At 45.8% G+C, this 127,900-nt stretch overlaps 7 protein-coding genes and 1 long non-coding RNA gene across 14 annotated transcripts; 5 read left to right on the top strand and 3 right to left on the bottom strand.

Moving 5' to 3' along the window:
- The first annotated feature begins 308 nt into the window (after positions 1-308).
- On the top strand, positions 309-2,172 carry LEAP2 (liver enriched antimicrobial peptide 2). The gene is made up of 3 exons (XM_052689961.1): positions 309-494; positions 891-1,027; positions 1,897-2,172. The coding sequence occupies exons 1-3, from the start codon at positions 438-440 to the stop codon at positions 1,931-1,933; spliced, it is 231 nt and encodes a 76-aa protein (XP_052545921.1). The 5' UTR covers positions 309-437; the 3' UTR covers positions 1,934-2,172.
- Positions 2,173-2,174: 2 nt separating this feature from the next.
- On the bottom strand, positions 2,175-51,238 carry AFF4 (ALF transcription elongation factor 4). Of its 4 annotated transcripts, XM_052689944.1 has the most exons (23): positions 50,934-51,236; positions 36,996-37,149; positions 34,213-34,339; positions 30,906-31,697; positions 29,578-29,622; positions 28,570-28,656; positions 23,765-23,801; positions 21,992-22,040; positions 20,672-20,692; positions 20,067-20,121; positions 19,000-19,037; positions 18,495-18,657; positions 17,079-17,996; positions 16,310-16,398; positions 14,967-15,204; positions 12,999-13,096; positions 12,348-12,411; positions 12,065-12,201; positions 11,579-11,650; positions 10,332-10,425; positions 9,766-9,809; positions 8,709-8,929; positions 2,846-8,144 (listed from the first exon to the last, which is right to left on the bottom strand). In XM_052689944.1, exons 3-23 carry the CDS (start codon positions 34,333-34,335, stop codon positions 8,026-8,028), a joined length of 3,504 nt encoding a protein of 1,167 aa, XP_052545904.1. In that variant the 5' UTR covers positions 34,336-34,339; positions 36,996-37,149; positions 50,934-51,236; the 3' UTR covers positions 2,846-8,025. The 4 variants fall into 4 exon arrangements, with proteins under 4 accessions (XP_052545906.1, XP_052545904.1, XP_052545905.1 ...); XM_052689946.1 differs by lacking the exons at positions 2,846-8,144; positions 36,996-37,149 and adding an exon at positions 2,175-2,444 and having other exon boundaries at positions 50,934-51,238; XM_052689945.1 differs by lacking the exon at positions 36,996-37,149 and having other exon boundaries at positions 18,495-18,654.
- Positions 51,239-54,333: 3,095 nt separating this feature from the next.
- ZCCHC10 (zinc finger CCHC-type containing 10) lies at positions 54,334-63,911 on the bottom strand. Its single transcript, XM_052689572.1, has 4 exons — positions 63,777-63,911; positions 61,510-61,671; positions 59,093-59,134; positions 54,334-56,110 (listed from the first exon to the last, which is right to left on the bottom strand). Exons 1-4 carry the CDS (start codon positions 63,851-63,853, stop codon positions 55,846-55,848), a joined length of 546 nt encoding a protein of 181 aa, XP_052545532.1. The 5' UTR covers positions 63,854-63,911; the 3' UTR covers positions 54,334-55,845.
- A 105-nt stretch (positions 63,912-64,016) lies between these two features.
- On the top strand, positions 64,017-69,212 carry LOC128083937 (uncharacterized). The gene is made up of 2 exons (XR_008208255.1): positions 64,017-68,344; positions 68,598-69,212. It is a non-coding gene; the product is annotated as an uncharacterized LOC128083937 (long non-coding RNA).
- A 1,992-nt stretch (positions 69,213-71,204) lies between these two features.
- HSPA4 (heat shock protein family A (Hsp70) member 4) lies at positions 71,205-86,903 on the top strand. The gene is made up of 19 exons (XM_052689554.1): positions 71,205-71,418; positions 74,700-74,757; positions 76,645-76,785; positions 77,460-77,582; positions 78,021-78,120; positions 78,490-78,623; positions 80,099-80,343; positions 80,692-80,768; positions 81,041-81,192; positions 82,093-82,199; positions 82,502-82,635; positions 83,065-83,246; positions 83,600-83,689; positions 84,170-84,322; positions 84,753-84,878; positions 85,347-85,454; positions 85,731-85,850; positions 86,236-86,397; positions 86,645-86,903. Exons 1-19 carry the CDS (start codon positions 71,312-71,314, stop codon positions 86,846-86,848), a joined length of 2,523 nt encoding a protein of 840 aa, XP_052545514.1. The 5' UTR covers positions 71,205-71,311; the 3' UTR covers positions 86,849-86,903.
- Positions 86,904-88,212: 1,309 nt separating this feature from the next.
- Positions 88,213-94,944, top strand: RNF14 (ring finger protein 14). 4 transcript variants are annotated; one of them, XM_052689563.1, is made up of 8 exons: positions 88,213-88,346; positions 89,222-89,384; positions 89,874-90,025; positions 90,359-90,880; positions 91,346-91,574; positions 92,198-92,370; positions 92,919-93,049; positions 93,749-94,944. In XM_052689563.1, exons 2-8 carry the CDS (start codon positions 89,231-89,233, stop codon positions 93,798-93,800), a joined length of 1,413 nt encoding a protein of 470 aa, XP_052545523.1. In that variant the 5' UTR covers positions 88,213-88,346; positions 89,222-89,230; the 3' UTR covers positions 93,801-94,944. The 4 variants fall into 4 exon arrangements, with proteins under 4 accessions (XP_052545523.1, XP_052545521.1, XP_052545522.1 ...); XM_052689561.1 differs by having other exon boundaries at positions 88,230-88,346; positions 88,922-89,384; XM_052689562.1 differs by having other exon boundaries at positions 88,234-88,346; positions 89,148-89,384.
- A 1,426-nt stretch (positions 94,945-96,370) lies between these two features.
- GNPDA1 (glucosamine-6-phosphate deaminase 1) lies at positions 96,371-101,082 on the bottom strand. The gene is made up of 6 exons (XM_052689569.1): positions 100,900-101,082; positions 100,696-100,797; positions 99,582-99,764; positions 98,804-98,988; positions 97,968-98,142; positions 96,371-97,678 (listed from the first exon to the last, which is right to left on the bottom strand). The coding sequence occupies exons 1-6, from the start codon at positions 101,021-101,023 to the stop codon at positions 97,581-97,583; spliced, it is 867 nt and encodes a 288-aa protein (XP_052545529.1). The 5' UTR covers positions 101,024-101,082; the 3' UTR covers positions 96,371-97,580.
- A 4,315-nt stretch (positions 101,083-105,397) lies between these two features.
- On the top strand, positions 105,398-119,383 carry NDFIP1 (Nedd4 family interacting protein 1). Its single transcript, XM_052689578.1, has 8 exons — positions 105,398-105,538; positions 112,600-112,687; positions 113,830-113,960; positions 114,781-114,868; positions 115,065-115,189; positions 115,860-115,926; positions 116,525-116,630; positions 118,410-119,383. Exons 1-7 carry the CDS (start codon positions 105,500-105,502, stop codon positions 116,626-116,628), a joined length of 642 nt encoding a protein of 213 aa, XP_052545538.1. The 5' UTR covers positions 105,398-105,499; the 3' UTR covers positions 116,629-116,630; positions 118,410-119,383.
- The last annotated feature ends 8,517 nt before the right edge of the window (positions 119,384-127,900 follow it).

Consider the following 127,900-nt stretch of genomic DNA (forward strand, 5'->3'; position numbering starts at 1 on the left):
TCAGAGCTGTGCATACTGTGAATGTCCCAGAAGTCAAATAAGGTTATGGCTTTTTGATCTTCACCATGATACTGTTGGCCACCCACACTTTTACTTGCAAGCACACAACAGAGTTCTGGTAGCATGCTAGATAGACTTTAAAGAAGGAACAGTTGGCAAATCTGGTAAGCTGACCAGACAAAGTACAGGTGGAAGGAGAGTAAATTATTAGCTAGATAGATAGGCCTTGAACCAGATCGCTTCATAGATGCTAACTTTGTAATTCCCTCTTGCTCCTAAATGAACTTTGTTCTTGTAATGACTGACAGCTGATGCAGTGATAAGAGAATGAAGTCTATAAAGATCTGGCTGTAGCTTGGGAAGTTCTATTCGGGGCTCTTCCAACCTCCTCTGCCCACGGCTGCTCCTCGGTTGAAGGGGCAGCTCATACTGTGAAGATGCACTGTTGGAAAACTGCGGCGTTCCTTTTGTTCTTCTCACTGCTGCTCAGTCAGGTAAGCACATATAACTGTTTGAAGTGCTAGTTCAAATGTCAGGCAGCAAAGAGGTGCACGAATGAGAGAAACCGGCAGGAGTCTGCAGCATGGGTAGAGCTCTGTTAGCATTCAGCATCCCAAAGAAGGAGAGTGACTGCCTAGCGAAGATGGGTTACTCTGGAAAGTAATTGAGCCAGTAACTGCCTCCCCTCCCAGAGTCACTCAAACGGTGATTTTTAATAACTATTCCTTTAGGACTCGGATAAAAGCAGTCATACTTTAAGAGAGCAACGTCTGAAATCAAGGACGATTTAAAGCCCTTAAAAATGCTTAAGATGATTGACCCGAGCACCAAAACGCCCCCCTGCCGACTGCTGCTGATGCTCCTGACAGTTGGCTGCAACTCTGTTCCAGGCGCACTGTGCTTCCCTGCACCAACCACAGCCTGCGCTGAGACAGAAGCGGATGACGCCTTTCTGGAGAGGAGTCTCACTGAGACCTGCTGGAGCCTCATGTAGGGACAACAGCGAATGCATTACAATGCTATGCAGGTAAATAACCCTCATCAATACCAAAGCTCAGAGACGCTTGATACTGTGCTATGTAGAGGAAGCTCCTTCTTATTCTCAGTCAAACAAGATACGGGATTAATTCTGTGCATAAAAGATGCCAGGAATAAGGATGGAGCAATAGATTCAGACCTCTTTTGTTAGCAGTACAAACAGACCAGAGTCCATGTGTCCTTGATGACAAGCCTCAGCCATTGCAATGCAACCCCAAAAAAGTCATCTCAAAAAAAAGCAAAAAGAACACGGAAATCTAGACTGAATTTAGGTATTAGCTAAGAGACCTTAAAATTAATCCTTCTTAAACTATTACCGTTCATTTTAAAGCATATATTAATTAATGGGGACTGCTCAAGCTCTCAGTTCAAAGTGAGCTAAAATACTAAAGCCAATATTCCTCAGTTGCCACGCATGCTGTGCGTGTCCAAATACCTACAAAAAGTGATGTTAAAGTTACTTAGACTGAAAGCTGATTTTGTGTGGCACCTACTGTACTCCTGCCAGAAAGCAAAAGGGAGTGGAACACATACATCATCTACATGCAAATCTACGGGAAAAGGTAGTCAGGCTCCTCTTTTGCATGCATTTGAAATGCTTCCTTTGGTTCTACTGACTAGCATGGATGAATTGTAACAGCAGCCACAGGAAGATAAATAGACAGAAAGGTGTCTCATATGTGTAATTTGTCCACCACTACCTGACTATTTAGCCCTGGGTAACATGCACTGCATCAGTGAGACCCACAGCAGCACCACTGCGACAGCTGAGTAAGATGAGCCCTGCTAGAGCCAGACAGACCTGTAGAAGCCCTGCAAGTCTGAGCTGCCAGTGCCTGACGATGTTCTGTCCTCCAGGAAGAACCGCTGCTTCCTGAGAACGGCCTCTGAGTGACCTGCCATGAAGAACAGCCGCCCCGTTACTGCTGCCATGGCTCAGCTCTGCTTGGGACGTATTTATTGACCACTCAGAAGCTACGACAGCAAATCCACAAGAAGTACATTCGACTTTCCTGTCACAGAACTGGCACAAGGACTTCAGAGATGGAGAGCATTTGCTCACTGAGGCTGTACCTCCGCAGCACGCACTGAGGATGACTGTGGCCAAGCTCAATAAAAGGACTCTGCATCTCATGTTTGTTTTGGGTTTTTTGTAATTGTTCATAAATATATTTTTTTAAGGTGTGCATTAAAAATTTATATTCAGCAAACTACCTGCATTTTTCCTTGCATCCTGTGACCAAAGTGTATGGTGACAGCACACCAGGCATTTCCAGCACAAGTGCTTATTTCACTGTGGACTTTAGACGTTTATCCTTCAGCCTGGCAAGCGCGTAAAGTTGATCACGCTTCCATCTCATTTCAGTCTCAACAGCTGAACTCTTATCCGTACTTCAAATAAAGGCCTGTTAGAAGAGAGAGCAAACAAACTGATAATAATAGTGCTAGCAGATTCAATATACTAAATATATCTGGTGATAACTGGAAGAAGTATTTACTTTTAAATTATTTCTAATCAAAATTGCTGACGTCCCAAGCTGACCCCCCTGCCTGAAGAATCCTATTATTTCAACATTCCTTCTATCAAAATCAGGTTTTGACCAGATAGGCATTAACTCAAAGAGCTGGGAGAAACAAAGCTGCTTCTGACTGCCAAAACCAACAGGGTCTGAGGCACACATAAATGTGACTGAATGCATCTGCCCTGGTTACGTACAGAGCGCTGGGATCAAAAAAGAACCCTGTGCTTCAGAACTCAGCAGCAGGGAGCAGCCAGGCCCACTCAACAGACAGCACCACTCTGAAGTTTAATACAGAAAATCTATTTGATATTTATTAAACTTAGTTTCTCCAGTTACAGTTTTGCATTGTACAAAGCATTTTAATGACACAGTAGTTAAAAAGATCTTTACAAATTGAAATGTGATACCCTTTTCTCCAAATATTTTAATTGCCATAAATTTGTTTAAAAATACACATTAAACGCATGTTTCAGACACTAAACTTTCTATAATCTCAATACCACAAAATACATAGAATATACTATACAGATGTGGAAAAAATCTAGTTAGTATATAATACTTTGCTCACCATTAACAGCTTTATTACGTGAAATGCACATACTGACTTAGAAATCCTAATTTTGAGCCCCAAAGTACCCTTTGAAATTTCAAATGTATTGCAACAAATAAAATCACAGTCGGTGTGTTTGTTTAGGTTTTGGTTGAAGACAGATGCCCAAATATTCCGATAGAAACGAAACGCAACGCATGGACTGGTCGTGTACAAAGTGTGGAACAGAGACACCCCGTCAGCCACCAGCTGTACCTTTCTGTAGGATGCGCAAGGGCTTCGCTGATAAGCGACAGGTGAAAAGTTACCTTCCCTCACCCACAACCCCCCCCCAAAAAAACCCTTCTTCATCAAATAATAATTTCAATTAAGATAAAGGATTTTTAATAAATATATAAGCACTTTATCCTCCATATACAAAATTTCTTAAAACAATTTAAAAGGGGGACCAGATACAAATGTCAGGAACTGTGCTTGCAAAAGTCACGCCTGGTCCTTAGAGTTGAGTTTTCAGCTGTGTAACGTCAGTGCAGCCCAACAGGAAGGCTGCAGGCGTTCTGTGCACCCAGCGGCACCGATTCCCAGGGCTGCATATAAAAACCAAGTCAGGGAACACTGCATTCCAATTGGCCTGTATCAGCTCCAACAGCACCGCAGAGAGCTACGGCAGGAATAGGTACGTTTCCATTAAGTTTCCAGGTGAAATTAAAACGTTTACATAAAGACAGCCTATATAAACCCTAATGCTGTAACACAGAATTGCTCAGTCTAGTGTAATTCAATTGAAACTCAGCTGAGACGGGCAGAGAGCAAAGAAGTAACGCGGTCGATGGCTGATCTGCAGAGACCAGAGCTCGTGCTGAGAGAAAAGCGTCCCCACCACAAAGCTGAGCCCTCCCACCCCCAACACTGCTGCTTTCAAATGGCATCATGGCATCAGAAACCAATCCCTTGAGAAGTAATGGAGTTTGACACACATCACGATTCCCTGATTGATTGCTTTTAGGTAACTTTCACACTTTGGAGATTTGCCTCCATAATAGCTCTGTACTTGTCCGAGTTGGCCACCAAAAGCTTTGGTTAGTCTTCACACTTCAAGATATTCAGCATTAACATACAGGTTTCATAACACTGTTTCATTAGATGGAGCAATTTAAACCCTGACCAAAATATTTGTCAGAAACCTAAAGATTTGGAAGTTGCTCACTCCCAAATGGGCAATTCAAACTCGACTTGCTCAGGCCCTTAACATAAATGCTGCGGTGACAGTGAATATCTGTTGGGTAAAGGAAACATTAAATACAGCAAAGGTAGTCTCTTTTTCCAATAGCTTCCCATTTTGGAAAACTACATAATTACCTGCCTACGGCTTTATTTTACTTGCCCCAGGCAAGCACAACATCACTTCCATAAAGTAACGACTCTCTGTATGTTGGGGCCATTCATAAATACATTTCAGGGCTTTTTTTTTTTTCCTTTTTCTTTTGTTATCACAGCAATCAAGCCTCAGCAATCTAAAGGAATATACATTGCACTCCTGTATAATATGCGAGATTTACCACCAGTAAGATGGTGACGCAGCACTCAATAAATAATATATCAATATAGTCAGTTGCACCATAATCTAAAAACAAGTATAACATATACTTTGGACAGACTGATTTCATATATATATATACATATATATTAAAAGACACATACAATACAAATTGCATACTGCCATCAAAAGCCAAGAAGAGCCATCCACACGCTCTACTTCATGGCTAATAGTTTCAAATCAAAATAAAAGTATCGGGCTGTTTTACTCTGGCGTCCTGAAGATTCGATTCTAAATAGAAATGGTTGCACCTTATCATCTAGGAGCCTGCAGGTTTCACAGCAAACCCAAACAATAGTGATATCTGAGCAAGCCTAGTCTGATTAAGCCATTTTTAAGATTCATCAACTGGGACTGCGTTCAGGAAGGGGATGAAAATCACAGCACTGATATGTATTTGAGATACAATCGTTTAGGGAATCGTTGAGGAAGCTGGGAGCGAGGGATCCCCTCCTGAGCCTCCCCTGCAGCCTCAGCACTGACACCACCTGCTGTGCAGAGGTTAACAAAAGGGCAGTCGGGCTGTTTGCCTGCATTGTGGCCCTGGGATGGAAGCATATTAAGTATTTGCTTTTTTTATAGCTACGAAATCTGACAAAGCACCCGTCTGTCTGTGACACAACGGTAAATCCCAGAGCAGATATGCTTTTGGAAGCGTGAAGTTTAAGTTTCTCTGATGGAAATAGCCACAGATGAGTAAGGCATTTCTTTTCCAATAACAAGACCACTGCGTATCTCCCATACGGACAGAAAACTTGGGACAGCACTCCAGGGAACACCTCCCTGTGACAGATTCTGTCAGCCATTTCAGGTCCACATCGTGACACAACGTGGGAAGTCTTTCAGTTACGTGAAGACAATATTTTGAGACCCGCCGACCCGGGGACAAGTGATACATTTTTTTTTAAGAGACAACTGCGGGCGACACCAAAAGGTATTTGTGGGACTCTAAGGAAACAAAAAAAGAGAACGAATTCCCCGAGATGAGACCATTCCTGCTTACAGTCACGGTGCACAAAGGAGCAAGCCAAAAGCAGCCGCGCCGGCTGGTGCAGCTCTACACAAAAAAAACAACTATGAATGCAACTCCTACAAAGGTATTTTTCATATAGCGTTGAAAGAGTGCTAGGCACTTTAGAGTATCAGAGGAAAACTTAGTTGACAGTGTCCCGTTAACCAGGGTGCAGAGTCTGAGGGTACAGAGTTCTGTCTCTAACAGCAAACACGAAAAGAAACGCCATCTTGCACAGTGATTCAATAAAAAGGATGCTCCAACCAGCAGACCTGATCAGTGATTCAGCTGTGATGGGAAAAGTCACAGGTCTGCCAACCAACCACGTGTTGGTTCGTAAGTAGCAAAGCTCTTCTGGAAGTACAAAACACGCTGGAACGCAAAGGAAGCTCTACGAATATGCAGCTACCTTTTGGAAGGTTACTCGTTTGCAAAACTTCTAAACTCTTAAAGCCCATAGGACATACTGCAGTACTGAGAGCGTAGAATTCTATTCCTTCTGTCGAGGTTGCCATGATTTTGGCACTTAACCACAACGACACAAAACTTTAGTGCAATAATTTTTCCTGAACGTGCGCGTTCATCTCTGGTACAGAATTAAGGGTTAAATGGGAGATAAAACAAAGCAGCATTCCACAATCGCACTCCAAAATGTTCAGAGCTCGACTCTGTAAAAGGAGACCATTGCAAGGAGAAGTCAGTTCGCATGACAGACACTGGTACTTTTGAAAAGGAAATGGAATTTTACCCAAGTACTGCAGAAGACCACTGCATACAGTACACCTGGTCCTGCTGTAAAACATCTTGTAAACAGTTCATAAAATCTTCATCTAAAAGTAAGGCATAAGGCACACCAGACATGTTAGGGGCACTAAGCAATACTGAAAGCAGTAGCATTTTAAACCTTTGACTCAGACAAGCACCTCACGTGGAAAGGTACTTTGGTTTACACGTTTTGGGAGCAGTCGACTGCAACTCCACCAACTGTTTCTGTTGCACCGACTCACTTCCTCTCACATGAATATTCTGCTCCATCAAATGCATCAAACATGAATGGGACCTTCATTAATATGGGGTAAATACAAGTTTTAAATCCATTCTGCATCAAAACGATTAGACAACTTCCCTGTAATAGCAGGTGTGCTCCCACCCCACCGTGGCTGTTGCACTGTCATGCTGTAGTGTCCATTAACCATCAGACCCGAAAAGGAAAAAATGGATCTCCATCTCTGCTTAAGATTCCTGATTTTCCAGTCAATGAAAAAGATGCAAATGGCAGTTTTGGGAGGAATTTAACTACTGGTTTGTTTGTTTGTTTGTTTGTTAAACCACAAAAGGGCGGATTTTGCAAGGGTCAAAAAATGACAAGCAAGGAAACAAAATGCATCTTAAATGAAGAGATATCAAAAAGCACAAGATTGTCCATTTCAGAAACCTTTCCTATATGCATCGCACCTATCAGAAGTTCATTCCTACACCATTACTCTGATATTACATCAAATGCAAATCACTGCAATGTTTCGTGATTTGTTATAGTGTTAAATCAATGCTTTGAAACTGCCTTGAAAGCAACCCAAGTCAGATCCAGCTAAATATTTTTCCATATAAATTTCTTTAAAATTCATTTAAATGAAGTATTTTAATACGTAGAAGAATATCTGGAATTTTTCTATTTAGTACAAATTCTGCAATAATAAAACTCTAGCTGTCATTTATTAGTTGATTCATAGGCATTAGGCATGAAAAGTATGGTGTTTCTACACGTTAGAACCTATCAATCCTAATTCCTTTTACAGGTTCTACCACCACAAGACATTACAGAGTAACAAAGCTCACAAAGTACTTAAATAAAGTGTCTATGTTTAATTTTTCCTAAGTACTTGGAAGGGTAAATTTAGGGAAGAAACGGCTAAAAACTGCCCAAAATCGGGCTCTCCAAAATTAAAATTAAAAAATTAAAATAAATAGGATTTAAACCAACTATTTACGTATCATGACGGGAATTCCAATGACCCAATCTATCCACGATAGATCAGCAAAGCTACACCTTTATATGTCGCAAATTTAAAAATATTTAAATAACTTAAGAAGGGAATACTGAAGGAGTCCATTAACGAGATCATTTTGGGTTAAAACACAAAACACAAATCAGGATGGGAGACACGGGAAAGCATTCCTTGCTCTTAGTGTCAACTAAGCAATGTGTTATGGCAGTCTTCCTTATTGACATGACACAGTGTTGTGGAGATAAATCGGAGGCAGCGAGAAGAACGCGTTCTGTTTTCCATTCCTTCAGTTCCAAGTATCACTTGGCATCCAGGCGCAACCAGTGCAGTCCCTGCCGGGTGTAACGCACCAGGTCTGTCATGATGCTCGAATTGAAAACCAGAGGGCCCATAGCTTTATCCAGTTCAGCAAAGAACTCTAAAACAACACAAACACAAATTAGGCACAGCCTCTGGCACTGGCTGCTATACGGAAATACTGCGCTTCCTTCTCAGCACAAATCTTCCAGATGGAGGCAAAAGAAAGGGAAGATGGCTGAACGATGGCAGGAGAGAAAGCAAGGAAAGAGGGCCTTCCTAGTTCATTTCTTTGCTGTTTTGCAGAAGGCAGGCTGCTAAGCATAATTACGCTGTGGCCTTCTGCTCAGATGTGTATATTCACTTCAGGATTTCAGAAAAGGAAATGCACCAAGTTCTGCTTCCTGCAGAGAACAACTTACCGGAAATGCAAGATTTATTTATTCATTTATTTTAAGCACAGCTGGCAGGAAATGTTACATTTTCTTACAACACCAACTGACAACCAAGACAGCCAGCCCAGGGCACCACTGCCATCGAAGGAATTACTTTCCATCTTCTTTTTGCAGAGGACCCAATTAAGTACCATTGTGCACTGTTAACCATAACTCCAAAACTGAAAAGCTGTCAGGATTTAGCACAACACGCAAGCCTGAGGTTATAACTTGCCTTTGCCTACCCTTACCTTTCTGTTCTTTAGACAGCTGTTCAGCTTGGTCCCAAATTTCAGTGGCATAGAGGAAGTTGGATGTAACTTGGACGTAGCTGGCTGCCATCTGATGGATCCTCTGGGGGATCGTCACTGAAGATCCGCTCCCTGAAGGGTTGGCTGCCCCAGAAGAGTAATTTCCTGAATTCCCTGGAGACAGCTTTGGAGAGACCGGAGACGGCATACCAACAGGCTTGCTGCTCATCCAAAGAAAAACATTCATTGTAAAAGGCACGCACAGGTACGGCAGGTGCATCATGCCAACCTCTCTTCCTGCAGCTCAGAACACGGGATGCTAAAGCACTCCCACTTCACACACTGAGAAGTCAAGAGTGGCCCTGCAACAAGTGAAAATCTCCGAGGTTCCTCCAGCTCCTGTATTTTAGCCTCACAGCCAAACTGATATGCAGCATCTTTCAATTAAATTCACTGCTTAAATAAGTTGAGCCTTACATAGTAATAATGGAAAAATTAAAGCAAGGCAATTATACTGCCATTATGTTTTCAAGTAACACGATACAAATCTGAAATGCCCTCCTAAAATTCTGGGGTTTTTTTGTTTTTGCTTTTTTACAGAGTGATCTATTAAAAATCTGTTGTCATACTTCAAGAACAGAAGTAAATTGTTTACTATGGAAAAGCCAATCATGAAAGTACTTGTAGCCATCTGGGCTTCAAGTGCATCACTGCAGCACTAATAAAGCTCTTGTTTTGAGAGAAAAAGCATTACATAAAACAACTAACCACAGAGACAAGTGACCTGTGTGTTAAGGACACAGTGAGGATTTTTTTGTTCATTCCTCCCAACAAGGAGTTGCCTGAGAATATTTCTGCACAGCAGTCCTCTATTCCTCTTATCAGAACACTTATCTGAACCACAGAATCAAAATCTAGACCTTAGAACAATCAGGAATTAGTTCAAAAGCAACCAAGGCTCAAAGAAGTGAAAGCTGCTCTTTGAGCAACTCAGACTCGCAGGTTATGTGGAAAACGAGCTATAAATTAGAAATACAGGTAAACTTCTACTACCTACCTTCCCATACCAGGTGACGGTGCTTGAGAATTATTATAAGAATTCTGTTGGGAAAAAATAAATTCATGTTTATCCTTCAGCTAATTATATTCTATCTGGTTGTTTAATCGGTCATTTCTGAACAGGAGTTATTGTGGCTTTTCTTTTAAGCAATAATCAAAATCCCAAATAACATCAAAGTACTTTCAAAATTGGGAAAAACATCTCTTTCAGTGATGACTAAGACACAAATCAGCAAAGTTTTAACTTTGTTATATCAACAGCAAGAAAATTATTTTAAAATTCTCTTTGAAGCCAACTAAATTTACTAAAAACAAAAGCTGCACCAGAACATTAATAGGAAGCTGTCATTAGGACCAGTGGGATGATGGCATTACAGTCATGCTGTATCCTCCCAGCTTTACACTACGCCGCTTGAACGCACTTCCAAGGTCCAGTCCTAAATTAGGACATGCTGGAAGTTCCCATGCAGCAGTCTGAATACTGAATACAGAGGAATTTTAAGTGATGCAGAGCTTCAATTTGATTAGTTTTGTAATATTTGAAGAAAATATATCTCCAATTACCTTCAGATGTTCAGTCAGAGTTTTAGAATATTTCAATGCACTTTCCTTTTTCAGTTTGAAAAGCCTTAGGTATAGTAGAGACTGGCACCGAAGACTAACCAAAGACAGAACAGCAAAACATTCACAGTTAAAGTCAAGCTTATCACAACATGCTGAAAGTCAAAAATTGAGTACCTGTGTTTTTAAAAGCTTTCTCCCTCAACATTAAAAAGCCAACTGTCAAGCTGTAACTAGCAGAAGTCCCACACCACCTTTACTTCTCAAGAAAGTAAAGAACAATTTTGTGCCTTAAGCTGAAACTACAGTTTGCAGTGATACAGGTCATCTCCAGTTCTGAGCTCAGCTAACAACTCTAATTTACTTCCTACAGAAGGGGTTCATTTATTTTTTTTCACATCAAGAGTCTGGTGCATTCTGCCACCGTTCCCTCCTTTCTTTTCCACCTGTCAGCTCTGTTTTGCTACTTGCTGCAGCCATTTAATTAATCCAGGAGGCAAGTGACAATTCTTAACAGCCATTCCAAGTTTTGCCATTTCACTGGGTGAACACACAGCAAGGACCCAAATGTATTTGCTGTTACTCCTCTTAAATCCAATCGAGAGGTTCACTTTTCCAAGAAAATTTCAAATCAGAATCATAAATTCATTCAATTGAGTAAAGCACTGTGCTGATTATTTTGATTTACAAAAATTAAAGCCAAAACCAGACAACAGTTTGCTTGTTAATGCAATCTTAGAGTTTCCCAAAGCATTTAGGTCACAGCCCAACATCAGATGACTGTGCAACCAACTCAACAGTAATCCATTATTTCTGAACATTGTAATTCACAAAGAGAGAAAACGAAGAGATCAGTTCAACAGCAATTTGATCAAAACATGAAGGATGATGAAATGCACAAAGGCACCTCTATCACTTTTAGCCACATTGACAACTTCATTGCATGCAACAGTCAGCTGACCAATGACATCACATTCTAAAATACAAGCATCAACTGACATAATGCTACAGAGCTGAAAAAAGCCAGTGATTTCCTTAAATAGAGGAAAGACTTCTCTGCTGTTGTTACCATGCCCCTCCCATCCTCATTTACAGTAATCAATCTATAGCATCCTTTGTTCTGTATACTCAAATGGAAAACTCCCATTTGGTTCCAAACACCTGAAAGCTCAGTGTAAGACAGCATTTCTCATGGAGGGAAAGCAGTTTCAGTTAATAGGTGTGTGGTATAAAGGTCAGAATACACGTACCAGAGCACTGCTAGCCTTTTATCTGCAGCCGTAGCATCCGGTGCCAAGTAATTCTTCAGTTTCATAGTGTACCTATGAACAAATTATCAACAAGAAAACAATCTATCAAGTAAAGCACAAAATAAAATATCGTACTATCATCTATCAGCCACCAAAGTTCTTATGAAATTCTAATTTCAATTCCTTCACTGTTTCAGGTCCCTCCCTCAGACCCTAAACAGAACACGGCTAGGCAGTAATTGAATGCTTCTGCTCTGCACATGCTACAAATTGTTAAAGCATCAAGAACTTGGAAACAAAGGATCTCAACCTGCTGGAACATACTTTAAGCTTCAGTAACTGCAACACAGTGGCAAGTGATCCGTTCTTAGAGGAGAGTAAGGGAAGTCAACAGTTAGTGGCAGAACATCAGTAAAATGTAGTAGCCCTGATTTCCAGCCCTCTTCCCCAACCATCTGAGTTTTGTATGTGCCCTACAGTGCTTACTTGATTAATTCCACAGTTTCTGAATACATAGGGAACGGGGACTTGGATTCCTGAGCATTTTTCTCCAATGCATTCCCACACTCAATGAACGACACCACTGCATCCAGGTAGTACACAGCCTTCTCAAACCTGTCAGACTGAGAAGATTGGGGAAAAAAAAAAAAAGGAAATATTAAGAGGAAATACCAGAAAGTTCTAGTACAGACAGGCAGCAACACAGCAAAAGCAAAACAAAACCCAGCACAACGTGCAAACACTGGATAAACACTGCAGATTTACTTACCAATGCATCTGCATTATGTTTTAACTTCTTTGCCTCCTGTAAATAATGATCAGCTGAGTAAGTCCTACAATAGAAGACACATTTATGGACTCAGATCACCTACGCTGCACTTCCTTTTATGACATAAGTTTCTTAACGTTACAGCTTTCATTTCTTCCCCCTCTAACTCAAGTTACAATAACAGAAGTTACTGTATCACAATCCCATTCTTGTAGATCTGCAATTCGAAAATGAAGGCTCCTCTCTGCTGCCAAAAACAACAACTGCTCACTATGGGTGAAGCAGCTCTGTTAAAAGAGAACAGGCAGAGAGGCCGTAGTGATATTCTGAAAGGGTGCAGTGGATACATCAACACCTAGAAACAGGACGAGCCTGGAATATGTCAGTCTACCATTAGGTCCACGCACTGCAGGAACACACAGGGCAGGTTGGAGTTCCTCCTCTAGGAGTGCACTGTGTGCCAAGTAAATGGTGCACAGAGCAGGCAGAGAAGCACTCTGCTGCAGGAACAATACACAGATCTCCAGAACATAAACTAGTGTTCAGCATCTTTTGTGAAGCAAACAGGACAACCCTCTTCTCCACAGAGAGCTCGCTGTGCTCCAAGATCAGCATCCCCAAAAAGGGAAAGGCATCCTCTGCCTTTCTTACCTGTCATCAAAAACAAGTTTTGCTCTTCTTGACTTTGAGCTCTCTGTAGATGGAGCAGAAACAGGAGGGCAGCTCGATGAATTGTTCAAAATCTTCTCCTGAAATGTCAGTAATTTTTTTTTTAAAGACAAAAAGGTATTTAATGTATACATTTTCCCCATGACTTTACACTCTATAAGCAAGAAGGTCAGTTTTGTAGCTGCTTTAGCTGCCATTCACCATATAATAACACAGCTTCCCTGAGGCTTTCATCTCATGCTGGCACAGGGAAGACACAGAGGCTATAATTAAGCTGAGTCCTACTACACTGGGAGATCTCCCATACTGCTAAATCTTGATTTTCCACTCTGAACAAAGAGGTTATATATACTTTTATTACTTCTCATGTCTTTCAACACTGAACTGCTGAATGTCTCTGGCTTGAAAAGATTAGTATTTCAGAAACATCATCTTCAGGAGAAATAGCAGCTGTCCTCACAGCATGCTGTCCTTGCTCCCCTTAATTTTACATGGCTCATTGTGACACTTCAGGCTAAAGAAGGGACACTAAAACATCCTGTGAATTCTACATGAATCTGTCCTTAAACACCATAAAGCAGCTTCCCAGCTTCAGTGTGCTTTCAGCCCTTTGGATTTATCATGACCAAAGGCCAACTACACAGAGTATTTCATAACCTGCCTTCATCAGATCCTTGCTAATCAGAAGGATCTCGAAGTTGCAAGGCGTTACACTTGCACAGCAATGCCCTCTCCACCAGTGCAACATAAAACACACCAAAACACACAGGGAAATACAGGAAGAATACAGTACTTTAAAAAAAGACATGACTAAGCATATTCAAAGTATGAAAAGATAAACATTAAACAAGTTAACAGCTGGTTTAGGGACAGTTCTGTGCTGATGAATAAGGAAAGACCAGAGCAGCAGTCTATGCTGCAGACCTGCTATCTACAGGCTTCCTGTAGGTGTAGACACCGATGCACACAACCTTCCCAGGTTTCTCAAATCTCACAGTAATGGCACGTAAATTAATCCAGCAGGTCTCCCAGTTTGAATATTGCATGAACTCCACCCTGATGACTAAGCTACTTTCTGCCATTGCTAATGGCCATTTGCTGCTTTACTCCTCCCCAGATCAATTATCCTTCCTGAACACTTTATAGCACTCAAAGACAAACGGTATATTTGGAATCCCAAAGATAAGGGTGAAAGCCATCCAACTTCAGCATATTACACTCAAATCTGGCTATACAACAGAAACTGCTCTACACAGATACCCAGATGTCCTCACAAGTTAAATTCTGTCCAGTAAGGCATGTTTATATACTAATGAAAAAGCACATTACATTTCATGACCTTACAGTCTCTTCACCCTGTAATACTTTTGAAACCCACCAACTAAACATGTTCTTAATCTGAGTTGATTCAAAAATATTTTCTGCATCACCTTTTCAACAGTTTTCTCTACTCTAACCACAGAGAGCCCTGTGCCTTCCTGAGCTGGAATCAGCTGAACCTTTCTAGAATCCTAGGACGAAAAATAAGAGCCACAGCTTTGCATCTCAGCACTGTGCAGAGGCTCAGCTCCTGTTCTCCTTAAAATGAGGACAAGATCTGTACTTGCTCCAGCAACATAAGAGTAACCTCATTGTTCACTCTGGGTAAACAGATTTGTAGTGATATTTCTCGTTACCAAATTGAACAGCAAATAAGCAGCATCTGTCATCAAAGGATGACTAAATTCACTTTAGTAATTAACACAAATACTTGGTAGGAATAAACATCAGTATTTGACAATCCCTCCCAAGTTTTTTTCCAATTTAGAGTCTTAAGCACCACGGCATGAAACAAGGCAAATCTGAAACTAATTACATTTCATCTTCAACTGCAAATTATTTAGATGACACTGCGCACAAACTGCAAAGCCAAGAAATAAGTTCAAGGCATTCACAGAACAGGCCCTTTACCTTTGTTTCTTTAGCACTGCCAGAACCTTTTCCCTCCATCTTCTTCTGTTTAGAAGATGAGCTGCTTTTACTGCCACTGCTGCTGTCCTTACTAACATTGGTGCTGGACTTCAAGGATGATGACTGACTGACTGTCCTCTTCCGGGACCCGTGCTCTTGTTTGGAATCCTTCTGAAGGACTGAGGCAGCAGGAGATGGCAGTAAATCCTTCTCTTTAACAGCACTTGGTTTTAAAGACCTGGACAAAATGAATACGTTCAGTTTTGATTTTTATTTTTCAAAATAGAAATAAACAAAAAATCCAATATTGCTTTTTTTTTTTTTTCTTTTAAATCAGACTCACACCCTTCTCCATTTAAGCTTTCCTCCTTTCCCCCCCAAAAAAAACCCACCAAGATTTTCAATGTTGACCGTAGCAAGACAGATTCAGAGGAAGAGAATAATCTCCACAGTAACAAAACGTCACGCAGCCAGATTGAACTAGTTTTCACCATTTTATCTGTTCTGACCTGAAAACGCAGAAGGCAAGTTGGAACCATAAAACCACATCCCTCAACAGTTCTTAAAACACCCCAACACTTGTAAAGTCAGAAACGACTGCCAGCGTTAGCGCCAGTCTGTCTATTGCAGACGAGTCAGCCTGACAGCTCAGAAAAAAGATGGCCCAGATAACTGCTCTCTAGAAGCCATTAGCCTTTGGTACAGTCTTACCTTGATTGCTGAGGACTCCAGTTGCTAATTCTGGCTCCCCTTTCCACAGAGAACAGCTCATGAAATAACTATTTATACACAGTTTTTAAAAACCACGCTGTCGCATTTAACCAAGTGCCTTTCAGATAATCACACTGGCAACCAAAAAAATATTAGGAGTAAAGGAAAAAAACACGACAGACGAGCATCCATTTTTTCTACGTTTCCTAACAAATACAAAGAAAGCATTTAACTCAGAGAGACTTCTGGCATCTGCAGCCAGAAGCTGCAGCTTCTCACACATTAGTAATTCAACAAATATTCACTGTAGAGAATTTTTTTTCCATGGTGTAATTACACCAGCTGTCAGTTGTTTGATCTGAAATAGTATATCAAAGGTGAACCCTTCATGGTAGGGTTTATTTGGTCAATGTTTCTGGTTACAGAAATGAATTTCCACCAACAACGAATGGAAACTTCAAAAAAAAATCAGTCTGAAGAAACAAGCCACCAAATGTTACCCACTGATTAATAATAAGGAGACATTTTGTTGAAGAGAGAGGGGAAGAAGGTAAGGAAGAGGTGGAGATGGACATCAGTCTTCTCTTTGATCACCCTGAGCCTTCACAGCTGCAGACAGGCAAGATACTCACTCCCTACTGCTAGAAGTCTTGTGTCCTGATGGAGCTTTTTCTTCCAGTTTCGTTTTCTTGCTTTCACTGGCTCTGTTTTCATCCTCATTCTGAATAGCAAACAAGAAACACATCCAAATAACTGTCTACATTTAAAGCTTCACAGATACAGTAATTTTTCATATTTAACAGATTTAATTCAGTGGGCATCCTGCAGTGAACAAAATTCGTACAGGCCACAAAAACCTTCCCTGAAGCTTCTAGCTTGTATCAAATATCTGAAAAGTGGCAGTCTCAAGTTGTTTGACAACAAGCACATCACTATGAAATACCAGGAAAATCTGCCAAAGGTTTTGGTACAAAATCAGATTTTATACTGGGGAGTCAAACACAGGTATCTTATGAATGCTAGAAACCTTAATAGTCTTTAAGTCTCCCAGAAATGCTGAAGACCAGATTTTTACATAAACCCAATCCTGAAGTCAAAGGGTTTACAGGGTATACAGTCTGTTCTACCTCCAGGAACTGAAGCTACAGTGCCAACACACCTAAAGGCACAACCTGCTGCCTTTCACACATCACTCCAAACGAAAACTCCAATATTCCCTATTATAATGGCACAGGAATTATCCATTTTTTCTACACAAAATAGGTAGACAAAGTCATCTCCTAAATTGCCGAGCCACTACAGTGAGGTATGACATAGGTTACTGGGCCATATGCTTCACCCCTGTAATGAGACACTAGAAGGCTAAGATAACAGGCAAAATTTTATTTACAGTATTATTACCTGTTTATGTTTCCTTTTGCCTTTCGTAGAACCTTTGTCTGAAGGCTGCTTCTGGGATTCTCTTGCATGCTTCTCTGGCACATTTTTCTTTTCCACTTTGGGCACATCAGCATCCTTGTAAGGCTTCCCTGGTATTCTTGATAAGAGGCTCAGGTCAATCTTCACGATAAGTGGGTACCTTTCATCAGGATCGCTGAGTGGTGAAAGAAGCTCTTTCTCTTCCATAGGAGAGAACATTCTTTGCCGAAAAAAGCTGTCATCCTCCTCCATGGAAGATTTAACAGGAGTCCTATTGCTCTCGGAGTATTTGGGTGTTTGTGATGAAGGAGGCAGGCTTTCATTTTCATCTGAATCAGAGGATGAGGTATCTGTTTCTATGAATTCCCTGGATTTCTGGGCAGATTTGCTTGAAGCCTTGTATTTCTTTTTCTCTGCTGTAGGCCGAGGGGAAGATTTGGGCTCTTTCTTTATATTAGGCTTTCTGGAACCTTTAGTGGCTGCCTTATGCCTGTTCGAAGGTATGTTTGTTGCCATGTCTACTGGGGTTTCACTTTCTATTTTAAGACCTCCTCTAGGCTCTTCAACAGATGTCTTTTCTGCTTTCTTGGGCTGCTTTTTACCCACAGTCCTCCTCTGTGTTGAGCTGTCACTCTGGGCAGGTGATTTCTGCCTGCCACGACTGCTCTCTGAGCCCTTCTGGGTGGGTTTGGAATCTCGCCCTGGCGTTGAAGAAATCGAGTCCTTGGATCCACTCTGATCAGCATACCCACTTCCTGCTCCCTGATCCCGTCCCTCTTTTTTGTAGCCTTGTGAGGATGGGATATTGCTGTCCACGGAAGAAGCTGGTGACACTTTATGTGAATTAACTTTGTTCAACCAGTTATCCAGCTGCCACTTGTTTGTTGGCGGTGGCTCTGGCTAAAAAGAAATTTTAAAAAAGCTCTGTTAGATGCAGTGTTTCACATGGCTTCCATCCTTTCTGCAGCTGTACTATGCTGCAAGCCAAAGCAAGAGGTGCACCTGAGGTCATTAACTAATGAAAAATGCATATAATTGCAAATAGCAGGTCTCCCTCTTCCTTCAACCAGAGGAGCTGCAATCTACAGGAAGCACTTGCTGCCACGGCTTTCCAGACTTAAACTACTGGTTTTTAAGCTGCTGCTCCCATATCTTACTTCTGCACTCCAAGAGATAACTATGCTCAAAATCACCTCAAGTAACGAATATGTGCTCATAAAAAACATCACTGTCATATCCAATTACAGGTACTTTAGCAAAAGAATATTGAACGAATGCAGATAATTCTACACTTGACAGATGAAGTTCTTGTTAAAAATAGAGACTGAGAACATGTTCTTTTTTTTTTTTTTGCTTTCAAAACTCAGGATCAATGCCCAAAAGTGTGACAAATCCTACCTCAGGGGATGCACTCTGTGACGGTTCATTAGCTTCACTATCACTGGAACTGCTTTCACTTTCAGAGTCAGATCCTGAACTGCTTTCAGATCCACTATGGCTGCTCGAGTCATCTCTTGAATTATCTGCTCCTTCACTGTTATGCTGTGAAGGTTCAGAACTACTGAAAACAAAAGGGAAGAAAAATAAACCAACGTTACTCAGTGCACGTAAAGGCATCCTGGAAGTTCTTCCATTAGGGAGAATAGAACGTAATATTTTAACTACCATTTGCTAAAGAATTCAACGCAGCTGAGCACCTTGTTCCCCTCCCCCTTCGCAATGATGTCAGTACAATTTGCAGAATATGTGTCATTTAGCCACTGATTAAACTCTAATCACCTTCTGTTCTAATCAAAGACAAACAACAGACACTGATTTTAGAAAGGAGATCAAGCCAGGAGTGCTGACTGGACCAAACATCACTACGGGTGGATTGCAGCACAGAAAGTAAAGGAATGCCTACCTTCCAGGTGTGCTCCTTGGCACTGTCTTATCACAGTCCTGCAATTAAACAGAGCGTGAGGCTTCTGGAAGCTATTTCAGAGTTGCACATATGCAATTATGCTGCAAAGTGTTGATTTAAAGTCTTAAAGATTTTAAATATTTAGCCTGAAGAGTGTTCAGAGCGTTTCAGTATTCAGAAATACAGAAGTTTAAATTTGCCTGCCTTTTCCTGGTATAGAAGGAAAAATAAATCAGAGTTCTTTTATCCAAGCTTTTAGCACAAATGTGTCATCTCAGAACCCTCTCTATTCTGACAGTAGTTCTGAGATTTCCTATTTTCTCCACTCCCCCATACCATGTTTTAGAGCCAGATGATCAAATTCTTAGCGTGCTGTTCCAGAAATGTCCCATGTCCTAGCAGTTAACCAACGAAACGCACTATCTTCAAGTTTTCCATGTGAAAAAATACCAAACAGCAGAACTGAGAACAGCAAAAAAAGTAGTGTGGACTCCTGCTGGATAGCATAAATTCAACAGGTGTGTTTTATTCAGCATGCTGAATGCCTCTGGCTGGAGTTGCACAAAATTAATACCAACAAAGAGGAAAAAAGAGATGACAAAAATAAAGGAGCTTCTAGACTCCTGGTTACTGATACAACCTGGGAGTAAGAGGCACACACAGCAGCTCTCACCCCAGCCGGTTGCTGCATGGAACCATGCATGCCATGCACTTTTTAGCCAGCACAGCAGAACACGATGGGCTCTCTAAGTGGCAGCCCATCATGTGTGTGTTTGGAATGGACTCTGTTTTTCCATTTCACATTCAGAGGAAGCCCATCTGAAATCAAAGCATGACTCTGCAGGTACAAATGTACTGTTCTCACAAAACAGATGACTTTCCCCAGATTTGCATTTTAGAATACGTGAAGTCTGTTTGAAGACTTGCTAACTGTGTTTTGTATCTCAATTGCAAATCCTGCTCTTAAGCTGCTCAGTTTGCTGTTGGATTACTGAACACTGCTGAAGTAACAAACTGTCAATGCACTTAGTATATTTTTCTGGAACTTGGGTCTCCCATGAACATACCTGCTCTCCATCGCTGTCTTCACTACTGCTAAGTTTTAAGTCATCTTTCAACATACTAAGTAAGTAAAAGGGAGAAAGTGAGACAAGTTTTTCCATGTACCTTAATTACATTCAAAGCATTCTTCTATATTCCAACAAGTTACTGTTTATATTACAGAGCTGGGTGTGTGGGTGAAATCCACAAGTTACCATTTAAAACATTTAACGTTTGAGAATGGCAAATTAAGTCATTCTTTAAAAAAAAAAAAAAAGAAAAGAAAACTATGGACTGTAATGCTTTGATTCCTTTGTTCATTCTTTTAAGTTTAGAAAGGAATTCTGACACGTTTTACTAATGCAGGAGGAGCCAAAACATCTGTGTACACAATGGCCAAGAATACTGTTTCACACTGAATTAAGAAATGTAAGACTTGCGACTGCTTCCTGTCTAGTGGCAAAAACCCAACAGTTCTACAAGGTCAGTTTTGGTATAATTACTCTTATTTATCCTCATCATCCATACACAAGCTATTTCGTGATACTGAAGTACAGGAACACAGTGAAAAGATAGTGGGGTATTTGTGCTTATTTAAAAACACCTTTATTACAAAAATAAAACATCTTACTCTGTCTGGTTCGATTCGCATCTGGAGAAAGAAGATAAGAAAGGATTAGAATAGTTCCCACTTTCACAGTACAGCTGCTTTTATAGTCTGAAAAGAAACACCAACCTCAAGAATCTAGTTCCATATCTATTTTCTGCTGCTACCCTTATCAAAAGATGCAATTATCTCACTGTTAATGCTTTTTGAACAGAGCACAGTCAATTTATCAGAAATTCTATTGGCACAGCAAACATCTTCTCATCCCTCTTCCCATGCACCTCACTTCAACTAACATTCAGTGCTAACTCTATTTCTTGCATCCTCCTGCATCCTCCTGTTCTGGAACCAGCACAGCTCTTTCATAGAGGATTACACAGCTATAACAAAAGCAAAGCCAAATGATGAACTCCTATTGCTACCACTTATTGAAGGGGCCGTGTATAAACATCTGAAACCTCGTGTTTTCAGGAAACTGACTATGTCTATAATAAATAACTAAACAAACTAGTCCTCAATTATTTTCCATTTCCTTCTCATATATCACATGTTATTTCATCTTATTAATACTGAGAAATGTACACAGACAAGCAGAAAAGATAAACTTCATTTTGTAACTGCATCACAGCAAGTATTAACTTAGAATACCAGACCTCCAAATTCCACAATTGCTTTCAATAAACATTCCATCAGCTGGTGTGGACATTTTTGTTTGGAAGTTGTATTTAAACAGTATATAATCAACTTTCAGGTATGAATAAGGCAGAGTACAGTTAGAATCTTCCTGCTGCTTTTTATTTTTTCTTTCTGATGTATGATTAATGAAGCATAATGTTAGGTCTGTGTACACAACTAATAAAAATGCCTGTCAGTCACCCAGTGAACGAGTAGTACAAATTTAACTGGAGCCCAAACTTAATTTACCGTCTTCTCTAATAACAGAACAGTTCCTCATCCTATTTGTGCAACTGCAACAAGCTGCTTCCAACTGACAGCTTAGCAGTGCACGTGCTTGGTAAATCCTGCCCCATCCTGCCCATTCTTACATGCTGATACCTTTCCAGTTCGCAAGCCAGTTCCTAAGGCCAAAGTCCTGCTCAGCATCCTATGGCTGACAAGAGGGCAGGGAAATGGAAGGAAGGCACAGTGCGTTTGTTCCTCACACCAACGCACCATATTTGCACTACTGTCCCTGAAAATGGCTTGAAAACAGCTTTTTTTTTCCCCTGTCAGTTAAGTGCAAGCATGACAAAGAGTGTGCAAGAACTGACACGTTCTGTTAAAGAAACAGTTACATTTAAATTTGACTATTATTTGAGAAACGTCTTCTCAACTGCTACTTACGATTTGGATTGATGGCCATTGGATGTTTTTGATGAAGGATTATATCGTTCTAGAAGGAAGAAGAAAAAAAAGCTGTACACTCTTAAACCCAGACAGCAAAACGGTCACTCCAAAGCAGCCAGAAGTAAACAGGCTCAGCTAAACAAACTCGAGAATGGCCAAGCGAACAGGAGAAAGAGGGACCAGCTGACATCAGGTGCAGCCGCTCACAGATGGACCAAGTGAGCGGAGCAGAGACAGAATGCCAAGAGAAACAACCACTTCAATCAAGAAAATCTAGAAGGCTTTTTTAAATCATTGCTGTCTAAGCCAACAACGTGCTTAATTTGTTTCTGAAGGTGTGAAAAACTGTTCTGCTTCTATCGAGGTAGGATAGAAGCGACTCTCCTAAAGTAGAAGAGGTCTAGATTAGACATTAGGAAGAAATTCCTTAGTCAGAGCGTGGGGAGGCCCTGGCACTGCTGCCAGAGAGCTGTGGGTGCCCCATCCCTGGAGGTGCCTGAGGCTGGGCTGGATGGGGCTTGGGCAGCCTGGTCTGGTGGGAGGCTTGGAACTGGATGGGATCTTAGGTCCCTTAGAACCCAAACCATTCCACGAAAATTATTCTGTTACCTTCTGCGTGCTGAGTACAGGAGATCAATCAGCCTATCAACTTTTCTATCTGTTTCAGCATTCCTACCCAGCTTTTTAGTGAATGAGAAGTCTTTAAATCCAAAAAGCAAACTCATAAACCAAATCCTACAGTCAGAACACAGATTGATACAACCTGCTTCTCAGTTTGTCTTCTTTTTCCTTCCCCGTTCTTTAGTTCTAGTATATTACTAATAAGCATAGTGCAACAGAACAAGACTTGAGGTTGTTAGAAGCCTCACAGAAAATGGAAAGAGGAGCTGAGAAATGGCTCTGTGCTTTTATCTCTGATTACATACCTAAAGGCCAGTTGTTTCCAGAATTTAAATCTATTGGCTAGCTTCATGGAATTAAGTCTTAATTTGTTTTCCTAATTCCCCAGTGTATTAGGTGTTTAGATTAAGCTGCTTGTGAATACCTAAGAATAAACCATTCTGCTTTTACTATTTAATCTGTTTAATCGCTTTGACAGGGACCGGTAGGGCTGCTGGAAGGCAGCAGCACAAATCTAATTCAGTTCTGCCAGATATGCTACCTGGTAAAATGCTTCATTTCAGCAATGTTCAAAATGAAGATCCAGTCAAATAGGAATAAAAGGCCTATTTGTCTAACATGTGGAAATACATTCTGGGATAATGCACTCAAGAACGTTAGCAACCCAACTTCAGTCCTCGATCAGTTTTCTTTGATTTTTACATCCACAAAGTGAAAGTGGACAAGAAAAAGGAGAAAATGCATTGTGCTTTTTCTATTAAAATATAAACACATGCGCTCTGTTGCTTTCCAATGTGCCCAGGGGTTTTCTCTGTGGTTGTTCTGTTTTCACACTCAGCTATTTTCAATCGAATCAACCAAGGAAGCTTATTCTCAAAAAATAACAACAAATTAAAGATTCAATACTTTTTTTTTTTCCCTTTTTCACAAGTTATGAGGGAGTTACACAGTAGTAATTAACTTTCCAGTTCTCAAAGAAGCCACAAATAAAATCAAGTGCTTGTTTTGTAGGTCTTGAGAAAGTACAGACAATCTTCACATACGGTCCATTCCTTTTCCAGCCTGGAGTCTCATTCTCTTAAGGGGTGCTAAGAATACTCAATCATAACAAAAACACAGCACATAGGAAAGGAAGTTTAATGTACTTACTCTGTTCTCCAGTGCCAAAACTGGACTGTTGAGACTCCTAAGGGAATAAAAGATCACAGGAGTTTTTTCAAAGGGAATTTTAACATATCAAAAATCATGCCATAATCCAGCTATTGTTCTGACTTTAAAGGATGGCACCCATCCTTTATAAAAAACAACAATACAAAACCAACACCTAATCCCAAAGAAAAACCAACATGCTGAAAACAAAACCCAGCAGTAACAACCAACCAGAAACACAGAGCCTTTATCTGGGCCCCAGCTGCCTTCACCAGCTGTGGCAGAGCAGCAAGCACATGGGAAGAGCACCTGAGATTCCTCATCCTCAGCTCATGTGTCCCACTGAGCCATCTGTACCTGCCTGCTTGCTTTGAAGACGGGCCACGTGCAGTTGTCATACACCATACCTGAAACTCCAGAAACACTGCGTAACTTCTGCAAGCCCTATCTTCCCTTTCTCACCTTCACCCCTCTGTCTTTGGTGAACGGCCAGATCCTCATGTAACTGGGCAACCCGGCTGTACAAAAGCCAATAGACAGTGATAAATACCTGCCTGGATGTATAATGGATTTGCTGTCTATGAATCCAGCCTTGAAAGATAAAGCCCTGCCAATTCTAGCGCTGGCTCGATCTTTGGTATTCCTGTTCCACAAAACCCAGTTCTGCCTCCTGGAACACATTACATTATCAAACACTGAAACATTAAACACTTTTTTTTAATAAACAAATACACAGAGGGCACCAAAAACCTACTTCTAAGCTAGTGTGCCATTTTAAAATAGGACCTTCCTGACCTCCTTTTAAAATGAGGACAAATGCTGACCTTATGCATTAAAGCTGAGAATATTTGAGTCAGTTCACCAAGCTGATGGTGACAGTGAATTGTAGGGGTTTGGGGCGCAGCTGCACAGCAGTCTTCTGAAACAGGCAGCCCAGTGATGCGATGCAGTTACATATGCCATTTCCAAATGTAACTTTATAAACACACAAAAGCTCCACACGGCAAGGCATACCTACATATATCTAACTTCCTTTAACATTTTTATTTCAAAAGTGGCAGCAGTTGAAATAATGACCTGAATGAGCATTTTGTCAGTGGTAAAGAGAAAGAATGCAATTTTCTCAAAAACAAAACCTTTTAGAGGACTTTAAGATGTTTCAAATGCCCCTCATTTTACTAACTGAAAGAAGAGACATTAACCTATGTTTAAACTGCAAAGTCAAGATCAAGTTATAGAAAAGTCATCTTACTTCAACAGAAAGCAAAAGCCATGCTCTCTTCAGAATACAAACTGATTCTTATCTTACACATAGGTTCAATGAGTGCAAGCATGATTCCTCAGTTTCCTTTTTCCTGTCAACTTAGACAAGTAGATAAGACTGATAAAACATAAGTAAAAAAAGACCCTATAGTAATCAAAATGCCCCACATGCAGCACACCTGTACTGTGCTGAGCACGGGATGAATAACTGGCACTGTTCTCACCAGCATACATAGCATAAATTCTGCAAAGTGTCTGCCTCAGTGCTCACCTCCGCCAGCCTCCTATTTCTAAGGCTTTATTCCAGTTAAGAGCACTTTAACGAGGTGTTATGTTTAAATGTGCAACTTCTTCCAAATAACTCGTCATCTATTTTGTCTTTGAATAAATATGTCTTTCAGAAACTCACAGATTAATATAGAAACAAACAGAAATATGTATTTTTTCAAGTCCAATTTCTTGAGGAAGAAGAAATCAAGAACATTTTAAAGGAAGGACATGCTTTTCACAAAAGCACAGCAGGCTGCTGCAGTCAGGTGGGACACACTTCACCAGGTAACAAAATCATTGCTTGTACTCTGCCACAAAATGGTGGTGGGATGAGAATGGCAGTTGGGTATATAATGCTTATCTGTACACTCCTGGTTTGGCTGTAGCGCAGGCTGTGGTGAACAGGACCCATCTCCATTTAACGCCTGACAACCAGGTCAGACCTCACTTCTGCTTCTCAGAAGAAAGTTCTGGATTACAAGGCATCAACAACCGACCACTGCCTTCACAGCTCCTTCAGCACAGGGCACAGAGTGAGCAAACCTCTGCAGAGATTCTGCAGCTCCCAGCTCAGGTACGCAGCCACAACAGCTGGCAGTGCTGTCACCTGCCTGCTTCCCGATGGAAAGCTTCCACCCACCAAGAAACAGCTGCACTTCTGGATGTGTTTTACAAACACGCCAGTCCTCCTGCTCTGGAGTTTTTGACTGGGAGCCCATAGCTTTACAAAGACTTACGTAGGATAAAATTATGGAGTGTTAGGTCATGAGATAACATTTTTATCAAGAGTCAGGAATCTGTTTTTCACAGCACTCGTAAAACTTTTCACGACCTATTTTCATAAAGTTTTATCTTCTGATTCAAAGACTTCCTGATAATTACAGAATATATTTATAGTAATGCAGACAGGCCCCAGCCAGGATGTTGGGTCCCTGCAAATACTCTGCACACAGGGAAAAGGATCTGATGCCAGCAATCTTACACATAAAATCCACCCGTCCACCAAAATGAGCCTAATTTTCTACGTGCAGGCAAAGCGTACCAGACTTCTGCACACAAAAGGAATGCTGTGAAATGCTGCAGCATTCTAACCTGTAAATAAATCGAATATTAAAGAGAATGAGATTTTCTAGAACAGTGTGGCTTGATTAAAGTGAACCAGTGCTGTGTTCAGCTCTCTGCGTTCTGTTCCGGGTCTGGGCTGTAGAAGCCTATGGCTCACTAACTTGCTGGAATTTCTGAGAAATCCCACTGCCAAGAATGACAGAGGGGAGAAGGCAGAGGAAATTACAGGCTTTGGAAATAGAGAATTTGACAAAGTTCCATGGCTAAGATGTGCAGCCACAAAATAAAAAAGCTGGCAAAAAGTCGAAAGACGCGGAGCAGCCATAAATGGAATTTTTTGCAAACTTAGTGAAGAAACACAATCCATGTCAACAGATTCAAAAGGAAAAACACAGCCTCCTTTTGTGTTCAGACGTCAACAAGGCTGTGCAATCTCATGTTGTTCCTCTCTGCAGCGCAGAGGCTTCTGTATTTCTGCACACCTTCTTTCCCTCCCCAAGTCAAAGAGGCACCGAGAGAAGAACGCTGGTGACAGAGGCTGCTGACACAGAGCTGCCCGTAGCTCTGGGCTGTTCAGGAGTGGCAGTAACAGAAGCATTTAACCTCCCACCAGTCTGTGGGAGTCTGGTGGATGTGCACTTACAACACAGCCTGGAACCTTTGGCCAAAAAACAACCATGAGCTGCAGCTGGAGCCTTTTGGAAAGCTGCATTCACCCACTGCTCTCCTGGGTAAATCAACCAGCTTCAACATTTCTCCCACCCTGAGGAAAATGTTACAAAGGACTCACGAGAACATTTACTTACGGCCAACCAATCAAAATGACAGAACACCTTTCTTTTCAAATTAGATTGTTATAAAGAGTAATTCAACCTGCTTACATTGGGGTTTAGATGGGGTTTTCAAATGGGAAAATAAATTCAAAAACATCTTTATGGTATGAAGACTAGAAAGTTGATGTCAAAGCATTTGTGTAACAGCACAATCTGCTTTGACAGATTTCATTAGAGATCTTGGGAAGAAAATTTTTAAGAAGTACTTCACTGAATGGTTTGGGAAACAATTTGGATCTAACAGGAAACACAGAGCAGTTAAATGGTGCTAAAAATCAGCAGACTGGTCAGGAAAAGTGGAGCCTTCATGGTTAGGAAGGCAACTTTTAAAAGGCGACCATCATAACTTCTGCAAGATGGCATCATGCCACATTAGCAACCCATTTTGGAGATACGTTGAGTCTTGAGAAGAATTATATTCTCAAGTTAAATCAACTGCTGTTAATCAGTAGATACAGGAAGCAAAACATGATTTCATATATTAGTCAGCTACCTCAAACCAAACTGTGCTTGCTCAAGTCACTACCCACAACTGTCTCCCCTGAACACTCATCAGCCAACAAAATACTTCAGATTACAGAGCAGCATTTCAAGGCAAACCATCGCTGATGCCAGTCTGACTGAAAGCACTGCTGCTGAGGATGCAAGATCCAGCCCTGGGGGGGAGCAGGCAGCTGAGAGCTGAGAATGAGAGCCCCTTCCTCAGAGGTGTCAGCTCAGCAGGTCTCCTGGAAATATGCCCAGACTGCCAACAGCAGCAAAAAGTAACAGCTGAAACACTTCAGTAGTTACTAAGCACATGGGATGCTAGGAGGGCATCTTTCAGGGTAAGTGATCTCAGAATTCCTTTAGCAAGTGTCTGATTTGAAAACTTAACTTTTTCCTTCGTAGTTGAAAAATTTAACATCTAATAGCACTATTAAGGGACCTCAAAATTATGAGGAAAGTTCAGTTTAAGCAGAAAAGTACATTTACATTTCTTAGCATTTACCACTGCTTGCCAGATAGAGGTAAGCAATGCTTGCTTCTGCACACAACAGTGCAAAGTGTTTTCTCCAACAGAGAAAAAAGCTCTATGGCATTTTAAAACTTCACAATTATCTTAAATATGGTTTAAATTTATGAAACTAATTTTCATATTTGAAGGAAAGCTACCCCATATCATCTTTGCAAACCACTCTGCGTGTGTAAACCAGAGGAAAGAAAATGACATTCTTTGTAAGAATGGCAATGCTGTGAAGTAAGATAAAGAGATTCAAGGTGCAGAAACAAACACAGAACTATACAGAATTCAATTTAAAAGAGTTCCAAAATCTTGACCATTAACAGGAGCTCATCTTTTAACAGCATTCAGTATTTGACCACAATACTGACCTTCGTTGGAAAAGGAAATTTTGATGGTTCAGTTTTGCATGGTGTATGAATAGCAGTCAGTGGAGGAGGCCAAGAATGGGTCATCTCCTGTAACCAGAACAAAAAAAAAAAACAGCTATCAGCAAAGCAAAAGCACAAAGATTTCAAGTTACAACCCTGATTTGAATGGTAACTACCTTTCAATGTTCATATCACTGTTCATAATTCACTAAACTTTACACTCAAATCTTAATTTCCCAAACATATAATGGAGATTTTGCACAAAAATATTTCTACCCATGAAAACAGATTAGACATAGCAACAAAACAAGAAAAGCACAAATCAGTGAAATTGGTTTGCCTGAACAGAAACTGAAGTCTGATCACATCAGGCTGTGAAGAGTGAATGTGAGACAAAGGGTAAAAAGAAGAAACCTGGAAAAGGGAAGCACAGAAATTTGGAAGACAAAAGTGAAAATCAAAAGCCTGAAGCCAGAAAGAAAGTATCTTGTGTTCGCTCAGAGCATCTCCAATAACTGTGGAGTACTGAAGATCAGAGCAAATAAGTTACTCAAATGCTCGTGGAGCATCCAATGATACCTTTGTGATACCAGACATAAGAGCAGGGGTCACACGAGGAATAAAAAGATTTGAGAAAATAACACAGGTAGAAAAGAAGGGTCTGCTGCTGGGTAGAAAAAAATTATTACAACCTAAATTATACTGGAATGTAAGGACTCTAGTTTGGTGGAAGAAATGGTTAATTCTGGGGAAAACAGCAGAGGGTTGGGATAGAAGAAAAGCAATTCAATGAGGATCTCCAGGAGATGAGCATGCCCAGCATGCACAGTTCTGCTTCCAGTGTTCCCCAGTCTACCTGCTTCAGAGGATTAACTGAGGAGTCCTCCTGTAATGACTTGCAGTCAAACCAATTTGAAAGGACTAATCCAGTGCAGAGTACTTTCCACCTCCTTAGTAACGTTTGTGTATTCAACAAATGAGTTATGAACAAAAGCACAGAGAACTTACTTTCAGAATTTCATCCACGCAGCTCACATCACCAGATGCTGATGCCTAGAAATCAAAACTCAAGATTAATGTCTCCTAAAGCAGATTTTCTCTAAAAGATCCCAGGGGTATGAAGCAGTTAAAAATAAACTTCGGTCCTTATCATGATTCATCTAGATTCTACAGAAATACAAACAGATCTTGTTAATTCTTTTCAGCAACATTAATTTTAATATCAGCTAGACTCAGATTTTTACAGGATGAGTCACAACCAGTTATGAAAAGCAAATACATCAGGCCTATGAAACTGCCACAACGATCTCTTACTTTTCACTTGACAGTTAAAGTGATCTTAAGCAGTCAGGGATATTAAAAACTGAGAGAGGGAAAAAAATCATAGCTTTCAATCATCCCTGGGAAGACACGGCTGTGTAACAGCTGAACTCACATGGATGACCACGAATGTGCAATAAGGCAAACTGCATTATGAAGTAGAACATAGATGACAGCATGAAACTAGAAACAGCAATAACTGTGAAACTGTAAATCTTTTGCATCCCTGACACTACAACAGAAAGGAAGCAAAGTTACTGCATGTTTTACTGCCTCACCGTTAGCACATGAAGTCTTTCAGAATATGGAAGTAATTCACTTTCCAGCTCTCCTTACCTGTTTTCTCAATCTTATTTTGCTCTTCATTGAAATTCCAGGCACAAATGTTTTCTTGTTTTCTCTTTCTAGCCACAATTCAAACAGTACAAGATGCAATGACATTTTATTATTAAGTAAGGCACTCAATTTGTATGTGAGCTATAGTCAATGTCAGTGCCCAACAGTATTCAGCATACCTGATGAGAAGCCTGAACCTCTGTCAGTTTGGCATGCTTTAGGGTTAGCTTATTTTGCTTAGGCAAAGCTATCTATAAATTATTACATTCTTCACATGAAAATCTGGGACAGGGAGATAGCATCACCTGTCTAAGACAACATGGCCCACCATAAAGACAATACACGCATACGGGTTGTCAAAATAGTTGGGAGTATCCTACTATTCTACCAACTTCTGACTATAATTTAAAGTACTCCAGGAAAACTTGTCAGTCTGGGTTTGGTTAGCCTTTCTCAGTGCATCTCATAGGTTTTGCTTAACAAAAATCACAATGTCTGTACAGAAGAAGCACTTGTGCATTTCCCAGTGACAATACAGGTCTTCACTGCGAAAGTTTAAGATGCTTTACTTAATAAAATATAAAATTTACTGTAAACAAAGTTTATTGAGATTTTAAAGAAGCTGGAAAATCCCAGCCCAAAGGGATTCACGTTCAAGAACCCAGTAAATAACAACTTACATCGAGTGGTTGAGAAGGTATTTTCAGCTTGGTCAGATGTGCCTTGCTGCTAGGCTTCAGCTCGTTCACACCGCTGCTGTGAGTCTGACTACTGTAGTGTTCGGAGGACAACTTTGGTTCCATGGATTCCTGCCCATCCATTGGCCTTACATAAGCAGTGGGTTTCTGTAACATTGAACTGGACTTGGACATGAGCGAAGGCGGAAAAGACTGGTTAGAGTGCTGCCCACTTGAAAATGAGGGCACTCGTGAAGGAGAGTCCCAGTTGGCATCCGGATCCCGGGGAGACTTGGAGCGTTGATGTTCTTTGCTGTGATGATCGCTTCCATGAGATCTCGAATGGCTGGAGCTTAATGAAGAAACAGCAGGTGGTTTCCCAGGGCTGGAAGAACGGGATTTGGAGTGTTCTGATCCATGCTGGCTTTTTTTGCGACTGCTGCTGCTGCTGTACGAGTCACGGTCGTGCCTCTGGCCACTGCTGCTAGTGTTATTGCCACTGCCACGCTGACTGCTGTGGCCGCTCTGTAAACCCGAGGACCGTTTCTGAGATTGTGAGGAAGTGCTGGGTGCTGGTCCTACAGGAGTCCATTTGCTACTCTGATGCGAACTAGTATTATGTCTCTGATCACCAAAGAAACTTTGGTTTGATTTTTCATCTGCTGTTGATGGTACAGTAGGTTTGGGAATTCCAACAAGCTTTGGTAGCGATCTATCTCCTATAAGATCATCCATTTCATCATAATTACCAAGCATGCTCTGAATGCGACTTGATAATTTGTCTTCTTTGCTGGTCTGTGAAAATCATTAAAGAAAATGCAAATGCAAAACACAGCTTTAAAGTCACAATTTCATTTTCAGTTAATTGACTTGACAACTACTGTAGTTAATCTAAATTTCAAGGCTAAGATCGTGGCTAGCATCCAAGCCTTTCTTTGCTAGTGTTTCTGATTCCCAGGTTTTGTTCTCTAAGCAGTAATTTCACACCCCGTGGCATACAGAAAAGATGTACCTCAGCAGCACTTCTGATCTCTAATTACCGAAAAATCACATAGGCATTTTCCACCTTCCCCACCTCTGTTCATGGGCAAAGCTGTCGCTCCTGGTGGGCACTGAGTGCCCACAGATATCCATAATACCCATAAGAGCCATGTAAGGAACAGAGATTCCCCCATCATTAAGTCCCATGTTCTAAAACCTTTTAATATGATGAGCACAGCACTGGTGTACACCAACCCCAGCTCAGAAAGATGGCAGATAACCTGCCCAACTTCCCGTTGACAGAAACTCACCATAAGGGCCACCAGTACTACCGAGTTATTTCTCTATTTGCCTGTCTGAAAATTGGAAGACATTTATTTTCAAAGTCTGTTTCTGATCTTTAATTTTTTTTTCATTAATCCTTGTTTTCTCTGTTTGAATTCTCTGTTGAATTCTTCAATGTTGAAAAGCCAACTAATTTAAAAAGCAGTAACACCTGTCTGCTTCTAACAAAGAAGTAACTGACAATTCTACTACAATCTTTGATCAAGTTTAACACTAAATGCCACTTTGCCCAGCTATCATTTTCTCATCTTATTTCACATGGCCTAAAAGTATCTGTGAAGAAAATTCATCCTTCAGTCTGGGAAGACACAAAAATACCCAGGACACAAAACTCAAAGAAAAGCATTACTGAAAGTATTGGTTTTTACAGAGGCAGGAGAAAGGAAGCACACTCAAATGTCAGCTGTATCTATTTACCAAAGACTACCATGGGCTGAATGAAAGAACTGCCATTAGCACATAAAACATCACTTCCACGTGTTCTTCTGCATAAATGCCCCTTTAAAACTGCTCTTAACTGCATATATCAAATAAGATCTTCAATAGAGATCCACCCCTAATTACCACTGTCTTAGCAGACACTGAGAAAACATCTGTCCATAGAAAATAACTACAAAACTCGTACAGGTGCAGAAGGGAAGGAACAGGAACAAAATACTCTGAAATACTTTCCACTTATTTTGACAGTTTACAGGAAGAAAGCTGAATGAACTTCACTGTTTTTGACTGATGCCCAATTCATACTTATTCTCTAAAAAATGAAGCTGCTGTTAAAAATCTACACGGTCAATAGAGTTTTTAGTCCCATGCATTAGAAGGTAAAGGAAACAGGCAAAAGCAAGTAGTCACACAAGTGAAAAATACGACTGAAACGATCCAAAGATCCCCGTATCTTAAAGCCCCACAAACAGTCACAGCAAACCAATTCTCCCCAACCAACCACAGTAATGCAATTCTTCTCTCTCCATCTTTTTCTCCCTCAAAATTCTCTCTTTTCCCTGAAAGGCATATGCAGGGAATTACAGCTGACTTCAAATAAGTGGACAGAGCACTTCATAAACTCAGTTTTGTTATATTCTTATATACTAATTCTTATTCGGGCCAAAGAAAGTGCATTTATTTAATCTGCAGCCAAATTCTGGGCCTCCAGCCAAGTTTCAACAGGGACTTTAAGTAGCAATTCCATACAGCATCACTTAAAGTTAACCAGGAATAGCTGAAACAACACTAACTAGTGCTTCAAAGAATGTATTGGTGGGCTGCATGCAAGATTTTAAGAACTGTAGGCACCGTCACCGTAAGGTCTATGATGCATTGGTCATATAAAGTTTTACTTGGTAGTAAAATAATATCAGCTACACCTCTCCACTCACTTATGTAAGTTTTAATTCCTATTTATACTGGAATAACTTTTGTTGCCAACACAGTTATAGGAGTTCTTTCCTGAAAAACCAGTCGGGGTTCTTTGCATTGTTTCTTTTTTGCCCTCCAAATCAGTTTCACTGAATCCCAACCAGCTTTAGTAAGCTTCATACTTGTGGGATTTAGTTATCGTGCACAGTAAAGGGAGGACAGGAATCAAACAACCACCTCACAGCTTTCCTCCTGTGGGAGAAAAGACTTCAGTTGCAATGTTTGACCTCTTGCAAACAAAACTGTGATAAGGGAATGGTTTTGTTTTCAAAGTGAGTTTTGAACTATGTAATAAAAACCTTAAATAGTTCCACTTGAATGACCACAGAAGAAGCAAAATAAAGCTTTTTTAAGAAAAAAACATTATACTGCCTCATTATCCCTTTCCTCACTTCAAAACAGTGCCTGCTTCATAAGCATTAGTCCAAATCTGCCAGTCAGACCAAATACTCGTTTAAACACTGGTTAAGGTGCCAACCTAAAAACATTTCAGATGAAAATAGACTTGAAGTACATATTTCCATACAATTTCTGCTACCAAAAAGAAAAAGCATTTGTAAAATGAACTCACAACTTTGTAGGGTTCAGCAAAGAGAGGAGAGTTGGGCGGAAAGGCTTCTTCACCCTGCTGGATTTCCTGATTTCGCCTTTCCCTTTCTTTCATTCGCAGCACATTTCGGTCTTCACGGTTCATGTTGCTGCAAAATACAACCAACAATTTCCCGGTCACAGAAGGAAGGAGGGATGGCAGCACACAGTTACCCCTGTTTTGCTGAGAGATCCCAGATAAAAACCCCCCGCTGACTGCAGCTCCTCAAAACTGAAAGGAAGCTTGTCCAGCTTGAACCATTTCACACTTAGAGCAGCTATAACCTACAATCTGTTTCTGACAGGGACAGTTTATGCAGTTAAATAAATACATCAGAGTCCTCAGGCAAACAGCTGGAAGTTGGAGCCTCCAGCTTTGCTGGCACTGCGATGCAGCAGCCAGAGCTTGTCCAGGTTCCAGGAAATCCAGGAGGATGGCCCCTCTCGAAGGCCAGCAGACAGCACACACCACTTGGCAATGTTCTCCTACTGCAACAGGGCAGAGCAAAAAAAATAGAAATCTCACGTATTACAGATCTGCCTTGGAAGTCTGGTCTTGCTGCTTGTGTTAACAGCAATGCGTCCAGTTGTAGCAACACAAAATCTAAAAACAAGTCAGCAATGATTTCCTTTGAGGCTCATAAAGCACCAGGACGTGCTGGAGTAAACAAAATAAGGGATAAACAAGGCCTCCAACTCTTTTTGTATGAGCCATGCTGTACTTTGCATTAAGAGATTTATAAAAGCGCCTTCTTGATCTACAAAACTACAATAGATGCTTCCAGAACATAAATGCTGTTCCAGTGTAAGTGTAAAATGAAGGTGTCTGCTCAGAAAGTCATTATTTCACATTTCAGACAGCTGCCCGGTTATTAAAAGTACAGCACCATAAGCCTGGCACAGAGCTCACCTGAAAGCTCTACAAAACCAGCTATTCCATCCTAAGCAGAACTTCCACTCAGCTTTTTAAAAACCATTATTTGTGCTTTTCACCTTAAAATCATTGGAGCCTTTCACTGCAATTTCTCACTCACCCGGCTTCATTTTTTTCTACTGCTCTGTCTATAAAAAATATCCACAGGGACATCAAAACCAGGAGAAACCCCCAGCGTAAGTTTAAAGACTTGATGCTTCAGGGTGTGAGTTTGCTGCACTTCCCTGAAATAACTGCACTGTAAACAAGGTAAAAGCATCAGCATAATCCAACCTGAGGCTGACATCAAGCCTAGGAGCGTGCTAACTTCTAATGCACATCTGAAAATCACTTCTCCAACTGTGCTAAAATCAGCTGAACTCATGCGACTGCAAGCGAATGCAAGTCTGCCTGCTGAGGGAGGGCCCTGCACGCTGCAGAGCAGCCAAACCACCAACGTAATTTTCACCCTAATGGCAAAATGTAAGCCTGCTTTGAAAGTCGGAGGTATAAACAGCTTTTTTTTTCTCCTTCAGATTTCTCATATATCCAAGATTTAAACAGAAACAAATGTCAGACTTAATTACAGACAGTGACTTGTTAAAGCCAACCGTTAGGATCCATGCCATTTTACTATCAAAAATGTCAGGCAGGGAGCAACGTATCCTCACCTACCCTTGAGGAATTCATTCCTGTAAAAGCACTAAGACAGTGAATCACAAGCAGCTCTCCCTTCGGAAGATGATAATTACACTTTACAAGTAGAGAGTTACATTTTAACAGCAGGACCTCCACTAGCTCTTACACAAGACGAGCATCACCCTTAAAACTGTATCAACATCTGTTGCAACTCTTTTGCGGAGGAAACATGCTCAGCATTTGTAACAGCGTCACACAGCAGTGACACTAAAGCAGGGACTCGGTCCAGTTCAGAGCCGGAGCAAAACCAGAGCTGATCTGACTCTACCTGCAAACTTAGTTACCCAAAACACTGAACCAGCAAAGCGCTTTTCTTAGTGCCCATCCCTGGCCTCGTGAAGCACACAGCAAGGGATAACCATCGCCGTGAGCAGTCAGCCAGGCTGTATGGGCACCGGGGGTGGGTTTGCTTTATATTTTGTTATGCAGGAAGAAAGGGAGGGGAATCATTGATTTGAATGGGATCCAAATTACACTTCTAGATCCACTCTTTCAGATCCCTACACAGAGATATTTCGAGCATCTCCAAGCTATTCAAACCACACCAGTAGGAAATACGTAAATAAATGAATTCAGTGCATGCTGATTTGGTGGGCTCTAACTCTGTATTTGGGACAATTCTTCAGTCACATTTATCTCTTGGCTGGACTGGATGATCTCACAGGTCCTTTCCAACCTTGTGATTCTGTGATTCTCTTACAGAGCCATGAAACAGCAGACAACTTTGCCTTAGTTCATGAAAAATAAGCAGTAGTGGCACCCTGAAAAGCAAACAACAATGGCCTGCCTAGCAAATCAGTACTGCTAGCAATTAACTTCAGCCTAAAGGAATTGCAGAAGTGACCTTCAGAACACACGCAATTACGCCCATTTTTTTGCAGTCTGCTCTCCAAAAACATATTGCTGTCATTGAGGAACAGTGATGCCCTGGCAGTGTTGCTGGGTGCCCAGGGCTGGCTGGGCTCAGGGCAGCATGAGCTGGGGAGCACCCAGCCCACACCCATCCCTGGGGCTCAGGCTGCTCCTGGAGGGGGATAATAGCTGCCAAACCCCCACCTCCCCAACCCACCCCTGCAATAGGACCGCAGCTCTCTGCTCCTCCCTCCCTGCATGCCAGGCCTGGAAGCAGAAGACAAGAACTCATTGGTTTGTACCTGCTGCTATAAACAGGATCCTGCTATAATTTCCCTTTCCCTCTTCCTGGGAGGCCTGAGCGAATGTGAGAACTCCTAGCAGGATCACAGCCAGGCTAAGGGAGGCACAACTAACGCCCCGCTGCAAGGACCCAAGTCACCTTAATTTCCACATCTGGAGAAAGAAAAGTGCAAAAATTAAAAGAAATTAGAAAACAGGCCTAAAGCACAGCACAGTGTTTCCATTTTCAAAGTCTAACTCTACATGCTTTAGCCATTATTCTTGCACACAGGCAGCCATGCTGCACTCAGCACAGAGCACTCAGCACGCAATCTCAGCACGGAACTGAGCATCCAAACTCTGTGCCTGTTCTCCAGCTCAATTTGAAGAGCTGGAGCAATTCAAGCAGGAAATGATCAGAAATGTCCGATACCAAATTCATTTACGTCATATATGTTAACTGTCAGCTGCTCACTCAAATGCACTGAGCAGAGCGCGATCCAAACCATCCATACCGGAAACGTCGTTTTCATTTCTTATGAAGGCAGTTTGGTGCTGCTGCTCACCCCAGCACACGAAGGCTGTGGCCTTGGCAATGGCTCCCTCAAGCAATTACCCCCTTAGATGTTCCAAGCAGCATTATGGAACTGCTGCTCAGCCCTTCCCACCTCCCTTCCCTCCGCTCCAGCTCCGGGGTGTCAGGACCAGGCCCATGTATGGGAATTTCGGATCACGATCCCAGTTTAGGAAGACAAAAAAAAAAGAAGAAAAAGCCACCCACGCCTGGAGTTTTCCCAGCAGCGCTGTTACAGAACAGAGCGCCTCGGCCAAACGCTGGGTAAGGTGCAGGACTAGCAGCCTGCCCTCTCATCCCCCCGAAGCACCTCAGGCATCACAGCGCTGTGCTCACATGAGTTCACCGCACGGCCCAGCAGCGCCCAGGGGAGCCTCCCTGCACCCCGCACAACAACGTCCCGAACCCACGGCTGTTTGGTGCGGCTCTGGTGGATCTTCAAAGCGTGTTCACAGCACCAAGACTTCCTGAGACATCCTCATTTATATCAAGGGCTTTCTTTCCCCCTGTCTGAATCGGCTGCGTAAGCAACAGAAATCAAACAGCTCACGTATCCTGTACCAGCTAATGGGCCGTGCCGAGCACCAATTTTGTTTGACAACATCTGCCTGTGAATGATAAAGTGTTCAGAGGGAGCAGGGAACAAACGCACGACGTGCAGCACTTCTGCAGGACGCAGCGGCAGCACGGCGCACACAGCTCCCACTGCGGCTCTTCAAAGCAACCGAGCTGGAAATCCTGTTTATAGCAAGGAATGATGTGTTTCACAGAGCACTTTAGAAATGTCAGAAACCGCTTCAATGTCACATCCAGCTCCCCTCCAGAGATACCTGTTGCTTATTTTGAGTATTCCTGTGCTTGTACAAATCTCGGGAGTTGCCCATCCTCCCAACTCACACACACAGGATGGCACTGTTACTGAGCCAGTCACTAACATCACACAAACAATCCCCAAACTATTGTCAGCTCAGTATGAATGTACTCAAATAGGAGCAGTAAGAAAGGAAGACGTTTAATAAAACAAACGATAAACAAAAAGAATAACCCTGCTCCACAAGAACAACAAAGCAAACACAGGAACACGATGCACGGAACAGTGAAACACTCAGAACTCATCACTAACACTGTAATACTTACCAAATAAAAGTGAACAAGCAGTCTTAACTTACAGCTTTCTACACTACGGTAACGAAAAAAGAACTGCTGAGAAAACCCACAAACCATTTCCTCCAGAAGTGCTCCAGCCCTGCACAGAGCAGCACAAACTCCAGGTGAAGTTTAAGGATAACCACAATCTCACAGATACAGAAGCACGACAACCAGCCAAGCAGCCCTCACAGAGCTCTGGAACACCACCATAAGAAGTGACAGAGAGTTTAAATGATATTTGTGTGCTAAGAAGCAGTAAAAAAAAAAAAAGAAAGCTTTCAAAGGAATGAAGGGCTCCATTTTACTTCTCTCCCTCGCACCTTTCAACACAATGGCTGAAGTTTTCCATCAGCTCTAGTTAATAGCACTGGTATTCTGCCACAAGGGAGGGGTATTTAGTTTGGGATGGCTCCAAGTGCAAATGTTATCTGCTCAACGGGAGGAAAGGTTGGCTAAGCCAGAGGTGCTCTGCAGTTACAGCTCAGCATCGACCACCATCTGTGGTAGGCACACACAGTGAGGGCACCAATGCACCTGAACCACAACCTCCCTTGGGTATTTTAATGAGAATGAAGATTTCCTGGTTTGTTTCTAAAACATAATCCCATTTCTAACAGAGATATCCCCTCCTCCAAAGCTCGATCAGAAGGTCTGTGTTACCAGCAAAAAATAAAATAAAATACAACTGCACTGGTAATTTCACACAAATACGAACCAGATTTTCATCATTTTGATAAATTCAAATGTTTCTAATGTTTAACTACTCCATACTTCACAACAGTGCGATGACAAAGTACTGTAAGAGCTGAACACCTTTGTACATACAGCCAGGGTGGCAGAGCTTTAGAAAAAAAAAAAAAGAAGGGAAAAAGTTGCCTTGGGTTGGGTTAATGTTTGATGAGAACTACCAGGGAGAAAGAGCAGTTTGCTACAGGGCACTGCTCCTTCCTGATCAGCTCTGAAACTGCAAAAATCCCCAAGAAAACACTATGTGCCTGGGCTTGCCACTGCTCCTCAGACAGAGAGCACAAATCCTTCACCACTCTTAGCTGAGGAAAACCTCTGTACTTTTCTAAGAGCGGCTCATTAATTCCAGTGTCCCAGCCAAGTGAAGATGCAGGTAATTACATCCTGCTCCTTTAGTTCTGGCTGCCAGATTCCTCCCTCCAGTCCATAACACTGTGCTGGATTACCCAAGTACCAAACAGCTGGCATGTTCTATTTCTGAAAGTACCACCCTTCAATGATGGATGCAAGAGCTATCATGATGATTTGTAACTCAGCACTGACTACAAAGAAAGGACTTGGGGATTCTTCAGAACAAAAAAGGCTCTGTAAGCATATTTTATTAGACAAGTTCAGGTGTGAGATGGATGTGCTACTCACTGCGCCCAAGATCCAGCTCATAGATGCTAAGATAATAATTAGATTAAGATAAGAACAAAGCAACCGAATTTTAGAACCCAAATAAAACAGGAAACTTCTCATTTCAGCAGCAGAGCTCATTTAAAAAGTTTGAAGTCATTCTTTAAAACACACTATTAAAAGAGCCTCAAATGTTTACATCCAAGAATTTACTGAAGGGTTGAGAGAACCCAAACCACTCCTCCTTTACAACTCCAGATTCTGGGCAGCAGTATCACTGGGCGGTGAAAACATCTGGGCCCACCACCACCCCTTCCCCTGGGTTAACCTTACACAGTGTTATTTTGTGTCACTGCTGAGGACGGCTCCAAGAACAAAGCAGTGATTGCAGCTCATTCTCAGCTCAGCAAGGCACCCACGGAGGGGCTGCACGTCGCCAGCCAGACTCCTGCACAAGGCTGGCAGCCAGCATCCAAAGCACCGTTAGAAAGAAACGTGCCCTATCTCCTATTGAGAGAGGAAGGGAAAAAAAAATGCAGATCTGAAGCAATCGGTTTTGCTTGGCTTTCTTTTTTCTATTCCTTTTATGGACAGGATGAGGCAGCAGCTGCCCGGCTCTCCCAGCTTTCTTTTCTTCCCAGGCAGTAGAGATGCTCACAGGCCACCAGCGTCAGTCCCTCCTTTTTGTCTTGTTACTACAGAAAAGGGTACAGAAAGAGGGAAATCCAACAACTGACAGCACAATGCCCTGCTCCCCCCTTCTCTTCTGGAGAATGCAAACAGCAGAGGAAGGGGTCATTCAGCCCCCCAAGGACCACACGCACGGAGGGCGCAGCAGTGGCTCAGCCACAGGGACGGGACTTGGAAGGCAAAGACTGAAAACTGCGATGCAACAAAGCCATCATGTACCAAAACTGCCATTTCTGCATCTACACAACTCCAAGCCAGGGCTCCGAGTCAGACAGAATAAAGAGGCTTCAACAACAAACTCTTGCAAGCCAAGCAAAGTTCATTTCTGCTGTAAAGTGCAGCAGAATTTCAACTTCACTTTCTTTGGTATTTTCATTTCTTTGCTTTGTCTTGCTATAACAAAGCAACATTCAGGGATAAAACGTTTTCTTAACCAAGCCAATGAAATCCAGTTCTGATGGCTCACGTTCAGAAGACAACAAGAAAGCAAGCACTACAGTGAGGATTCATTGCAGCAGAATTTTGCCTTCTGCTGAGAACACAATTTTCTTTCTCGCACGAATCCCAATCAGCACACTTCAACCCAATTTGATCTTTCATTCAAACAATGTTCTTCTCGTCCTTGCAGTGCTCAATCAGGAGCAGATTCTACAATTCCCACGATGCAAAGATGGAGCCCCATGAACACAAAACTTCTACGTGCAATTTCTTCATGCCCACACAGGCTAACCAAGCATATTATAATAGTTTCCCAACAATATTCTACAGTTTAATTGGACAGAAACTTAATAACAGAATTCCTGTGCCTACATGTTCTTCTGTTTAAACTTTGAAACAAAGACAATTGGTGCTCAAATTTTATTAAGCAATAGCTATTCAGAAATCCAGCATTAATCTGGCTATTAGAGTTCTGACTTCCTCACGTTAATTGACTGTCTTGTAAGGTCTCATTACATTCGAGTATTATGAACTCCACAGCATTAGGATTAAGAAAGGATCTTTGCAGAAATTCTCTGATAAATACGTTCTGTGTAAGATTTGAAGCAATACAGAACATTTTAACAAAGTGCCACCCAAAGAGAGTGCTGGGGCAGAAGGGGAACATCAATCCATTCCTGGGTCCACCTCCTCCTCCTGTTCAACAGAACTTCAGAAGCAGCAGGACTGAAAACATTATCACCTACATTACGCAGGTTTAACTGCTATTTCCTCCAGTCTTACTGAAGGATCATCTGTCTGTGCTTTCTCGCAAGACATTTATCTTCCTATCATAACCAAGACTCAAGAATTCTGCTGCAGAACACACTAAAAGAAACACAGTTTTGAGATGATAAATTCAGCCACTGCATCAAGCATCGAGGTCCTGTGTAACCGTTCCCAGCTGCACGCCCTGCTCCACACACTGCACAAATACTGAGAGCATCTCTGCCCCGCTCAGGGCTCCTTCATGCACAGCTCTCTTTCTACTTTTATTTGATACATCTTCACAGCACAAGCATCAGTAACAAAACACTGGGGCTATTAACCCACGCTGTGCCCAGCCTTACTGAGGACTTTGCACAAAAAGTGGGTTTCTCATCTGACGCAATCTTCAGGATCCACAAGTGGTTCAGGAAGCAGCTCACAAGCAGTAACTGAGCCGTGCAAGTCTCAGCTGCAGAGCTGGCCGTGCCATGGGGCAGCTGCCCCCCGCCCCACACCCCCAGGCCCGCTTCACCACCTGCCCACTGCTGGCACTGCGCTCCCCTCAACGCGTTTCCTGCTTCTATTTCATACTTCTTTCAAAGTTCTTTTCACCACCCACCTGGGCAGGGCCGTGATGCAGCAGCCATGCTGTGCAGCGTTACCACATCCAGGCAGCGAGAGGCGGTGCTGCTGAGGCCCAGTGCAGCTCCTGCTCCTCTGCAATCAGCAGCCCCTGCCCCTAGGGGCTTCTTCACAGGGTAACAGCAGCCATGAGGTGCCTTCCACAGAAGATACGTGCAGTTTTTGGCCTGCTCGGATGCAAACTGAACTCCTTTGTGTGATAAACCAGCACAGGCGTTGTGCACGCTGCTTCTGGCTGCCACTCTTAACGTATTTCTAATTGGAGTTGAACACCCCGACAAACAAAACTGCAGAACGTACAATCCTAACAACGTACATAAATTGAAATCAGTGAGACCCAATGAATCTTGCCACTAGAAAGAACATTAAAACTTCTTCCAGTATGAAGTTAAGGAAATAGAAAAGCGGCCTTGCAAAACTCCTGCCAGAACTGGGCGGAATTTCGAAACCCTTAAAGCAACAGGCTGCTAGGCACTGTGTCAGCGTGTTACAAGGCACAAAGCCCATCTGCAGCACTCAGCTAACGGTACAACTGCTCCCAGGTGTGACAGCAATCACAGCACCTGCTCCCTGCACAGCCCACAGCCATGGGGGGGCAAAGTAGCTCAGCCCAGCAGCTCGGCCTTCCTCCCCTGTCTGGCACAGGAGGCACGTTCTTACTGGTTTTGTCAATGACCTGCATCTATCTTCCCTTCAAAATCAGCACGGTACAAGCGAAGAGCAATTTTGGAATGCATGATTCACTGTTTTCTTACACATAATAATTTCAAAAATATTGAGGTGCACACTGGGTTAAAACAGATGGCGTGCTCTGTGTTTGTACTCAGCAAGAAATCACCCCATGACACCAACCAATGAGATTCAAATGGTGGAGTTCTCTTAAACAGAAACCAAGATGAAAACGTACTCATTTCTGCCCACCTTTACTTTTTCCGTTTGTCTGTAACCCACCCCAGAAGCACTCTACCACTCTTCTGAAGGAACGTGTGCTGCTGGTTGCCAACAGCCCTGGGCTCTGACCCAGCACAACATGGAGCCCAGGGCAGCACTGGGCCGATCAGCTGCAGGAAATGACACCAGGGAACATCAGCATGTGTCACCTCCGTGTGGCTCCTGCTTCATGTGGCTGTAAGAGAATATGAGACTTTGTTCTTACAATCACAAAAACAGTGAGAGGAGCCAGAAATGAGAGATACAGGAAGCGAGAAAAGTCTTTCTCTAGGAGCTTATTAGCAATTAACAAACTTAAGCTGAAGACTGCTTGAACTCCCTGCAAAAATAATTTCTGCTAATTATTGGCTAAGACTGCATCACAGCACAAACTCCTCATTAAATACAATTGGTACAGATATTTCAGCAGAAGTAACCCAAGAAGAACCCTTCTGCTCCACCTTCTCCAGGTACCTGCATTATCACTTCCACAGGTGTGAAATGCTTATCAGCACGTTCACAATGCCAACCCATCCCATCTGCATCGTAAGAACAAATCGAAACGCAGTGATTCCAAAACTTCACCAGGGCCTTGGAAGCAATGCTGAACAGGAGCAGCGGCCCCACTGCCTCACACCTGCAGCCAACAGGGCCCAGAGCAGCTGCGCAGCATCCCGTCACATCGCCACCGCTGCGCTGGAAGGCTGAATGTCAGCCTCAAAAAAGCAGCAAACAGAAAACAAAACAGAACAGCTACCATCAGCAGGCACCCACACACCCAAACGCACAAAGCCTGCTCCAAACAAACAAATCTGTCGGTGAGCTCCCTGCCACGCAGGACCACCCAGCACATCAAGAAGAGATGTAAGATAGTGAAAATATCACACCCATCGCATCTCATCTTGTCCAATCTTTATGCCTGAAGGCCCCCAAAGTCAGGCAAATAAAATAACTGCATCTGTATGAAATCAAACATTTTCCAATCACGGCAGCTTCCACTAAAGCCACTATTTTCGCTTACAACAAAACAGTCCCACCTGCTACACCGACTTCACCCAGCATTCCTCCTTTCAGACTCCTTTAATGCATTTCTACTCATTGTTTCCAATACTTAAAGGCTCAATTAAATCAACTTAAAGGCTCAATTTTTCACATTCGGAACTTTGACCAAGCGATTTTTTAATGATCTTTGAATGAGGAAATGTTTATGCTAATAGCAATGGAAAACTGGTAATGAGATCTTCAGATTTTGTCAGAAAACTATGGCTTATATTCCTCTGCCCACAAAGACATACCACTGCACAAAATCATTTTGATGTGGCTTTCTGGATTTCATTCTACCCTCCCATACAGGAAAAATTTTCTATTAGTTGCTCTGCAGCCAAACTATACAAAGAGAATTGTGGACTCTTATCTCCTCATCCAACTTGCCTTAATGATTCGTGCACATCAAAGTCTGATTAAAACCAGTTAAGCACTTCCATCAACAAAATCTCTGTAACGTCTTCAGAAAATTAAATTAAATGCAGAAACAAGGCTACATATGTGAATATATAAAAGCGCACAACTTTTATCAGCTACTGAGCTTTCAGTAACATCAGAATAACTAGCGACATACATGGAAGCACACGTTTAGTATTCTGAAGCATGATTTATATAAAAATATTTAATATTTACATTGGCCTGCAGCAGTCATTTGAAACAGGCCGCCTGCAGCAGGACCTCAGTAAGGCAAGGGAAAGGGCACTGTGCATCTGACGGCTCCACGCAGCCCTACAGCACCAGAGCAGCACCCTCTCTAAATGTCAGCTGCAGTAAATAACGCTGTCACAGCTCGTCTCCAGATTTCTGCTGCTGGAGGACCAGTTATGCTCACATTGCCTTACATGGCTCCGGGGTGGCTGTGCGCTTATCTGCTGCCTGCCACCCCAGGATGCACGCTGGAGGAGCAGCAGAACGGCTCCTCCTTTCTCATATCCATGGTCTCTGTACTCGAAACACACTTCTATTATTACACTGCAGTTTTGTCACGGTTCAGCTCTTGAAAAGATCCCCATGTACCTGCAGTACCAGGGAGATGGCAGGAGAGAGTTGGTGTTCAGCGGGGTGAGAATTCAGAGTGTGGGAACCAAAGCTGCTAAGCAAAGTACCTCACAGGGAGCACATGCCATTTCACCCCGCTGAAATCTTACAGCCTGTGCTAAGGACAAGTTTAAACAATTCTTCCTGTCTCAAGAGCACTTCATAACCGGTCACTGGTTAGACACACTGAGCTCTCAGCATTCAGTTCTCATAATTAAATATATTTTCATTTTTTCTTAAAAATTGCAAAGGTTCGTTTTGAAAAGCTAATTCAGGCGGGAATCAGAAGAGCAGCACAGTGCTGCACTGCACACAACCCCCGTGCAAACACCCTCCTGAAGACCCAAAGAGGGGAAATGTGGAGGCACGGCCAGGCGTGGAGCTGCCATGGGAGGCTGGACGAGGATGGAGAGGCCCAGGCAGGTCAGGGTGGGAAGCAGCAAGATTGGAAGATAGAAGGCTCTGATATCACTGTTGGGCAGGTCTTAATTGTGAGAGGTATAAAACCAGCACAATCGTGTATTAATTATAGCTAATACTTAAAAAATGCAGATACAGCAGAGCAAGAAAAGCGACACCAAGAAACGCACTCAGGTCTCCACTGTTGCCTTGTATCAACTTAGGAAAAGTGCAGCTCTGCTCCAACGACGACTGCCTGAAGAGGCCACTCTGGAAAAGAAGCAGGTGGTGCTGTAATGCAGTTAAACACAGCAGCACCTGTAGGGAAGGCCAGCAGTGCCCAGCGCATCTGCGTGGCAAACAGCATCAAGCAGCGTGCAATGCAACCCAATCACACCAAGCATCCACCTTTGTTTCCTAAAGACTATGAAGTTATGGGGTACCAGAATCTGGACGCCTCCTCATTTTAACACCACACGTAGGAAAAAGCTTTAAAAGCACTGAGTTTGGAATTCCCTGTGCTTTAATGCAGGTGCTCTGACATCCCCGAGCCACAAGAAGAGGCACGCACACACAGTTCCCTCCTGCTCCTCCATGTCATGGGAATGTAGCTCCTCTTCTCTTCCAGGCAGGCACCCAGAACTCGAGCACTAACAGTTAAACTCCCAGTGCCCCACACGACGTTACGATGTGGAACACCGAGAACCAAACATCACAGAACCACGACACTCCATTCAAGAGCCACCAAACTCAGCAGCTGAGGACAGTTTCAAGCCCGGCCTAAAGGAAGGATACACATCTTAAAGCCACTTTCACAGACTGCAGATAAGGAAGGAAACATCATTCTTTTAACCATGATGCCAGCTTTAAGAGAGCTGCAGCATTATGCCAGCTGCTGGCTGCTACACATAGTCTTTATTCTGCCCTATAATTGTAAGGAAATACATAGCAAGAGACTTCTCTGGGTTGGAGAGGAATAGAATTATCAGCAGTGAGAGATCTGGGATGTCTGTACTGAAAAACACGATCGTTACAGGATAACATTAGTAAAAATACACTGTTAATTTGTTTAGTTTTAAAACAAATTTTAAAACAATTAAATTAGTGGACAACTAACATGTTTGAGTTCTCAATAATCATTTAATATCAGTAATCATGAATAAAAAGGGAGATTGACTCGATAAAGAGAGATCAATAAATGGGGAGCTGCTCAGCGAGGCAGGGCTGGTACCACGCCTCAACAGAACCAAGTGCAGGCAAACAGCAGTAATGAGCTGTTAACAGAAGAAAATTAGTTCAAGACTTCAGGGCAAGAACTTCTCTTATTCTGTGTTTGTACAGTACAAGCACATGAGGGTTTCTTCCTCCTGTTGGTACCTGGTGCTATTAATAAACTGGGTTTCACATTCGTCAGCAGGAATAATTAACAAATCAAGTAAGAACAAGAGACACGACGACTTGAAGAGCTACAAGCCAATGCTCTTGGGAAGCAGAACAGTTCACCGCACTCGGGAAAAAAGGAGGTTTGAAATAAAGTTAGAGAAAGAAATCTGGAAAGCAGTAAGAACTGGAGAGCCTGGGGAGACGGCAGGCACTAAAGGAGCCATGAGCACATGATGCAAACAGTCCTGCAGCTAAATGGGAAAGTGGGATTCAGGACTGCACGTACAAAGCTGGCACGAGACCAGGCGAGGAAGTGAGCCCTGCTCCCACAGCACGGCGAGGCACCTCCGTGGGGTCAGTGCCACCGCCCTCCCCTTCCCAGCACCGCCGCAGCAGGGATACGTCCCTCCAGTGACACAGTAACTGCAAGAGAAAATCCGTCTGGGTTTCCAGAGGGGAAAAGAAGGAAAAAAAAAAAGAAAAAAAAAAGAGAAGCCTAAGAACAGTACTGCTATAAAAATATTGGCTGACTAAACTCAGGAGAAAAGCTTTATGACAGGAAGGAGCCGGAGCCTCTGCAGTTATATTTCCTGAGCTGCGACAGAACCCCTAACATTTCACAAGGTAAAAGTCATCTTGTCAGCCCTGAGTAACTGCAGAAAAGGAACAACCCTGCAAGAGAAGAGTAATTGCTAGATTAAGTTATTTCATCTTTGCTTTTGCAGTTCCATCAATTCACTTTCTCATTTTCTTGTTTTAATACAGCTAGCAATATATTTTACATACATCTAACGCTGCTCTACCGAAGCACAAACTCTTAAAGCTTCCTGACTCGCTTTCGCACTCTCCATGCTATGGCTCCTCCATCTCTTCACAACTTGGAGGTTTTCTGCTTTGGAGACAACACCAACATCAGCTGCTCTGTGACACAAACTCCAAGTGAGACACTGAAAACGAACGACCTGGGAGGCAGCAGACTTGGGTTTTATTCCTTCTCAGCCCCTGTCTGAAGGTAACTGCAAGCTTACAGTAACAGCAGAGAAGCCTGCCCATAGAACAAAGCACACACATGTAGCAATGTGAAATTACTGCTGCAGAGAACAAACCTCACAGTCACTAAAATCTCTAATCTATTCTGACACCCTCTGACCCCACACACGACGCTGTGTCACTTTCTCCCAGCTCTGCAAACACACTGCTGCCCATTAACGTGGCCTCCTGGAAGATCCTAGCACTCTTCCCCCACTTTCTAACAGGGACAAATCTGCCTGCAGGACAGCTGCCCATTTCACCTCTCAGCACTCAGTGTTCAGCCTCAAACACAGACATCGCTTGCTGCTGTTTCTGCCCTCAGTACAGCCTTCTGGTGATCTAAAGCAAAGGAAAAGACTAGTAACAACTACAAGGAACTCTCCAAAGAAGACAATGAGCAGGAGGGAAAAGAACAGAGGCGCTGAAGCAGTGATGAGCAGTTATGGCTGCTCTCAGCAACACAGACAGCATTGAGCTTCCCCATCCACCACCTGGTCACAGTCCTGTCTGCTTCAACAGAGACAGGGCACGGTTCTCTCAGCAAGTAACACACAAGCTGTGTGCCTTCAGTCACATCTGACATCCAGGAGCAACCACTGTGGAACACAAAGTGCAGCAGAGCACCTTTGGCAGCAGCTGAGAGCTAGAAAAGGAAGGAGGAACTCAAGTGTGCTTGCCAACTTATTATCTACCAACTGTGAGGTCAGGACAGACTTCTGCTGAAAGTATTTATTTACAAAACCTGAACAATGCAAACTCTATGGTGTTTGCAGATTAAAAAAAAAAAAAAAAAGTGGCATTCTTTCATTAAATAGTTGGGTTATAACCAGGGAAAAACACATTCCATATCACTAAAAAGACAAGCACGAAATATTTCACTGGATTTTTATCAAGTTCACATCACTATAACTGGGAAGAATGCAAAAGACACACAAATATCTTTTTTTTTTTTTTGGTTGCTGTGTGGCTTCCTAAACAAAACTGATGAAGAAAACCAACCCCAGGTGCTCCATCTCCCTCTCACAATGTTTGAGAAAAGCAGTAACTAAGAGCTGGGAAGAAAATATCAGGGCTTTAATCTGCTTTTGAAGCTGGAGCTGAACTTTGCTGTGTTCTTTCATGATTAAGAACAGCATTGAGCAGAGGAGAATTTGCTCTTGTACAACGCTATACAACACATACGCCGAAGTTGGGAAATCATAGAAGATAATACTAATACACCAAGACAGCCAAAATATTCACCATGCCCAATGGAAAAGTTTCCCTTCCTGTTACTGACAGCAAGAGCTCCACAATCACCATACGAGCCGCTGTACGGCTCGCGTACCATAGCCACACAGGACCAACAGGGCTAAGGCTGAACATCACACACCTCGCTGGGGCACAGGACACAACAGCAGCACTGTGATTTTAATGGCGGTTCCCTCATTAGAGGAGATACTGAATGCCACTCCTTCCATCACTTGACTGGACCCTATTTCACAATAACGCCCCAGGCTGCACAGCACTCCCTCTCACAGTAAGGAGCTGGAGAAGCACTTCTGAGTAGTGCAGTAAGGAGAAGAGAGCTGGCAGTGTGGTGAAAATAAAGGCAGACGCTTGAGGAGAACAAGTTAATTTCCAAGAGTGTCAGTGCTGAGTAAGTGCCTGCTCTGCTCGCAGGAGGCAAGTGGGAGGGCAGACTGACATCAGTGGGAACACAGCTCCGTCAGCGCCTTCATAAGGAAATGATCACATAGGAGTGCAATGGAGATGGGCTGTGAGATGGGCCCACAGGAGGCACTGCTCTCATCGGGGCATCAGCGCTCCAGACCAATCTTGAGGCACGGGTGTAAGCACTCAGGTGAAAGGAAGTCATGAAGTTTGCCACTTTCCCATTTAAAGATGCAAACAGAACAGTCAGCAAATGAAAGCACTGAGCTCTGCAGCCCAGCACCCAACAGCACTGACTGGAAAAAAAAAAAAAAAAAAACACCTTGTCAACCCGGGTTCAGGAATGTTAGGTGACAGAGCATAACGCCATCCTCATCGCGGGTGATTCTTTACGTAACAGCAATACACCAACGGCCAGCAGCCCCTTCTGAGCCGTGCAGTCCCTGTTCCCGGTGATCGGCCGCGCCCGCAGCGGCACACAGAGCCCCCCGGCCCTGTCCCTTCTGCACAGCCGCTCGGTGCCGAAAACAGAGCGAAGGGGAAGGAACAAAGCCCCGGGATCGAATCAGAAAAAGGATTAAACCCCGCGGCCCAGAGAGGAGGCTGCGCCGGCCCCAGCAGCACCCGGTGGCGTCCCGAGCAGACATTTTAGCGGCGGCCCGCGGGGTTCCGCTCCCCGAAGGACCGGGGATCGCCGGCCAGGCCCGCCGCGGACACAAATGGGGGCGGCTGTGCCGGGATGAGGACAGCGCCGGACAGGGGCCGCCCAGGGCGCGGAGCCGCCGCAGGGATCCCGGCCCGCCCCGCCGTGGCTCCGATCCCTGCGGGAGGCGCTGCCCGGCCCGGCGCGCCCCCACCCCCGGCCGCGTCTCACCTCCGTTCGCCGCTCTCCGCTAGGCCCGGACCATTTCCTGGCTGCCGCCACCGGCTCGCCGGGCGGAGAGAAGGAGGAGGAGAAAGAGGAGGAGGGGTGCGAGGAGCCCCGAGGCAGCGGAGGGCGAGCGGCAGGCCCGGCTGTCTGCGCGGGACGAGGCCCGGGGCGGGAGGAGCGGCTCACAGGCGGGAGGCGACGGCGGCTCCCCAGGGCTCCCGCCGCTCCATCGCGGGGTCCGGGGCCGGGCTGGCGGCGAGACGAGCTCGGGGTGGGCTGGCGACGTCGGCCTGGGCGGCCCTGGGCCCGGCTCCGGCTGCCGCCCGCCCTGCGCCCGTCCTGCCGGGCCGCGGCTCCTCCCGCAGCCGGGCACTCGCGCTTCCCGGCAGTCCCCGCGCCGCCGCAGCCCCGCGCCGCTCACGTGACCCGCCGACGGTTGGGAGGCGGGGTGGGGGGAGAGAGAGAGAGAGACTCCGCGGGCACGTGACCACTCCGGCAGCGTTACGTTACGTTACGTTACGTTACGTCACGTTACGTCACGTCACGTCACGTCACGTCACGTCACGGGCCGCGCCGCACCCCGGGAGCGAGAATGGAGCCCCGCTTACGGAATTCGTCTTCACTCCACGTCATTGCGAGGCTCCGCCCCGCCCTCAGCGCCGCCCCCCGCGCCGTGCCGGGAGCTGCGCGGCGCCGCACGTCCTCACGTCACCTCCACGTCACCGCTGGGAGCGCGCCTTCATCCCCCGCGTCGCGCCGGTACCGGCCGGCCCGCGTTCCTCTAAGGGCAGATCGCAGACCCAGAACGGATTCCCGTCGGGCGGGGCGCAGAACAATTCTCCACAGCCTCGCCCGGACCGCGCTCAGCACCGCCACGTGCGGGCAGCGACGGCTCCCGGTCGGGCTCTGGCCGCCGCAGCCCGGCGGAACGGAGCGCGGCTCCGAGCCGAAACAACGGGCGGAAGCGCAGCCACCACCTCAGGAGGTGGATTCGCCCGAGGAACGGCTCTTCCACATGGGAGAGCTTTTAAAAGAAGAGAATTCCCAAAGTCGGTGATCGTGGAAAAGCCTGCAAGTTTAAACTGTGTAAAAGTTCCCGTGCAAAACAAAAATAAATACATCAGAGCTGGTTTGTGGAAGCAGATGGCTTTAAGTGCGGTGGAGCGCAGTTCTACTTCGTGTTCATACTAAAAGATACAGGTTAAAGCGTGCAAATAAAATGCAGCAGAATTGTAAAAAAAATTCTTGTACGACTGCAATTTAAACTCCAGCATTTAAAAAGAATCATGGAATTGCTCAGGTTAGAAAAGACCCTCAAGATCATCAAGTCACAAGCTGACCGTACTGCCCAACTCTTAACTGAACCACGGCCCTGAGCACCACATCCAAATGGAGGCTCTGACTGCAGGGAACCTTCCTGCAAAGACGCTGTAAAAACATCCAATAGAGCTAAGCCTGGCGCCATCTGCAATAGATCAACTGCTGTTACTGGCAGTTAAATGTGAGCTCTGTTCTGAAACCAAGATATTACCAACATTACTACAAAATACGATGATACGGGGATGAACTCTGCCCTGTCTCAAAGTTAAGTGCCAACAGCTTCCCTGCTTTATGGAGGTGGGGAGGACACAGCCAGCTTCGCTGAGAAAGTAACGCTGCAGTGTAAATAGAGGAGCAGCAAGTAATCAAAGTGCTTCATTCCTGTTACGACTCAATCATGTCTTCATAGTTATATTTTGACAGTGGCATTTTGGGGTATCACCTCTCAAGCTGATATTCTGTGTCACGTTTTGTACTGTTCCTAATGCCTCTCCCCCCACGCACACTTTTTTTTTAAAAAACACATTTTGAACAAAATTAGGCTGTGAAGACCTGCCTGACCCCACTCCTGTCTCAGTGTCTGGTTAGAGACACATCTTGGATAAATGTGACTTCATAAAACAGATTACATCCATGAGGCTCAGGTACATGGAATGATTTCTGTATAAAGCAAATCCACCCAATAGCTTTACACTAGAATATCAGGTTTCCCCCCTTCTTTTGCTCTCCTATCACTCAGCACTGTTTTCCCTTGAAATGCAATGCCTTTTCCTGAGGCTGTTTTTCTACCAGACTGCATCAATTGCTTCACTTCAATTAGTGATGGCAGCTTTGCTTGAAATAGGAAGGATTAAATTGAACCTGATCCAAGATACACAACTCTCATGTAAAAATATACATGCTCAGTAAATAATTTCAGAGAAGGGAGGGTTGCTTTGTTTGCTTCCAATTAATGCCCTCCTGTACTTAACCTAGAGCTCTGAAGGATGGTAATTAAAGAAATACCTGTCAAAAAGGATTGGAATTGAAGCATCTTGTGACAAGGTATCAGGATGCAGTGTGTTGAAAGGTGAACTGGTAAGGAAGGCTCTTCATATGCTGGTGGGTTTTAATCTGTAAAACAAGATACATAAACTCACAAAAATAAAACATACTCAAAAGTAAACACCCAATGTAAGAGTAGATAGCTTTGTGGCTGGTCTGGGACCTTATCAGCTCCAGGCAGTATGTGATATGCAGTTAAAGCAGTAAGACACCTCAGTCTCCCCACTCATAACCCAACAGTGGGCTAGAAATTAAGGTTTCCTGAATGTTATCTGTAATTATATTACCTTCTCATATCTCCTGCTAACAGAACATAACATACACAAGGATTTCCTTTTGCCTTGGTGAATTGACCCAATTTAGCTGGCTGCAGACACTGCAAACAGAAGTAGGAAGAGACCAACCCCTGAACTTAGTGACTGGCTTTAGCACTTAGCAGGCTGTTTGACAATCATCAACTTTCCTTTCTTGGCAGAGATGAGTTAATGAGGAATATCACTACACTTCTGATGAACCACCCACACAAGTACTGGCAGCATTACAGATTGCAGAAACAAACACCCCACACGATCTTAATAGGGCGGCAAAGATAATTGAGACTTGATCCCTTGTCCCCTCCCTCCTAATTAACTGCTGTTCCTCATCACAGTCCCCCTTCACATCCACACTGCTGCTACTGCTGCTCAGCTCAACGCCACCCAGAGCGAGCGCCTGCATTCTCTGCACACAGTCTCCATGAAATGGGTGCTATGTCCTCTTCCAGCAGTCCCCCATTCCTGCTGTGCCCCTACAATGGAAGTCAGGGCTGCAAGCTTCCCAACAACCTGCTTCAGTCATCAGTTTGCCAAAGCTGTCACAGGGCTGGGATTCGGGTCACCTCTAAGAACACAGCTCTCCAAATGCCTGCTCCCTACCACCACCGCCTCTTCCACGCTTTACTACTGTATCACTTACATTTTGATTGCCATTAAGCATGAACTCAGAAAGCACCGTTTAATAACTTAACTTTTTCCCATTAAACAGTACATTCACTAAGGAGGACTTCAAACGATTTTCTGTTAATTTTATTTACAAGTCTGCAGCGTTCTGTAAAACACAGTAATGATTACAGACTAAAACACACAACATACATATTTTCAAACATTTAAATATAAGCACAGTTTATTCAAAAGTAATACTACACACTGCATTTTCCATAAAAATATAAAAAATAGTTACTATATTTTACCTAAATCAAGATATTTAAGAATTCTTCCACGTGTGACGTCCCCTCCCAAAAAAAAAAGGGAACTCCAACAATAAGAAATCCAGGAGTCAACATCCCAAATGAGAAAACGAATGCCAATGCTCAAATCCACCAAACGAACACAGAAGTTTCAACCTGCAACCAGCAGTAATTGTTCTGCAGCACGTTGGGATTTTCCTTTGCACCAACCTGCACCTCCTGCTGCAGGGTCTCACAGACACACACCTCCATGAGCGCAGGGCTGCTCCTACTGCAGACCACAACCAGCCACCACCTGCCCAACAGCACAGCTTGGCAGTCTCACATTACACAACTTTTTTTTTTTTTTTGCAAAAATATCAAAAGGGAAACTCTCTCCTTTGGGAATTCCATTTAGAGACGACTCTTCTCCTCACTGAACATTCAGTGAAAATAGCCTTCCTTTCTCCTAAAAATAGTGCCATTTTTGTTTGTTACTACCATTTTTACTGCCTATTCTATACTGAAAGCTAATAGTTCTGAAATACACCTATTCAAGCCCTTCTTCCAATAGGATACAAGTGATTTACAAAACAAGGCACAAAGATGAAACTCCTAAGCAGCATCAGTCAATCCTTCCATCGTGCACTGCTCCTCTTTCTTACACAGACATTGCTGCAAGAGACACCGTCTCAGAAAAGCACAACAAATACACGAACTGTGGAAACAGGCAAAGCCTCTGTACAGCACAAGTAGGACATCCAGCATGAACAAAGGAACGCCACTGAAAGTTCTGCGGTGCAGGTAAGACTCAGCCTGGAAGCATCGGGAAAAGCCACCAGAAAGAAGCTCAGCAGCACGAATTTGTTAACAGTGAGATGGCAGGTCCTCCGTGTGCACTGAGCATTCCACGCCAGCAATGGCAGTGCACCACAGGCAGCAGTGTGAAGCTTTTGCTTCTGATAGTTTAGAGGATTTTCTAAATGTGAGAGAAGTCGCCATAAACAGAGCAGTAGAACACGATGCACAGCATGATCTGAAATAAAGAGATTTTGCGTTCCAGCACGTAAACATCCAGGCTACTGGGCCTCAGCTCATATAAACAAATCTGATGATAGACTTTTAAACTAAAAAAGTAAGATTTCCCATAAAATGATAAACCTCAAAAATACTCTTTCAGTAAGTTTCACGTGCCATTTAATACCTTTCATGTCCTATGAACGACACAGAACATTTAGAGAGTTTTAGCAGAAGAAATGTTGACCAGTTAAACTGTTTGGCAACCACGTGCTCAAAACCTCTTTGAAGAATGTTATAATTCACTCAGAAGCAGTTCTTCCCTGTTCATTATTTCTTCTTCTTTTTCTTTGGTGGCTCATCATCAGAACTACTGTCTGTACTGCTACTGCTACTGCTGGAGGAACTGGAATCTGATTCAAACTCTGAAGATGAGGAAGTACTACTGGAGGATGGAGAAGAGGAGGATGTGGAGGAGCTCTCATCACTGTCACTATCAGAAGAAGAAGAGGTAGAAGAATCATCACTGTCAGATGAGGAATCACTAGCTGAACTGTCACTGCTGCTGCTGCTGGAACTTGTTACACTTTTAGATCTGAAAGAAAACAAACACACAGATGAGCACAGTTCTGCCCTTTATACTCTGCTGTAATCCAAAGATCAATTAATTGCTCTGAACATTTCCAGACCTGACAATTTAAGAATCTTCCCTCCCTCCTTGTCCTCCTCCCAGCTCTTGCCTTTATTCTGAAAGAACAAATTTTGGCTATTTGAGCAACAGCAGAATGACACCACAGATGTGAAGTAAGTTGGCCCATACAACATCAAAGCGAATGCAGGACTACAGGGAAAAAAGGTAAGTTTGAAAGTTGGCAAGGCTTTTAGGAACATCTAGTGACTTCAATGGCCTACCTCAACACAAGAACAAAGTTGCAGAAAAAGCATGAATGTGCTGTACTGCTGAAGCTTCAGGCAGAAATTAACAAAGACTGGATGTCCAGAACTGTAATAACAAGTGACATTTTGGCTATGTAAGTGTTGGTGGAAATTTCATCAGTGATTTCACAGATGTTAGAATTGTGCTCAATGGAAACTGTTCCTAGATTACTCCTGGCAAAAGGAGCCAAACTTTCTGCAATAACACAATGCTTATGTTTGCAGAGTAGGAGAGAAGGTGTGGAAATAGTCCAGGATAAAGACGTTAGGAACACTGGAAAGTGGGTTTGTGCATGCTCTGCAACTTCATTTATTCTCCCCCCATTTGTAGCCCTTCCAGTAAGACAGCTGTTCTCAAGACCAAGGTCTGTAACGCAACGTAAACAAACCACTGAAGTTTCTGTAATACAGCCATCTCTTATCTCTCTTGCTCTGTGCAGATGTAATGGCTGTTTATTAAAAAAAATCCCTAAGGTCTGGTTAAATACAGACTTTTTGCTGATGTAAAACTAGTCATAAAATGAGAGAGAACGGGACTATTTTAAACTGACCTTTGGCAGCTCCACAAACTCTTTCTGTCTAAACAGCTTCACTGAATTTCAAACCCATTTATATGGGCAAGAACCTGACAAAGGATTGACCTATTCTAAAATTCACCTATTTTCTCTTGTCCTAATTAGGTGATGTAACATCCTCGATGCTAACGATCGGTAGATTCCAGATTTGTGGGCACACCACTGGAAAAGCACAACATTTCTCCAGCATCCATTCACCTCACAAGCTCATAAGCGTTGCTGAACTCTTGAGTTTCCGTGCACAAATCATGGAACAGCTGCTGCATTTTGTAATGCGTGTTATCATTCTTCTCAGACTTTATCCTTCCTAACTCCACCTAAATCATTTAACAACCTCCAGTGATTTTAACACGCTACTTAAATCAGACCTGCAACGTGGAGCACAGCTACCGGGATGTTTACGGCTGTGTGCCCCGAAGGAACGAGTGAATTAGGACAAGTTTCACCCTTCAGACAGTTACAGTTGTTTGTGATTCATAAAAAAAAGCCCTCCACGAAGGGGGCTTTCAATTACCAAATGAAGGATGCCACACAGCAACGATGAAGCCAACACAGAAGCCAACTCTGTGCCACCTGATGTTACAGCATTGTACAACAGCAGTTTTGCCCATTCCTGCTTTTCTGGTTAAGCCTGTAGCTTCGTGCTGCTATCAGAACACACACACTGTGTCAAGGCTTTGTGCTCTCTGCCAGAACACACTACTTTGGCTTTTTTCTTTTTATTCTGGAACCTGTATATTTAATGGCAATGCTTTGCTGAATTTTCTGCATTTAATTTTTCCTGGATCACAACAAAGAGACAGAAATCCCACATTACCTCAAAAGGAATTTATATTGCTGGATTTCATACTTGCATCAAAACAGGACACCAATTTGAAGAGCACAGAAGTTTTAGGGGAAAAAAATGGCTGAACAACTTCCTACCACAAATCCTTCTGCTCCTTTTTACATCTGGCAGCAGTTCAGGGCTCAAATGCTCTGAAATACAGAATGCCAAATAGAGCACTGCAGCAGAGAAAGCTGAGGAAGGAAGAATTATGAACTCTGTTGTTTAGAAATCGGTTGGATTTATGACCTCACCATTTCCAGGTAACTCCAGCAATAAATGGACCCTCCTGATAAAGAGCCCCTCAGCAATCCTGAGCAGCACCTCAGTTCTGCTGTCAAGTATTCCGATAAAGCCAGATGGAACAACAGCTTCATATAAAGGCATGTTTTTAAAAGCTGCTGAGAACAACTGGCACACAAAGCAAAAGGCTTCTTCTCAAAAACCTCCTGAAATTGGTTTTAGATCAGATTTAGAGATAGAGGACAGGCTATGAAATGCAAAGAGACAAGGAGGTGATTATTGTCGACGTGCCCCATGTGTCAGACTAATGCTCAGCAGCACTACAGCAGGGCTCAAGCTGCTCCTGAAAGGGCTCTGCTAATGGAGATTGCAGTGGATTCCCAAGCTAGCATTACCATGGATTTAAAGGAGGAAGAACGTCCTAAGAATTTCTGGCTCAAATTACTATTTCTTTTCCAGGAGTGAAGAGGAATGGGAGGTGGGCTGGGAACAGAATATTTACCACCCTGATTTTTTATTATTATTATTTTTAAGATACTTATTTCATTCTTTAAACAAAACTTCAGAGAGACAGCTGTTAAGAAAAGGGGATGCAAACAACAAACAGAAGAGCAAGACAGATAGGTGGAACAATACACACTACAAACAGTGTGCTACTCTTGCACGTTTAACTACCTGATGAACTTTGAGGCAAAAACAAGAAGATTTCTTCTAAAGCAAAATCACAAGAGATAAAAGAGTCAGTATGAAAAAAAAAGAATCAAAAAACAGAAGACAAGGAATTTAAGAGTTTTTGGACAGGGAAGAATAGAAATTCTCCCAAGTACCTGCTATACAAACATCTGTAATGAGGCTAAAAGCTGCAGCATCAAAGTCAGCATTCACAATTTTGCCTTTCAGTTTCCATACACACCCCTCCCAAACTGCCTGCTGCAACACCCAAATGCAAGATCCCACACTCAAATAGCTGCACATCTTGCCATCATTACCCACATACCTTTTTTTCTTGGTCTTCCTTTCTGCAGTACTTTCTCCAGTGCTAATTAGGGGGGAAAAAACAATGCCTTTAGTTAATGCATAGGAAAAGGAAATATTCAGCAGCACAGTGGAGCTGAGTTCAGTATCAATGAACTGCTGTCTCACTGGCAGAGAGTTGTGCTGCCCAAAACTCATTCAGGATGCATTTTCAATCATTTTTCAAACTAGAAGGAATGTCTACAAACCCAGGACAGGGGAGGGAAAAAAAAAAAAAAAAAAAGCAATTCATCTCTAATTTCCTGTGTAAGTGTGCTTTATCCTTTACTCTTCTCTTTGTACTGCACAGACAGCATCTTGGGACAGGAAAAGCAGAGGGGACAAGGATACAGAGAGGTCCTGTGCAGCCACATTTCACAATAACTGAATTGACTGAAACAAAGGATTAGAAGATGAAATTAGTCTGCAGCTTTCATAGCATTTCTCACAGGCACAAAAGGCACAGAATGATCTTTCTACTGACCCTACCAGCAACCTGTCTTTCATGTTCCCATATATTCATACACTCACAGAAAGCTTTAGTAGCAAATACCACAGGACAAAGTTTCTTTTAACAATCTATCTTAAGAGGTTCCCACCAGTCATCGATTTCAGATTTTTTTTCCCCTCCAAACATTTCAGTTAAATTTACCAATTGCATCCTTTTCACACCTGACTGTCAGAACACAGCATAACTTAGCCTGGAATTGAATTAAACTGATTAACGTCATTCCTCATTATGTATTTACAAGGTACTTAATGCACCTCTCACACAGAAGGAGGTTGTCTGTTCCTTCACAAAGGAGGATACCTTTTCCTCAGCTGAAATTATTATTGAAAGCCATCTCAAGCGCACAGAACAGAAAGCACGTAAATTGGAAGAGCTGCCAATACTTCACATTTAGAAACACTTTATATTTAGAAATCAGAAAGCAGTATTTGTTGAGAAAGACTCCAGAGAAGGGCAGGAACAAGAAAACATTAAGCATAAGCTATGTTATTTCAACAGAAGCACTCAGTGCCATTTGCACGCTGGCAAAATGAAATTTGGCACGTTTGTGTTTTCATACAACTACTGTGAAAATCTCACAATTATTACACGAGGAGTTTTCCACACCCTCACAAAATCCTGTAGGCAAGAAGAAAATTCATTAAACTCCAAACTGAACCAAGTTTGAATCTCTCCTGTATCTCTGCATGTTATAAACATTCCCATTAGGAAGGCTGTAGAACCCTACCACAGGCTGCCAGGTCCCAGAGCCACCGTGAGCACACAGTCACACTGAAGCACCGTTAGGACTGAGCCAGGCTGCAGTGGCACAGCTCTGTGCCTGCCTCTGAGCTTTAACCCTCACATGAATCCAGGAGTTTGCTTCCCTAAGAAACTGCACAGCTGAGAGTGGTTGATCCGCTGCAGATCAAACAAAGCTGCTCCACTACACCTGGTTATTTTCCCCGAGGCACCACGCTGTGTTTGCAGAGCCATAAATAAAACTGCAGCATTCTGGTTTCAGTTCAAAGTGGCAGCAGTCCTCCAAAACGCCTCGAAAGGAAGCGAGTTTTAGATCCTAGGCACTTAGGCTCTAGGAGTGCTTATCTACACTACTAGAGGATTAAAATTGTTTCATGGTTACTCACTGGATCAGAAGTTATTTCAAAATCAAATGTTTTATAGTACTCTTAAGACAAGACAACTCCCAGTTCAGTCAGTATTTCAGCACTGCAATTTACGTTCCTGTCTCAGCTGAAACAGCCAATGAGGTCAAATCAGATCACTCTGACAGAGGTCACCACCTATCCTCTTCTTAGCAAGATAACAGAGCTCTTTCATAACTCACATCCTGGTAGCACTGATGACCTATGGTCAAAACACTGAGCTGCACGAGGTGGCGACAAGGAGGCACGTCTTCAGGTTCTCAGGACCAATACACAACTTAGTGGGAGGTCTTCACACTGCAAGGAACACAGGACTGAGAACCCAACAACCTACCACTCATCTGTTTGAACCATTACGTACTTAACAGTGGACCTTTGCCACCTGTAGGAACAGTTTAACAACAAAACTAAGCAGAAGTTAAAGAACCGCTTCTAGACATCTTCAGCTCCACACCAACCTGCACGGCCAAGCACACAAAGATGAAACTGAGCTACTCAGGAGTCAGCATTTCACTGAAAAGGTCTCCAACTATTTTAACTTCAGCATGCTTTATTTTTTGCCTCAGGTGCAATCTGAGTGTACCTCCCCCACCCAGCACACACTATGGCTTTAAAACTGAACAAGCATCACAGAGTGCAGGCGAAAGGACAAAAAGAAAACAACCTAGGGCACCACCTTTCCCACGCTCACACCAAATTACCTCTTCATTAATAAGCTGAACATTCTCATTCTGTCAGTCTTACCTTTGTTGCAGCAGTAGTTGCTTTTCTTTTTCTTTCAGAATTTTTGCTAATTGAGCTGTCCTTGAAGGTCTGTGCAGGTATTTTCTCTTCCCCGTGCACTCATACGTCCAGTGTCCAAACTCTAAACATTTCTGACATCTTACGTGCTGCTTGTTTGCCTCCCTACAAAAATGCAGAATTGTTTAAGCGACCGATCCCACGTCTGCCTGTTTTACCTATTGAAAAAATACGCATTTTCTTTAGCACAGCCTTCACACCATACATCACTACGGTTAAAGCAGGCTGATGTCCATGGGTGCTTTTGAATCAGAACACGAACAGTAACATCAAATACACACAGAACTTTGGCAAACATGCTACTGCAGTTACCAAGCTACTCTCATACCAACTACTTATGGAAGGAGAAAGATGCTTTTCCCCTATTCCAGAGCTTCAGCTTAAGCCTGCTTCTGGTTAAAGCAGCAAATGCTGAACTAGGACACTGGCTGTCCGTACAATGATCAATTGCAGCTCAATTTCTTTTCTCACTTGTACACACTTCTGGAAGTCTAGTTTGCACTCTTCAGTTTCACACCCTGTATTTATCACCCAACTGCCAAGCACTTCCAAATTCACTCAAAGCAGCCAGGATCTGAGCAAGTAAAGCAGAGCTGCTCCCAGCTGCAGCTTATCTGAATTTCCCTACCATCTATTAAAGCCTGACAGAAGATTTATTGTAAGAATGATCAGATTCTTATTCACTTTCTGCAGTGTAAATCAACCAAACACCAGAACCACAAGTGGGCATTTTACAACCGCATTTCAGTTTTTAGAGATAAATTTGATCACTTTTAGCAGAAAACTAAGAAAAATTTGTGTATGCCGATTTTAGCATTTGCTCCACGATTCTAAAGCTTTATTTAAGTTTTATTTATTTATTTTAAAGAACAGCTGCTTTTGATCTTCTCACAGATACACTCTTGCTTTACAAGTAAGGACACTCATAGAGCACTCAAGTGACTGACTCGAGGCCATACCATAAACTACTTCTAGAGCCAGTGAACTTTATGAGAACTGCTGTAATTTATTTCTGCCCTTGTATCATGTTTTCAGCACCAAATGACTCGTTTTTCAAGGCCAGGACACCTAAAACAAGGCCTGCAGAACAGTTAGCTTTGTCTCGTCTGGGACTTCTGGCTCTGCCACCACAGTTGCACATAAGCAGAACCAGGAAAGCCTCTCTGCTTCATCAACAGAGATGGTGTCACAAACCAGGCCAGACTCCACAGGAGGAGAAGTTCAAAGCAGTACTAATAACAACTCCTTATTTCTAGGGCTTTAGTTTGGTGGCCCTGCTAGGCAGGGGGTTGGAACTACATGATCCTTGAGGTCCCTTCCAACCCGGGTGATTCTGTGATTCTGTGATTCTAGGGCTTTAACAAGGCTCACGTGACTAAGGCAGAGAATCCCATGCAAGCTAAAATAAGATCGAGCCCTAAAAGCAACACAATTACCAGGAAACAGATCAAAAGAGTTCAGCAAAAACAGGGCTATAAATACCATCCCAACACCAACACGTGTTAATGGAAAGCACGAGATTAAGGCAATCATTTAACACAGATCAGTATAAACCTAGCAGGCATATGAAGACTTCAGAAGCGTTGAAATCAAGCAATGACTTCTTACAACTTAAAAGAGCAAGTATTGCAAAAGCGCTTTGAATTCCCTGTTACTTTCCTGCAGAAAATAGAAAATAAGTTACGGTACACAATGACAAAGGAACGGAAAGCAATAATGTCACAAATCCTTCCACCACCGTAATTCTCTGAAATTCAACAAGAATCAGTTCTGCCGGACAGAGCCAACGAGTTTTTACCGAGAGCAGCACCAGCTCGTTTCTCCTCTTCTGCGGTCCCGCACAGCCCCGGAGCGCGACCAAACCTCCGACCTGCGGCACTGCGCGCACACGGAGACACGGAGACACGGAGACACGGAGACACGGAGACACGGAGACACGGAGACACGGAGACACGGAGACACGGAGACACGGAGACACGGAGACACGGAGACACGGAGACACGGAGACACGGAGACACGGAGACACGGAGACACGGAGACACGGAGCCCCGCGGCCCGGCCCACCACCCCACGCCTCGCACGGCGAGCTGCGCCCAACGGCCGGGGATCACCAAGCCTCAGCCGCTCTCCTCTCGCTCTCCTCTCGCTCGCTCGCTCGCCCGCCCGCCCGCCCGCTCGCCCGGCCCGGGCCCGCTGCCCGCCGCACTCACGCCTGTCTCCGAGCGATGAGGCGATGCATGGGAGTCGCCATCTTCGCGGCCGGGAAGCGAGGCGCGCCGCGCTGCATGCCGGGCCGGCGCTTCCCATTGGGGGAGGAGGAGCGGCCGCCACAGAAAGGAAGTCCTCCCGCGGGCAGAGGGGGCGCCCTGCGGCAGGGAGGCGCGCTGCTCGGCCCGTCTCTCCTGCTTCGCCGTTGCCGTGGCAGCGATGGGTGGAGATGTGCGGGAAGTCTGTGGCGCCGCTGGAGGCGGCGGGCTCTGGTCAGGCGGGCGTCGATCGCATGCCGAGCTTCGCCTTTACTCGTTCAGTCGAATAAGCCAACGCGGCCGCCTGCTGCGGCTTCACATCAGCATGAAGGTACGTCGCGAGATGGGAGGAGGGCGTAACATCTCTGGTCGTAGCATGAACTCACCAAAGAAGTGCTGGGAAGGGCTGGATTTCAGAAGAGGGAAAGTGAACCTGTGTCACTCCTCAGATGTTGCACCTTGGTAATTTTAAGCTGGTCTTTTTTTTCTTTGCCCCATGCTCTCAAAACTCCTCAGTACCCGAAAGGCTCGTTTCTGCTGCAGGCGCAGTGTGTAACCGCGGCTCAGCAATCCCTGAACCATCACCGGCCTTGCAGGCACTGCAGGTGCAGCCCATGGGGACCAGAGCTGTCCTGTGCTTGATTGTGAGGAGACACAGCTCTGATGTAGGAATCCAAAGGCATGTTGTTTTCTCCACATCACTAAGCCCAACACAGAAGCCCCCAGCGATGCCAGCAGCTCCCCGTGCTTCCATCACCTCCTTGCAGGCTGTGGCACAGCAGAGCTCCGAGGACAGAAGAGGAGCAGCGTTCTGGCAGCGCACACGTGGGGCTCTGCGGGCAGCACCCCCCTTACACTGAGCGCAGGGAAGCACTGCGGCTTCATCTGTTTGCCTTATCAGCAGTCATTGTTATCTCATGGGATCTGTTTTAAAATATCTTAAATCTCCTTACAAAAATCCTCAAGAAAATACACTTTTTAATGCTGGCTAGGGATTGCGCCTGCTGGGAGCACTTTCTGTCCAGCTGTTCTCAGTATTCACTCTGAAGCGTCCTGTCACAGGGGCAGCTAGTGGGCAATAAGCAGGTATTCCATTAGACTCTTATGTTTATTCGAGTGCATGAACTCTTACGGATTCTCAGTAGGTTAGTAGCAGCTGAAATGTCAGTATTATGTCTGGTACATTATAAATGTGGCAGTTTGGCCTCAGTACTGAAGCCTGGATGTATCTCACTTTTAATGGAGAAAGTCTGACAGAAGCATTTCCTATTTTAGGACTGATCTATTTTTAATAATCCATGCTTTATAATGAATTCCTGATCCTTTTTTATTTCAGTATCACTTAAAATCTTGGAGTACATTACACACCAATAACACTGTCTGATCTAAGCTTAACAACACTGGGTGCTCCTGGCATCTGCTCTAAGCTTAACAGCACTGGGTGCTGTGGATCTCTCCTAGTGTTACTGCAGCAGAACTACAGTTCCCTAAGTTTGCCAGTACAGCAAGGTTTCTGATGTCATATGCCAGAATACTCAATGAGCATATGGGCTTTTCCTTACACAGGAAAAGTGGATTGCTTTTGCTTACTAAAGCAATCCACTAAAAATCCTTCTATTCCAGGAGTTTGGAAACGTATTTGTGCCTTTCAGAGCCTGAAGTCTCCTTGGAGCAATGCTTCAGGGTCTCTCCTGTCACTCAGATGGACCCCACCACAGCACCCACGAACACACCCAGCTCCCCCCAGACTAAATGTGCAGAGTTATTGCATGGTACTCGGCTCCCTTGCAAGTGGGACATTTCCCTGCTGTTCAATGAACTGAGTGTAACCACAAATTCTGCCTTTGCACACTTGGTTGCTATTTAAAGTCACAGTATCACTCATCAGGGAAATTACTTTCCAAAATGTGCCCCTCTCTATACAGGAAAGGGAGGAGATCTACAACAGCGCAGGAAAAAAAGCTGGGGATGGTGGTGAAGCTTCTGTGGTGCAGACACTGAGCTGCCTTTTCACGGTATCAATATCACTCCTGCCAAACCTCAATTCAAGTTAGTTTTCATTGGGTCTGCTGTTGTAAAAATGCATTGGAAGGAGTAATGTGCCCCAAAAATCTGTCATCTAACTGGAAGTCCAGCCACGGTTCACATTGAAAGAAAAATTAAAAATCAGCTTTATTATTACAAGGCTCTTAAATGAGATTATTTCTGATCTTAACTGTAGATACCAACAGGAGGAAGTACTGGCTAGCTACAGATGAAATACTTAAAGGAGAAAAAGTCAGTATTCTCATTTAGAAAATTCTGTAGCAGTGGATATTGGACACTTGCCATTTTCAATACATTCTTCTATATTTTTAATGCTCCCAATCCATTCTGTGTGGGACTTGGGGCTCACCCCCTTCCCCGAGGCAGCAGGGCCAGTGCAGTGCTGCTATGGGGAAGTTTTGTCCTCACAGCACCTCTGTAAGCGTGAGCAGTGGGGCTGCTCCAGCCTATAGCACGGTGCCGTATTTTTAGATCCTCAGCTCACATTTCAGTGAACATGAAGTATCTTTGTGTGTCAACAGACCCAAAATGTCTCCCAATGGAGCGTGAAGCACGTCGACGTAGCAGGGACGTAATCTGGGCAGTTTGTGGAAGCTTATGTCATTAAATCTATCACTGGAATGTGTTTGATGTACAGCAAATTCAGATGTTTTTCTTTCCTGGGAAGTCATAGTGTGCGAGGGAGCTGGGATGGCAAGGAGGGAAGGGCTGGTACCCGGGCACGACTTGAATTAGGGAACTTTCAGTTCAGCTTGTTGAAGGTCTTCATGGAGAAATAAGGCCTGAGCTTGTGCCCAGCCACTGTCCTTCATCTGTCAGTGAGGAGCCCATGGGACCAAGCTCTGGCTTTGTGGGCAGCCCAAGCACAGGAGCTGTGGAGGAGGACAGAACGGCGGAGCCCACCTGCAGACTGTCAGCTTTTTGTATGCTCAGGGATTGGGAAGCTCCTGGAGGTGCCCTGCTGCGGGGTGCCGCAGGCTCCAGTTATTGGGGAACCATTGCACAGGATCCTATCTACACTTCTGTGTCATCTCTAAAGCTGTTTTCTTCCTCCCACCACTCTGTAGAAGGCTTCCCAAAGCTCTATTGCTTCAGTTAATCCAAGATCCCCATAATTTCTGAGTCAAATTTGCTAGCGATCTGTTTGTCCGTTAATTATTGTCAGCTGTTCTTTAAATTAGTAATTTTCCATCTCCAGTACACTGATGGTCAGTGATAGCATCACGTCTTGTGTTCATTTTGCAGCATAAGGTCAATCTCCATCTGTAATACCACAATACAGGCTGCCCTGATATACTCATTTCTAGCATTAAGAAATATATGCAAAGCTCTGACCTAGTCTTAATTATACAGCTGTGATATCTCCGTAGCAGGCAACACTGGCAGCAAATAATTGCCTCAGGAAAGTCTTGTGTATTCTTCAGACTTACATGGTGTTTGTTTACCACTTTCTATTATTATTTGTGTCCATTTTTTGTCTTTTTTCCTCTTTGCTTCTGTTTTGCTTCTTTGGGACAATTTCAGTTGATTGCTTGAGGTTTGGTGGGCAGTTATCTAGCCCTGATACTTCAATACCCACAATGAATTAATAAACACATGAAATCTAATTATCTGTTAAGCTTGAAGGAAAACTATGGAAATCCTTAGAAAAGGGAAAATTCTCTTTTCGACATCTATTTCACTACAAATTCTTGAGATAACTGCACGGGGGAAAATGGTCCCAGAGCAACTTTTCATAGGACATAGAGCATGGAGCTGGGATTTTCTGAGAACTGCGGTGTGATTCATATCAGAGTTGACGGCAACACGATACGGCAGCTACCCTCAGCTCAGGAGATTGCAAAGCCCATTTGTGTCTGCATGTCCCAGAATAGCACTGTGAACCATACGTTAGATGACATGCAATGACTATTTACAGCAGACCAAAGAATAGCCTGTGACAGATATCAGCTAGAGCTTATTTTAAGCCCAGATGCATTTTCGTGATTAGCTTTTGTTAATGAATTGCAAGATATGCCACTGTAAACAAAGTCTGAAAACGCTGGATTTACACTGGGATGCTCTGTAGTGGCAGAGCTGTGGTTTGTAGGCACTTCTGCTTAGCACAGAGATAACAGAAAAAGGAGGGTGTTTAGTCTGCCAGGCAAGGGTTTATCTGTGAAGTTCCCAAGAGAAAGTTTGTCACCTGGTTATGGAACTTCAATGTTTTTCCCATTTTGTTAACATTATCTTCAAAAGTCTAAGAATTTCTGTTACATTTTGTTCTTGGAATAATTGACATCTGTTTTAGAAGAGTCAGACAGCATCTTTAGCAGCGCCTTTTTGGCTTATTCTCTTTTCAGCTCTCCATAATTTAAATCATGCTTATTGTTCAAAAGTCAAGCGCTGAAAAATTGTAGGAAAAACCCAGTGAGGTGTTGTCCCTGCCACTGCTTTGCTCTTCTACCTTGAAGTCGCTTTCCCTACTGCAAAATAGTCTTCATCAGGTAAGAAATGCTAAAGCCTTACTGAAGAACGCATACTGCAAGCTGTGTCTTTCAGCCGCGATCAAACTCTGCTTAATTCTTAGCAGTACTTGTTACAATGTTTTCGCATTTTTTACATTGGAAGTCTCATTTTTTAAAAAGAAAAACACTGAGAAAATGAAGGAGAATGGGGAGGGCCACAGAATCTTTTTAATTTCAGACCCCCACATAATGACAGCTCACATTTGGAACTGATACACGTGTTTCCCCCCAGAACACCCCGTGTGGGGCCGTGGAGCTCCCTCACCCCTTACACCCCTCAGGCGGCCCGGCTGCTCGGGCTGCTCGCTGCTGGCAGCGCACCAGGACCACAGCCCAGCAGGGTCAGCTGCGCGGAGGAGCAGCCGGAGCCGCTCAGCGCCTCGAGGCGTGAGTCCTTCAGTGCCGACCGCCCGGTGACGCCAGTCTGTCGTTGCCCCACAGCCCCTGTGCTGGCAGCTTTGCTCGTTTCGAAAATGAAAGTGAAAAAAAAAAGAGGAAACGCGATGATATTCTGGTTCTTGATTGTGCCTCGAGTATGTGCTGCGTGATATTCTCCGCCCAGAACGGCAGGCTTGTTTTATTCACTGGCCCTTCCCCATAAGCTCAAGGACGTCGGAGGTTAAACACTTCATTATTGTTCCGTCATTAGCACCATGATGCAATTCCCAGCCCACGTACAGCTGCCAAAGCGGTGTCACTGAGCGTGCTGCAAGGAATTGCAGGCACTCAGAGCTGTCTTTGGGGCAAGAATCCTTCCTGGTTTAAATATTGAGTTTCTCTACCATGTGTTTTCTGTATCATTAAAACAAAGAGCAGAGATGTAAATAAAAGATTGGGAATTTCGAAACATCCTGTTTTGACACATTGCATTTTTGTATTTTAAGCACATTTTACCTCAGAATTTAATACGTTCCCAAATATTAAGTTCCACAACAATCACGAAGCATCTGAATTGCATCTGTGTCGGGGTGAATCAGCCACTCTGTTCCACATTCTCCCCTACCCTCTTCCCTCTCCATCATCTCTACTGTTGACCCATCTTGGTCCACCACAGCCTTCCTCCACCACGCGGTCTCACCGGGTGACAGACCTGACACCACGCTACGCAGCAACCTTGGCTTTTCTTTCTGGAGCGAGAAGCCCACCCACCTTCCTGGTCAACTGCTCCCCTGCACCCTTCTCCCCAGTTCTGTTATACTGGGCAGCCCGCGCTGCATCAGCATGGCCCTGCAGTGATGCCCACCTGACAGCTCCCCCACCACTGATGCTGTGGAACATGCTGGAGTTCTGTGATTCCCCAGCCCTAAAAAGGATTTTTCTCCTGCATACTCACAAAGCTCTTGCTGGCCAAACGCTTCCCTGGAAAACACGATGCAGCTAAACAAATCTGTACTACAGCAGCAGTGGCATGAGCTCTGAAGATGGTTTTGCTTATACTAAAATTCTACCTGTTAATTAGAGATCTGCTGTTCTGTTATTCCCACTGAATATCAAACCATCATATGCCAAATTTTATTTGTAGGATAGGTGGGAACAAACTGTATTTTCAAATAGTGAAACTATGAATCCAACCTTCTTGTTTCTGTAATTGAGAAATACAAAACTCAGGTGCATCACTGCCCAGCTGTGTTTTAACTGTGGACGTCTTTTGTTTTATCGGGGAGTTCCCACAAAAGGAAGTACTTTAGTAAATGCTGTACGTGCCCATGTATGCTTTAGATGTGTTTTTCCCAGTGCACCTTTTGCTTTGTGTTGCAGAGGAGGCCTAAGAAAAACCAGCTAACAGCAGCCCAGCTGCTACCACTGTTACTGTAAAAACTGGCAGATGGAAGTGTTCTTGTGACGTACAGGCACCTATAAAACATTACTGATATTTTAGCACCCGAGGTTGTGAAAATAGAACAAGATGAAAGACATGCATGTGTACCTGTGAAAGGCTTCAGGTAGAATCAGCGGTGTGGTTCTGTTTAACCAAGTATCCTGACAGCAGAAGAGAACTAGGCTGTGGATGCCCCATCCCTGCAGGCATTCAAGGCCAGGCTGGATGTGGCTCTGGGCAGCCTGATCTGCTGGTTGGTGACCCTGCACGCAGCAGGGGGTTGGAATTGGGTGAGCATTGTGGTCCTTTTCAACCCAGGCCATTCTGTGATTCTGCGAACTACTTGGAGCCGTTTGGGTGCTCAGCTCCTTCTGTCACACAAAGCCATGATTTCTGTAAATTTTCCTTCTCTTGGCACTCTGTTCCTCCTCAAGATCCATTATAGTCAGGTCATCATAATAAATCGCAAGTTTAACTTGGTGGGAAGAAAGTTTAAGTAAAATTTCTGTGCTCACACTGAAAGCCACAGAAGCCTCATAAATCCTCAAAACCAAAGGAATCAACCCTAGGGATTTGCGGTGCTTCCAAGTTTTGGCTTTATTGCATTTCGTGAAATTACATGAGAAAAGCCATTTCTGTGGAGGAGCACAAAGCACGCTGCCAGTTCCTGTGGTCGCCAAGGGACGTGGGAGACCCTGACAGGTGAAAAAATTCTGGGAGCGAACTAAAGTGCCGATGATTCTTGATTTTCATATCACAACCAGGAGCCCGAGGTCCTCTCCACGCTCTGGCGGGCACGGAAGCTCTCGCAGCAGCTCGTCCCAGGCCCGGCGCAACGAGCTCCGGCCGCCCGAGGCGGCGCCCCTCTACTCTCCAGGGCCCTTCTGCGGCTGCGCGGCGATGCCGCTCTCCGCGCGCCCGGCGGAGATCTCGCGAGAGCACCCGGTCCCCTCGCGTCCCGCTCTGCGCGGCGCTGCGGCCCTACGGGATCTTTCGAGAAGTGCCGGGCCCCGCCCCCCCCCCTCTTCCACAGCGCCGCCGCCGCCGCCGCGCATTTAAACGGGCCGGGCCGCGCCGCGCCGCTCTTCAGCCGTCCGTCCGGCTCGACCGCCTCGCCCGGCCGCACCATGTCGGTGGTGGGCATCGACCTGGGCTTCCAGAGCTGCTACGTGGCCGTGGCCCGCGCCGGCGGCATCGAGACCATCGCCAACGAGTACAGCGACCGCAGCACGCCGTGAGTGGGGCGCGGGGCCGCGGGCCTCAGGGAGCGGGCGGGAACGTGGCGTCGGCTCGCCGCCGCTGCCGGAGGCGTTGGGCTGCGATATTGACGTCCGTAGCGCCGAGGGCAGCGCCTGCAGCCCGAGTGCTGCGCCGGGCGGAGCTCTGGGCCTCCCTGCCGTGTGTGCTGAGCCTAGAACCTGAGCCACTGTGAAGGTGGAGTGTTTGAACCACAGCGGAGGGTGAAGAGTACGGCTGTTCAACGAGCGGAGTTGTGACGGTGGAGCGGGGCCGGCCGTGTGAGAGCCGGGGAGCCCGATGGGAAGCTCTTAGGAATGCTTTTGCGACTCCCTCTGTGCTGGAGCGTAGCTTTGTTTTGAGCATGCTGAAATAAATGTCTGTCTTGGTGAGGAAATTGTCTAGTCTCGGTTTTCTTACCGTCGTACCTCCTTAGGAAGATGAGCATAGGGTGACCTTGTGCTTCATTAGATGCCTCAGCTCTGTTTGCTTCTTTCTGCTGAAAGCGGTGAATAAAAGGAGAATAATGCTTCTGTCTGTGCCAGAGGAAGGGCTGCTCTCTTAGGCTTCTTCAGCAATACAGTACATAAGTACAGATGGACTGAGGCAGTGTCCCACATAAAGCTGTTGAAAGCAGGAGCTGTGTGTCAAGTCTTCAGGCTGCTGAGGTGCTGCTTTGGTATATCTGAGATAAGAGCACAGATTTCCCTCATCGAAGGGAGATGAGTGATGGAAAGTGTTGTCCAATGATGTATCTTTCAGGAAATGGTTATGGAAAGTCAAAAGTGTGCAACTGGAAAAACTGTCATATTGAAAGTGGCAGTTTTTAACTGGCCTTAATCCTCAAGTGCTGTTCTGGAAGCCTGTACACAATACTGAGGGAATACAGAATACAGTTCTGTGAGCACATGTGTTTGTATTAAAATGTTCTGAATGACTTTAAATGTCCGACTTGTAAATGAAGGCCTGGCTCAAAGTGTTGGAGCTCTGTGTCTCCTCAGTGAGTTCTGGGCTGTTGTGTGAGCAGCTGGGACCTTTCCTCAGGAACTGATTCCTGGTCAGGGTTAGGCAATGTTCTGTGCTTTCCGCAATGAGCTTTGGGAGGGATTAGCAGGAAGAGTTTATTGCAACTGAGCATTAATAAGCAGAGCCCAGTGAACATGCTGTGCTTGTTGTTCAATGGCAGAGATGACATTTTCACTGAATCTTCTTTCAGAATGCTGTGATTTGGAAGCTGTGTATGCAGAGTTGGTGCAGAATGATTGTATTTGAATGGTGGTCTTGAAGAGGACTGGAGTAGAGAGTGAGCTGGAAATAAATGGGATGGGGGAGGATTAGGGCTGTTTCCTGCTCCACGTGGGGATGAGGGTGCTTGAATTACATGAAATAGTTGTAAGTGATCTGAGGAAGCTGGTGCTGGGTTTCAGCAGCGAGGAAGTGTGCTGTTAGACTGTGGGTGTCTTCCAGGGAAGTGGGTGAGGTGGGGTGGGTTTGGGGCTGTGCCTGCAGGGACCTCCTTGGGTGTAAGGCAGGGCAGAGCTCTGCCGGGGCCGCTGTTAGACCTGACCTCCACTGTGGTTGTTTCTATTTAAAACACTATGGTTAGTTATTCAACTTTCAGTGAAATGCATGTAATTACTGGCATAATTTGTGTTTAATGAGCTCACTGTGGTTCCTTTGGGCTGACTGGGGAGTGAGGCTGGCAGCAGTCCCTGCTGTGGCTGCCACAGCCCCGCAGTGCCCCATGTGGGGCTGCCCTGCTCCAGTGTCCAGCGCCAAGCAGGTGGCAGGCGTGGATAAGAAGGATATTTGTGCTGGAGTTTTTGTTCCTGATGTTATGATGGAGAAGTCTCAGTACGTAGTTACTGTGCTCTGTCCTTTTCTTGAGCCAACTTTCTGCCTTGAGGTTTAACTCTGGCAGATCTAAAGAGGTCTAAATAAATTAGTGGTGTGTGGTGATTGCGGCCTGATGACCTGTGTATTTAGTAGCAGGATATTTTTTTCTTGTAGGAGAAAAACACAAATCCGTGCTCATGCCTTAATTTCCTTCAGGAGAGCAAAGTCAATGAATAACCAGCTCCCTGCTGTGTGCTGTGGGGCTTCTGGCTGTGAGCTGTGCAGCCCAGCAGAGGCCTTAAAGTTTGCGTGGTACCAGGGTGACTCACTTTTCATTAACTAATCCCTTAATAATTGTTTCAGAAGATTTATTCCTGGAATGTTAGTTTGGTTGCCACGCATGCTTAAAGGGGTGGGCCTAGTTTCAGCTGCTGAACTATTACTAAATTGAGATCTTTAAAAAAGAAATTATCTCAGTGCAGCCATCCATTCTGCTTTTGGCTCTTTCAGTTCAGAGGACCAGTTCTGAACCTTGGTATGAGCTGAAGTTTAGTTTGAGTGGGGCAGCCCTATGGTATAACCCTGCTCCAAGGTAGTCTCTAAACATAGAGATCAGCTTAATTATGTTGTTAATGTCTTGTTAATAGTAACGACCTGCTTGACTAATTGACTGATGAGGGCTTTTCCTCAGTAACTTCCTCAGTATGAGGGTCTGGGACAAGAGAGCAAGGTGGGAAAGAGTTTACCTTCAGAGCCTATAGAGTTAACTATATCCTATAACCTATAGAGGTGGAAGTTGGCAGCTCAGTAGCACTAGGCATTTCCTCCAACAGGAGCATTTATCTGTTTTCTTCCATCTGTGAGCCCTGTGTAGAGTTTGGGGTAAATGACAGCTTTTTATCCTTTGATAATCTGTGCTTTCATATCTGGAGTGCAGGTGAAGCCCATTAGTAGCAGTCTTTCCAGTTGTTTTAACTTGTGCTGTTGAAGGGTTTTATTTAAAAATGAAAATCTTAATTAGCACAGATACGTAGGAGTAATTTGTTAAATAGTGAGGTACCAGTGTGCTTCTGAGCGTTTGGGTGCTTTCTGTACTATCAGCTGTCATTTCTTAGGCTGGCCTTGGTGCACTACTAACCACGGAGATGAACTGCCTACCCATTGTTACTTGTTATTACTTAGGCTGTTTCAGGTTTATATCTGTTGGTTTTGGTGCTGTTCGGTGAGCAGTATTTGCGTGAATCCAGAATGCCTGCATCTTTCTTGAGATCAGAACTAGATTGCATGTGTGAATTAGAATGAGTGGCCAACCTTCCTAATGGGCCAGATGTTAATTATCCACAGAACCACATTATCAACATCTCTAACAAAGAGCCACCACCACTGGGACTGCTGATGCCGAATTCCTACCAACCACTAACAGGATCCTTCCTCTCCTTTTAGGTCATGCATAGCCTTTGGACCCAAGAACCGCTCTATTGGTGCTGCAGCTAAAAGCCAGGTACAGTTTGGGGTAAAAGCAATTTCAGCACTCAGCTGTCAGATTAGCACAGTGTATTTTTGTCAGTGAAGCTTAGAATGTCTCTGAACTGGCTCCTTGAGGGTCTCACCGTAACAAACAGCTTAATGCAGTTGTTCAGCCTGTAATGCTGCACTGTCCTCTTGGATGGGAGTCTCAAAGTTGTACATAATAAAATTGAAGCAGTTCTTTACATGGAAATCTGAAACTTTTTTAAAGTTACAAATGTGGGTGCTAAAGAGAAGCTGTAGTGTTTTGCCTCCTTTGCCCGTTTTGCTGTGTGCATTGGGTAGCTTTTCATTATGAGATTCTATTCCATGCGAGTCTATTAAGTGATTTCCTTTGGTAGAAAGGGGAAAACCTGAGTATGAATATGTGTAGCTGCTTCTCATGGTTGAATTACAAGCTAAATGTCTGTAGGCTTTCTTGCACGTTCTTCTGAGTTTGTTGGTGTAGGTAGGCAAATAGCTGAGAAGACCAAGAAGAGGTTTAGCTGATTTTCATCCTGCTCCATGAGACCTGGGTCCTGCTGTGTTGTCTCTTGTGTTGCTGTGAAACCCAGTAAAACGTGATTCTTTTTGAAGTCCTACAGGAGGTGACTATTCAAACACTTGGTTTTTCTTAGCCTAAAATACCTAGAGATGTGTGAAGATTCAGTATCTAGGACAAAAGTGACTGGGCACAACTGTGTTATTCAAGAACAGAAGAACTGTACTAAACTAAATCAGATGTTTTTCTGGAATTGGGTGTCTGCTTAGCTTAAAGAGGTTCATTGATGCAGAGATCCAGTAGAGGTGAGGTATGTCCTGCAGAAATTGAACTTACAGAAGATCAAAACCAGGTTACTTAGGAAATGTGATTAGGAAAACAGAGCGGTGCAGTGCTTGTCTGCTTGATCAGAGACCGTGGTTTTTTCCTCGGTGTGTCCTGCTCTAACTTAAGTGAAAGGGTTAAACAGGGTAACGTGTTGTAGTGGAAATGTTAAGTCAGGGCTTGAAGCAGTGGTGGAGCACCTGGTGGGGAGGCAGGGCCAACCTGGAGGAGCTCAGCTGCGTGCAATGCACTGAGAGATGGAAGGGCTGGAGCAGGATCCACCCCTTCCCTGCCCTCATTTAAGGGTTGGCAGTGGAGGCAGGGGGATCTTGCTGGAGATCCCTGCATACCTGAGGTCTTCCAAAGGTAAGCAGCTCCTTTCTTTTGTCTCTGTGCCCATGGCTGTTGCATTTCAGCAACTCACTTGCTGCAGCCTGGGTCCTTGCTGCTCTGCTGCCATGGCTGTGCTTTCCGTTGCATTATACTTGTACTAGCCAGAAACAGGCTCTAATGACTTCAATTCTACTTCTGCACTATCTTTTAATGACATCCTGCCTTTTGTCAGTTATGTCAAATTGGCAGTGTCAGCCTGGGGGCCCTGCTGACTTTTTAAAGCTTTACAACAAGGTTCCTGAGCTGTTTTGTAATAATGTTCATCTGTTGAATGTCACTTGCATGTGAGGGGCTGATGTGAAGTATACCTCACTGCTTTTGTCGTACTTGTTAACTTACTGGCTGCATCACAGTCTAAAAGGAGGGTGGTAGGAAACAGGTAAATGAAAGAGGACACTTTGGAATGCTGTGCATACAGTATGAGAATTTGATGCTCACTGTGTGGCTCAGTTTTCAGGCGTACATTTTATATTGAATCTCCAACTCGTGTAGGTTGCCTGAGAGATCAGAGGGGAATTGCATTCTCACATCTGCCCTGGTACCATTAAGGTACTGGTGAACTAATTCTCAGCAAGAAAAGCACAAGAGTAGATCTCTGTATGGTCTTTGTTTGAATTCAGTTGTTCCCCTGACAAGTTGTATTAAAGATTTCTTTTCCTCTAGGTTATTTCAAATGCAAAGAATACAGTACAAAGTTTTAAAAGATTTCATGGTCGTGCATTCTCAGATCCCTTTGTTCAAGCTGAAAAAACAAGCCTTGCCTATGAACTTGTCCAGCTGCCAACAGGCTCAACTGGCATCAAGGTAAGTCTGGAGTGCTTGAAAAGGTGCCAGAGGAGGGAAGCAGTAATGGTTTCCTTTTATCTCGTTATTTTGAATCTGCTTGCTGAGGTTTCTGTGCTCTTGTGACTAGCAGGTGTTAAATAGAAGGCTAATAGTGCTGATGGTCTTTGCAGGTGTTCCATGAAACTGGTTTTGCAGTTCCACATTATTCTCCTTGCAAACCCAGTCCCATGCAAACTATTCTGTCAGTGCTGTGTTTTCCACGGTCACTTTTGGAAGGCATTTCCTTGACTGGTGTGCTCATTTAACTGCTGCGATGCTGACATCCTACACTCATAGAATATGAGCATGTCAGGTGAAATGGTGGAAACAAATCATGTTTTTAAGTGATACATAACAGATTTTAGCAGTGACTGATATAACTTTCCAAAGCAGTGGGAAGGAGGGTGTCCTGGGCATTGTGTAGCACCCAAGATGTAAAAAACTGTCCGGAGCAGCTTCATGTGTGTGAGCTCTGAAATCCATTTTCCAGCATTCATGTGTAGGGGTTACGACTTGCTGTGTGTCAGTTAGGCCCTCGGGAGGGTGGCATAGAGCTGTGTTACTTTTGGAGCTTACTTCCAGTAAGACAGCTTCTTGCGTGTGCTCTGTGCTTGCAGTACATGGTTCTTAACGTAGTGTGCATGTTTTTTAAGGTTATGTATATGGAAGAAGAAAGAAACTTTACTATTGAACAGATGACTGGAATGCTTCTTACCAAATTAAAAGAGACCGCTGAGAATGCGCTTAAGAAGCCTGTAGTTGATTGCGTTGTTTCTGTAAGTATGGGAGGAGCTTCCCTTGGACACGGTGTCATAAACTGAAATGGGTGCTGGTCACAGCGTGGCGTTGCCCGTAGCACCTGAGTAGTCAGCTGTGTGCTCTCTGCTTGAGACTCAATGTTCTGTCTTGAAGTTAGACTGACTTCACTGATGACAAAGTATCTTGAGGTTTTTTGTCTGGTAAATAAACAGCTGAGACCTCTTTCTGGCTCTGTTTCTCTGCTAGTGAAATGAGCAGTTTGAGAGGGCACAGTGCTCCCAGCATTTTGCCCTCACATAACATTGTGTGCTTTCTCCCTGTTGTGTCTGAAATGAATGTCAAACTGGAAGGATCCCCATGGAGGGGAACAGCTGTGCTCTGTTGTCTCTACACTTCTGTCTAATGGTTTGCTGTGGGTGATTCTTTCAAATGGTGGCCATCTGATCTTCTTGCAGGTTCCCTGTTTCTACACAGATGCAGAGAGGAGATCTGTGATGGATGCCACACAAATTGCTGGTCTCAACTGTCTGAGACTAATAAACGAATCAACAGCAGGTAATGCCTTGCTTTCTTCTTGAATCACTTGATGTTTTTGTTTTATTAGGACTTGTAATTTGTCAGTGGTCCATACCTGCTGGAGTTACAGCTGACTGTTCAGTTTCTTAAGCCCATTTTTCATTATGTTAGTGGCATAAGGATGTTTCTGAAATACCTGTGTAATGCGTGTAATCTCTTCTGGGAGTTGCTAATAACTGTTTGGTGTTCTTCCATGTTGCTTTAGCATTGGTATTTAACTTAACAAGAAACTTCTGTAGCTTGGAAAAGATGAAATGCTAATGCTGTTTACTGCTGTACCAGTTAATGCTTGAGAGAGGATTTGAGAAACTGAATGCCCTAATTATGCTGATTCTCACTTCTGTACAGTTGCCCTTGCATATGGAATCTATAAGCAAGACCTGCCTGCCCTAGAAGAGAAGCCACGGAACGTTGTTTTTGTGGATATGGGGCATTCTGCGTATCAGGTTTCTATTTGCGCCTTCAATAAAGGAAAACTGAAAGTAAGCAATCAGTTCTGTGCCTATTCTAAGTACCAGCAGCAGTATTCACCAGCACGTATGAAACTGTGGCAGTCAAGTTTGCCTATCTTTACCCAGGATCTTCTTTTTATACTTCTGAAGTTGTACTTGGAGCTCAAAATGTAGAGTTTAAGGTCGGGCGGGGATGTAGAGCTTTTGAATGGTACAGAGAGGAAGCAAACCTGTGTCAATTGGTGACCTTTGGCAAAGGGGAAAAGGGCTTGATTATGTTTGTTCAGAAATTGATTTGAGCAGAGGCTGCTTTCGAAAATGCAGCCCAGTCATGAGGTGTAGCATGAAAAGAAATTCCTGCAAGGATGCGAGTTCAAACATCAGGTCACTGAGGTGCTCATGTGAAAGAGTAATTGCTGTTAACAGTGTGAAGGTGCAAATGAAGCTAAGAAGTTAGTGTACTCCTCAGGACAAGTTGCCAAAGCATTACTGTTTTGCAGCAAATGCTGGTATTTCTCAATTAGGCTTTTACAATCTGTATTTCTGTGGCTGCAGTAGTTTTCCATTACCTGAAGAAACACTTGAGATGTGATGTAAAATGAGAAGGCAGGACTTGTAAAAACATTACTTTTCTTGTAGTTCTATTTTCTCTTATGAGGAAGCTTAACCTAGATTAAGTTCTTTGGAGCTATAGTAGTATTGAAGACACTTGAGTATGAACAGTGATGGATAGCAAGGCAGTTAAAAGCAGTGCAGTAACTGGCCCTAATCATGAGAGGTCTCAAACTCAGTGCTGTAAGAACAGAGTAGCAGACATGGGTGGGCTCTGGGTTTTCTGTTGGTGATTTCTTCATCAAAAATGAGCTCTGATTTTTCAAGAGTTGCACTTTGTTGCTTTATTTTTAGCCTTGTGTGTTCCACCCTAAGGCATGAAATACTCAGCTGGGATGCATTCAGAGTGACAGTGGCTAAGCAGAGTTTGGAAACTTGTGGTCTGCTTATGGTACAGGGTGCTGACCAGGCTGCACTGAGGCCTTCCCAAATCCTCTTAACTGGAGAAGTTGCTGCTTTCTTACAGAACTAGTAAGAAAGCTTTTTGGTGTGTAGCATAGAGGATGTGTGTTTTTCTTGGAGCATATGCATGCTCTGCAGTTTTTTGAGGGAATACCATTTACACAGAGTTGAAATACTTGTGGAGCTTCTATAAGTCTCCTTTTAATGACAGTTCTTTTTCAGTAGCATTTAGAACAAATATTTAATGCCAGCTACAAAAGTCATTTATAAACCGTGGTGCAGGTTTTGTAGGCTTAAAAACCCAAAACAACAAAAACACGTTCACATCTTCTAGGGTGTGTGCAGCTGCTTCTGCAACTGCTGTCAGCAATTAAGTATAGCATGTTAGAGGTGTACTTGAGGTGTAGTTTGGCATCAACCAACTGCCATCTGACTTTGCTGAAGGAATGATTTGGTTGAACTGTTACTGAAGAGTTCTTTGTTTTTTAAAGGTTCTTGCCACAGCATTCGACACAACGCTCGGAGGCAGGAAATTTGATGAAATGTTGGTGGAATACTTCTGTGAAGAGTTTGGAAAGAAATACAAACTAGACATAAAGTCAAAGATCCGTGCATTGCTGAGGCTGTATCAGGAATGTGAAAAACTGAAAAAACTGATGAGTGCCAATGCCTCCGATCTCCCAATGAACATAGAATGTTTCATGAATGACATAGATGTTTCTGGAACAATGAACAGGTAACGTATGTGCTCTTACAAAGGTAAGTTGTGCAGAGTGCTCCTTTGCTGCTTCTGGGAAGGAGATGCTTTACAGAGTACCAGGGCTGGAGAGAGTGTATGCTGGTGTGCTGCTCAGAGTGGTGTTCAGAGGCTGGTCAGTGGCCTTGAGATAGAGGAGGAAGGGCGTGAAGTTCACAGGCATCCCTGGGCCACGATCCCAGTGCAATTTACTCGAGTGCAGAACGGTGACTGAGAAGCACGTGCTGCATGCAGTGTTTGAAAACTGAATGCTTTCTGTTTGGGCAGCCTGTTGTGTCAACTGTAGCTTGTTTATGGTAACATCTTATTTATGATGTCTTTCAACAGAAGTAAATTTCTAGAGATGTGTGATGGACTTCTTGCAAGAGTAGAAGCCCCCCTTCGTAGTGTGCTGGAGCAAGCCAGTAAGTGTGTGTGCATTTGTGTGCAGAGAGATGGTGTTCAAGTGCAGACTTCTTTGGCTGCTGACAGAACGTGGGCAGACTGATTAATACAATTAATGTGTTTTGGCTGAGCGGTTTTAAGCTTTCCAATGTTCTTTCACACAAGCTGAGATCTAAAATCTTACTGCTTTAAATTAATAGTTGGTTTAGCATAACTCAATTCACAATGTTAGTGTACTCGCTTAAAATGCAACAGTGGAATCAATAAAAACTAATGCCTGACTCCTTTCTAGAGTTAAAGAAGGAGGATATTTATGCAGTAGAAATAGTTGGTGGCACAACAAGAATCCCTGCTGTTAAAGAGAAGATCAGTAAATTTTTTGGCAAAGAAGTCAGTACGACTCTGAATGCAGATGAGGCTGTTGCACGAGGTTGTGCACTGCAGGTAAAAAGTGCTATATGTTTTAGCTGTGAATACTTGTATTGAAATCACAAGTACTTGAGCTGAAGTCCATAGGTAGCATAAAAAATGCTTCGTGTGTATGGGAATGGAGTAAAAGAAGCATCAGGAAGGTGGCTGGCAGAATGAGAATGGTGGCTTTAAGTGATCCTTTGCACTGAGCCAGGTCAGTGGGTCAGTACAGATGGAAGTGGAACGTGTGCTTTGCTTCTGCTGTAGTTGGAAGCTGGTACTGTGATGACTGTCATATGAGCACTTCACTTCTCTGGGCTCCTTTGGGGGGCCTGAGTTAAACAAAAGCTGCTTTACAGCACTGCTGATAAACAAAACCTGTCCTGAGCTGGAATTGCAATTGCCCAGTGGGCTGAAGCAGTAGCAGATACTCTGTAGTTGCTAGTGCTACCTTCTGCACCTTAGTTTTGCTCCTGTCACCTTATTTTCCTCTTCACATGCTTAATAGATGCTAATCTGTTTGTCAGTGGTGCAAGCCAGCTGTTGGAATGGAATCTGTTTAAAAGGGATGGGGTTACAGTGTGCTTTGAAACAAAACAAAACTATAAGGAAACAACTGGTAATGTCACACTAAAACTGTAGTGTCTGATTTTCTTACCCTGGCACTAAAAACAACTGAGTAGCCAAAGCATAACAAACTAAATGTGATTTGTTCTAAGGCAAAACCTGTGTATTTCCATTTTCAGAGTGAACAGCTGTGACAGCTTCCCAAAAGGAAGTGCACACATGCACTTCTGGTGCTTACTGTGCAGTTCTGCAGTCCATCAGTATTAGTAATCCTACGTATGAGTAGCTGAAATAGCTACTTGCTGAATTAAATTTCTGTTCCTCTGAAGCCTGGATTTTTGTAATGGAACTCCTCTGCTCTTTCAGTGTGCTATTTTATCACCGGCGTTCAAAGTGAGAGAGTTCTCTATCACAGACCTGATCCCGTATCCTATTTCTTTGCGGTGGAATTCGCCAGCAGAAGAAGGGTTAAGGTGAGAGTTCCTTTTTTCTGCACGATTACCTACAGTTTAAAACTCTGTGATGACGATTAGAGAACACAGCATTTTTGGGACAGCTCCCATCTGACAGCTCCCAGCAAGTTTGATAATTTGAAACTTGAGAGGAAAAAAGGCCGAGCTTAATACTGCCTGCACTGCTGTTGCTCTTCAAATAAACAGGTTGGCTTCTGAAAACGAGGTTTTCCTTTAATATATGAAGAATACCTGGAGATGTTTATTAACATCAGCAGGGTCGTGTTGCATGCTATGTAATGTAAGTGCTGTTTTCTTTTCAGTGACTGCGAGGTCTTCCCCAAGAACCACGCTGCTCCGTTTTCTAAGGTCCTCACGTTCTACAGAAAGGAGCCGTTCACTCTGGAGGCATACTACAGTTCTCCCAAGGAGCTGCCTTACCCAGATCCTGCTATTGGTACGTAAAGCCTTTCTGTGGTTTGAAATGCTGATTTCCCTTGTACAGCTTTCTAAGCCTGTTTCTGATTACATTAGTCTGGACCCTGCAGCTTACTGCAAATTGCTTAGGGACAGACTTCTAAAGTCCCAGATCTGCATTTTTACAAATGAGTGGGGTAACATGAATTTTCTGGACAGATACTCAGAATGTAGAAAGTACTGGTGGTGAAGTCTGTAAAGGGAATGCTCAGAATGCTGCAAACCCTGATGCAAATAATTCCATTTTCGTGACATACCGTGCGTGATTCCTCATAGCACGCACTGAAGCATTGTTGACTCAACCTGCTTAGCCTGAGTAGGATTTGAGTGCATTCCAGTGATCTGTTGCCTGCAGTAGTCAGGATTTACTTCACATTCAGTGATGGGTTTTGTTTCTGGAATTGTTCAGCTCACTTCTTGGTTCAGAAGGTCACTCCTCAAACAGACGGATCCAGTTCGAAAGTGAAGGTCAAAGTTAGAGTAAATATCCACGGCATCTTCAGTGTTTCAAGCGCATCGTTGGTGGAGGTTCATAAGTCTGATGACAGCGAGGAGCCCATGGAAACGGATCAGCATGCAAAAGAGGAAGAGGTAATGGACTCTGTGTTGGCTGCTCTTTGAGGCCCTTTCATGAATCTTTTGGCCAAATTCTGGAAAGGTTCTGGGATTTCTGAAAGGATTTAGATGTGTTTAGCAATTAAGTACTAATTTAGGTATGTCGTGGCTGTGACAGATGCCTTGAAAGCAGAACTGGGCTATCGGTGAAAGACTTGATCGTTCTAGGAGTGAGCTGTTAATTGGCAAAGCAAAGGCTAAAAGTATGCAATGATCCCTTGAGGCTCTACCTTCTTTCACCCAAAGAACACTGGAGGCACGTAGAGTGAGCAAGGCAAGAATTGAAGCATTCCTTAATATTCTGAACCGAATCTTTCTATTGATTTCAGAAGATGCAAGTAGACCAGGAGGAGCAGCAAAAGACTGAAGAACAGCAGCAGGTCCAAGCTGAAAATAAGGCAGAGTCTGAAGAAATGGAGGTAAAGTGAAAATTGGTTTTCTTACAGGATTCTTTGGGAAGATTCAAAAGGATGGTAATGTCTGAGCAGTCACCCGTTAGCTTTGTCATAGCTGTGGAAGCTGTATGTGGAGTATTTGTGGTCTGTACTGTGAGTAATGTTTTAAACACAACGTAGCTCTGATTATTGAAGGCCTGCTGTCGGATGAGCTGGTTCTGATGACGTGAGAGCTCTCCATGGGAGAAGGCATTGAGATTTCAGTAATGTAGAAACTAGAGGGGGGATCTGGAAACATTTGGGGGCACATAATTGCTGTGAATGTCACCAGTGGCTGGTAGAAGTGAGCAGCTGCACTGCTTGACTCCTGTGGCAGCAGTGTGAGAGTTACAGATGTGTGTCAGTGTCAGAAGTGCGTGTGCTCAAGCCTTTTTCTGTTACCAGCCTTCAGTGCCTAATTTGAACCAGTGTTTTTCTTACTTTGGATTTATTCCTTCAATATAGACTTCTCAAGGTGACTCTAAGGACAAGAAAGTGGATCAGCCACCTCAAGCCAAGAAGGCTAAAGTAAAGACTACTACAGTGGACCTTCCCATTGAGAACCAGTTGGTGTGGCAGATAGGGAAGGATATGCTCAACTTGTTCATTGAGAATGAGGTAAGCTCTACTTGTCGGAGCTGAAGAGGTCTGTAACTCACAGGGAATCTTGCTGTTCATTAGGTGTGGTTAAATGCTAATGATGGGCAGGGAAAGATGATCATAGCTTTTTGTGGTGAACAGCAGTGGCCCTTGGAGCCAGGATGTGATGCTCCTAATGGAGACTCTCGATCTGTAGGGGAGCTTGGAGTGACTCAGCTGCAGGCTGTGAGGCTGCTGCCCCTGGGGGCTGACTGCTCAGCTGGGGCAGGCTGGTCTGTACTGGATGTGCCTCCAGCAGCAAATTGTGGTTCCTTTTTGTCATCTGCTTTGTGGTAGAGTTCTGCACATTGTTTCAAAATCTGTAACCAAACTGATCTCGTTAAGAAGTATTTTGAGGTCTTGTAGATAATGAGCTTTTTAGCTAACTAATGTGTCAATTTGTTCTCAGGGTAAAATGATAATGCAGGATAAGCTAGAGAAGGAGAGGAACGATGCTAAGAATGCAGTAGAAGAATATGTGTATGATATGAGAGACAAACTCTGCAGTATTTATGAGAAATTTGTTAGTGAAGACGTAAGTATTTCTGGCTTTGTCCTCTGTTTTATTGCAATTAACAGTTATTTTTAATAACCTTTGACTGTATCATATTAGTGTGCTTACTTAGACTGCACTTGTAAGCTTTCAGACTTGAATTTAAACTTGAAACATCTCCAGCCTTTTTGTTTATGACAGTGACCCAAGTGTGGGCCGAGTGCAGGCAGGTGGCACGCAGGGCATATTGTTCTTTCCCAAAACATTTGCAGCTGTGGAAGTTATTGCCTGATCTCCTGCTTTTAGACTGAAACAAGGAGCACTTGACAATCATTTGAAGGCAACCTGACCTACTTCAGCTCTTCGTTGATTTTTAGGAATGGTTTAAGATTAAAAATTTTTAAAAGTTCTTCACATTCTAAAAATGAAACCCTTTAAAGATTCCAAACACCACTTTAATGTCATCCAGTGGGATCATTTCACTTAACTGTTTTGTGTGGATTGCTTCAGGATCGAAATAGCTTCACGCTGAAGCTGGAAGATACAGAAAATTGGCTTTATGAAGATGGTGAAGATCAGCCCAAGCAAATTTACATTGATAAATTAACAGAGCTAAAGGTGAGTGGTTTTTGCATTTCAGTCAGAACTCAGTGAGTCCAGAGAACTTCAAGTGAGGAGCTGGCTAGCTCAGGACCACTAATCTGGAGATTAATGCTTACAACAAACTGATTTATTTACTAAGGATGTAAGCAGACTTGCAACTGGTCTGTGACAACACAAAGGAGAATCTGCCCTTCCTCTAAGTGAAGGGAAACATTGCAAGGAGTTTGGAAATGCTGCTGTGCCCTGCTGAGAGGCGACACGGGGTGATCATGGCGTGTTTTACTTTTTCAGGCCTTGGGTCAACCTATTCAGGCGAGATTTCAAGAATCAGAGGAAAGGCCAAAAGCATTTGAGGATTTAGGGAAGCAAATCCAACAGTACATGAAAACTGTTCATGCCTTCAAAGCAAAGGTATTTCCACACTTAATTTCTGGCGGGTGCCCAGAAGTGATGTGAGGCCTGTTTTGAATCTTAAGTAAGCTGTGCAGAAAGTTCATGCAATGTCCTGGTTAGCTTCTGCCGACCATGTTCTCAGAAGTGGGTTTTGGCTTGAAAAATGTGTCTTCATTAGGAAGTCAATCTTGATTTTTCTTATGAGGGAGGAAATACCAGCAGCAGTGCAACTTGAGTTTTGTCTGTGCAGAGCTGAGGGTGGTTGGGTTAATTGCTAATCAGAACAGCCTTCTAGCTAAATGGTCTGTTTGGTGTTTTGTGATGAGTTCTGGGCAATGAAGTGTTGAGAGTGCGTGCAGTTTGGATGTTCAGTCACGTGCACAGCTACCATGGTGTGTTTCAGGATGAGCAGTATGACCATCTGGATGAAGCAGATGTGGCGAAAGTGGAGAAAAGTGCAAATGAAGCAATGGAATGGATGAATAACAAACTCAATCTTCAGAACAAGAGAAGTCTTACTTTGGACCCAGTTATAAAAGCTAAAGACATACAAGCTAAAACTAAAGTAAGTCTTTCTAGGCAATCATTTCCATGAGTCTTATGCTTCTTGATGAAGTTGTATGCTTGGATGAGGACTGAGGTGAGATCAGCTGTAGAAAAAGATGGTGTTTGGGTGCTGACTTGTTAGGTGTGTAAGGGAACACCTGCCTCTGCTCTGGATATCCAGTCGGTGCCAAAGGTTCACTGAGCAGGCGGGTAACGAAACAATTGGTGAGAGACACCTCTAACAGTTCTTAATTCCTGTTTTACAGGAGTTGACAAGTATTTGCAACCCTATAGTTACAAAACCCAAACCCAAAGTTGAACTCCCAAAGGAGGAGCAGAAACCAGCCGAACCGAACGGACCAGTAGAAGGGCAGGGAGATGGCAGCAGTGGGGCCCAGAGTGCGGAGCCCAGCGCTGCGCCCGCCCCGACAGCTGCAGAGAAGAAGCTTCCTGAGATGGACATTGACTAAACGTCAGTACTTGTTTATATTACTGCAACCCACAATAAAGCTTTAAGTTTGTCAACTTTGTATGTTCTGAATACGAATTGAAGCAAGTGAATACCGCAGCGCTCTTGGTGATCTTTGGAGAGGTTTGTCAGTGCCTGAGGTCAGAATGCTTAGGTAGCCAACTCGGTCAAACAAGTATTTCTTGCCATAGTGATTGTAGCTCGAGGCTTCTGGTACCGTTACAGCTCCTGCGGAAGCAGCCATCGGCTGTCTCCATGTTGAAGCATGTTCATGCTGAGTCAGTCTTGTTTTAAGAAGGGGACTGCACTTCCTCTAGTCCTATTTTCATTCTGTTCATGTTCTCTTGTGTGGCATAGCAGTGTTCAGAAGAGAATGCCTGCTAAAGCTAGGCCAGTGAGACAGGAATGGGAGGGGGCTGCTCCTCAGACCTGCAGCCTCTTCTCACTGCTTACCTTAGTCTAGCCTGTGTTTAAGCATTAACACACCTCTAGGTTTTCTCTTGATCTGCACCTGATCGGCTCCTGCTTGCACAAGGTACGCAGAGCAGCGGGTGAGTGTTCCCATGCCTTTATTCCTGCAGTGGGTGTCACCGCTTCACCCATAGCCCCAAATCAAATCCATTTACCTGAGATGTAGAATAGTGACTGCACTCCTAACAGCTCAGGCACGAATGTGCTCTGAACCACCAAGTTTAGAGTCCCTGGTTAGTCAGTAGCCTTGTCTGCAGCTCAGTAGGTGCTTGTAGGAAGGATGAGGGCTGCAGCCCAGCTGCCTGCACTGAGCGCTGACTGCTGTGTTCCTAACTCTTTAGGGGGTGTGCTTGCTTCCATGAGGCCTTCATTTGGAATGTTTGTTTTTCTTTTTCAGGAACAAAGCATTTTTTCTATGAGTTTATGCAGTAATTTGCTTCTAGTACTGATTGTCATTAAACTTGCAAACGTTAATTTGTATGTGTTAAAGCCGAAGTTGAAACACCGTTCAGCTGTTGGAAGAAATAAATGCACTGGATTCTACTGGACAACTTTCTGAAGCCGTTGATTGCGGGGGGGGGGGGGGAGTTGAGCGTCTCCTTAGCGCCCGCGGCCCCGGAAGGCGGGATGAGTTCGTGGCTGCGGGGCTGAGCTGAGCTCCGGGCCGGCGCTTTGAGCCCGGCTGCAGCTGGCGAGGGCGGCGTTCTGCGGGCGGGGAGCGCAGCAGCACCCGGCGGCCCGTCCCGCAGCGCTGCTCGCGGCGCCTTCCGTCCATGCGCGCAGTTTCTGCCGCTCGCCCGGCCGCGGCGCCTCCCGAGGGACCCCGCGTTCCTCCCGGCCGCCGGGGGGCGCTGTGGGGAGGGCGGAGCGCGGCGGGCGGAGCTGGGCGCTCTGCGCTGTCAGCGGCGCGGCCGGGTCGGGGCCTCCGCCCTCCGCCGGTCCTTTTCGGTTCGCGCGTCCCGTCCGCTGCGGAGCCGGCAGCGCCCCGTTCCGCGTCCCTCGGGCCGCGCGGCCGCCACGCGGCTGAGGTAACCGGGGGCGGCCGTGCGGAAGAGCGAGCTGTGACGGGGGGTCGGCCGGGTTCTGCGGGGCGCCCCGTGCGGCCGCGGCCCCGCCGGGCGCCGTCACCGCGGCCTCCGAACTCAGTCCCGCCCGTGCGGGAGCGCGGCGGGAGGCTTTCTGTTCCCGGCTCGCTCCGGTTACGTTTCTGCCCGGCGGGAGCGGTGCCGGGGCGCAGCGGGTCGGGACTCCGCGGCGGCCGTTGAGCGAACCGTCCCGGGCGCGGCGTCTGGCGGAGCTGTGGCGGGGGAACTTCGACCCTGCGGCTCCGTGCGCGTGGCCGCAGCCGGGCGGTGCCGCAGCGCCGTGCACTGACAGCCCGGCCGGCGTTTTGTGCGCGACGCGCGGAGCGTTGCGGGACCGCGCTGCGGCTGTGCCGGGCACACGGCGCCCCCTGCCGGCCGGAGCGCGCGGCGCCCGCGTGGGGTTCGGAGCTTACGGAGGTATTCAGAAACTTTGTCGTAAACGTGCCTTTCTGGAGCGCTGCTCGAGCGATTCTGTTCCTAATGCGTTTCTCTTCTTTTCTGCTCTGTTTCCCTTCCAGTCGCTGTGCGATGTCCAGCTGCCGCTTTTCCCTTTGCTGTATTTCGCTGCTATTCTTGCAGCTGTTCTCAGCCGCTGACGACCGTTTGCTTTTTAAGTCCTCCACGTTCTGTCGGTGTTTCCCATTCTGTAAAGTTACCAACGCTTTTTTTTTCAATTCATAAAAGAAGTGTAATCGCGTTCTGTGTTCGTATCGGCTGCTTTGGTTTCTGACTCTTCCTGTGGAGGCGTCAAACAGGCGCGCAGTTTGGATGGGATGCGTGAACTCAGTTGATGCTATAGAGCGGTGTTAACCCCACAGACACCTTAAATGTCTTCAGAAGACAGAGAAGCTCAGGAGGATGAGCTGCTGGCGCTGGCCAGCATCTATGAGGAAGATGAGTTTAAGAGAGCCGAGTCAGCACAAGGAGGAGAAACCAGAATTTGTTTGGAGCTGCCCCAAAACTTCAAAGTTTTTGTGAGCGGTGAGTTGTGGTGGCTTCCGTTATCTTTAAGTTGCCTTTCACCAGGTAGTTTCCTGGTGCCTTCTCAGATGCTCTCATAGGCTGTAGGAATATTTAGCTGACAGAGCAGTGCGGGACCCCTCCTCGTGTCTGTGGCACTGCTGGGGTTGTGTCAGGCTGGGCACTCTCACCATTTGGATGCAGCCTCTCCACTGAGATTCAAAATTCGAGCCGAGTCGCAGCATTTCTTTGGGGTAATTAAGTTCATGTATTTATTTTTCCCCTGGGGGTTTTTTTTCCTTGTCCTCAGTTCCTGCAGGATCTGCTGTTTCACAGCACTCCTGTTTATTGGTTTAACCCCACACAACCTCACGGCGCTTAATGCACCCTTATTTAGGGTTGAATAAATGATTTTAAAATTCATCAAACGGACAGAGAGGCCGCCTGTGCCATCCTTTGGTTCTCATCTTTTTGTTATGTCTCACGTTGTCTCCATTGGCTTTGGCTCAGGCAATTCCACAGAGAGTCCCCAGGGCAGGGGCTTTGAATGCACCGTTTGCTTTCTGCCTCCGCTTGTGCTGAATTTTGAGCTCCCAGCGGACTACCCATCCACCTCCCCGCCTGCGTTTACCCTCAGCAGCAAATGGCTCTCCCCAGCACAGGTTGGTGAATCACTTCTGACGTTCTAGCAGAGCTTTTGTGGTCGTGAGTGAGTGCACAATCAGCAGCGCTCTGCTGGATGTCAGCATGGCACATGCAACTAAAATGGAGACTTGAGTGATGGCACCTGGCTTTCACTTGGCTCTTTTCTTACTTGGTTACACCTTCTGAGAGTTCATATTCTATGAACATTATTTTTATGTCTTTTACACATTACCTAAAAGTTTTGGGATTTGAGATGTAAATTTGCATTAAAGGAGGACCATGGGAGAGGGAGGAGAGCTGCCACGAGTTCTCAGAGCTCACTGAAACCTGAAGTGCTTTTTCTTTCCTAGCTCAGCGCTCTTTGCAAGCATTTAGACAACCTGTGGGAAGAGAACCGAGGCTGCGTGGTCTTGTTTGCCTGGATGCAGTTTCTGAAGGAAGAAACGTTGAGTTACCTGAATATTTCCTCCCCATACGAGCTAAAAATGTGCCAACAAGGGAACACACAGGGCAGGACGCCTTCGGTCCCTCAGGATGCCGAGGATTGTGGTGGTGCAGTGGGCTGTGCTGCAGCTGAAGAAGAAATTGATGAAAGAGCTGTACAGGACGTGGAATCTTTGTCCAGCCTGATTCGGGAGATCCTGGACTTTGATCAGGCTCAGAGAAGGAAGTGCTTTAACAGTAAGATGTACTTGTGCAATATTTGCTTCTGTGAGAAGCTGGGCAGGGAATGCATGTACTTCACCGAGTGCAGCCACGTGTACTGCAAAGCTTGCCTGAAGGACTACTTTGAAATTCAGATCAGGGATGGTCAGGTCCACTGCCTCAACTGTCCAGAACCGAAGTGTGCTTCTGTTGCTACTCCTGGTCAGGTAAGGGATGCGAGCATGGCGGCAAGGGCTGTGTGAGCCCAGCACTGTGGAGCACAGTCTGGCTTTTAATGGTTGGCGTGGCCCAGGGAAATCCTCTCTCTGAGCCACACAGAATCACAGAATCACAGAATCGTAGGGGTTGGAAGGGACCTCCAGAGATCATTGAGTCCAACCCACACGCATTCCTCCAGATTACAGCTGGATCATGGGGAGCGTGTTTTGCCTGCTGGCAGAGTGGTGGCATTGGTCAGAGACTGAACTGACGTCCCTCCTGTTTGCTGCTGTGTGTTTGTTCTTTTGATTGTTTAACTGTTACCAGAATAGCTTTTCTAGGAGTAATTTTGTGGCCTCACTTGGAGGATCCAGACTGAATTCACGCCAGCTGCACTTTTTCATCTATTTAACATTTCTTGTCGTAGGTAACAGAGTTCCAAAGGCAGATAATCCTCCCTTGGTCTTTGTTAGGTGAAGGAGTTGGTCGGAGAGCAGCTGTTTGCACGCTATGACCGCCTGCTGCTGCAGTCCACCCTGGACCTGATGGCAGATGTTGTGTACTGCCCGCGGCCGGGCTGCCAGACACCCGTCATGCAGGAGCCGGGCTGCACCATGGGCATCTGCTCCTGCTGCAACTACGCGTTCTGCACTCTGTGCAAGATGACCTACCATGGGGTCTCGCCCTGTAAAATCACTGCAGGTGAGTCACTGCGTGCCAGGAATGGGCCCCGAAGCAGTTAATTGGGTGTCGTGTGAAAAAGAATGGAAGTCAGAATTTAAACAGGGAGGCTGGTCGGCTCCTGAGCTTGGACAGGATCCTTTAGGTAGGTCTGTTGCTGGCGATTAAAAGATCCCACTTTCGTGGCACTGCACAGATCAGGAAGTCCCTGAACGACTGACGGCCGAATTCAGCGAGGCCATAGAGGGCAGAATGCCTTCATTTATTTGTGCCCTTTTTTACCCTTTCCTGTGAATCCACTTCTTTCTGCTCTTTCTGTACGTGCTCAGGTGACACCCCATGGGCCGCGTGGCCTTGGAATCAAGTGGCATGGCAATAACTTTGTGTTCAGAACAAAAACTTCTGGTTTTCAGTTCAGTTTACATCTTAGACTTGTTCTGATCTCACTGAATTTCTCTTTATGATCAAGCACTGTAAAGCTGTTGAATGAGGAGCAGAGGTCTTAATATTCGTTTTCTTACGTATTCTTATGTTTTACTCTTTAATGAACGATGCTGGTTTCCTGTGAGAATGCTTTATATGCTGCTAGCTGTACTTCCTCCTGTAATGCAGTGCAAAAGCTGTTTCTTTGTTTCACTCTGCAGAGAAATTGATGGATTTGCGTAATGAATATTTAGAAGCCGATGAGGCAACCAAAAGATTTTTGGAGCAGCGCTACGGCAAGCGAGTGATCCAGAAAGCTCTCGAGGAGATGGAGAGCAGAGAATGGCTGGAAAAGAACTCCAAGTCCTGCCCTTGCTGCAGTACTCCTATAGAGGTGAGTGGTGGTGGAGGGGGAGAGGCTGGGATCACAGCAACTCCTGATGGAAATGAATGCAAAAGGCCAAGTCATTCTGTATTTGCATCAGCTCAGAGATTTACTCCCAGTGTCTGAGCTCACCAGTGAAAGCACACTTCTAGCAGCTGGCAAAGAGACCTTTGCCCTTCTGTCCGCAGTATGCAGAGAGGGAGGTTATGGTTTATAGTCAGGGCCGTGAGCTGTTTTGCCCACTGGCAAAATGGTGGCACTGGTCAGAGGCAGCAGCTGATGGTTCAGTGCTGAGAAGATCCAGGTTGACTCAGCGTGGATCCACGTGAACCCTTTCCACGTGTTTTAGACCTTTTCAGACTGCAACTGGTAACACACAGATAGCTTCAGATGAACAGGAGTTTCCAGTGGTGCCACAGCTGAGCCTCGACTCCCAGTTCTCCCAGCTGTGGAAAACATCACTGCTGTGATGGTCAGGGCACGATGCAGCCTTGAGCGTTGTGGTTTTGAGGTCTGACGTGCAAACACCTCATTATTTCTTTTCTTTTCCCTGCCAGAAACTAGATGGCTGTAACAAAATGACGTGTACTGGCTGCATGCAGTACTTCTGCTGGCTCTGTATGGCTTCCCTGTCCAGGGTGAACCCATACAAGCACTTCAATGACCCGTCTTCCCCGTGCTTTGATCGGTACGTGTCTCCGTGTGTTTCCTCCAGTGCTGCACTGCTGCTCTTAGGTTCTGTCAGATGCACATTCCAGAACAGCAGCATTTTTGTTGCTCTGCTTCTGTCCATCAGTGTGGCTGGCGGGATTTTCTCTTGTTCTTGAACCTCGTTTCTCAGCACTTTTTCCTCTCCCAACAACAATTTTTCCACTTCCTACCCAATTTTCCTCTGTTTTTCTCCCTGTGTCTCCTGCTGTCCTTGGAGCTCGGCTTTCACCTCTCTCGACAAAGATGAACTGTTTCACAAGAAAAACCCATACTCTTTCATTTTGTTCCCCTGTTGTGCTGTAGTTGTTTGCCCAGCGCTGTCTGCTCAGGTGACACTCAGCTGTTTGGAGCAGGCAGGCTTGGCTGCTGCTGATATGCTGCTAAAAACCAACTGGGAATTGCAGCATGCTGGTAACTTTTAATACAGCTTGGATCATTATTTTCCAAGATCTCTTGACACTTCATGTCCGTAAGGTGCTGTAAGACCCTCTGCTGTGAAGCACTGTACAAAGGCAAAGTGGCTTCTTTTAACTGACCTTGGGAACTGCAGCATGAGTGTCGTATGCTACTGATAAAAATTATGAAACCTGCTTTTGCTTTTTTATGTTTATGTTTATGTTTATGTTTTCTTTTTACTTTATTTTCTATTCTGATGTAAATTTTGACTGTTTTGCAGATTGTTTCAAGCTATGCAAATTGATGGTGAGTTCTGGGAAGATGAAAACTAGTATTCTTCTCTAGCAACAGATGCTGAAGAAACCAGAGACAGATGCTTTCCTTTTTTTGTCAAAGCTGTTTGATTTTCAGTGCTCTGATGCCATAGAAGAACAATACCACCTTGCACTGCAGGATCCTTGCACAACCCTTCTGTTGCCAGAACCAAAGGAGGCCATTTTACCCACCCTGTGGTCAAGGTGTTGAAAGTCCTAATAGTAACATCCAGTGATAAAGAGAAACGCAACCAAGAAGTGAGAACAGAACGGGAGGTCTGTACCAAGAGGTGCCCCTCGTTCAGCTCCCGAATGGCAGCAATGTTTCTGGAGTGGCCTCCTGAGGAGGTTTGCCTTCCAGGGATGTCAGCTGGCTCCGCTGTTTGGGGCAGCGCCATCCCAGGTGCTGGTTCTGGAGCTGTTAGTTACGCTGCTTGGAAAGGGAAAGTGTTGTGAAGCAGCACAGGCTGCGTTCAGGGGCTGAGCCCGGCGCCCCCTGCATTTCCTGCCTGTTTCTGTGGCAGCAGCTCACTGCTGTTCTGGCAGTGGCGGTGAAGGCGCTGATCCCTGACTCCTTTCACTGGCTGCAGTGCCCGTGTTCTTCACTGAACGCATGGGCAGAACTGGCTGACAGCTGTTTCTGGAGTCGGGGTCACCCTGCGGAGTGCCGCAGTGCTGAGCGCCTCGCTGCCACCCCCACTGAGCGCTGAGCGGAGTCTGGGCAGTGAAAATGATACCAGACAGTTCTGGGCATGGACCGTCTGGATCAGGGGTAATTTTTAGTACCTGAAAGAATTCAAGTTTCTTTCTCACCAGACATTAACTTGTTTACAAAATCTTCTTGTAAGGAATTTGATTAGTTGACGTTCTTGGTTCTGGGCCAGATGCCTCATTTCTGCTGTTCTTGCCCTTTAAATATTTCAAAAAACATGGTTTCCCCTAAAAGCTCAGCAAGCTGTTTTGGGAACATGGAAGTAATTGCTGGAGAGAAACACTGATTTATTTTTTTTTCCTGCTTACAGAATGATCTAAAAAATTATTTTGGAATTCCGACTCTTTAAAGCAAACAGCAGGTCTGGATGGATAGCTCAGGAGCTTGAAAACTGTTCAAACTCGGTTTTGATTGACAGTAAATAAATGTTAGTTAAGTACCTGGCCAAAATGAGTGTTGATGTAGTTCCTTTTGCAGAGGAAAAGTCTCTATTCGAATTGGCAGCGATTAAAGTAGTAAGGGTGGATTTCCTGCCTTGATTTAGGCTGTAGGATGGTGTGTGTAGAGCAAGTTTACATTGTGTATGGTTTACTTGTATTTCCTGCACCTTTCACATGCACTAAATTCACTTTAAGACAGCAAATACAGTTGTCTTCCTGTTTGTCTTCGTTATGGCACTCGTGTAAGCAGCTGTTGGTGTGTGGTACAGCTGTGCTGCTGGGCTCTGGTGCTCTTACACTGCAGGGCTGGGACACTCGAGGTCTCTTGAGGGAACGCAGCAGAGCTCAAAACCTTCATGTGAGCTTGATGCCTGGGGCATCCTGCTGAGGGAACTTGGCACATTTCTGTAAGCTCGGTGCCCTCAGAGCAAAGTTACCTTGGTTTTTGGGGGACATCCGGGCCTGTAGGTGATGGATGTGGTGGCAGTCATAAAGCTGCCGTGGAAACAACACGTGGGATGCAGCCAGCTTTGTGCTGCAGTCCCACAGTAGTTTGCACTCTGCCCCAGTTGTTAACACAGCACCTGAACTCTGTGACCAGGAACCTGCTTTGGAAAGCACTTTCTTCTTGCTGTGCAGATTACGTGGGCAGACAAGGAGTGCTTGGCCCAGGGTGAATGAAGTGTGCATTTATCATTCTCTGCCTGGAGGCAATGCTGCTGGATCTCAGGTGTATAGAGGCAGTGCAGGTCCCTTCTCCAAGGACAGAGGTGCAGAGCAGCAGCCAATGTTCCTGTGGCTGCTGGGCACTCAGCGGCCCTGGGCTGCAGCTCCTGTGCTTAACAGAGGCACAGAAGGACTGAGCCTCTCCACAACAGCTGAGCAGGTGAGTGTGCTCACAGGACAAACAGCTGGCAGCGCAGAGGCAGAACAGCTCAAACCTCATCCTGTCTTCATCAATCAGGGCCAGGCAAGCAACGCCACAACAGCACAGTTTTTTCCTTGAGGCTACTTCTTCCTCTCACAGAATGCTGCTTCCTCATTTCTGTGTGCACACAGAAAGACTGTGCTTAATTACAGACATTTGATGGTACTGGTAGAGAGCTGAGACCTCCTCCTTTTTCCTGTAGAAATTCCCACTCTTTCCCCACCCCCCACCTGGCCCAAAGGAGACAGACAGCCACTGCCTGCCCGGCCGGTTGTGTGGGATGCCTACCAGCAGAGAGCAGCCATGGAGTTGGGCCCTTAAGGCATGGAGCCACAGCAGCTACTTCTTCCAGTTCTTGGTTCTGGGTGACAGAAAGCCTTGTTCAGAACAACACACCTTTTTGGACTTTGTTGCTTCTACTCAAATATGCCATCACAGCTCCCATTCAGACACATAAGTTGTTCCACGTTTCGCAGAGAAACCAAGCAACACGTACAGTCAGAGCAACTGGAGAAAAATAACACTTTTACTGTAGAAAGTTATAGATGAACAGCTCTATAACAAAGATCCCAGACAAAGACAACGCCTACTCCCCAGTCTGGTGTGCACTGATCTTGTTTAGATCTTACCACAAAAGGACCAAGTGGGCTTTGGCTGTTCAGGCTCTTGCCCACCTCTGTGGGGGGCACTTTGTAATTAAGCACACGCTGAGCTCAGGGAACAGAACGTTTCCTTTGAGGATTACCTGACATTTCCTGGAAGCACATGAAATGGAGAGAGAGAACTCGCTGCCTCAGGCTCTGCCCAACACCAGTCACAGAGCACCGAGGAGCACGAACAGAAGTAATTTAATGTTTGTTGTGAAGAAATCTACCCTGCTGAAGATCATAAAGCACCACTGCATATAAAGTTGTACCTCGTAACTGAATGTGTAAGGCCTCTTTTAGAATTGTGGCAGCAAAGAAAATCACAGATTCGTGAGCCAACCGTTCACTGCATTAATGGCACTGCACTGGGAATTGCTGCATCCCTTTTGCTGGGATCTCCTTGCATCTGGCTCCATGCCGGGTTCAGCCAGGGCAGTTTGGTCCTGAAAACTTCCATCAGATCGAGGCTGCACACCTCTGTGGAACTGTCACTGTCTCCTCTGCCTGTCCTCACAGGGAAACGTTTTCATTATATCCAATGTCAATGTCATTTCAGTTCGTGCCCCACTGTCCCTTATCTCTCCTCCTGTGCACTGCAGTGGAGCACTGTTTCTATTTCTAGATGGCTTACTCAGAGCTATGAAGCAGGCTACTGTTAAGCTGTGCTGATACTTTCCCTTCTCTGGGCTGAACAAGAACCATTCCCGTTTTATGTGAGTATAACTTGGGAGCATTTTGGGGGGCAGTGCTACACAGATGTGCTTGACAGAACTGCACTCCAAAGTGATCACCCGTTGTGTTTTCACATTTGTTTTGGTGCCTCCAGTCCAAACAATTATAACTGCCTCTTTGCTTAAACAACTGATTCTCCACTGGTTTTGCCTTCAGAGAATACGTTGGTGGAGATTTGTGGAACACAGCGCAGTGGATCACATCCTCGTTTGGTTAATTAAAGCAGGTACTTGCTAATTGAAGAACAACGACAAGATGAATTTCTGCAGCAATTCCCTTTCTTTGCAGCTGGTTTTCTACATAAAAAGATGGCTCAGAGTGACTCTAGGCAGTGAGAGATCAATCACTGTAAGGCTTCTTAGAGTGGCTTCTTTCTGCTTCTGTCTCCTTCATGCTGTATAAGGGTTCCACAAGCTTGTTATGAACCAGCATTAAACCTGATGTGGCAGGTAAAAAGATGACTTCAGTAGACATAATAAAGCAAAATTTTCATTCGTTGCATGCTAATGAAATTAGGTATTAGTCAAATCTGTGCTCCTTTGTCCCACGGCCACAGAGATAAGTGAGAAGTGACTGACAGCCTCAGTGCTCTACGTTTCAGCTGTTGTCTTGGAAGAGTGTTCTCTTTTGGGAGTTTTTGGGAGATTAAACAAGCATTTAACAAAAATCATGGCTTCTGCCACTGAAAAAGGAAGTGCAACCACTGCCTGCCCTGGTCAGACTCACCTTTAAAGTACTTCACTGTCTTAACTTTCAGTTCCAGTGTAGCATCCTCGTCACACACAAACACGGTCTGGGGGTGCTGCTGGAAGGCAGACACTGTCCACATGTGGTTGACACCTTCCTCGATGGCTTTGTACAAAGCAAAGGCTTTGTGGGCTCCCGTGATCAGAATCATCACCTGGATTCCAAGGCAAGAAGATGGCAGTTAGAGTCCAGAAGACTTGCTGAGAGCAAACCCACACCAACTAATACAGAGCTGCCCAGTCCCTAATGGGGAGTAAGGTCTGTCATGCCCCCAGAAGTCAGTCACAAGTTCTGTTTGCTTTAGCTACATTTTATTTATCATAGCCTGGAGGCTAGTTTTAGTGATTTGGACACTTTGAGCTCCCATTAGACACCTACATACAGACTTAACTTGTACAAATCAAGGTGTAGGTGCAGTGAAAAGCTATTCCATTTGCCTTTCATCATCTGGTATAAGATCGAGTCAGACAGGGGTTCTTGCAGCTATTTCACCAAATGAGCTCCTTAACTGAAGCCATTCTCCAAAAGCCCTTCTAGCTCCCTGCAATCACAACTGTACTGCAGGGTTACACAAATGTTAGGGTTAGTAGAGAAAAAAAAAAAACAAACAAGTGGAAAGCAGGTTAAGCAGATTAAGAGCCTTTCCACAGTGGTACAGGATGCAAGAAAGGAAGACTGTGTTCAGCTATCTGTGGCAGGAAAAACGTGGGCTGGTTTACACCAGCAGGGTGCATAACTGCTCCAAGATGACCTTCACTTATTTCAGAAAGCCCTGCTCTAGAGCTGCTGTCTGTAGTGTCTGTTGTTTTCCTAACCTCTCTGGCATCCATGACAGTGCCTACTCCAACTGTCAAAGCCATCGTGGGGACTTTGGAGAGGTCACCATCAAAAAACCTGGCATTAGCCAGTATAGTGTCCATAGCCAAGGTCTTCACTCGCGTCCTAGACACCAAACTTGATCCAGGCTCATTGAAGGCGATGTGACCATCAGGGCCAATACCTGTGACAGAGACAGTTTGAGAAGCAGGTCACTGGCTGAAATGGTTTTTGTAGGAAACAGAACCAGCATACCTCTGTTACAGAGCCATTCAGCGCCCCCAGGAATAGACACAGATCTGAGAAACACGCTTCCAATTTCTCTGTTGGAGCTCAAATTTGCTTCTGATAATGGTAGCAAAAGCTCCTTATGAAGTCAGAGACCTTCTCAGTTGCACTGGGACAACAACAAAGCAAAGCAGATAGCAGAATCTAAGGCAAACTGATGGGGAAAGCTTGCTTGTGTTGGCTATAACTATTTCTAGCAGCTTCCTGTTACCCTAATTATTGTAACACATTTTGTAGTGGATAAAATTCAAGCCCTGCCTGGTTCTCCAGCTCACCACCTCCTGAGCAATTCCCTTCCTGAATTCAAACATTTAAGCAGGGGAATGAGATGTCAGACAACAAGGCTGCCAGCACACACGAGCACTCAGTAAAAGTGTATGGGGTGCCTTCACTGCACATCCCCTGGACTTATTTCTCTTCTCCAGATAATAAATAAGATAGATGGAGGAAAGACAGTGCATAGAGACTGCCAGTCCTTCAAGTGTTCACCTCCAACAAAGAGTTCAATTCCTCCAGCTGCTCTGATTTTATCCTCAAACGCATCACACTCCGCCTGTAGATCAGCTGCATTTCCATCCAAAATGTGAACGTTTTCTGCCGAGATATCAACATGCTTGAAGAAGTTGTTCCACATGAAGGAGTGGTAGCTTTCCGGATGGTCCCTCGGGAGACCTGTTGACAGAGCACGCACAGGGCTGGGACCAGCCAGAAAAACATCACCTGTAATGCAGAACACCTACACAGGCTTGCGGTGCCTCTGGCAACAGAGCTCTGTTTTCTCCATCTGTCTTATAACTCCCTCAACTTTCAGAAGTTTTGCTTCCTCAAATAAGCAAAATTACACCAGCCATGCCTAACATTTGGCAACCCCGCACATAGCAGGGGGGCTGAAACTGGGTTATCATGATGGTCCTCTTCAACTGTAACGTTCTGTGATTCTCTGGTTCTGTGTCCTTGTATTAACACACAGAGGATGTTCCAGCAGAGCAGGGATGCTCTGCGCCTCACCTCTTACTGCCTTTCCAGCTCACCTCCCAGTTGGCATTAGCAAAAATGATTTAAAAATCAACAGAGAAGTCTGGGAAATAACCTACTGCACTGTTTTCTCCTCGAACTGCAAACCCACGTAACTGCCCATTTCCTGACACTGCTGAACTGCTTACGGAAAACCTTCTCTCTCAGTATATAACTTATCACTGGCAAATAATTACCCTGCAAGTTTTTCACCTTTGGAGCTCTTGGCTCCCTCCAGCCATCCTTGTGAAGAGCCCATTTCAGCACAGCTCCGAGAGCGAACCGCCCCTCCGCTATCACAGCGCTGGGGCCGCCCGCGGGGCCCGCGCCACAGCCCGGGTGCAAAGGTGCAAAGCGGCAGCCGTTATCTCCGCTAACAGCGATAACGGGATCCTCGGCCGCTCAGCACCCGGCCGGCTGTGCGGTGCGGGTCAGACATCGCGCTGCTTCACGCGGTTTCACACGGCGCCCATCGCGTCCCTCTGGCGATGCGCGTTTCTTCCCGCCCTCGCTCTGCTCCTGAGCCGCAGGGCACAGCGCGGAGCACCCGCTGCATCCCGGCTGCAAGGGGCGCGCGCGAACCACTCACCTACGTACTCGTCCATGTTGAAGGTTTTCACGTACTTGAAGGACAGGTCCCCGTTTTTGTAGTACTCCACCAGCTTTCTGTAGCAGCCCAGCGGCGTGCTGCCTGCGGACACACGCCATGCCGTCAACCCGTCCTTCTGTCCGTCCGTCCGTCAGCCCGCCCCGCTCAGCCCCTCACAACCCGCCCGGTCCCGCCGCCACCCACCTGTAGGCAGCCCCAACGTGAAGAAGCGGCCGGGGCCGGGCGCAAAGTGGACGATGCGGTTGCGGATGTACTTGGCGGCCCACTCGCTCGCCCGCTCGTACGTCTCCTGGATGATGAGCTTCATGGCGAGGCCGGGCGGAGCTCCACCCTACGCCGCCATTTTAGCGCCGCTCCCGCCCCGCCCCGCTGTGGGCGGTCAGCCCGGCTCCGCGGCGCGCGGAGCGCTGTGCGCGCGAGTTCTGCCCGACGGCTGCGGGCGGGCGGTGGCGGCCGTGATGGCACAGCCCGGTTCTCAGTTTATCTCAGAGCGCTTCCGTGGTAACTGTAGAATCAGCGCAGAGGGAAGCAGTTCAGCGCGCCCAGTAACGAGGCGTTCAGGCTGTGAGAGGTCTGTGCAAATAAATACAAATGATGAGCTACGGCTCCGCGGCCGCGCTGCGCTCCGCCTCCCGCAGTCGGACCGGCGGCCGGCTGCTTGCAACCCCTGAGCGCTGCTCCGGCACCGAGCGGCACGGTGCTGCCGACCCCCCAAAGTGACCTTCCTTCTTTCCTTCCTTTCCCTCCTTTCCTTCTTCCTTCCACGGCTCCGGCTCTCTTCGCGCTGTGACAGGAACGTGCCCGACGTCGCCTTGCAGCCTTGCTCAGAGGTATGAGGTTTGTTGAGGTGCAAAAGCTCTTCTTTCAAAGTCAGACGGCTTTCTGCTTTCATTAGAAAGGAAGAATGAAATACAAACTGCTTTCTAGCACCCATCCCACGCAGCTCCTGCTTATTTTAATAATTTAAATGACCTGGTAATGCTGAGTGCTGCTGATGCTGCCTCATCTGAGCGCTGAGAGCTGCTGGCTTGGTTTGCGCTCGGCTGGAGAGTGACGGCTGTGATGGGCCGCAGATGGTTGTGGTTGAGCTCAGGAAGAGTTTTAGGCCACAGAGACTAAAAAAAAATGGAAAGTGCGGAGTGTTTCCATCAGCAGCAGTTATCCAGCGAGCACAGAAGTATTTCCGTGGCTGCATTGCTGGGCAAAGAGCTGAGAGTCACACAGTGTTCTGAGACGAGGCTTTTCCACAGGCTGTCGCCTGCCCCGTGGCTCCGGGTGAGACCGCTTTCCTGCTGTTCCCACTGGTCAGTGCAATGCACCCATCGGTCCCGTGCACAGGGCAGCAATGACAGCCCAGCTGGTTTCAGCAGCACAGGTCAGAGCTGGATGAAGCTGCACCACACCGTGCTGCTAACAGAGCCCCGGGGCCAGCGCTGAACTTTGCAAAGGCGTTTGGCTGAAATTCAGTGCGTCTCTGTGCACTGCAAACAGTCTTCACTCTTGCTCTGACCCCCTTTGCAAGCAGCTTTGGCAGGAGCAGTGCACAAAGACAGCAGAGTCATCCCAGTTAAAAAAAAAACCAATAACAACCCAGAAACAGCCAACCAAACAAAAAAAAATGTTTTGTTGGGAGGAAAAAACCGCAACAGTGCGCGAGAGGCAGGCACGTGCATGTGCTGCCACAGCTGCCCCGTCCTGCCCACGTCCCATGGATCTGCGTGCTTCAGGAGCCTGCTGATGCTGAGGAAATGGCTCCAGGGCTGGGTTATACGTGTGACTGGAATGCGGGATATTTTTAGGTATGATTATTTATGCGTGTTGCTGTTTCTGCATTCTCAGCTCGCTGTTGAAATGTTGAAGAACTTCCTGGTGTCTGAACAAGCTGATTTTCCTTCCCAGCAAAAGCAGCAGATGGAAGGAAACAAACACTTCCCTGCAGAACCAGGGGGTTCTAACAAGCACAGCATTTTCTTTTTCTCTGCCTTGAAGTGATGAGAGTCAGCAGTTCACACAGACCAGAGCTTTTGCTATCAGGGGCTGCTTTTGAGCACTGTTGTTTTTTTTTTTCCCCTTTCTAAAAAAAGCAACAATTAAAAATTTATGTGCATAAATTTCTCTTCAATTCCCATAATTAAAGCAGCTCCTAAATGCTCGCCATCTGCCAGCATTTCCTGCTCCTGCGCATCTCACCTGCCTTCACTCTCCTGTTTATGAGGAAAGGAGAAACTGGATTCCCGGGTGGATGGACCTGCAGGGAGCTGCCCTTTTCCACAAGCCCTGCTTGCTGCCCAGCTCCTCCCACCATTGCCCAGATTCCAGAGAGCCAATGAGCACTACCAGCAGCTGCTGGCACTGAAGAATACAGCTCACAGCACTCCACTGCGTGTCTCTGGGCAGCACAGTGGAGTTTCTGCTGATGCCAGCAGTCTTTGGATGAGACTCCTGGTGAAGTTTCCATCTTCCTTGAGGCCAGCTCTGTAATGGCAGACAGTGCAGGCTTTATTTACATGAACAATACTCTGCCACCATTTTTTCTCAGCCTGCCAGTTGCAGCCTGCTTGCAGATGATTAAGCTATTACAGCGGAGAGCTTCAGAGGTATCATTTGATCCATTAACTCACACAAACATTTGTCTTCAATTTTTTCTTAGGTGAATCATTTATTGCTATAAAGATAGCAAGGAAGAGCTAAGTTTTAATGTCTTGCTTATTCCTTATTTAAACAAGTCTAGCTTAGCCCTCCCCCCCCCACCTCCCCCAAGCTTTATCATTTAGTTTGTTCAATATTGTTACAAAGCATAGATTAAAAGTGCCCTCTTTATTGTTCAGTCATACACCATAATCAAAGTAACGCTTGTGGGTTTCAGGGGACTCACCATACTGCAGCCCTCTAACATTTTCAATCGCTTTCAAATGCTTTCACAGCATATCCCACACGGAAGTCACTGAAAAGCAATGACTTCAAGCTTCAGAGCATCTCTTGGGAGAGAAGACATTTTGTATTGGAGGAAGATTTAGAAAATGCAGAAGTATGAAGTGATTTGCCTAAAACCATGCAGGAAATGAAAGCAGTCATGCACTGTAACCACAGCATCATCTTAGCTGCTGTCCCTTGTAAAATAAAACAAACACACAGAGAGCAGCTGGAAGAAATTGCCATCAGCTCCCCATGTCAGCCGTGCTCAGGCTAGTTGGCCTAATTAGGGGGTGATATGCCTCTGGCTAATGACTGTGGCACAAACTGTTTCACCATCTCTTCGGGATACTGTCCAGCATCTTTTCTGAGGGTATGCACAGGTTGTGTCTGGTTTTAGTCTTTCAGATGTCCAAGTCAATCAGTGTACAGCTAATTACCGCTGTGGCTGTAGCTATACTTAGGGATATAATCCTACCTCGACAGCAAATCCGCGCACGTCATCAGGACAGCTTCTTAGTGCAAAGGAGATTCTCAGTGCAAACTGTGAATCTTGTGGAAAGGGGAAACAGTGTGGCAGTGCCTTCAGCTCTCACTCCAACTCCTTCAAAGGTGTTTTTCTTGCAAGAAACTTGCATTCTCCTCATGCCTACAGCATTTCTCAGGAGCCTCTCTTGAAGGTTCTTCTTGGCTAAAGCCCTTTACAATTCCTGTCTGTCCCTTAGGAGAACTGCAATGTTCACCAATCTCTTTAGGGCTAGGGCGAGCTATCCAGTCCTGTGAGGAATACAGAACAGATCCCAGCCTGAGCATGGTACTGAACACAGAGCTGTAATCATTCATTTATGACAGAGTTTGCAGTTCAGGACCATGTCCTCAGATTTAAACTCTTTCTCTGAATTGGCAGCTCAGAATCCCAGCGGGGCTGATTCAGCCCTCCTCATCCTAAAGCAGATATATTTAAGTCTTATCAACCTTAGGGACAGATGAGGGTGGTTCTGCACAAGTCCAACTGCAGATGAACTGTGCAAGCACAGAACAAGGGTGAAAATCCCTCAACCCATGTAACATTAAACGCAAAAAAAAAAAAAAAAAATCAGAATAAACAAATGTACAACCCAGCGTGATTTCAAACGAGTGCTTACTCTGGGAGGCTTTGGGTCTGCAGCACCATCTGCTTGATGTGGATATTCGGGATTTCGCGGCACCTCCTGAGCAGCTGGCCAGCATTTCGGGGTAGCTTCGGCTGCAGTGCCACGTGTGTGTGTGTGCTGGGAGCAGCTGGGAGGGCATCACGTTGGGAACTGACACGGACGTTAACGGAGAGGGCGGTACAGCCCTGGGACGGGGCATGGGATGGCACTGGGGCTGCCGAGCTCAGGGAGCGTTTGGGCAGCGCTCTCAACACAGGGCTCGGCTTTGGGCGGCGCCGTGCGGCCCCAGGGGTGGGTTCGGCGATCCTTACGGGTCCCTTCCAACTCGCCGTTCCGTGATTCTGTGCCCAGCCCCAGGGCAGCAGTTCGCACAGCCTGCTCCCAGCGGGCCGTGAAGGCGGCGCCCATCTCCAGCGTGGGGCGCCGTGAATTTCGGATCGCTAGCTGTGGAAATCTCCGCACAGCAACCGCAGCACCGCCAGGCCCAGCGGGGCCGCCGGTTCCTCTCGGGCCCGAGGCCTCCGGCTGCCGGCGGGGCGGGGCGGGGCGGGGCGGGAGGAGGGCGCGACCGAGCGTGACGGGCGGAGGGAGGGCGGGAGCGGAGCCGCAGCGAAGAGGCCCCGGCTGCGCGGCCTCCGCTTCAGCAGCGCCCGTCGGGAGGCGGCCGGGCAGCGCCGAGCCCCCGCCACCCGCTCAGCCCTCGCCCTCCCAGCGCCATGGCGGCCGCCGAGCCCGGCAGCGGCCGCTACCAGCAGGTGAGGGGCGCAGGGGCTCCTTGGGCCGCGCGGGAGGCTGCGGGGGGGCCGTAAGGAGAGCGCGGGGCCTCGGCGCCGATCCGGGCTCCGGAGGCCGCTGCGGGGCGAGGCGCGGCACGGCGCGGCCGGGCTGCTGGCGGCGGAGCGCCGCCCCTCCCCGCGCTGCTGGCGGCACGGCGGTGACCTTGCCGGGATGCCGCCCTTCCGCCGTGCTGCGGCCGGCCGGCTCCGCGCGGGTGCTTCCCGGCGGTGAGGTCGTTCTGTACCGTCTTGGAGTGAGCGTTAATTTTGTTTCTCGTGCTCGGCGCGGTGCTCTCGGCCCGCGTTGAAATCCCCCTAGGCCGGATTGCGTGCTTGCGGAGCTCCCGGATGCGCTCGGTGCGTTCTTCCTTCCCTGCCTCCCGTAGGACGGGAGCCCATCCCAGCCGCAGGAAGCAGCGGGCGGCGTGAGCCCGGCCCTGTGCTGCGGGCTGCGGAGCGGAGACCTCCCAGCTCGCAGTGAGGGGGAGAAATGCCCCAGAAATGTGGGCACCTGCCTGCTGTTGGTGCTCCTCGGAGAAGCCGCTGGGCTGTGGCTGTGTGCTGGTGCCGTTTGGTGGCTGTGTGCTCTCCTCAGAATACCGGTGCGGCTTCTCTTAGGACAGAGTGCTGGGCTCGGCCTTGCAGCTGTACGTGACTGGTTTTGGCATGCTAGATTTGTAAAAGTTAAGTAAAACTTGCTGTTTTTTTCCTGTAGAACACAAATGTCTTCACTCACGGAGACAAATCTCTTTCTTTGTTGCTCTTCTCAGCCATGTTGGCTACAAATAACCGGGTTTCTTTGCTAATTGCCTGTCTGTCAGCCCTGAGAATCCTCCTCGTAAATGTCAATTACAGAGGGGTCTGGTTTTGTGTCCTGTCGTCTTGAGTTCATGAAGATATGTGACAGGAGCATCGTTCAGCTTATGCTGCCTTGTTCTCGGTGACACTCCAGACCTGACTGATAAGAACCCTGCTGATTCCCTTAAGAGAAATGTGGAAAGCTGTCATTTCACCAGATCTCACTCACACGTGGGGCAGACATGTAACAGACCCTGTTACTGCTGTAGAGCACAGCTCTGCGTGGTACAGCAGAGATTAGAGAGGCAGCCTGCGCCCCAGAGGATTTGTTCTGCTAAAGACGAGGTCCCAGGGAAAGACAGCTGTAATTGATTGCAGAATGAGAAACATACAGATGGAATTACTTCGCTGGACTGTTTAAAAGTTGCTTTTTTTCCCCCCTTGCCCTCTGTCAGAACTCTGGTATTTGTGCTGTTGTCAAGCACGTTATTGGTTCCTCATGCTTGCCCTGCTCCAGAGAATCCCTGCGTGCTGTGAAACTGGAGATGTAGAGCTGATGTTTAGAGGGGGTGGGAGAACCTCTCCAATGTGAACATGTTGTGGTTTTTAGATACTGAATCTCACTGCATGTGCAGATGTCCAACTAAAATTTCTGCCAGAGGAGTATTTGTAAAGAATTGATAGCTGTATGAATATACAGCTGAATGCAGGGCCTGTAAGTGTAGGCAGTGTGTGGAAATTACCAATATGGTCATTTAATCTTTTAAGTTACTGGAGTATGAAGCAGTGAAAGAGAACTGAAAATTATCAATCTTGAACTTTTATTTTTGGGAGGGGATGATGCATTGGTGGTGGTTGACCCATCATTGGGCAGCTCGCCTGCAGCTGAATGTGCTGCCCTGTCTGCATGGCAGCTTAACATCCATCTCCATGAGGGTTTTGTGCGTGGATCCGCATGTGTGGGAACAGAGCATGAGAGCTGGGATCCCCTGAGTGTGTGCATTCCCAAAAAACAGAGAAAAGGATACTGAGCACAGAGGGCAACAGAAATAAATGAGCATCTGAGTTCAAAACCGGCGTGTTCTTCCTTGCAGGCCTGTGTGGGCGCACGGGCTGTGCATCCCCCGCAGCCTGTTCCACCACCTGTGTCTGTTCCTCTGTACGTGCTGTGTTAAAGAGATGCTTACGGCACGGGATTTATTTTCTGAAGCCAGTTTTCTGTAATCTTCAGCCCTCGTGCTTTATTCAGGCATTAGGTAATCTAACAGAAAATAGCCTGCGATTACACTTCTGAGTGCTGCGGTGGTCTGGCTGAGCGCGCTGAGGAAGCGCAGACGAAGCTAAGGCAAAACCCGTGGAAGGACGTGTGCCCTGCTGTGCTGGGGGTGTGGAGCTGGGCAGCAGCAGGCAGCTGGTTCTGTCCCTCGGTGCAGGGCAGAGAGGTGGGACGGGGTGCTGGGGAGCAGGGCAGGCTGCAGCACGCAGCAGTCTGTGTCCCAGAAGGACCGGGGCTGATGGTGTTGCAGTTTGGACTCGCTTTTGGGAAGGCTGTGCAGGGTGTTGCTGGGTTTAGGTGGCTTAAAGCCTTTTCAGTGTATCCCCTGGACTGTGAGTTCAGTGGCAGAGCTGTGTTTTGTGCTTAGAGCTGAAAGTAGTCTCTGTTCTGGAAAAAATACTTAGGCTTTTAATAGGTTTATTTACACTCTGTGTTAACTGCTTTTTACTGGAGGCATTTGAAGATATATATGATGTATATGAGTAATGTAAACCCACCTAGAAAATGGTGGGTGTGTTAAATAATACTAACATACTCCTTTTTAAGTGGTATTTCTTCCAGTTCCACTTGTTGGAGGCCTACATGGATCATGAATCATTTTGTTATGGGAGGTGTCTATGGGAAATGTAAAGAAAGATTTCTCCGTTTGTTTGGCTTTCCTTTGGTGGAACTGCAGAAGAAATATGCTGCCTAAGATAGGAGAGTACGTTTGGAATCCATGGAGGACTGCAGTGCTTGTGTTCTGCCTGGGAAGACTGAAGTGAAATAGGAAAGGAGACATCAGTTGCCAGCTAGTGCTTACATTAGGCTCGTATTTGATTTTTCAGTTGCGGTGGGTGTGCAGAATATCCCATCTTTTGAAACATTAGCAGATAGAATTAGTGGTATCCTGGCTGTTCATTTCCTTGGGAGCTGTTTGGTGCTTGCAGAAGATGTGCTGCCTGAAGATACCTGCAATTGTAAGAAGGGTAAGGAAATAAAGAAAGGGCAGGTTGTTTTCTTCTTTTCCCTTTTGTGCACGTAGATGAATAGAACTGAGGTGTTCTTTGGCCATAAGAGCGGCAGAGTCTTACAGAAATGAGTCACAGTTTTCTCACACCACTGCTCGTGTTGCTCTGCACCCGGTGGGAGCCAGGATTTGGGGTGAAGCTGTGCTGCCTCTGTGCAACGCAGCACTTGTTCCAGCTGGCTCTTGGTAGATAGATACTGCTTTGTTCTGAAACAGCACCTTCTGCAGGCAAGCACACCTCTCAGGTGGGTTTGGAAGATTTTGGTGATTCTGTTTAGCTGTAGAATTAAAATAAATTCATTCTCTAAAGGTTAAAGGACTTGGGAAAGAGAGTGCTATACCAACAGTATCACTGCAAAACTTTTGCAGCAGCAGAATGCAGCCTTGCAGGCAGAAGTCTGTTTTAAATATTAAGTATCAGTATTTTGCTGGACTCTTAGGCTGAATTCTTTCTGTGACCTGCTAGCGTCCAGGAGGATGTTAGCGTGGTCCTAAAAATTGCAGCAGGGCTTTGTGCTTTGTTAGGTGCATGAAAGGTAACTCCGGCTCCCTAAGATGGAAACCAGCTTCTTGTGATGGCTTCAGCCATCGAGCACGCAGACAGAGGACGGTCTCAGCAGAGGTGTGTTCTGCCTGACGTGCTTGTTGGTAGCTTGGGCAAAGCAGCACAGTGCTCTGGGTGAGCAGAGGTGGGGGAATGGGAGCAGTGCTTCACAGCACTGGGGGTGTTTCTGTGGTGAGTCAGTGAGGAGCAGCTCCCTGGAGGCTGTGGATGGTATTTCGGAGGGCAGCAGCTGTGCTGAGCAGTGCTGGATGCATGCAGTGGTGCAAGGCATGGCTCTGCAGCCCGAACAGCAGCGTGAGGGAAGGGCCTTGTGTCCTTGTGGTGTGCACCTCTGGGTGCAAGTGTAACGAGCAGCTCTGTGCGCCGCTGTAATGCAGGTCAGTGACCTGCCAGAGCTCTGGGGAGAAAAGAGTTACCTGCTCCTCTAGGAGAGGGCTGCCGAGGGTTGGTGCGTGTGGGTTGGCTTGTCTAATGGCTTATCGTTACTCCTGCTGATTATAAGCTGATATGAAGTTAGAGGAATCTAAAACTGGATTGGGTGAAAGTCAGGATTTCAAATCAGAGTCAGGGGAAATGTAGCTGAATAAAAGGAGGTATCTTCTTTGGGCTGGGCAGCAGCTTTTATTTGTGTCCCAAAGGCTGAAGATACAAAAGGAGAAAAGTAAGGGGCGTTGCAATGGGATTAGAAAGTTGACCTGCTGGAGTACTTCCTATTTCAGGAATGACGTGGGTGGTTGTTTTTTGGTTTTTTTTGGTCTTAGGTTGGAAGGGACCTTAACGATCATCTAGTTAGCATTTAACATTGCTCGTGTTGGTTTGCAGAGGTTGTGATTCCATCATTCTGAAAAATCAACCCTGCCACCTTTAAAACATATATATATATATATATCTACATTGATTCTTTTGTTGTTACTAACCTAATTAGCTGCCTTTCTGAAATCCCACAGAAACCATAGTAACAACCAAAATGAGACCTGATCAGGGTTGCCTTCACTTGGATCCTCAGTAGGATTTCGTGCAGCACTACCTGGTGTGCCAGCACACGAATCAGAACTGAACTGCAGTGAGCACTGCTGAGCTGATGCATTGCTGACTGTGCGTGGCTGAGACAAAGCTGGGAATGGGCTGCATGCAAGCATTAATAAAGATGCAAAGCAATGCCAGCAGGCAGCGTGCTGAGCAGTACAGAGTTTGGAAGAGGAAACAAACTTGCATGGAAACATTTAAAAATGTCCTTTAAGTTTAGAACTTTAGTGCTGCTGTGCTGCACGTTTCTGCACTGGCAAAGTGGGGCAGCAGCTGCACCCCGCTCAGAGCTGCACTGCTGGTGGCTTTTGTTGGTTGGGAAGTAAATGTCTGATGGAACAGGGTAAGACTCAGGGACAACTTCCTGGCATTTGGTAATCAGATGAAAAACTAATCTCAGCCAAGCTCTTGTTGTAATAAGTGCACACACTGTGTAAATACGGCCTACTTTCAATGCAGCAAATGGGAGACTCACATTTTAAAAGCTGAGCTCCATCTGAGGAGCAAAGAAAGAACACCTGGCAGCCTCAGCAAAACAGGCTGTGTTCAAACCTGGCCTCAGTCACATTCTCTGGGATCTGAAGGCTCCCAGCAGCGGTGCAGAGGGAGGTTGCCTGCAGCCCCCCCACAGCACGGTGCTGGGTGCTGGGTGCCCGCCTCGGCCTGGGTGGAAAATGCAAGGCGAGAGCAGCAGGGCCGTGTTGTGCCACGTGAGACCTGGTGATTCATTCTTCCTGTCACATGAACCCTCACTGTTTTGCTAATAAGCACTTAGTTGAATTTTAGATGCCTGGAATCATTAAAAAGGCTGGAAGGCATTTGTGTACCTTGTCCATTAAAAGGCAAATCTGTTTCCTATAACTGCTTACCTTAGAGAGCCTCTAGCTCAATGTTACGAAGTAGAAGTAACTGCGTGTTTGATGTCATTATTTGACCTGTGGTGGTTTGCAGCTAGCAGTAAGGCCAGCTCGCCTTCTCCCGCATGACGCAGCAGTCAGTGGGGAGGTGGCAGCAGCCCTTGGACCCTTGGTTAATTGTTCCATGTGCACACGAGTGTGCAGCTGGCCCATCTGGTTTGCCTTCGTCAGCTTCTCTGATCAAAGCTGGAGTTGGCATACCTGGCTCATGCAGGGGGTGCTGCAGCTGTCAGTTGGTGGCTGGGAAGGCCCAGCAATGGATGCTCTCCTGCTCACTGGGATGGGTGTCATGCAGTTCATGCAGCTGTTGGGAAGCAGGTGTCCAATGGATTGCATCTAACTGAAGAGGTTTGGGCTTTGACTTTCACTGAGGACGTGGATGCAGTCTGAGCCTTTGATCTGAGCTATTGAAAGGAAAAAGAAGGTGCAGTGCAGTTAGGTGTAAGTGAGACCTCCTTGTACGCATGTGGGCCGTTTTTTTGTTTTCCTGGTAGGCTGTACAAGCAAAACAGAACTGCCAGCTCCCTGAGCAGTAAATGCTTGGCAAGGACTTGAGTGCCAACTTCAGAAGATGCCAGAAGTGTCTCTCCAAAGAGAAGAGAGCAAATGGCTTCAAGAACATTAGTGCCAGTGTGCAGGAGGAGTGGCTGAAGATGTTATGGGAGGAGCTGCTGTTGCTTAGCACTGGAGTAGCAGTGATGGCATCTCCCTGTGAGGGCTCAGTCCCAACGTGCTTTTCTGAAATGAATTGTCTTTCTGTGTAAAGAGTTAATTTCTTTGTTGATGAGAAGTGGAACAAGGAAAATAAATCAGGTAGCAGCTGATTTGTAAACTCTGTTCTGGTGTGTTCTGTTTCCAGCCCATCTGGTTTGCCCTCGTCAGCTTCTCTGATCAAAGCTGGAGTTGGCATACCTGGGTCCTGCAGAGGATGCTGCACTGCTGATAAGCTGCAGGGGTATTTATACCAAGCTGTGGGAATGTGGGAAGCACGGTGCACAAAGCACACAGTCTTCTCTGAAGTCATACATTGTGAAGGGGTGAGGAAAAATTGCAAGAGTCATATTTACATGCACCTTGTATCTGCTACAAACCAGGGGCAGCAGTGCAATCTTTTGTCTCCTGTTATTTCCGCAGCTAAAGCAGATGCAGTCGCAGCTCTTAAACGGTGTGAGCTGAGGATCCTTGGGAAGTGCCGGGGAAATGGAGAGGTACTGATAGGTGTGTGCTGTGCTAGGTTGAAGTCCAGGTGTGTGAGGACATGAAATCATTTTAATGTGCTTTTAGATCAACTGGGAGCTCTTTGGAGCAAAGCGAGGAACTGCTGGAATGCTCCACGATGCCACAGAGCTGTGTTGTTCCAGAAGAGGCTGCCGCGTGCACTTAAAACTCGGGGGGCGGTTCCACAGACCGTGGGGCACCCGTTTAACCTCTCTTGTGTGGTCTGTTCAGCTGCAGAACGAAGAGGAGCCAGGTGAGGCTGCACCAGTGGTCAGCGATGCCCCTCCGCCCTACAGCAGCATTTCTGCAGAGAATACAGGTAAGTGCAGCGGAGAGGAAGGAGTTGGGTTTGCTCTGTTCTTTCTTACCTCCTTAATTGTTCTCCGCATTGACAGATGGCATTGCATTATCCTTACCAAGGCGACGAAGGATCAGAATTGATGCAGAGGCACTATTGTTACTTGTGGTTTAGAATATGCATTTTGGCTGCGTTCATCTGATGTCATCCTGTAAAGTGCTGTTCAGTTACACTGCACAGCGTTCTGAGTTGATTGAAGGCAGTTAAGATCAAAGTGCTGCGAGGCTTTGTGGTTCCCTCTTGTTATTTGGCTACTGCACTCCTTCCAAAAAGGATTTGTTACTTAAAAGGGATTAAAGAATTCATGATTTCTGCAGTTTTCAGTAACCAAGAACTTGGTCGTAAGGTTATGCTTCTGAATCATGGTACTGTCATACAGCTCACTAATAGCTTTGAGCAAAAGAGATTTTCTTTGTGCTGGTTCTGTATCAGTGTGCTTTAACTTAGGTAAATCTTTTCATTTTTCCCCTCCAGAACTTCTGTAGTTGACTTTACAGAAGATTTGTGAATCAGATGCGAGTCAGTATTTCCAGTAGCCAGCCAGCTTTGGCTAGAAGTTGGAGGGCTGTTTCTAAAGCTGACGGTTGGATATCTTGCCTCAGCACACTCATTGTGAAGATGCCCCGATTAGTTCAGATTCCTTGGTGTGCCTAAGAGATTGGGGCTCAGAAATGTGCTGTGATTTTTGTCCCGGTCCATTCCCTGCGTCAAAAAAATTGTTAGGAGTCTTTCTCTGGAAACATTGCTTGCCAGCAATCTGAGGCTCAGAGCGATTCTTCTTTTGACTCACTCAGACTGTTTGGGATTCATAAATAAAACTGCTTCTGTTTTATTGAAGGACAGATGCATGTGTCATTGCTTTAAAAATAAGTAGAGCTGGGCTTGTTGAAGTAGTGCTTTGCGTATTACTTTGTATGAGATAAGATGTTCCTGTGCTTTTCACTTTGTATTCTGGGATGGAAAGAGGCTAAAAGGGTGGGGAGGGGATGAGAGCTTAACAGTCGGGATCCTGAGGTCTTCTGAGGGCTTCTGAAATGCTTTTTGTTCCCAGCATGGAGTTAGGGAGCAGACAGGTTACCTGTTGTATAACTTTTGCTTTGCAGCTTATTTTGACTACAAGGATGAGTCAGGATTTCCGAAGCCTCCATCTTACAACGTGGCCACAACGCTGCCTAGTTACGATGAGGCAGAGAGAACCAAGGCTGAAGCCACAATTCCCTTGGTTCCTGGAAGAGTGAGTACACTTGGCTGCCTGGATCCTTCACATCTGTGTAGGATTTCTCTTTAAGTCCTGCTTATCAAGTGTCCTGCCTCTTGTTCCTCAGCCTTTTAGGGCAGTGGTATTACGCACTCCCAAGAGTTCTGAGGTGTGAGGTTTTAAATTCTCCTCTGGGCAGCTATGAAGTAATGCTGTCCAGGTTAGTTTGGCAAGCTGACAGAGGTGGTTTTAAAGGAATTCAGGATTAATTATCCAGCCATCTCATGTATATACTCTCAGTGCTCCTGCTGCTTACTGAGCTGACTTTACCACAGGGCAGTCTAGCTGATGCAAGGGTGAGAAAACCATTCCCCCTATCAGGCTACATGTTTTTCATTTTTCAAATTTCCTTTGTCAACACTACCTTTTGTTCATCGTGGTCCCCCACCCCAATAGCATTAAAAGCCCACAGTTCCTTACAGTTCTTTATGAAAGCCAAATTACTCATTGAGATGAGAAGTGTATTTTTCTGATGAGTGGGGGAATTCTTTTAGTGAGGACAAGAACATGCCTGTATTAAGATAAAGAAATAGAAAACACTGCTAAGGATTTAATATAGCATGCCTTGGGGTTTTTCTCTGCTTGCACTTGCAGTCTTCTGAGATTTAGGAATATTTTCCCCAAAAGGAGTTTCTTTGAGTGTGAACTGAGCACTTTGTGTCCCTCTGTTGCACGCTGCTCTGAGGACTGTGTGCTTTGCTGACCCTGTCTTGCAGAAGCAGGTGCAGATGTGAGTTTGCTGTACGGATCGGGCTGACTTGAATGCGTTTGTGTTGCCTTTCCCTTTGATTTGCAGGAGGAGGACTTTGTGACACGGGATGACTTTGATGACAGTGACCAGCTGAGGATAGGAAATGATGGCATTTTCATGCTAACTTTCTTCAGTAAGTATATGGTGCAACTTATTTTTGTAAGTCAGCAGCCCAAAATAGCTGGTGTTGTTTTCACACTTAGGTTTATGAGGCACCAAAAAAAAAAAAAAAATTTGTGCCAATTTTAAGGTGTTTTTTTTTTTTTTTCCCCCCTCCTTCTTGGAATATAAAGAGAACTTGATCTGCTGCTTTTCTCTTCCTTTCTTAGTGGCATTCCTCTTCAACTGGATTGGATTTTTCCTGTCTTTCTGTCTGACTACTTCAGCTGCAGGGCGGTATGGAGCCATCTCTGGATTTGGGCTGTCTCTCATCAAATGGATCCTTATTGTCAGGGTAAGCTGTGCAGAAACACAGTACTGGTACTGCTTGTTTTTTCCCGACTCATTTTTGTGTCACTTAAATGTAAATGTTATTTCTGTTATTTCTGTTATTTTTTTTTTACACTGAAATGGATTTTCAGCTTCTTGTTCACTGAGGACAGCAGAGCTTTACTGCCATTCTGTCTGGTTTATGAGTTCATATGGTGGGATTATTACCATAATAAAGGAGGTGGCAAACTGCACCCCCGAGGATATCTGCCGCATCAGGAGTGTTTGTGTGCTGGGCATGGCAGCGATCCGACCTTCATGGAACAGCATCCAGATAAAGCCAGCCCTGCACTCAGCTTAGTGGTGCATCTCACTCTGTGATGCTCTTTAGGTGCTACTTTGGGAATGTAATTTCTCTGAAGTGTGAGGTCGCTGTGGTCACAACCGATGGGAAGAGGGACAGGGCTCTGCAGGTTTGTTTTCCTGCCGGAGGAAGCGCAGTGGCGCTGTCACAGGGCTGCAGCGGCTCGCTGGTGCCCTCTGGTGTGACGCGCTTGTGGCACAGGTGGCAAGAAGCTGTTCTTCATGTTCTTTTCCTTGCTAGGGACTGCATATGCAGGCAGCTTGAAAATAGATTTAGGTGCAGACACTGCCGTGTGCTCTAACTTGTGTGATTATTGTTTGTCTTTCCCCAGTTCTCCACCTATTTTCCTGGTTACTTTGATGGTCAGTATTGGCTTTGGTGGGTGTTCCTTGTACTAGGTAAGTGTTTTGTTCTGGGGGAAGGAGTGCATACTTAGAACTCTGTAAGGTGCACTAAGGCCCTTTGGAAGCATAGCAGTACTGGCTACTAAAATATGTATGTGCAGATGTGAGACCAAAATGTAACCCTCAGGGTGCTCTTCCTGCATGCATTCTAGGTGCTAGAGGCCCACATAAGCACTGTCTTTTTGTTGTAACTCTGGGGGGTGGTGTCTCATTTATCAACTGGAAGGAAAAAAGAAGAGAAAAATATATTTCAATTTATAGTAAGTGATGTTGTGCCTGCTGTTGAGTGAGTTGTGATCTTTCTTTCATTATTTTTTTTCCCTCCATTGGAGGTGACTAGATCTAATCCAAAGACTAGATCTAATTTTGGATGAAAGGTTTTGTGATGGGCTGAGGAAAGTTTGGTTTTGAGGTTGCACAATATTGAAAGAGGAGGCGCCAGTGGTACAAGAGAAGTTCTTGTATCAGACAGCTGTTGTGCATCCCAGCAACTCAGGTGGTTCTGTATTATTAACAGTGAGTTGATTTGCTTCTTCTCTAATTGCAGAAGCAAAATCTTTATTAACTACACAATTGTGTTTCTTCCATCTAGGATTTCTGCTGTTTCTCAGAGGATTTATTAATTATGCAAAGGTTAGGAAGATGCCTGATACTTTTTCCACTCTCCCCAGAACCAGAGTTCTCTTTATTTACTAAAGGTAAACTTCCTGCTTTCGTGATTTTTTTTTTTTTTCCTGTTTCATTTTAAACTTAATTTAGTGACTTTCCTTTGCATCAGAATTCTTAGAATGCAAGGCAGCAGGGAACAGTTATTTCTTGGTGTCCCACACACAGCTCCTGTTTCTGCAGAGGGACAGCATCCAGACTGTCTTGGTGGGAGCAGAGGAATATCTGACGTTTTGTGCTGGGTTTTTCCTTTGAAGAATTTTGAGTTCATTAGATCAGATTTGTGCAAACAGAATCTTGGCCTTGTGCTGTGCCAGGCGTGTCTTCCTGAGTGAGTGACGAGCCTGAAACACGTGCTATGTTCTAAGCATGAGCAAAGGTCACAGAATGTGGTTAGAAAGCTGTGCCAGTCTGGCTTGTGTACCAAAAAGAACAACTTGTCTGAATTTTGTGTGTACTTTGAATTTCCTGCCAAGTTCATGAAGAAATTCAATTCTTGTGCACCGTTTCTCTTTGAAAACCACTCCTGTGTACTTGAGCACGCTGCCCTACCTGAGTGTTTTCCAAAAGCCCGAATGCCTGAAAGTCTTTTCTTTAAGGCTGAACTTGAACATTGCTCCCTTCCTAATGGGACTTTAAAGGAAGGCTTAAGTAGTCAAACCCTTATAGCACAATTTCCTGCTTATAGCAGATAATGGCCTTGCATTAACTGTCCCTCCCTGAGGGGAAGGAAATCCCGGAATAGTTTGCTTCCCAGATGGTGGGTGCAACACGATGCTCCCTTCAGAAGTTCTGTAATCACACTCTATTTCCCCAAGACGGGGTTGAAGCGGTTGCAGCTGGGACAGTGGTATGAGGAGAGCAAACAAAGCCCAGCTTTAAATTGGGCTCATTAAATTGTTCAGAATTTGAAACCAAGGCTTAATTTTTCAGATGCCCTTTCCCTTTGTTAGGAGCTGCAGATTGCTTACGACTCTGCTTAGTTTCTGTTCTGCAGCAGGAGCACGTTAGGTGGAACAAGCGCTGTGCAGCCTTTCACAGCTTTGCCTGCTGAGGACGGTGTGTAAAAATAGCTCTTCACCCATTTGTTTGTGTTCCTGTTCTGTTTAACAAAGTTACTGGCTTACAGTGGGCTTTTCTGTTGACGTCCAGGGTTTGTAACATCCTCTGGAATTCCTGCTGAGTCACCACGAGGATCACTTCCCTGGGTTGTGTGCTCACACAGTGCCAGTATTTAAGCATCAGCTGTTCACCTGTCGCTTGTTCTCACTGAATTTCATTGTACTTCAACTTGAAACTTTTTATCATAGGGACCACGTGGAACCTTCTTGTTCCAGAGGCCTTTCTTGTATTTGATTCTGTCATTCTATGGTTTGGAATTTGAAATAATAATTTTGGAGACCTTTCTTAACTCCCTGAATGTAAGGATGGAGGTCTGGTGTCTTTGTTTTAAATTGTTGTTTATCCATTTATTTTTGGGCACCTGAGAGCTTTCAGAAAGCACTCCTTTGGAGATACTGAGGAAATGGCCTGCTAAAATGCTTTCACTGGGGATCTTTAATCCAAACTTCTGAGGAGAGGAAACCACAGAAGACTTGCATGTTCACTGTCTGCTTCTCAGATCAGCTTCCTGCTGCAGGGCTTGAGGAGAAGGCAGAGCTGAGCGATCACTTGTGTTTTAGTCCTGTCATTGTGTGCTGAGCTCCTTCATCAGCCCCTCGATATCCTGCGCTCTTTGTGAGCTACATCCTTCTGCTGTCCCAAATAGCAATCTCACTGTAGGTTCAATATTTGATATCCTTCTCCAACAGATGTTTTCTGGCAAATGTCTTCCTGTGTGAGTGAATTCTCCCTCAAGAAGTGACAGGACACCTGCAGGAAGTGAATCAAGACTCTGAGACAGAAGAAAAAATAATCACCTGCTTTAAAAGAAATAAATAAAGTACTGTTGAAAAAAAAAAAAAGGAGAAGCATTTCTTTCTATTTGTTTCTAGATGTAAAATTTTAATAATTAATGCGGAATTCTGTAATCATTAAATCGTTAGTGGCTAATGTTTGCAAAAGCTATTGCAGTCGAGTCTGTGACGTGCTAATGAAGCCTTATCTAGTATCTGTAGTCGTTTGGGTAGCATGAGCTGTGCCCCGTAGCCAGCAGGGGACAGGCTTGCTTTGTTTCGTTCTGCATCCTGGCAGCAGGTTGGGACTCTGGCCCGTGGTGTGCAGTGTGGGTAATGCTGACTGCCCTGAAGGGATGATCTCCAAGCTGAAGTGATGGCATTGCTATGGTTACACACCTTTCTGCTGCCATCGCCACCTGCGCTGCTGCCTGCGTGAGAGGGAAAGCTGGGCTCTGCAGCATGGAGCCGGGAGGTGGAATGAAGTGGGAGAGTCTTATTGTGAAGGTGGCACAAGTATTAATTTTTTAATAGCCTCTGGTATCTCAGTGTTGTAGTATACTTTCGTACTGCCTACTTTTTGGACTAACTAGGGATTTTCACAGTACACGTTGGTAGTGTAAAGATGAAAGGTCACACTGCAACTTTGTATAAAAAATATCTTGCATAATAAAGGCCTTCTTTTCCTTTGGCTTTGGACTTTTGAGACGACTCCTAACGTACCTGTAACTTGCGTTTATAATTTGTGTTAGCAGAGATTCTGATGCATTATAAATGTAGATTTAATGTCCACTTTTGTGCTTTCTGCCAAGTGGTAATTCACTTCGGAGTTTTACTATGTTAAAACTGTAAATACAGCAGAACATTAATAAATGTCACTTATGTAGCAATTTTTGCTGTAGATCAGTGTTTAATTGAGTTTCGGTGCTCGATTGCATCTGGTTCTTGATTCCCATTGCAGGTTTCCTGCAGGAATTTCATCACAGCTGCACGGAAGGCGTGATGCAGATGTGACTCTTCCTCCACTCCAGGGTCTGTTTCTTCGTTTTTGTATCCAGGTTTGCCATCCCCAGGCTGGTTTGCAGCGTTGGTCTCTTTGTCAGTTCAGGAGACAGCAATGCCGTAGATTTTGGGAGCGCTGGGTTTGTCTCGGTCTCACGTAAGCTATCTGCTTTTTGAAATGATTAAATCATAGTTTTGTTTCAAGGCTGAACTTCACAAATGTCTGCTCCTGACATCCAGGCAGTTGGGCGGACAGGGATAGATGGGGGTCACTGGGAACTTCCTTTTTAAATACGTGTGTGCAGAGGGAATTACTGAGTTCATCCCGCAGGACAAAATCTGGAGCACTGAGGCACATTTGCCCAAACTTGGTAGATCAGCCTTCTGTTTATTCTCTTGGCATATGGGCCTTATTTGGTCTTATGCATTCAGAGAACTGGAATATTTGGCATTCCTGTTTCTCGTCATTCGATGGCCTGGTGCTGCAGACACCTAGAGCTCAGCTGTCCTATACAAACACTCCCAGCCATTCTTTTCAAGGACCACGGGCAGGGAGGGATGCCCTGTGGAAGGGGGGGTGGTGGTGGCAGGGTTTGAAGAAGCCCACATCTGTGTTTGGTGAGGGCTGAGAGACTCCGAGCTCAGACAGCTGCCTTGGGTCAGCCAGCCCAGACACTGCGTGCCACAGCGGTGGCCCTGTGTGCTCGCTGGATCCCTTTGTCCCAGCTGCCCTGTAGCAGCCAGTCTGCCTTCCCTTTGCAGCAGCATAAAGCTCTGTGTGGGTTCAGACAGGATCTGGAGGTGCTGTGCTGTGAGGACCTGCTGGGTGGTGGGAAGCGTGCTTCCAGCTGGCCTTCTCTGGCCATTCTACAGCTCTCCCACCCAGCACCTGCAAAGCCAAGGTCTGTAGCAGGGATGTGTCTGCCCCTGCGGTTCCTGGGACCTGAAGTCTTCTTGGATCTATTGCAAAGTAACTTCCAGAGGGTAACCTTGCAGCAGTTTTTAAATTGCAACTATTGCCAGGGGTTGGTGGAGGAGGACACGCACGGAGCCCCCATCTCGCAGAATGCTTTGTGCCCCGTGTGCCACAGTGAAAATGCTCTTTGTCTCACATAACGTTTCCATTGGGGAATTGTTGAACTCTCTGCTTGTCAGCACATCCACGCTGAGGGCTGGGCTGCCGCTCACACTGCTGGCAGTGCTGCAGGGCAGTGCTGGCCTGTCCTGCCGACCCCTGCGGCCAAGGAGGGATGCGTTGTGCTGGGAGCTGCTGGGCCCGGCCGTGTCCTCAGCCCTCTGACATCAGCACATGTTGCTCAGAAGAGTTTGGCTGTGTTACAAACTGCTTTTTTTTTGTCCAAACTCCAAAAGCATTTCCACAACTTTTTTTTTTCTTTTTTTCTTTTGCTGTTGTTTGAAAGCAGTTTGAGATCGTTCTGCCAAGCTGATTGGTGCAGCTAGATTTAGTGAAGGCTTCTATAAACCTCTCTGCTGTACTGCAGAGATCCTTTCTGACATGAAAAACGCTGTGATGAATTCATTGCTTTGTGTTTCGGCCACACAAAGCCGATGACTGACTCATGTTTGGTGGCTTTTTCAGTGGCCATAGTTCTTGTTGTTGTGAGCTGGAGGGCATCGGAGCGGGGAGTCGGGGGAGATGGGGGTCACCGACCCAGGAGGTGTTCAGAGCAGTGGGGATGTGGCACTGCGGGCTGTGGTGTGGGGCCTGGGGTTGGGCATGGGGAGCTCAGAGGTTTTTGCCGTCCTTAATGAATGAAGTTTTCACAGGACCTACTGCTGTTTTCATTGCGTCGTATGTAAAACATGGTGTAGGTTTAACTGGGAGGAAAGATAAATAAGTGCGTTGCAAAAAATTTGTATTATAAACCCCAACTGGTAGCAGTTGGATTAAGGAGTGCTTTCAGAAACTCCTCGAGTGCAGAGCATCTGCAGGGCTGTTCCTGGGGCTGCTGCTGCCCATCGTGTTCCAGCTGCTCCTGCTGCTAGAGAGCACTAGAGAGCTCTGGGCTGACTTTTGTGTGGGGGGTTTAATTGAATTGCTCAATACTGAGGAGGAAACCAATGCTTTCAAAGCGCTCTTCACCTCTGGGCTGCACTCCAGCCCCGCACACCAGCACGTGCCCCTGCTCTGTGCAGGGAAGGGGCAGGAGCCAGCTGCAGCAGGACCGAGGGCCGGTGGGAAGGAAGCCCATCTCCAACCCGGTTTGTGTTTGTTTGTGTTGTTGCTTTAACCAAAGCAATTGGAGTGCAGTAATTAAAGGCTCAGTGGCTCTAATTGGAATAGGTTTAAACTCGAGGTCAAAATCCCTTCTGGCACTTCCTTTGCCTAATAACCATCAACAGAAATCAAACAAATCCAACTGGCTCCAGCCACTAATCTGCAACAAGCAAAGGTCGTGGCGGCGATAAGGGAGTGGGGCGGCCGCAGGCAGTGCTGCTTATAAACACAGAGCTGTGCCGGGGTGACACTGAGCGGTGCTGGGGCACGAGGTGCTGCTGAGCTATGCCAGGGTGCGGGGTGACACCGAGTGGTGGCAGCGACACGCAGGGCAGCATGGATGGGCATCGTGTGCCGGAGCAGCATTGGTGCAGTGCAGGGCATGGGTGCTCAGCAAGGTTCCAATTTGCTAGGCACAGATGGAGGAGCTGAGGCCATGGTGGAGCAGGAGGAAGGGGATTGCACACGAGCACTGATCTCTGGGGCTGTGTGGAGCTCGCCTCAGCCCACCCACAGCTGAGCTTCCTGCCTGGCCGGAGGTCACTGCCCTGCCAGGTCGCCGCTGTAACTGCACTCCTAATTAGGGCCTCATTGGGGCCTTTAAAGTGGTCTGTGAGGGGGGAAAGAAAAGAGAAAAAATGAAAGGAGTTGCAGATTCGCAGGTGGCCGGGGGCCAGTGCAGCATCCTCCTGCCCCAGGACGCACGGTTTGGTTCATGTGGCACACAGCGCCGTGCCGCCCTGCTGGTCTGCCCAGCCTCGCTGGATTGCTTCCAGTCACTTCAGCCTACAGATTGCATGTAGTGTTCAGGGCTCTTTGCAGCTGCTCCCTCTCTGCCAGCCCTTGCATGTGTGGCACTGAAGGCAGCTTGTGGTGCAGTGCTGCACTGAGCCCCACCTTCTGCTTGGAGGGGTCTCCAGTGTGCCACCAGCCCCTGAGGCACCCCCTGCACCCAGCCCTGCTCTCAGCCCCCAGGCAGTGCCCATCTTGGGTGCTAAATCTGCAGCTTGATGGAGAGCTGAGTGGCTCTTCACCATCCAGGGCAAACCATTGGGTGCTGGCATGGGACAGGGAGGCAGCAAGCAGGGCACCATCTGCCTCCCTTCAGCCCCATCTCAGTGCCAGCTTTCTAGAAGGGCTTTCACCAGACTTTGCAGATCAATTACCCTGAGCATTTTCAGCTGGAAGCGGGGAGAAGGAGGAAGTACTTTATGGGCCCCCTGCAGCAGCAGGGTAGGAGACAGGGGTGGGGGACAGCTCTGCCCATATCCTCCCCATCCCTGCACCCAGGGGGATGGTTCCCATACCATCAAGGATGGGTGCCCTCCTGCTGGGCACGGCTCCCACCCCTCTCACAAAACCCATCTGACAGCAAGGGCTCTGTTTATGTCTCTGCTAATTGAAGTAAGTTGTTTTCTGCAATCAAATTGGGAAGTTCCCCTTCCGATCGTGATGTGAGCTGTGCTTTAGTTTGTGAATTCCAGTATTTAGTCTGCCTTAAGTTTCTCCCCCTAATTAATGTCATGCATCCAGCCGGTTGCTCAGCCTGCAGTCTGAATATTCCTGAGCCCCTGGAGTCCCCACAGGAGGGGTTCCCTTCTCCCCCTCCGCATCCCCCGTGTGCTGTGGTGCATTGCCCAGGCTGCACTGGGTCATGCAGGGCTTGATGGCTCCCCCTGCACTGGGTGCTCCTGGGGGACTGTGGGCTCTGCCCTCGGATGCAAGAGAGAGATTTTAATCTGACCTGGCAGAAAATCACTATTTCTGATCAGAAGTGAAGACCCTGGTGGAGGCACGAGTCACTGCTGCGTGCTGCGGTCACAATCAATCCTCTCATTAATCTTATGGCCTATTTTCATGGCCATGCACTGAATGGGAGGAGAACTGCTGACCAATGGTCCCCATCTGCTGTTTGCACTCTGCACAGTCACTACTTTTCCTACCTTTTTTCCTTCTTTCCATTCTATGGAGTGTCCTGATGTTGTAATGAGTGTTGGCAATAGCCATGTTGAAAAATAAGGCCTTACCTACAAGGAAACATGCACCTTGTTGTAATGGTGCAATCCCATTTCAGATTCATACCCTTTTATTTCAGACAAGCCGAAACCGATTCTGAATTGACACAGAAAAAGGAAACAAATGCTATTGAACTGAAATGGGAGAAGACAGAGAGGACCCATAGTGGCACGGGGCTGCCTGGGCAGGCAGCAGTGCTGCATGGATGCATCTCCAGGTTTTGCTTTGTGCACGTGGTGACAGGAATTACTGCCTCTATGGACAGCATCCCAAACCAAAGGGCCAACCGTGTCCTGGGTGGCAGCAGCTCTGTGCTGTGACTGTGATCAAAACAGTATGGATCCTGCTCCTCCGATGGGTCCTGGTTCTCAGGGACACACAGGAATCCAAAATATCTGCTGAGTTTTTTTGCATTTGTGTTCCCTTCCCTCGTGCCTTTTTTCATCCCTACCAATTACTGCTTCTAAGTATAAACTTAAAACAGAGACGGAGCTGAGTTTGCGAGGAACATATGGACAAATGGAAAATAAACAGCACGAGGAATTCCTGGCTAATGAGTTCTTGAATGATAAGATACCACCAAAAAAATAAAAGGAGAAAACAGAGGTCTAAGCTGCGGCTCTGTCATGCCTAGAGAAGAGGACTTCGCTGATGACACCCAGCAGCACTTTGAGGCTGTGCTGTATCTCAAGCTGTGCTCAGGTGCTGAGGACTCATTGCCTGCACTGGAACAGCTCTGCAGGAGCCATGCAGGGCTCACACCTCCCGTCAGACCATGGCAGCAGGCACCAAGTCTGCTCCTGGTCTTCCAAACCTGGGACATCACAGATGAGACCTGGAGGGTGGTGAATCTCCTCCACTGAATTATATCTTCCATTGGAACTAGAGGATGAAATAAGCAGGTTTGAGTCTTTGCAGGAGAGAGGTTGGAGGTCTTTTCCATCCAAATACCCAGGGTCTTTGACATATGAAATAATGAGGGCTCCCTGGCCACAGCTGCTCGTGATTCCCCTTTGCCCCTCAATAGCCAGGACATGGATTACCCTGAGCAACAAGAACCCAGCTGCTCCTCCCCGTGTTCGAGGTTCTGTCTCTCCTCTCCTGGCAGAAGAATGGCTCTTTCCTCCCCCTGGAGGAGTTCACCACTCTGCTGGCTTTGCTGTTATGCTGTGGTGAGGCTGCTCTTGTGTTACTTTTTGTTTTAGGGTTGCTGATGAGCAAAGCACACCCCAGCTGCTTCCCTGACCCAAGCAGCCACTGCCAGGGAGGTGCAGCCTTGCTGTGCTCCCTTCCTGCAATGAAGGAATGTGCTGTAACTGCACCTATCACTTTCTGCTCTCTGGACAAAGTGCTGCTTAAGCATTAAACCACACCAACCAGCACAGGGTGGCACGTTGGTCCAACTTGGAAGCAATTAGTGAAAAACCAAAGAGGCAAATGAATTGTTTGTGGCCACTTTACGTTTTTTTTTTTTTTTCAGGGGAAATTGGGATTCTTTAATTGACTCAGCTGGAGGAAAAAAAACAACAAAAACCAACAGATCAAACAGTCAGCGAGCTGGAACAACAAAGGAATGTCCTGGTATTTCTTTCTCCAAGTTTAGAAGTGGAAGTCAGGGCAGCCGTGGGATATGTGGAAATTCCTTCTTGCATTGTTATGGGGCTGAGGAAGGGGTTCCTCACAGCTGCTGGGCTGGGTGCTGTGGGATCAGCTCTGCACTGGGTGCTGTTGGAGGTGACCCCGCTCTGCAGCAGCACGATGCTGCATCCTGTGCCTGCTGACCGAGTGCAGCATTGAGGGCTGCCCTGCCCTGCCAGGCTGGCGTGGTGGCACAAAGCCTAGGAAAATACAGGGAAACATTCTTCCCTTTCTGCTGGTATTGCTTTCTCACAGCTGCTTGGCACAGTCGGAGCTGGAGTCGGGTGTTCTCAGTGTGCTGTCAGCTTCTAGAACTGTTCCCGTTTCCATGCAGCACTGTTGATGTGGTCCTGGGGTACAGATCACACTTCTGAGCCTTCGCTGCCTGTTTTCAGTCGCCGTGGGGTCACCAGAACCTAAAAGCCAACGAGTTCCTCAGGTAGAGTGCTGGTATATTGCAGGAGGGACAGAAGAAGGATCCTGGTTTAAAACACGTGTTGCAATCGAGGGCTGCCGTTATCTTTTATTTTTTGGCAAGCTGGACCAGGGCTGGGAGCAGGAAGTGGAGCAGGGCTGGGGTTGGGATGTGGTGCTTGGGGGCCATTTACTCCCCTCCAGGCAGGCTGTGCAGGAGCACTGCTGCACAGAGAGCAGAGAGCCAGAGCACTGCCCGCAGCGCAGTGTTGCTCATTGCAGCTCAGCACCAGTTGAGGATTTTTAACTGTGTTTTTTTTTCTTTCTTGCCTTTTTTTTTTTTCCTCCATACTTGGCTGATTTGGGTTCTAATGTTTCAATGCAGTTTCTTCCTACAGCCGCTGAAGCTCTTTGGCAGTTATTTGTATTACATTTTTGTGTGTTTTGGGTTATTTGTCTCAGTTTTTATTAGGCTTGTCATGCAAGTCATCGGGCAAAAATGTAAAAGAAAATATTATGTGTGTGTTCGTACTGCAGACCATACCCAAGTGCATCAGTACATGACACAGGGATTGTTCCTTACCTTCCAGGGGAATTAAGGCCTGTATGAGGCAGCCATCGGGCTCCTACTGTCTTGCCCTGGTATGGATGTGCCACTGTAACACCGAGGGCCGACGTTTCAGGGTTTTTAACTCCCTTGTTTCTTCCAGCACCGCTAATTCTGAGGGCAGATTTCGTTGTAGCACAATCGTTATTATAATAACACCATTTCCAGTGCTGGTGGGGTGGGAATGAAGAAATCCTGAGGGAGGAGAAGTGCTGTGTGAGCTGACGGAACGAGAGGAGCGGAGCTGAGGCTGGGCAGAGCAGCAGAGGGCTGCTGCTTCCTGTGAGCTCCTGCACCGGGCGCTGCATCCCCAGCCCACGGCCAAAGAAAGTTCTGGAGGGGATTCTGGCAGTGAGCACACAGGATTGAACTTCCCTGGAGCTTTTGGGAGTGCTTGATGCTGTCGCATCCAGGCACTTGTGTGCCGCTCTTGCACAGCTTGAGCGTTGTGGTACCCAATGGCACTGTAGAGCATCTTACACTTTTTATTTGCATTATTATCTCTACTCAGAGTGCTGGCAATGAAAGTCCCTTAGCACTGCGTGTGTGCTCTGGCAGCACTTCGTGTGCAGCCTGGTGAGAAGCTGAAAGCTGGCCCTGGTGGGGCGAGCCCCGGTGCCTTCCCATGGGACGCACAGGGGAGGCTGTCACACAGCACCCAGCAGCACTGCCTGTCCTGCTGGGTCACCCATTCCTCATGGGTGTGTTCCATCTTTTTCCAGGCAGAAGCTGCAAACCCTGAGCAGCTTTCAGGCAGAGCAGCCTCTGCTCGCAGTTGAGAAGCGGTTGCGCGGTGTGATGGCAGTGCTGCGCAGCGCTGCCCCGCTCGTCCCACCCAACTGGGGGTGTGGGCAGTATGGACAAGTGCAGAGCTGGGATGTGGTGCTCAGCTCCTCAGGGACCCAGCATGGAGAGGTTAAAAAGAACACGTTGGAGAAAGAAAATCCTCATTTGCTGAAGAGAGAAAGGCAGGGGAAGGTGGTAAAATTCTTCGTTAACAAGCAAAGAATGGGCTTCTACAAAGACCTCATGTCTGGAGCACTTCGGCTTCTCCTGGCATTTTCAATCCATTCCATTGTAAAGCCCCCCGTGTTGGATGGCTGTGCAGGAGCACAGTACAATCCCATCACCGAGCTGCACTCCCTGCTCACACACAATGCAGCTTTTGCTCCTCAGATTTGGCTTCCTACTTCGAAGGACAAGAAAAATGAGGAACAAATAATCATTGGTTTGTGCAGGAGCTGCTCCCGGCTCTGGGAGGAAAACTGCACCTCAGTGGTTTGCAGGGAGAGAGGATGGGCTGCAGTGCTTTCCCACATTTCTGAGATGGGACAGGAAGGCCTCAGTGACTCATAAACACCAACAGATTTTGTGTATGAGCTTCTCTTTGTTGTTTGTTATCCTTAATTTCATGGTTTCCCTTCTTTTGAGCGTGTTTGTGTATTTTAGACGATGCCATCATTTTGTCAGGACACTTTGTGTGTGGTTCCC

This window comes from Tympanuchus pallidicinctus, unplaced genomic scaffold (assembly GCF_026119805.1).
Source record: "Tympanuchus pallidicinctus isolate F22 unplaced genomic scaffold, pur_lepc_1.0 scaffold25, whole genome shotgun sequence".
Lineage (NCBI taxonomy): Eukaryota > Metazoa > Chordata > Aves > Galliformes > Phasianidae > Tympanuchus > Tympanuchus pallidicinctus.

Bases quoted from the DNA above. Each gene is read 5' to 3' on its own strand.
- AFF4 (XM_052689944.1), bottom strand. From the start codon at position 34,335: ATGAACCGTGAAGACCGAAATGTGCTGCGAATGAAAGAAAGGGAAAGG. The intron at 23,802-28,569 runs GTCAGTATTGTG...TTATTCCCTTAG, and splicing joins AATTTCCTTTTCCAACGAAG to GAGTCTCAACAGTCCAGTTT. The intron at 9,810-10,331 runs GTAATTGGAGAT...TTTTCCCAACAG, and splicing joins CTCTGACTGAACATCTGAAG to AATTCTTATAATAATTCTCA.
- NDFIP1 (XM_052689578.1), top strand. From the start codon at position 105,500: ATGGCGGCCGCCGAGCCCGGCAGCGGCCGCTACCAGCAG. The intron at 113,961-114,780 runs GTGAGTACACTT...TTTGATTTGCAG, and splicing joins TTCCCTTGGTTCCTGGAAGA to GAGGAGGACTTTGTGACACG. The intron at 115,190-115,859 runs GTAAGCTGTGCA...GTCTTTCCCCAG, and splicing joins AATGGATCCTTATTGTCAGG to TTCTCCACCTATTTTCCTGG.
- RNF14 (XM_052689563.1), top strand. From the start codon at position 89,231: ATGTCTTCAGAAGACAGAGAAGCTCAGGAGGATGAGCTGCTGGCGCTG. The intron at 92,371-92,918 runs GTGAGTGGTGGT...TTTCCCTGCCAG, and splicing joins GCTGCAGTACTCCTATAGAG to AAACTAGATGGCTGTAACAA. The intron at 93,050-93,748 runs GTACGTGTCTCC...ACTGTTTTGCAG, and splicing joins TCTTCCCCGTGCTTTGATCG to ATTGTTTCAAGCTATGCAAA.
- GNPDA1 (XM_052689569.1), bottom strand. From the start codon at position 101,023: ATGAAGCTCATCATCCAGGAGACGTACGAGCGGGCGAGCGAGTGGGCC. The intron at 100,798-100,899 runs GTGGGTGGCGGC...GTGTGTCCGCAG, and splicing joins CACGTTGGGGCTGCCTACAG to GCAGCACGCCGCTGGGCTGC. The intron at 99,765-100,695 runs GTGAGTGGTTCG...CTCTGTCAACAG, and splicing joins CAACATGGACGAGTACGTAG to GTCTCCCGAGGGACCATCCG.
- HSPA4 (XM_052689554.1), top strand. From the start codon at position 71,312: ATGTCGGTGGTGGGCATCGACCTGGGCTTCCAGAGCTGCTACGTGGCC. The intron at 77,583-78,020 runs GTAAGTATGGGA...ATCTTCTTGCAG, and splicing joins TAGTTGATTGCGTTGTTTCT to GTTCCCTGTTTCTACACAGA. The intron at 85,455-85,730 runs GTGAGTGGTTTT...TTACTTTTTCAG, and splicing joins ATAAATTAACAGAGCTAAAG to GCCTTGGGTCAACCTATTCA.
- LEAP2 (XM_052689961.1), top strand. From the start codon at position 438: ATGCACTGTTGGAAAACTGCGGCGTTCCTTTTGTTCTTCTCACTGCTG. The intron at 495-890 runs GTAAGCACATAT...ACTCTGTTCCAG, and splicing joins TCTCACTGCTGCTCAGTCAG to GCGCACTGTGCTTCCCTGCA. The intron at 1,028-1,896 runs GTAAATAACCCT...TCTGTCCTCCAG, and splicing joins TGCATTACAATGCTATGCAG to GAAGAACCGCTGCTTCCTGA.
- ZCCHC10 (XM_052689572.1), bottom strand. From the start codon at position 63,853: ATGCAGCGCGGCGCGCCTCGCTTCCCGGCCGCGAAGATGGCGACTCCC. The intron at 59,135-61,509 runs GTAAGACTGACA...CCCCCTAATTAG, and splicing joins CAACTACTGCTGCAACAAAG to CACTGGAGAAAGTACTGCAG. The intron at 56,111-59,092 runs GTATGTGGGTAA...GTTTTCTTTCAG, and splicing joins AGGAAGACCAAGAAAAAAAG to ATCTAAAAGTGTAACAAGTT.